General features: G+C 35.1%; 8 protein-coding genes and 1 non-coding gene across 20 annotated transcripts in view; 5 read left to right on the forward strand and 4 right to left on the reverse strand.

Moving 5' to 3' along the window:
- The window catches only part of LOC128206577 (calmodulin-A-like), a 24,754-nt gene extending 23,262 nt beyond the window's left edge, over positions 1-1,492 (reverse strand). For both annotated transcript variants that reach the window (XM_052909153.1, XM_052909151.1), the window contains exon 1: positions 1,149-1,492. In XM_052909153.1, the coding sequence (XP_052765113.1) occupies positions 1,149-1,181 (33 nt within the window). In that variant the 5' untranslated portion in view covers positions 1,182-1,492. The remainder of the gene's footprint in view (positions 1-1,148) is intronic.
- A 13,866-nt stretch (positions 1,493-15,358) lies between these two features.
- Positions 15,359-28,794, reverse strand: LOC128206458 (enoyl-CoA hydratase EchA19-like). 2 transcript variants are annotated; one of them, XM_052908888.1, is made up of 8 exons: positions 28,678-28,794; positions 27,776-27,937; positions 26,728-26,822; positions 26,227-26,371; positions 25,306-25,386; positions 22,867-22,935; positions 16,107-16,280; positions 15,359-15,509 (listed from the first exon to the last, which is right to left on the reverse strand). In XM_052908888.1, the coding sequence occupies exons 1-8, from the start codon at positions 28,757-28,759 to the stop codon at positions 15,433-15,435; spliced, it is 885 nt and encodes a 294-aa protein (XP_052764848.1). In that variant the 5' UTR covers positions 28,760-28,794; the 3' UTR covers positions 15,359-15,432. The 2 variants fall into 2 exon arrangements, with proteins under 2 accessions (XP_052764848.1, XP_052764849.1); XM_052908889.1 differs by lacking the exon at positions 15,359-15,509 and adding an exon at positions 17,833-17,936 and having other exon boundaries at positions 16,144-16,280.
- A 2,379-nt stretch (positions 28,795-31,173) lies between these two features.
- LOC128204230 (bone morphogenetic protein 7-like) lies at positions 31,174-40,473 on the forward strand. Its single transcript, XM_052905619.1, has 6 exons — positions 31,174-31,977; positions 34,748-34,928; positions 36,043-36,194; positions 36,942-37,139; positions 38,709-38,782; positions 39,722-40,473. The coding sequence occupies exons 1-6, from the start codon at positions 31,587-31,589 to the stop codon at positions 39,980-39,982; spliced, it is 1,257 nt and encodes a 418-aa protein (XP_052761579.1). The 5' UTR covers positions 31,174-31,586; the 3' UTR covers positions 39,983-40,473.
- A 6,487-nt stretch (positions 40,474-46,960) lies between these two features.
- LOC128205433 (uncharacterized) lies at positions 46,961-67,626 on the forward strand. 5 transcript variants are annotated; one of them, XM_052907049.1, is made up of 36 exons: positions 46,961-47,184; positions 50,908-51,053; positions 51,407-51,516; positions 51,714-51,740; positions 52,136-52,254; positions 53,172-53,242; positions 53,819-53,976; positions 54,303-54,506; positions 55,291-55,407; positions 55,929-56,072; positions 56,390-56,555; positions 57,091-57,269; positions 57,730-57,777; positions 58,030-58,165; positions 58,724-58,887; positions 59,201-59,362; positions 59,585-59,691; positions 59,922-60,081; positions 60,344-60,433; positions 60,700-60,855; positions 60,996-61,135; positions 61,444-61,645; positions 61,878-61,973; positions 62,174-62,330; positions 62,534-62,703; positions 63,270-63,433; positions 63,746-63,953; positions 64,220-64,390; positions 64,708-64,845; positions 65,351-65,542; positions 65,777-65,863; positions 66,079-66,320; positions 66,708-66,816; positions 67,028-67,132; positions 67,264-67,351; positions 67,508-67,626. In XM_052907049.1, exons 1-35 carry the CDS (start codon positions 47,152-47,154, stop codon positions 67,347-67,349), a joined length of 4,764 nt encoding a protein of 1,587 aa, XP_052763009.1. In that variant the 5' UTR covers positions 46,961-47,151; the 3' UTR covers positions 67,350-67,351; positions 67,508-67,626. The 5 variants fall into 5 exon arrangements, with proteins under 5 accessions (XP_052763009.1, XP_052763008.1, XP_052763010.1 ...); XM_052907048.1 differs by having other exon boundaries at positions 67,264-67,338; positions 67,508-67,574; XM_052907050.1 differs by having other exon boundaries at positions 50,949-51,053; positions 67,264-67,338; positions 67,508-67,574.
- On the forward strand, positions 67,574-93,628 carry LOC128205431 (uncharacterized). Of its 6 annotated transcripts, none has more exons than XR_008256247.1 (47): positions 67,574-67,805; positions 68,509-68,646; positions 69,225-69,317; positions 69,510-69,777; positions 70,141-70,256; positions 71,442-71,504; positions 71,864-71,964; positions 72,301-72,467; positions 72,756-72,868; positions 74,269-74,337; positions 74,541-74,729; positions 74,967-75,068; positions 75,736-75,917; positions 77,319-77,475; positions 77,812-77,922; positions 78,497-78,627; positions 78,886-78,946; positions 79,313-79,445; positions 79,629-79,795; positions 80,068-80,151; positions 80,640-80,867; positions 81,107-81,235; positions 81,534-81,716; positions 81,979-82,112; positions 82,347-82,476; positions 82,682-82,750; positions 83,136-83,249; positions 84,203-84,342; positions 84,611-84,806; positions 84,985-85,131; positions 85,355-85,666; positions 85,790-85,911; positions 86,121-86,397; positions 86,639-86,755; positions 87,190-87,282; positions 87,499-87,704; positions 87,918-88,068; positions 88,313-88,429; positions 88,634-88,816; positions 89,186-89,402; positions 90,339-90,520; positions 91,273-91,380; positions 91,597-91,765; positions 91,958-92,106; positions 92,515-92,611; positions 93,067-93,129; positions 93,343-93,418. XR_008256247.1 is itself a non-coding variant. In XM_052907043.1 (47 exons), exons 1-47 carry the CDS (start codon positions 67,724-67,726, stop codon positions 93,465-93,467), a joined length of 6,702 nt encoding a protein of 2,233 aa, XP_052763003.1. In that variant the 5' UTR covers positions 67,574-67,723; the 3' UTR covers positions 93,468-93,628. The 6 variants fall into 6 exon arrangements, 4 of the variants coding, with proteins under 4 accessions (XP_052763003.1, XP_052763004.1, XP_052763005.1 ...); XM_052907043.1 differs by having other exon boundaries at positions 92,498-92,611; positions 93,343-93,628; XM_052907044.1 differs by having other exon boundaries at positions 81,979-82,103; positions 92,498-92,611; positions 93,343-93,628.
- On the forward strand, positions 73,618-73,709 carry Trnai-uau (transfer RNA isoleucine (anticodon UAU)). The gene is given in 2 exon segments: positions 73,618-73,655; positions 73,674-73,709. It is a non-coding gene; the product is annotated as a tRNA-Ile (tRNA).
- Positions 93,629-93,703: 75 nt separating the features above from the next.
- LOC128205444 (chymotrypsin-like elastase family member 2A) lies at positions 93,704-98,129 on the forward strand. Its single transcript, XM_052907080.1, has 9 exons — positions 93,704-93,834; positions 94,102-94,203; positions 94,319-94,356; positions 94,547-94,724; positions 95,403-95,497; positions 95,975-96,166; positions 96,387-96,553; positions 96,950-97,106; positions 97,631-98,129. The coding sequence occupies exons 1-9, from the start codon at positions 93,767-93,769 to the stop codon at positions 97,660-97,662; spliced, it is 1,029 nt and encodes a 342-aa protein (XP_052763040.1). The 5' UTR covers positions 93,704-93,766; the 3' UTR covers positions 97,663-98,129.
- Positions 98,130-112,527: 14,398 nt separating this feature from the next.
- Positions 112,528-120,750, reverse strand: LOC128205441 (receptor-type tyrosine-protein phosphatase mu-like). Its single transcript, XM_052907073.1, has 14 exons — positions 120,617-120,750; positions 120,376-120,412; positions 120,054-120,157; positions 119,726-119,851; positions 118,760-118,908; positions 118,289-118,424; positions 117,648-117,776; positions 117,323-117,425; positions 116,071-116,147; positions 115,737-115,871; positions 115,304-115,444; positions 114,934-115,091; positions 114,277-114,412; positions 112,528-113,980 (listed from the first exon to the last, which is right to left on the reverse strand). Exons 3-14 carry the CDS (start codon positions 120,150-120,152, stop codon positions 113,873-113,875), a joined length of 1,497 nt encoding a protein of 498 aa, XP_052763033.1. The 5' UTR covers positions 120,153-120,157; positions 120,376-120,412; positions 120,617-120,750; the 3' UTR covers positions 112,528-113,872.
- Positions 120,602-124,183, reverse strand: LOC128204706 (multiple epidermal growth factor-like domains protein 10). Its single transcript, XM_052906107.1, has 6 exons — positions 123,150-124,183; positions 122,632-122,752; positions 122,380-122,477; positions 122,067-122,159; positions 121,618-121,776; positions 120,602-120,681 (listed from the first exon to the last, which is right to left on the reverse strand). The coding sequence occupies exons 1-6, from the start codon at positions 124,165-124,167 to the stop codon at positions 120,602-120,604; spliced, it is 1,569 nt and encodes a 522-aa protein (XP_052762067.1). The 5' UTR covers positions 124,168-124,183.
- Positions 124,184-144,179: the final 19,996 nt, after the last annotated feature.

The raw sequence follows: 144,179 nt of genomic DNA on the forward strand, positions 1-144,179 counted from the left end.
CTTATTATGAGGGAATATTATATAAGCTTTTTAAGAATAGGAAAACCATTGATAAAATATTTAGCTATAAATATTACTTCTATTATTATGTTTATGTTGTACTGAATGTTTGAACAAACGAATTACAGCAAAAAAAGAGAATAAGGAAAGAAAAAAGCATAACAAATATGGCTAGCAGATATCTATCTCATGCAAACACATATTAGTGAAATGCAATTCAGCTTTGAAATAAAAGGCATGTGAAAAAAATACGCATTTAAATATAGCGTATAGATAAAGGTATTTCCCTGAAACATAAAGCATCATGTTCCTACACAAAGTGAACAATTATCTCCCAACTTCCAGCATCAATTTGGTTTTTATAAGAGAATTGATATGCATTTCTGTGAACAAAGACATTTGTTTCACTCCAAGTGTTTGTACATTGTAAGAGCCCGTAAAAGTTTGCCGGTGCTCGCACGACATATGCAGGGTGTCGCACGGTTAACGATGTCCGTATGATACTGAGGACACTTGGCGGCGAATTTGCGATGTCCGTACGGAGCCTGCAGGGCGTAACCTTTGTCGTAGGAGCTTTGTACGCCATCTTTGAGGATTCAATGTTATAGAAACCGAGCTCCGCATGACTTGTCCCTGGTGTCCGTCCGGATATCTTACGACTGCATCATCCAAAAGATTCCGTAGCCAAAATACTTAAAGCTACGATTATACGTAGACCGTTTGTAGGAATCGTACGGATATTTGACAGAGGTATGTTGGCTTCTAAAGTACATTTCTTGCAAATTAGTTCTTACATGCCACCATTGGTTTTGAATCCCCCTTTTGAAAATACAATATTCGTGTTTTGTATGATGTTTACATTTCACACTGGTTCCGTGGCGGCATTAAGCCATAATATAGCAGTATTTTTACCACTGAGTCATTGTTATACTCCATTCTATATATGCTTTTGCATTTCTTATGTCAAGCTTATAGTTATGCTGATCGTTTATCCAAATGGTAAAAATCAATAAATTTTGAGATGGTACTGGTGGATCAAACTGTTTTACTATAAGTTACAATGTCACATACGAACGCCTAATCATATTTCGTATGATTATAAAAATGTTTTTGTTAAATTCAAATTTTATAAAACTGCAAACTATTACCTGTTTCCGTAAAGCATGGCAAAGACAATCCATGTTATCCAAATTTATTTCCAAAAAAGCCTGGTTTCGTACATGTATGTTCACAACATTTAAGACAAATATTCTCGTCAGAATAGAGAAGATTTAAACTTATACACTAGAAGAAACAATCTGAACATACAAGTCGAGAGATAACTGTTCTACAGTTTTATATTTTTGCTTTTTGAGTTATGTGTCTATATTGAGCTGAATATTGTCGCATAATCAAGCATTGCAAATAACTGCGTTCTATTCATACGGCAACCTTTTATATAACTCTAGTAATGAAAAATAGAAACAGCTAACGCTCAGAATTATTAGTCAGAGGTTTCGATGCTTTATCTTGTTGCAAGGTTTATTTGCAATTAAATAGAAATATTCTCTGTCGACAAATTAGTTACTAAACGCCACAATATTCCATAGAGGAACAGCAATGGTAAGTGGGCTTCGAGCGATTGTTTTGTAACGTTGTGTGACATTCAGCAGATATATTGACATTTACAATTTGTCCCCTAATTGACATGCATAACATTTTCGAAACGTTTACGAGCATTTAACGACTCGTCAATGCTCTTTGTATTATAAAATTGAAAACTAGCATGGTTGTTCGCATGTCTTTTATACCGATTTGTTTTTGCATTTTATAAGTAAAGCTCGAAAACTACGCGACATTACATTCAATAAACAATTGAACTTTTTTCCCTTTCTCTCTGTATATATGTATATATAACCAACGCTAGAAAGACTGATATTATTTTATGTATTTCATTGATGTATGCGCTTGTTCCTATGACCTTTATGCATTTAAAACATAGTTTTGACACTGTTTTATCATGAGTAGACAATTAGAAAGCATATAATTAATGCCAGCTCTACAAAGGTAGAATTAATTTCACCGTACCTTCGTGGGGACATAAGAACTGGGCAAATATTCAATACCCAGCAAAATAAAATCACAGAATTACAATGTCTGATTAAGGGAATTGAATACGAAATTCGGGACAGGACCGTACATCATAGCTTTTGATTTTCTCTTTGAATACTTATTTTTAAGGTATAGCATAAAGATATAATGTCGATATTTTAAAAATACCCTTTCTATTCAGATTTTATAACAAAACCTGTTTTCAACAAGTGAACGTGATTTATTCCACTTGTATATGAAGTCAACTGGGCAGTTTAAATACATTAAGGCAGTAAACACAACCATTGCTTACAATAAAAGGAAGCACATTAACATAGATAGTTCTCTTAAATTGTGTGTATGCATAGCGATTGCGTTCTTTTAAGGTTAAAGCCATAGGTTGCAATATCAGTCAGAGATGGTGAAAATTATTTGCTTAAGGATATACTCACGACATTGGTGCGTTGTAACCAAAGAATGGCATGACGTGATTTTTATAGTGTAAAATCCGTGTACAAAAACACATTTAAACCAATTGTACCTGTCATAAGTTATAGCCCGGACAGCGTTTTTTTTGCAAATTCTAAGTTGAAAAGGGGACGTAAAGTATTAATAATTTGTTGCCGAAGTCGACCTTGACCTGTATTTTACTGTGTTTACTGTTAATGTGCACGATAAACTCGATAAATTCGTCGAACTTTTCCATGAGTTATTTTCCGGAGAAAATAAAACAAATATACACCGACCTACCACATGCTAATTTGAAAGGGGGTCAACATTGGTAGTTTTTATTAAAAGTCCAACTTGAATTTGTGTTCACACATATTTGAATCCGTTGCCCTTTCATGAGTTTGTTATTATCTGTGCAAAACAAACAAACCGACCAACAAGCTCACTCCTATATACTTCCCAAACTGTATGTTGTATGGGTATACACACTTGATTTTCTTAACCATCTCTGACTGATACTGCCGCCTACGAATAAAGCATATACACTGATATCATCTAACTTTCTGGTTAAAGCATAACTTAGAAAAATAATTGCGATCAGTGTACTTGGTTGTGGGTTTCTAACACATTAGTTGACGATGGAATTAGAAACAACCAGCAAAATTAATACACATAAAGCATGCACAACGACATTTGCGGTACTAAACCTAGTTTCAGCATCATTTTAAGCACTTACTTTGTGAAACCAGCGACACGAAGATAGAAAAAAATAAACAAGTGCACGACTCTGAAAGTACATTCAAACTGAATACTGTAATTCATAAGAATGTCTATATAAACTGCTTACTCCAAAGAAGGTCGGTCGGGCAACTTTTTTTCCAAAAACGTAGACGTGCACGTAAAACAGTAAAAACATATGTTTACCTTGTCAACAATGAAAAACATGGCGTCTTCATGTTAATAAATGGTTTATTTGAATGTGTTTTATTATAATTATTTATAAAAATGATTTTCACCTAAAAGTATGGTTTATTGTAAAACATTTTATCTAAGACATATTTATAACAAAGAATATTGCTCTAAATTTAATGCACCCAGCCAGCGTTATTTCATAGAAATACGGCGCCCATGAAAACAACACAAGGTTGATAGCATGAAATGAACATTTTGAAGTCCAATTAACGCTTCCGTAGTTGCTCAAATTGAAACAAGCACATGAGGATTTTTTTATCTTAACACACAACTCTAAATCAATATAACCCCTTAAACTCTCCACTTACAATTGCATCTTGATTGGCACCAGTCTCACATGAGTATGAGAACGTACCAATCAACTGAATACATTGTAAAGGTTCAAACAAATAATTTAAAAGAGGCGAGTAGAGATTGTACACAAGCATCATACAATCAATACTCTAGCAAATGTATGAAGCACTGGGTTAATTTCTAATGAATTACGACGCGATATAAACATCGCGCTGCACGCAAGTACATTTGTTCGTGGGTTATAAAGAATATTGTCTAATTATCGATGGCTTGGCCTTATACTGATGCCATAAAGGTAAATTTGTACGTAAATAAATAACTTAATGGAAATATTGATTCCTGGCAAAGAACGTTTTTAGGTCAAAAACATTTATTAAAATAATAATAATAATATCACATACAAGCCATGGTGTCATATATAATTCATAAATGACACAACAAGGTGGGTTCCTTGTGGATATCATTTGTCTTGCACAATTATAATGTTGTTTGTTTATCAAATTGCAATACACTGTCCAAACTCGTCAGAAAATTGTATCCGTTTAAGACGGCGGCATAAATGTCATCACGTTGACGCCAACTTCGACATGGCTTATTGTACTAAGAGTACAATTATCAATTATTTTGGAGTAATTGTGAGGACGAAAATTCATGAACTAGTTTAAACCGCAGCTAGCTCCTGTTTCACTGACATTTCCAAGGCTTTTACCCAAACAGTTGCTGATTAATATAGCTTATACATGTGAGGTATGATTGTGTTGTTATGTACGTTGTGCGGTTCTCGTTTTTATAAGCTTGAATTTGACATTGGGTCTTTAAACACGTGTATCTTTATTGTTTGCTGCTGGGCTTGTCATTATCTCCTTCAATGTGATGTCCTTAAAGGTGCAAACACAATTTCTTCTATTACGAACGATTATAAGTTTGTTATAGGTTTTTGCATTGTTCTTTTGCAAGTATGTCTGTATATTTTTTTTATTAAAGTTCCATCAATTAACGTTTGTTTGTTTTTTGAAAGTTATAAAATATTACTTCAACATATTTTTTTCACTTGACGTCACATACTTTTGTTCATCATAACATGACACGTGTCAATCAAAACTCATTGTCAACACACCCAGTGCAAGAAAGCAAGGCAAGAACAGAAGTATATGTGTTTTCTTCAAAGACACCCAACGCAAAGAGACAGTGGAGGTCTTTCGCAAAAATATGGGCACCAAGAAAACGGGGCTGTTCATGCATGACCAGTTTCCACCAGATGTTACCTTACAGAGGATAAAGCTGATACCTATCATGCTGAAGGCCAGACAAGACGGAAAAGAGTCGTATATCAAGTACAATAAGCTGTATGTCACGGAGCAGTGTATACCAAAGGCCCGTATGGGAACGTGGACTAGGATGAAAAGGGGGGTAATGTGAAAGTAGGAGTATGGAACACTGGGAGGTTAACAGTATTCAATCGCGCTCAATTTCTCTAAGTTGCTGTTACTATATTTATTGTTCTCTACGTAGAATGATTCCCATATACAACCTACGCAGGATATTGCTACCGGATTATAACGAATTGAGGCAAACATTGTGACCACGTTTGATTGGAATTGTATGGCCATCCAGAGTGTCAAAAAGATGATGTTATTAGTTAAACGTGTAAGCTTTTTTTTGACTGACGTGACCCACATTCCTTGTCTCAAAGCAAAAGAAAATATTGAGGAAATTGAGTAGAAGATGGGACTTCTGAATTCTTCACGCGGAAATTTGCATACTTGAAAAAAAAAAGTTTCATGAAATCAAGTTCCCTGAAGACTTGAACGAACATGATGACTTGTATCAGCCCAAGTGTTGACCACGTCATCAGGCAAAGTATTGACCCTGTTGATCGGTTGACGGACAAAAGCTCACCATAACTGTAAGGTGCATTTACTCTCATTACTGGTGTGAGGTAGAGCTATAAATAGTTATTAACGGACTTAACACCATTATATGTCCGGATTTGTCCGGTACATTTTTTATATTTGTATATTATCAAATAAGGCTTTAAAATTGTGTTTCCCTGTTTAGAGCTAGTATCACAAAGCCATATAAGTATTACCAGAGAAAGAAGTCCTGGTGACCAATATGTTAAACACTACAATAGAGTGCAATTAAGTGTTAAAGAAATGTTAAGTAATAAGATTATTTTTACATCCCATTATCATGGACGATGATACTATGTGTATAAAGCACTGTAAGAGACAGTCAATAAAAGTGAAGTAAATTCATTCTTGTTGTCGGCTTGTATGTAAATCTTCGCTTGCGCTTATTTAAAATTTAATGAAAATCGCATGCCAAGCAATTAGTTACTAAATGCCACAATCTCCACGTTGGACAGCAACAGCCATAATTAACAAAACAGCCTAACTACTGTTATTTTGACGCGAACGGTAATGTTTTGCTTTGATATTAACGCTGTGTGTCTTACCAGTAAGGGGATAATGGCACGACTGCTTTAAACTGTTTAACATATTATAATATTAGGACAAGACAAAAACTAATACGTTAACTTTTCTGTGTCGATAGTTTAATTGTTTTAAAGTTACAAGCAATATATGTTCTTTGCAAAAAAAAATATATAACGTAGCAAATATTCATTTCGGCTTCTTAAATATCTCACGTCCAGGCCTCATCCATACAAGTTTACTTTTGTAACATCTCAACCTAATACCGGATGAAAATGATATTCCCAAATTCACATTAATTCAAGTGTTATTATTGAGAAAACGCGACGTTCTCAGAATACATGACTAGTTGATTGCCGCTTAGTTTGTTAATGCTGGTGAAAAAACACACCTTGTAGAAGGTGTTTGGATGTATCAAACAATGTGGCATTCATGTCATTGTAAACTATTTCTATTCCATACTATAGATAAAGGACTTTCCCGGAAACTCGAGATAATCAGTAAAGACATACTGTACAAAATTTAACTTTGCGCACAACCACAATACAACTACAAAGATCAAACAAATCAAGTAAACTGCATTTGAGTGAATCGATTTTTACATTGCTTTGAACAATTACACACATAAACACATTGGATTTATCTGAATGTGACAACATTTGAAGACGTTTACTAGTTAAATTATATCAAATCATCGATTAATCTTTAATTTAATCCGTGGATTTGTTTGTCAATTAAACGACTGCGTGATAATTGATAACTTTGTCGTACTCAGCTATTGAATATCAGCACTAATAATTATTATAGAGAAAGAGAGACTGTATTTTGATAAAGCAGTGTTGTTGTTTTTGTTTTTGTTTTCAAGAATTATAACTCATGTCGTTTTATGACAGTAGTACAACATATTTTCTACAGAAATTTGCATGTTTCATTGCGAAAAAAACACTAAACGGAAGAATTCTTTTTTTTAATAGTAGTTTCAAAAATATGAGTCCACTGGTGAATAAACCATACTATATCTCAAACTTACACTTCTCCCACCATATAGCGAAAGGGGCAATCTTAATATGTGTACCACATCGGGTGTCTAGTGGATGCTTTAACATTCATACATGCATTAGGTTGATCTATCATTCGATCAACTGTGTTGATGTAATGTTTGAACCAGCAAGATCATATTGGGTACTAGACTATATTTTAGTAATCTGTTTAATGACGTACAATGAAGCCATGACTAAGCAGTTATTGTTATTGTTAGAATATTAACAAGTATTCCTTCTTTTTCTTAAAAAGAGAAACCGCAAAGACGTTTAATGAAGATTGGGAAGCAGATGATCTGCTGAATTGTTCACGATGATTTCTTTTCATATTTAAACAAACTATCTCTTTTCGATAAGACATTACCTAATTCAACTTCGACCTCTCCAGTATAATAACAAGAGGGCCTTGATGGCCCTAAAACGCTCAGCTAAGCAAAGGGCCTCAACTCTGTGATAAAAGCATTAAAAATGTTGCAATTTAAACATATCTTTACTGATGACAATGCCTTGTTTTATATTTGTAAAAGGTCATGCAATGAAGCTACCTGTAAAGTTTCATTGAATTTGGCCTGGTAGTTTCAGAGATTTTTTTAAAGCAAAACATTAAGTCGGCCATTTTGTTGCTGTTGTTGTTGATCAATCTCAATGCCTGTATTTTTAGAGGGTCATGCAATGAAGCTTCCTGTAAAATTTCAGTGAATGTAGCCTTGAAGTTTCAGGGGAGATGTTTTTTTAATGCAAAACAGTAAAAGTTGGCCAGATTGCTGTTGTTGCTGATCAATCGCAACCCCTGGTTGTATATTTGTAGAGGGTCACCAAAGGAAGCCTCCTGTAAAGTTTCATTGAATTTGGAGTGGAAGTTTCAGAGGAGATGTTTTTTAAAGCAAAACAAGAAGTCAGCCATTATGTTTTTGTTGCTGTTGTTGTTGCTGTTGATTAATCGTGAGCCCTTGTTGTAATCTGTAAAGGGTCACCCAAGGAAGTTTCCTATAAAGTTTTATTGAATTTGGACTGGTAGTTTCAGAGGAGATGTTTTTAAAGCAAAACTGGAAGTCGGCCATTTTGTTGTTGTTGTTGTTGTTGTTAATCAATCGTGACCCCTTATTTTATTTTTGTAGAGGGTAACCCAAGGAAGCTTTCTATGAATTTTCATTGAATATGACCAGATAGTTTTAGAGGAGATGTTTTTTTAAAGCAATTGTTCACGAACGGATGGACGGACGGACTGACGGAAGAAGGACGGACAAAGATTGAGCACAATAAGTCACGTTGAGCATTTCGTCCTCTGGTGAGCTTAAAACCCAAGCTTTTCATTTAATCTAGATTTATAGGATTGGTTAGAAAAAGCTAACCGTGACTGGCGTATGCACTTGCTACTGATATCAGGAAGAATTCTAAGCTACGCAAAAAGGGTATAATTTTAACGGAATAATCACCGTTTTACCAGGAGTTAATATGACGTAAGTACTCTTTTGTACATTACCAAATAAAGGCTTTTAACCTCCTTACCTCTTTTAAACCGATTACACAAAAGCATTTCATATAAGTATTGACAGACTTAAGTTATCCTTGTTTCAGAAATTGGATTCGAATCTGTTAAGCTCAAGAATTGCACCGACACTTCATCATGTAATAAAGTGTTATACGAAACTTATATTACTATTGTGTTTCTCGTTGCATCTTGTGCAAACTACACGATTGACATGTCTGCAATTCATTGCAAAATACAGTTAACAGATAGACAATAAAGAAGATATGTTCAGACTTGTTGTTTCCTTGCATGCACATTGCATCTGCTATGATGTGCAATTAAATGGAAATCCGATGTCAAACAAAATGCCTCAATCACTACGGGGGAAACTACAGCAATCACCGATAAACCATTCTCTCCAAATTGACGAGCTAGATAATAAACTATGCAGCAAGGCAGAACAAACAGCGTTAGCAGACATCTTACTCACGTTGTCATGCACACAAATTAAAGTTAAATGTAAATCAGCTTTGAAATAAAAGACTGGTGAAAAAACACGCATTTAATTCAAAGAAGAGATAAAGAGAATTTCCCTGAAACGTTTAGCAAGTTGCATGCATGTGCATCCTGTTCCTATATACAAAGTGGACATTTCTCTATTTAAATCGAGCTAAGATAATAAAATCAAATTATATTTACATGCAAAAATGTATATCCATTACTGTGAACAAAGACCTTCGTTTAACTCCAAGTGTCAATGGGCGGACGTATGGGCAGACGGAAGGGATGACTGACGACGGACAGACATACAGACGAGATTGTTTCTGCAAAATTGCACGTCCGTACGGAAAGCATTGATTCTTGCGAGAATCGTACGGATGTTTCGAACTCGTAGAGAACTCGGTGAAATTGTTTCGCCGAGCACTCGACTCTTTCCTTGCCGACCTCGTAGAACCTTTCGAAGACGGGAGCAGCTACAATGGCCCCGATAAAGCTCGTACAGGATTCGTACAATGTCCACGCAGATTTTCAACACTGCGAGGCCCGTACAAACTAGCTGGTGTTCTCCCGACTATTGAACGGTGTCGAATGGTCAACGTACGATGTCCGTACAATACTACCGTACGGGCTTTGTGCGACATCCTTGAGGATTCAATGTTATATAAAACCGAGCTCCTTCAGAGATCCACACAACTTCTCTGCGATGTCCGTATGAATTGTCCTAAGATTACATCCTCCAAAAGATCGTACGGGGCCCGTAGGCTTGTGACCAGAAGCTACGATTGTACAGAGAATGTACGTATTTTTGTAGAATCGTTATAAATCGTAAGGACATCGCTCGGATATGTGACTGAGGCATTAGGGCGTATTTCGTTCAACTTGGCTTCTTGATTACTTTGCATGAAAACTAAGTCTAAGGCCTATATCCATCCCACCAGCGTTGGTGTGGTAACGCGACGTTTACACCTACACTACACTGGTTGTGTAGCTTTGTTACCTCGGAGCCAAAGAATCCTTGTTGTACTCAACTCATTATAAGCCATTGCATTTGTTATAGTAAGCTTATAGTCATACTGATTATCTTATAAGTTTCAGTAACCGAATGGGAAAAATAAATAAATCTTTAGATAATACTGATGAATAAAACCGTTTGAAGTGTATACCAAGTTACAATGTCACATACGAACACTTGTGCCAAAACATAATTTGCATATAACCCAAATCTATAAAGCTGCAAAATATTACCTTTTTCCGTATTGCATGGCAAAGACAGTCCATGTAATCCAAACTTATTTCCCAATAGTCGAGGTAAATACAAGTCTTTTTTATAACAAATAAAAAACTAAAGGTCAATGTCAGATGTTAAATGATATCTTGAAGAAAAATTCAAAATATTATTTGTCAAGAAATAACTGATCCAAGTCCAATTTCTTTACTGAGCTGAAAAATGTCGCATAATAAAGCAATGCATAGAACTGCATCCTATTCATACGGCAACTCAGAGACAATACTAGTAGTAAAAACTTGAGACAATTAACGCTTAGAATTATTATGGAGTTTTATCTTGTTGCTAGGTTTTATTTGCAATTAAATGGAAATATTCTCTGTCTGCCAATTAGTTACTAAATACCACAATTTCCATAGAGGAACAAGACAAACAGCAATGCTCAGTGGACTTCGAGTGTTATGTAACGCAATGTGTCATTCAGCGAATATAGTGTTATAACAAATTGTACACTCTTAATATTTGACATGCATTTGACATGTTGGGAAGGTTTGCTTGCATTTACCTACTCGTCTAGCCTCTGTTAAAATATGAAGTTGAAACTACGAAGGTTTAAATAATAAGGGTAGTTTGCCTTTCTTTTACACTAACTTCGTTTTTGCATACATGAGGTTATTTAAACGCTATGCGATATCATATCCAATTAACTTCAGCTTTTTTTTCCTTTTTGTATATATTTACATGAGTTACGGCGTAGGAGTGATATAAACCAATGCAATAGTTTGCAAATTAAACAAGTGTAATACTATGCAATTTAAGTAACCGCACCACAGAAAAGTGTAGGTATACGCGCTGTCGAAAATGTAAACAAACATGTATTTGACACTTCAAAATATGTACTCTCGGTGTCAACAATATCAGCTCCACGATTTTACGAATGGTAAAAATGTGGGGCGTTATCTACTCTCTAATCATAGCGCCAGAACATACCTAGTCCTGAAATTTCCTGCTAACCAGATTATGAACAAAATCGGTACATAAGAACATTGCATCTTCACATAAATTAAAACCAACAAGAGGAAATATCCAACACCCTGTACGCCAGTGAAAATAGCTTCCATGCAAAATGCTCAATCTAGGCAGTTCGCCAGCGATGCTCAAGTTAACACAGGCACTATTCCAACATCAAATCTCACTGTTTCTGGTGAATTTTAAAACATTTTTGGTGCTTCAATTCACGGAGGTAATATCGATGTGTACATCCATTAAAATGACAGAAGTCCATGAGCTAGAAAGCAAATTCGCATATTTAAAGAGACAGTGACAATGACTAACGGTCTTTTCAAACTTCATCCGCTTAACACACAGTTATGCTACTTCTTTTATTATCGATTTAATTGATTTAAATGCATTGAAGTATTAAGTATTGTTGTTTTTAAGTGAAACTTTTGAAAATTGGTTTTTACTTGAGAACTGATTGTTTTTATTGGAAATAAAATGCTTTCATGTGGGACTGTTTTCTTTTTTGCGGATGAAACAGCCTATGACCACAATGCATTTAAAGTGAAGTTTAAAACCTATGGCCTCCTAAATGAACACTGTTTCAAACATGATTAGATTATATGTGTGCATACTTTGAACCTTTACTTGCCAGCTTTGCCAGGTTTGTATGAGTTGTCGTAACATGAGTATCATTAAATTCATGGGCCAAAATTCAACACCCAAAAAATTAAAATCTTTTTATAGCACATTAACGTGCTATGAATATAAGAGAATTGCTGGACTGAAAATAGTTGGAAGTCATGAAACACATATTCTATAGGTGTTGACATATAATTGGTCAAAATAAACTATATATAATTTATATAAACAACATAGAGGCTGGATGTATTAATTCGCAAGACTGGTGATGTCTGTATCTTGTCGTTGAGTACTTTATAGTTGGCATTTGTTTGCTTAATACTTTATTGTCTTGATGCTGTCATCTATCGGGTTTGTATGTTGAGATTTGCTCTTCTTGACAAATGGTATGATAATGGTGTAAGGAAAAAGATTCGTAAAACCGGTTTACCACCACCCATCTCCAGAAAAGTCCTTATTTCAATAACCGTTTTAAGGTGGTAACTCCAAAACGATTTGAGTGGCATTTGAAAAGTAGCAATTAGGGACCGTTCCTGTTCTCCCTATTTTAAGCTGGTTACCCAAATTTGAACTGATTGTTTAATATTCAATCTGTGTTTGATGGTTTGTGTGTGTCTAGTTTATTGTATGTAAGGCTCCCAAATTGATCAGTCTTCACATTCAAATTTAAATTCACGACATTGAATTGGTATTACTATCTACGCTAATAATCATGGATTGTTTTTCAGATGTATTTGAGTGCATCACTCACTGATATATTTTATAACCATGGGTGTTGTGTGATCTTTGGAGAGTGCCGGGCAAAGTTAGAAGCACATATTTAACAAAACAAGAGGGCCATGATGGCCCTAATTCGCTCACCTGAGTAAAAGAGTCTAACCTTTGTTATCAATATAGCTTGATATTTGTTCGCAAAGAATATTGAAAAACATACTGGTCAAACATGTTGCCTGGATAATCACGGACAGGACTTGTCACAGTTGCTTGCACACTGAGAGGACTTGTCACAGTTTCCTGCACACTGACAGGACTTGTTGATTGACTGCACATTGACAGGACTTTGATTAGTTGCCTGCACACTGACAGGACTTGATAATTGACTGCACACCGACAGCACTTGGTACAGATACCTGCATACGTACAGGACTTTTTTTCAGTTGCCTGCACACTGACAAGACTTCGTTCAATTGCCTGCGCACTGAAATAATTTTTAGTATAGATACACAAACAACAAACAGTGCACCAGCCAATAAAACCAATAAAAACTGCCTTAAGCTCTAAAAATAATATCAGAACATATTCAGCATATTGCTTCTTCCATCTAGGACAACATCACCATGGCAAGCACAGTTCTGCATGGAATTCATTTCTTTCAACAATTTTGAAAAAGCACCAATCAAAGATCATTTCTATGAAGTTTCATCAAAATTATCCAAGCGGTTTAGGAGAAGATATTTATAACCAATTTTTGACGCCGAACGTTGGACGACGGACGACAGACGCCGGACATAGACCGATCACAATAGCTCACCTTAAGCACTTTGTGCACCGATTAGCTATTGTCGGACGGATAACCATTATTACAGCCGAGAGATGTTTGTGAACATGTATGCCCCACTAATGGCATCCAATTAATCGTTTTGCATTAGGTATATTTTGGGTTGAAGGTTTCAGCCAAGATTGAAGACCGTAGGTCAAAGCGTTCCCGTAATGACATGGTTTTATTCTTCAAGGTCATTATGGCCCTTATTGTTGCCCTGCTGATCTCAAAATCATTAGGGGTCATTTGGATGTCATGACCATTCTCCCTACCAAGTTTTAGGACCAAAAGGCTATGAATACTCAAGTTATAAATCTGACAATATTGTGCTTAATGTTCATGGTCACCACGACTGTAATATTACCTTTGACCTACTGACCTTAAAATCAATAGCAGCCATCTGCTGGTCATGACCAACCTATCTTTTTGAGTTTAAGTACCTTGGGCCCAAGCATACTTTTGTTATATATCAAGCAAGGTTTAATATACCGCACGACCCACCAACCCATATAGACGGTGGGTCACATGCAAAGCAATACAGCCACATTTCATAATAATAATACATCCTGCTAATGCACATGTTGGAAAAAATGGGTCGTCAGCAAAAATAATGAGTCACGGTCACTGAATTACAATATATTAATTAAGTGTCTTGAATATCACATTTCAGGACAGGACCGTACATCTTAGCTTTTTGGTAACTGTTAATAAATGATGAGACAAGTGTGAGGTTGAATACACCTCATGTAGTTTCAAACAACTCCTGTTTATTTGACCGTTCCGAAGCGGTGTGACCGTGTCGCAAAACAGGTTTCGATAAATATGTTTCGATGTATTTGTTGTCTGCTCTTGTTATTTGTACGGTCAGTGGATGTTGTCGTGTGCCTTAAAACAGGGGTGTTAGCTACAGGGCTTATATCGTTTTATTGTGACTTAGACAAACATATAGACCTTAGGTATCAATATAAATTTAGTGTTAAGACTATTCACATCAGAAAGCTGAATAATGGTCTAATTCATTACGGAAACGTCAACTTAACTTTTAGTGGAGTTAAGGGTACACGTGGTGTAGCCCTTATTGAAAATAAATGCTTAAGGCAAAGAAGAGCACCGTGGAAAAAACGTCAATGCCTCTTCACTTGAAAGTTCACTTAACGCAGGCTGATTTTCTTATCTTATGTAAATCAATATAACCTCTTAAACTCTCCACGGAATATAGCATCAAGAATGACACCAGTACCACATGAGCAAGAGAAAATTCCAGTCAACTGAGTACATTGAAAAGGTTCAAACAAACACTATAATAGGGACAAGGGAGATTGGCGTACACAAGCCTCATTCAAACAATGCTCTAGCGTATTGCATACAGCACGGGATTAATTTCAAATGAATTATGACACGGTATAAATGCAAACCATATCGCGCTGCATGCAAAAGCTTTTGTTGGTCGGTTGTAAAGAATATTGTCCCAGTATCGATGGCTTGGGTACATTGCATGTAGATTAAGGTTGATTTTTTTTCGAAAATAAATTAATCATCGGAAATATCAATTACTGTCTTTGAACTCTTTAAGTTCAAATATATTGATAAAACGGTTAAATAAATAATATCACGGAATTAATAATTGGCATTTATATTGCAAAAATGACAAAAGACAATCACCCTTGTTGAGTAAATTTGTCTTAAACAATTAAATTTCGAAACGAATCACATGGCATTTTATTTAATAAATCAAGTTTACAAAAAAGACACATGAATATTAATTAAATAACAACTAACAAATGCAGCTTATGTCACAACTTCGAGTTACTCGGATTTTTCACATTGAATGACCCGCCCTTTCCAATTCCCTCTTGAAAACGCTTTGCACCTGGAAGAAAATATGTACTTCTACTTTTTGGGGATGTAAACAAGGTTCGCAAACACGAAGAATAAAACATTGCACAAAAAAAACAAGAAAAATCTGAAAGTGTGATAATTTGTAAGTATACAACATTGTGGCAGGTGAGTCTAAATACATGATGAACTAATCAAGTGATAACAAGTAACTGAGCATTGCTAAAAATACGATAGACCCCTTTAGCGTTGTCATAACCTTGTCAAAAGAAGGGCAATCGAAGAATCTCCATAGTCGGTATTATCAAACTAACTTAAATGTCCTCTATCAAGTTTCCTGGAACTACTAGTAGCTATAATACTTTAAGCTATATCATGATCCTGTTAAAGTGTGGTATTTCCATTATTTGATTTCCATATCAAACACTTTTATTGTCTGAAACATGTATGACCTACATAATCTAACCACGTTCTTTAGTTTATAAGCCTAGCTTGCACCCTTTTTATTCATTGCAGTATCAGTATAGCGTACACACTGACAAAACAAAACCATCTCAACATGAAACAAATCCTTATCGCTCGTTACCTAACAGGTGAAAACAAATGGAGTAATGGCAGCTAGGCAACCAACCTTGTACAGATTCCTCTTGCACGACCTGTATTCCATTATCAAACTCGTATTGCAATGCGTCCTCCATAGAGGCAGCATTATATGCCGCATAGTATGCTGACTGACGGTCCAGGTTCATACATCTTTGCGGGAACCGCAGTAACGAATGGGCCAGCTGTAAAGCCACTGCAAGAGCTGAAAAAGATATGTGTGACAATAGAGGAAAAGGCTACAGACTACTTATTAATTTTCCTATACATTAATATGTAAATAGGCAAACAACAGACATGACAAATGCCAATTCTAGCGTTTCACGTATTTGATAATCATTACAACCTTACATTCCTTAACATTCCGATCACAACCAATTGATTTAAGAAATAGAAAAGATATGTCATGTTTCTTTTAAGACAATCCGTTCACTTTGAAGTTAAGCAACATAAATTGTTCTTGTAATTCATTTGTATGCGGCCTTAAGTAAGCAAGATTCTTATCCAACAGAAAATATGTAAATCCCTTGAGATATTCATGTATACTGGATGTTACTTCTGATTGCAGGTATTGGACTGCATTCAAAGTATAACAAGTATTAATTATTTGCAAAAGTAGAAATTGATAAAATATTTTCCTAAAGTAGCATTCTCAAACTTAAATATAGACAGTGCATCCTCACAGGACCACATCCGGGTACATTTAGTTATAACGTACTCGGCGTAGAAAGACTTGTCGGTCCAGGTGACTCCAATAAATCTTTTCATAGCTTCAAAAATCGTTTATCTGAAGGAACGTCACAGATGGCAACAAGTTATCAATTTCGTTTCCTCAATTCTAATCTTTTAAGGGACTAGACACCAGATGATACAATTTCAAGGAAAAAAAGAAAATTGTCAAAAACATACACAAAATTGATAGTGTTGTGTACAACTCATTTACTAATGTATCACACCGTTTACGACAGGTGTATCTTTTGCAGTTTTTGCGTATTTTTCCAATTCGAAATTTATTGGGTTTGTCTACCACGTTAATACCATAAATTGTAAAACAAGCGTCGGTATACATGTATGTATCTCTGCTTATCACGTGACTTTCACATGCTGAATTTACATATTATAGACTGGGAAAACGTCATGCGCTATTTTTAAACGGGTAAACTCAGCTGAGACAGCTACAAAATATGACTTTAATCATGTAAATTGATGTATTATCGAGCCCATACCAGCTCGTTTTAACAATTGTAGGCTTATTTGAGGAAATACTGTATTCATCGATTTTATGACCATCTGGCATCTGGTCACTTTAATGTTCAGCTCATGTTCAGTCTTGACGTCAACGAAAATAATGACATTTAAATGACGAAAATATGACACTATGAAGATAATATTTGTCTTATTTTACGACCAAGATCTTTATTTAGACTGAGCCCGGCTAGTTCACTTTCTATGATACCACAGTAACAAATGGTCCAGGGTTTATTTATTTTGATAGTCTCCTGTGATTTAACTTTACTTCCAACTTGACAGACGACCTACGAAGCTACGTGTCAAAATAAGTGCATTATTGATGAGTTTTAAAGTGATGCAATAATTTCAGCAAGTATTATTTACGAAATTGCTGACAGTCCCTTATCTAGATCGTAAAGGATTGTTAGGAATATCGAATGTGGGCAAGGAATGTTACGTAAGAAGAAGGCAAAAGGGTCTCAGATTATTAAACTCGGTGAACGGAGAGGTTGGATTCAGGCACCTACCAGAAAAGTCTACTTTTCGTATGCAGGATAAGATGTAAGGTGATTGGCAGGGAAAATGTGCCTGTCTCTAAAGATACTTTGAGGAGGGAGCTCCATTTCATGGGCTGGAATCGGAATAGAAACAGAGATCAGCACTAAACGGGTAGACTCAGCTGAGACAGCTACAAAATATGACTTTAATCATGTTAATTGATGTATTATCGACCCCATACCATCTCGTTTTAACAATTGTAGGCTTATTTGAGGAAATACTGTATTCGCCGAGTTTATGACCATCTGGTATCTGGTCACTTTAATGTTCAGCTCATGTTCAGTCTTGACGTCAACGAAAACAAGACATTAAAATGACGAAAATATGACACTATGAAGATAATATTTGTCTTATTTTACGACCAAGTTCTTTATTGACATGGAGCCCGGCTAGTTCACTTTCTATGAAACCACAGTAACAAATGGCCCAGCTTTCATACCACAAGCGCATTGTGTTGTACAACTATAACTACAGTCGAACCCCGTTGGCTCGAACTCCTAGGGACCGGCAGAAATACATCGAGCCTCGTAAAATTCGAGCCAAGCGGGAATTACATTCAGAATAAAGAAATCGGTCCTTTACATAGAGTTCGAGCCAACGAGGAATTCGTACCAAGCGAGTTCGAGCCAACGGGGTTGGACTGTATAACCAAAATAACCTAACGGAAATGTCGGTCCAGGTTAATACAATGCTGGGAATACTACTGCAGTAAATGGTCTAATTGTAACGCCACTTATAGAGCTGTGCATTGAGGGCTGTGACATAAAGAACATAATTGGACTGTCTGTCTTGGGAATGATGAAAAGATGTGGTTTATGTTCTTTTAAGGGTACCACAGTAGATTATGGGCCCCATGGAAAGCCATTGAAAGAGCTGACAATACATGGATGTACAATAACGCTAAGAAAATATAGAACTAAATACGCCGTAGGCGGCCAGAGACGGTCCTAGTTCCTACACTTTGTAGCAAACAGAAATTATTGCGTACTTTTGATAATCCATTTTATTTAATAACCTTCCAATTTGTTATTTATCTAATTAGTCTCCTGGAGTGATCTTATTTTACTTCCAACTTGACAGACGACGTGTCAAAATAAGTGCATTATTTATTAGTTTCAATAGGATGAAATAACTTCAGCAAGTATTATTTACGAAATTGCTGACAGTAACATAAGAAGGACAGGAATACCTAAGATTTTGACAGTTGATGAAGGAAGAGGTTGGATTTAGTCACCTCCCAGAAAAGACAATGTGGCATATGCAGGATAAGATGTGAAATAATTTAATGGAAAATATGTCTGTCTTTAAAGAGACAATGAGGAGGGAGCTCTAATTCATGGGTTGGGATCGGAGCAGAAATAGAGATAACGTAAGACTGTTATCGGGACATTGACACATTCTTGGATGAAAGGTCTTTTTCGTTGTCTCCAAATGGCATTACTTTGTGGACCAAGGATGAGAGAGACTTCTTCGATTTACCCGCGCCTCAAGTACAGCTCTAAATCCACGTTTAGGGTGGGGTAAGTAAACGGGGAGCGCTACCTTTGTGTCTGTTTAAAGGCATCTTGATCAGGTAGCGGTATACTGATATTTGAAATGGACATTGGCACATGTTCCCAACAACCCATGTTTTGTAGGGATATGACTGGTTAGTGCAGTAGGATAAAACCTTAAGCACGGTGCAAATAATATAGAACAGTGATTCCCTAAGGGAAATGTGCCAGTTTTAGGGTGGCGAAGCTACAGTCCTAACCTAAGTAGGGATTTATAAAGAACCATATTAACAAGAGCCGTCGTAAAACAGCGCGCTATGCCGCTTTGACTTAGAATACAATAACGATGTAATAATACCAAGTTTGGTCTCTTTATGTCAAACCTAACTAAAATTATTTGATACATAAGGTGACTTTGATGCTGCCCTCCCTCCAGCCCGCCCAAACAATGACGCAAGTCATTCAAATAACTTGATTTCCCATTATGAAAATGTGGTTAAGAATATACAAATATGCCTTTCAAAGGAAATTTTAAAAAAAATCAAGGGCCATAACTTGTATTTAGGCTTAAAACGGAGTTATTTTTCTTGTTGTAAGATGGTCGTAAATAATTTTGAATTTTATTAAGCGCATTTAATGAGCGGTATAGAAGTTCTTTTTACTAAAATCCCAACTTGCCCTTAACTTTTACTTGCCTAAAACTTTAACCTAAGTCAATCAGGGGCCATGACTTGTATTAAGGATATGGAGTTATGTAACCTCATTGGGTGATGGTCCTGAACAATTGTGTGAAGTATTAAGTCAATTGAATGAAGGGTATAGAAGTTATTAAACAATATCCCAACCTGCCCTAAAACTTTTACTGAAGTTCCATAGTCAATCAGGGGCCATAATTTGTATAAAAGATAATATGGAGTTATCTAACCTCATTATGTGATGGCTCTGAACATCTGTGTGAAGTATTAAGTCAATTGAATGAAGGGTATTGGAGTTTTAAATGAAAATCCCAACTTGCCCTAAAACTTTAACCCAAGTCAATCAGGGGCCATAACTTGTATTTAGGATAATATGGAGTTATGTAACCTCATTGTGGGATGGTCCTGAACAACTGTGTGAAATATTAAGTCAATTGAACAAAGGATATAGAAGTTATTAATAAATATTCCAACTTGCCATAAAACTTTAACCCAAGTTCCATAGTCAATCAGGGGCCATAAGTTGTATTTAGGATAATATGGAGTTATCTAACCTCATCATGTGATGGTCCTGAACAACTGTGTGAAGTATTAACTATTATAATTATACTATTAAGTCAATTGAATGTAGGGTATTGGACTTATAAGTGAAAATCCCAACTTGCCCTAAAACTTTAACCCGACGCCGACGCTGGGGCGAGTAGTATAGCCCACCTATTCATCGAATAGTCGAGCTAACAAGCAACGACATTACGACATTGAAGCAAGAAGTAGTGAAATTCTTGGACATTGAAGACAATGATTTTAGGGAGCAAGTCCCGGATAATTGAATCCTGTTTTCCTCTCAGTTTACTCAAAAACTGGCTAATGATTCAGTAAGTGAATGTGTTCTTGACTTCATACAGTAAAAAGTAAATTGCTGCTATGACCAGTTAAAACATAAGACAAGAGCTGTCACAGTATGTGACGAATGCCCCCGGATGTGACATTGACCTACTAACAAGGTCAGTACATAAAAAGTTGATCTTGCCTTTACGTGTCAAATACATATGGCAAGTTATTTTAAATTGCCTCTGAACATAAAAAATACCACCCATACTTGACAACATACACTGTTATGTCCTTATATTCAGAATTCCCTTGTGAATAAACACTTAGTGTATCTTTCACCTTAGAGGTAGGGACATGGGTCTTGCACACGACACGTCGTCTTGGTATGTGGAACACATGTAGCAAGTGATTTTAAAATCTGTCCATACAAGGGAAAGTAACAGCCCTGACACGACAACCTAAACTCTATGTCCTTATATGCAGCACTCCATTGTGAATAAACACTAAGGGTGACCTTGACCTTTGAGGTAGGGACACGGGTCTTGCATGCGACACGTCGTCTTGGTATGTGGAACACATGTGGCAAGTCATTTTAAAATCTGTCCATACAAGGGAAAGTTACAGCCCGGACACGACAACCTATACTCTATGTCCTTATATGCAGCACTCCATTGTGAATAAACACTAAGTGTGACCTTGACCTTAGAGGTAGGGACACGGGTCTTGCACGCGACACGTCGTCTTGGTATGTGGAACACATGTGGCAAGTTATTTCAAAATCTGTCCATACAAGCGGAAGTTACAGCCCGGACACGACAACCTATACTCTATGTCCTTATATACAGCACTCCATTGTAAATAAACACTAAGTGTGACCTTGACCTTTGAGGTAGGGACACGGGTCTTGCACGCGACAAGTCGTCTTGGTATGTGGAACACATGTGGCAAGTTATTTTAAAATCTGTCCATACAAGGGAAAGTTACAGCCCAGACACGACAACCTATACTCTATGTTCTTATATGCAGCACTCCATTGTGCATAAACACTAAGTGTGACCTTGACCTTTGAGGTAGGGACACGGGTCTTGCACGCGACACGTCGTCTTGGTATGTTGAACACATGTGGCAGGTTATTTTAAAATCTGTCCATACAAGGGAAAGTTACAGCCCGGACACGACAACCTATACTCTATGTCCTTATATGCAGCACTCCATTGTGAATAAACACTAAGTGTGACCTTAACCTTAGAGGTAGGGACACGGGTCTTGCACGCGACACATCGTCTTGGTATGTGGAACACATGTAGCAAGTTATTTTAAAATCTGTCCATACAAGTGAAAGTTACAGCCCGAATTCGACAACCTATACTCTATGTCCTTATATGCAGCACTCCATTGTGAATAAACACTAAGTGTGACCTTGACCTTAGAGTTAGGAACACGGGTCTTGCACGCGACACGACACCACAACCTATGCTCCATTGTGAATAAACACTAAGTGTGACCTTGACCTTAGAGGTATGAATTTCACAGAGTGTCTTGCACGCGACACGTCGTCTTGGTATTTGGAACACATGTGGCAAGTTATTTTAAAATCTGTCCATACAAGGGAAAGTTACAGCCAGGAAACGAGTTATTGAGCCAGACACACAGACGGACGGACGGTGCGATTTTAATATGCCCACCTTCGGGGGCATAAAAATGTAATTGACAACATTATTACATTAAATTATTACCAATATATAAAACATTATTATTATTACTATTATTAATAAATAAAGTGCAGCATTATCATTATAATTATTACCAATATATATAACATTATCATCTAAATTGTTATCATAGCTTCAAAGTATGATTAGTGTTTCTTTACGATGAACTGTATAATTATTATAATGTTCAAGTTAACAATAAATGTTCAGTTCTGTTCTTAATGTTTCTGCTAATCACTTACAACATTGGTTAATTCCTTGCATGTACTTACCTGAACCCGTTGAACAAACCCTGTTTGCAAGCCCAAAATCATATGCCTCTTTGGCTGTAATACTTCTACCTAGAATAAAACATAAAAAATTCCAGTTAAGCCAAGTGGCATAATTGGAACAATTTTAAGGTGATACAAATTACAGTTACATACCACATATAATTTTGATCTTCCATGAGTAAATTAAAAGTTTCAAAATTTAATATTTTTCAGGCATCACCCAGGTTGGGTCAAGACTTTGACCTTTACTTTGAATAACAAAGTAAAAGACAAAATGGAATCATTCTGAAGGAATATGAATTTCTTGACTAAATTTTGGCGATTGCTTTGGCTGTGATCAAATTTTGGCTACCAAAAAAGTATGGTATTAAAATCATGTGTAATGTCACACCATATCACATTAATTAGAGCTGTCACAGGAGTAAAAAATACCCCCCCCCCCAAATGCCGCCTGGACACAGGAATGGCAACCAATTTCTTTGAAAAAGGCCATAACTCCGAAGTAATTGTACACTTATCATGCTTAACCAATGTGTGCTGTTTAATTAAAACCAATTGAGTAATTAAGAAGGTAAGCTGCTAACAAGATAAAGTAACAAGGGGCAATAACTCTTAGTTAGCATAAATATATTTATGGTTCTTGTAACTGCACTTCCTGTCATTGTGCTTTACCATTGTATGAAGTTACATTAAAATTTCATCCTTTAGTTTTCAAGTTAAGCTCCGCACAAAGAAAAGTAGCAAAGAGTAATAACTCTGTAATAAGCTGATATTGAGTTACGGTTTTTGCATCTCATTGTTGTACTGAAGTATAAAGTTTAGTTAAATATCATCCAGTAGTTTTCAAGCTATGTGACAAAGAACAATAACTCTGTTATTAGTTGAACAATGCAGTCCAAAGGACAGCTCTATATTCCCCGCCGTTGTTTTTTAGTATATTTTTTCCTGCAACCTGACTGGTACATTGGATCTGACCAAAATTGTACACAACCACTGGTCAAGAGTGGGAATATAGGAAATACAAGTTGTTGATCGGTAACCTAAATATTTTTGGATATTTGAACATATTATAAAAGGACATTTGTTTAAGTTTTTCATATTATGTGAAGTGTAGGTAAGATCAATGTCAAGGTTATTTTGGCTAAAAATAGGAAGGAAAATGAGTCCTTGATTTATAACATCGATGATAAAGCAAGCCTTAAGTATTTTCGATAAAGTGTTACATATATATTGTGGTGACGTCATAACATTGAATTACTGCTTTTGAAGAGAAAACACATGTTATAATTATAGTATCACATTTGTGTCAATTTTTTTTTAGATATTAAGCTTGTTGCACATAATGATAATGCTTGGTATAGTGCGCTAAGTATCAATCTGTGCAACTTGTTTAAAACTTTCAATTAACATTTATATCTTATCCTCTATTTAGCATTGTCATAATATGGACCTAAAACTTCATAATGGATTACTGGCACAAATTGCAATTGGTTCGAGTTCTTGGATCAATTCAGTTATTGTTGCTTAAAGTACATGAAATGTATATGGTCAATAAATCCAGTAAGAATCAACATGCCTACATTGCTAAATGTAAAAAGCCAGGACACAAGCATGTGTACTATGACCTTTAAATGTCAGATGTGACCTTGACCATTGAGGTATGGACCCGGGTCAAGGTCACTGCACATCATCTCAATAAGGAAAACATTTGTACCAAGTATTATGGTAATCCATCAATGCATAAGTAAGTTATAGTGCGGACATGAGCATGCGTACTCTGACCTTTAAATGTATTGTGTGACCTTGACCTTTGTTGTATGGACCCGGGTCAAGGTAACTGCACATCATCTCAATGAGGACAACATTTGTACCAAGTAATATGGTAATCCATCCATGCATAAGTAAGTTATAGCCCGGACATGAAATGTTACAGCCAGACGGACGGACCGATGGACGGACAGACAGACAGACAGACGAACGAAGTGCATTCCTACAATCCCCTCCCCACTCTGTGGCGGGGGATTCAGTATTTTAAGTTATGCTAAGGACAAAGAAAAGTGACAAAGGGCAATAAATCTGTAATTAGCTGAAATAGAGTATTGGTTCTTGTGCACTACACTTGCTCTCATTTTGCTTGTCCATTGTATGAAATTTGATTAAATTACATTCCATAGTTTTTAAGTTATGTCTTTGACAAGAAAAAGTAACAAAAGGCAATAACTTTGTAATTAATTGAAATAGAGTTATGGTTATTGTACACTGCACTTCCTCCCTTTATGCTTTGCCATCATATGAAGATTAATTAAAAATTCGGCGGACAAGAAACAGAGCAACAAAATGACCGAACACAGGGTGACTCCAATATACCCCCTCAATTTTTGTTTATCAGGATGTAAAGACAGTTTTGTCTTTTTACTACATATTGAATTACTAACTTACCAGTTAGAATCATATCCATTGCCCGAGACAACCCAATCAGCTTTTGTAACCTGACGGTTCCCCCGTCAATCAGTGGTACACCTGAATTAAAACAAAAATGTTATATGTATCTATAACTAGTATGATTTAAATCCCTAGCATTCATAATACTGTCAGAACAAACAAACATCTATAAACTTTCTAATAGGTTTATCAAATAATTTCTTACAGTGTAACAATATAGATACCGGTACACATGTTATGATATTTTAAGGCCATCATTTAAAAATATTTGTGAAAGATATTGCGATCTTACACTGAAACAAACACTTTTTCTGTTTAATATATGCCTAAAATGGATATAAAATGACAGGAAATTGTTGTTTTTTAGAAAAGCGTGCCATACAAACATAACATCATTTCTGAATTAAACTTGTACAAAATGTGTCCCACTGACATTTGATCTGAAATTTTAAAAGTAGCATCAATTAACAGATAATTTAGCGTTAGAGTTATTTGAGCTGCTACACATGTTCGTTCAGTCTCTGTCAGTATTAAGTTGATGCTAATATATTTTTACATTTTGTGTAGTTATGTTCTGGGTTGAAGGTTCTGGATAAGAACATCCATTCCACAGTCACCAAGGTTATGATAATACCCAGTGATTCCTTGAGCTAGACATTCTGGGTCCTATATTCTATATTATCCCTAAGGACCCTTTATTCCTGAATATGTGTATCTAGGAGATGCACTGTTTCCAAGCAACATCTTCACTAAATATTGCTTGCGACTCTCAGAGTTTTGCTCAGGATCCATGGTTGAGAAACATGTGAGTTAAGAGATTGATCTCAAGCAGATTTGAAAATTATTCACAGATTTCTCACACACACCCCCCGTCTCGCCCCCACCCCAGAGCAGCTTAATGATACATTATCCTCCTACCAAACCTTCTGCAGTAGACGCCCACTACAGCTGATTCCTCCATGACTCTGAGATCACACAACAGGGCGAGTTCCAAGCCACCTGCTACTGCATACCCATCTATGGCCGCTATCACTGGCTTGTTAAAACACATCCTGGACGGTCCCTGTGTCAGTCAGAAATTATAATTGCTAGATCCACAGTTGTATGGCTAAGTCAAGTATTTATATACGTGTTCATGTAAAAAATAATGTATGTAAGAACTTGCGATCCATGCTTACTAGGTATCGGTATATGTCATTTCAAAGCAATTGATATGATGTTACAAAAAGTGGTTCATTAGATCTTAACAGAATGATATTGCTTCCATTAAACTTTGTCAACTTGTGAATAGAAACAATACATGTATACATACATAGCTTATTTTGATTGATTAATCAACATATTATTATATTAATCATCATAATAAATGTATTTATTTAAAACCATAGACATAATACATAATATATGCTTTTTACACACCATAGGAGCGACATTGCTCTCCTTCATTTGCTGCAGCAAACATTCAGGTGCTGAAGCTAGGGATGAGAGGTCATACCCAGCACAAAAATTCCCACCTGGAAAATAATGAATTGGTAAATAATTATTTTTTTCAGCAAAAAATCATTTTATATATGTTATCACATGCAATACAATATGTGATGCACGGATATTTTTAATATAATGTTTCATAAATACTACTGCATTAACAATCATTTGGGCTTTAACAATTTGGAATGCCTTAAAATGCTTAAATGTGTGTATGTATGTATGTATGTATTTCTTTAGACCTTGCGGTCAAGGATAACCCGTGAAAGTGCAAGCACTTATTTCCAACAGGGTCCTTTGTTTTCGCTGAAGGGACAGCACGCTGAAGAGACAGTGGTGGGATACAAGGAAGTCCAGGTGCGATACCCTAGCTCTTTTTCGAAGAGACCCCTTGGTTCTTTTACGTGCTCGGTGTAAAGCACCGATACACAGGGTACAACTTTCCTGGGTTAAACCAGTACTGAGTACACCACTTTTCCAAGCACTACCCTTTAAATGCCAAGCGCCAGGCAAGGGAGCTACTTGTACCAATTTTTAACGTCTTTTGTTATGAAGCGGCCAGGGATCGAACCCACGACCTCCCGCTCCGTAGGCGGTAGCTTAACCACTAGGCCACGGAGACGGTTAATGTGCCTTTGGTTGTAGTCCAAATGTGGTGTCAATGAATAGGTTAAAGGTATAAACCTTTGAAAAGGAAAAACCAGAGACCATGCTCACTTTTTGCCACTCATTAGAACTATAACTGAGACAATTTGAAGCATTTTTAAAGCATAACAAAATGTTGCAGCTCCAATTATTGGCCGCTGTGAAACAAGAAAAAATCATCAATTTCGTAATCAACTTTACATGATTATCTACATCATGATCAACTTATTGTAAAAGAAAATGTATACATTACATGCCTGTGATAGTAAACAAACAAACAAAATATACAAAAATATCTGCCTTCATCTTCATGAATCCTTTCATCACAATATGATACCTGTCCCATGAAGAACGGCAACCCATGAATCCTCATCATTTTGAAAATCATTGAAGGCACTGAACAATTCACTGGCTGTTTCAGGATTAACCGCATTCCTCTTCTCAGGCCTATTTATTCCAATTGTCATAATCTTCCCTGCATTTTCTATTTCCAAATTTTCTGAAAATACATTAATTTGAATTTTGCTTGCATTGTCACAAGTTTGCATATACAAAAAATGTAACATTGTATAAAGGAACCTTTCTTCATTCAACCCCTGTGTTACATACATTGTTCAGTTCCTGAAATGATTTACCCTAAGCCACAATACTGTGCGTTAATGGAGTGTTTTCAACATTTTTTTCCCTCACCAGATGAAAAAAATGACAAAAGACTCTGATTGAAGATATTAATTTGGAATAGCTTTACCCCCAAAGCTACATGTAGTTAATGTTCTCTTACTCTTAGTAAATGCATTTCAGGCAAAATTAAATCAAATCTGAAGGAGAAGCTAATTTCTACATGTAAATGTACATTCCTTGTGTAAAGAAAAGTTTTTCAAGGTAAAAATGAAAATGACATAAGGCATACACTAATTAAATTTTTGAAATATACAAAAGAAAAGTGAAATACAGTACAGTTGTGTGTAGTGTACATACAAAGTGATCACAAAGTTATTACAGGCAACATTTTAATCAGGAGAAAATATAGACATACGAAGACTGCAACTGAAAAAAATACTCCAACCTTATAAAGGATACCCTGATATTACACGAATTTACTTTTATTACATGTCGACATCCGAAATTTTATTATCCGAATTTCTATGACATCTACTTTACTGTCTCAAGTTTCAACGCGATATAGGCTTGGACTGATTAAAAACATGTACGGCCCTAATTTTTTGATCACGTACTTACTATATTTACTACTACTGGATGATGACATTTTTCTTAATGCTAATAAAAGCGTAGAGTTTAGTTTTGACAGAATGGTTCGCATGTTTACATTTCTCCACCCACTTGAAGAAAAGTTAAAACGGCCTTTGTAAAAACGGTATAATATTTTTCTCGTTTTAACGTTAGTCTCTTTCTCGTTTCTTCGAAATTAAAAATGATGTGTGTTAGCAAGTTGACGTCATGCCGGTGCTATTTGACGTCATATAACAAGCACAAAATGACGTTGTAACCGTGTCACTGTTGTATCGTATTAAAATCATACAAAAAGGTCTTGAACTCATGCGGAAAAACCGAAAATCGATATTGGAATTACACAATGATAAAATATTTCATATAAATGCCCATGTTCGACGGGATGGTAATGTCAGCCAATGGCGAGGCATATAGTGAGATGATTACGAGAATAGTGACGGCGACGGCCGAGTTCCAGGATAGGCAGAGACTGAGAGAGGCGGCAAGGTTGGCTGGTGGCGGCGATAATTCTGGTATATATTAAATTATGAAAGATCATAATTATATATAATTATATGTCGAGGAATTGACGTAAGAGGAGGGGGCGTAACTCATAATAATTGAAGGGGAACAACCTTTTTACATGCGGCCATCCCTCAAAACTGAAATTAATATGGTTTAAAATGTTGGAAGGGGAGGGGGTATTTTTTAATATTTAAAAAATTCAAGTCCGAATATTGACATAAAAAGTTAACTTAAGCGATTGAGTGAGAGGGGCAGGGCGGGGCGGTGCGCCCGGTCCCCCCCCCCCTCTCCACCCGAATAATTAAAAAACAAATTGTATAACTGCTGCATGATTATTAGATCTAATCTGTGTAATGTAACTTCAAGTTACGTGTGTGCTTTTGTATTCATTGCTTTCATTCAAGTTCCTTTACTTATTTATCCAAATTTTCTCTTTCAAGAAATGTCGATATAAAACTTCAAGCAATTGCAGTACATGGTGTACGTACGATACGTTTATACCAGTAGTATTGTTAAAACATGTACAAAATTGTGTCATTAATGTAAACCCTTTTGTTTGAAATCCCGATATACAAGCTTAGGAAAGCAAATGAAAAATGGCTTGTGTTTAATTTTAGAAGACACAGCAACTGACGACGAACCAAACACTGACGGTTTAATCGCGAACGTCCATTACATAGATGTCTCGAAAATTCAAGTTACCAAACTGCCAGGTTGTGATGACGATGACACGGCAGAGGTCGAGGTGAAAGGTTGCGCTGGTAAGCCTCGTCTCCTATCAAGGGTGTGTAAGTGGATTCGTCGATGTTCTTCCTGCACAAGAAAGCAAAAAAAAAAAATGCTGATTAAGCTGATTCGTTTGTATGCGAAATTTTGTTTCAATAAATACCTTAGCAAAATATATTTGCGTACGTATTTTTCTAAATGTCTGCTTGAACTATAGCTGGAAATATCAATCAAAGACGGTGAGTGGTTAAATATAAAGCTTACGGCTTCAATAACTGAATTTCCGCGGAGCCGCAACTTCTCAAAATCTTGGGGCCGCAGCCACAACGCCTGCGGCTACGGCTGCGACGCCTATTTGTTACGCCACGGTGATGCAGTTGACTGTCCGCATGTCTATGCATCTAGCGAGACGTCTTTGGTTCGAACCATGAAAGATGCCAATAGCGATTGTGCATTCCGTTATATTTGACATTCAACGTAAATACCTCACATTGCACGATAATCGTCAAAGTCATTGCAAATAGGAGGAAAAGTGTAATCGCGTATTCGATAGTATATACAGTCGAAGTCCGATGGCTCGAACTCCCAGGGACCGACGAAATTACCTCCAGCCTCGAAAAATTCGAGCCAAGTGGGAATGCTAACCTTCAGTGTAAAAAAATCGGTCCTTTACATCTAGCTCGAGCCAATGAGAAATTCTAGCCAAGCGAGTTCGAGCCAATCGCGTTCGACTGTAGCGTTTAAATCGACGCGGTAGTGTTTATATGCAGATGGGTCGTAAAATGGATCCGCGATAGATGCACATATATAGCAATTCGATTGTTCATATTATATGGTCTGATCCATATAATATGTATACTAATTAAGTTATTGTTTATACATTGATCTAATATAAAAAGACACGAATCAAATGCAGATCTAAAAGAAGAAAGAAATGATCTTTGAAATAGTGATTGAATAATTATGAAGCATTACAATAGTCCGTATACAGCTTGAAATATTTATTATTCTATTTATAGTTTGTCGAAAAATATATCAAAACGCAAGTGTGTATTAACTAACAAAAACAATTACAATGAAATAATATCAGTATCAAATTTATCAGATTAAATGACAGACAAACGGACGTTTACAAGTTGATCGATCAGGGTGCGTTTAGCGAGAGATCAGAAAGTCGCGATCGACGAAAATAAGTGGTTCTAAAAATAGCCTAGACAGGTAAATACCATAGGCGCCCTAGGCATTTTGTAGTGTAATGCACTGATTTTCTTTGTGTATGTTTAAACATTCCTATCCTGTGGATAAACGTCTGAGTGATCATTCGTAACTTTTATAAACTTCGATAGTTTAACAAATGAAGCAGGTGTTCATTTGATCTTTTAATCATGAAAATGGATTTAAATTGGTTCAGGTTTTTGGACAAAATTTGATTTGTTGTCAGTCGTTTAAAAGCGAATAAAAACAGTGAATCGTTCTTAAAATGTGAAGTTTTTTATGTAAACACCTGTGACAAAATAAGCTGGATTTTCAGTTGAAATGAAAAGCACATGGACTTATTATTCATTCAAGTTGTTCTTTAAATCGTTTTGCTTGTGATCTGAAACATATTTGCGTTTATTAAATTAATACGACTTAAAGTGTAAATTAACTTTATTTGAAAGTGTTGCATGAAATTTAACATGGAGGTAAAAAGTATGTTGTTGTTTTATATTTGTGTTGTGTTTGAGATGGCAGCATTTGTCGTCTGCTCGGAGTTCTTCGCAAGCAACGGACTCCACCAGACAATCGTGATTGACCTGCACAATAAACGTAAACAGTCTGAAATGGAACACGAAATTTTGACGTTACTTGGTCTACACCAACGTCCACAAGTCATAAAACACGGCTACGAGTATTCCGCACCAAAATTCATGATAACCTTGTACAATTCGTTGCTAAACGAAGAAGGGGAAAGTATTACGGACGAAATTGAGTTCAACAGTAAAGTTAATTTGACGTTAGGCAAACCAATGGAGCATATCAACGGCACGGACGTCATACGGAGTTTTATAAACCACGGTACGTTTACGACTATAAGGGGACGTTTTGTGGGCATGTTTTGGGTTGAGTCCTATCAATTACATTCAAATAACAGTCATGTTCTGTGGTCTGATTTATCAATCATCTTAATAAAGCAAATATACAGTGTGACTAAAGTAAAAACAAGGCACATAGATCAAAATTATACATACATGTATTATGACTCATAAAAAGTTTGCATGCGTTGTACCGCGGAATGTTTAACAAAATAACAATAAATAAATGTTTAACAAACATTCCGTTTATTGTTTGATTAATTGATCGATTGATTTATTGATTGAAAAAAATAATTTACGAACGAACGAACAAATAAATGATTGATCGTTTGAATGATTGTTTAGTTGATTGATTGATTGATTGATTGGTTGATCGATCGATCGATTGATTGATTGATATCATTGAATTATAGAACGAACGAATGGATGAATGCTTGCCTGTTGATTGATCAATTGATAAATTAATTGACTGGTTGATTGATTGAATGATTAATTGACTGATGGATTGATCGACGGAACGCTGAACTGCCTTGCTTTGATGAGTGGCATTATTGAATACTGCCTTACTGATTCATGGATTTGACACAGAAGATTAATTGTTTGCAACTATTTAAAGCTTTTTCAACATTGATATATATGTGAATGTTTCAATAAAGAGATTTAGGCCAAAATCTACAAACGAAAAGATAACAATCAGTCTCATTCATTTGAAATGTCAAACTCACCTCATGTATCAATACAAACCGAGTTTGTTAAGTTGTCTCACGAAAAAGTACACCGTAGAACAATTTTCCTCATTCATAACATTGTAAATGATTTTAAAATTGATATTCTTATAAATGCGCCAATTACTGAATTTGCAGTCGAAATTATAGGGGATGTATCGATGATTGCTTGCTATATTGTACTTGTCATTAAAATTGTCCCAAAGTATACATTATCAGTGCTCCAGCCAGGATTTGAAAAGGGCAGAGTGTTCAGTCAGAAAGGGCACCTTTGTTGCGCAATTGAATGAGCCTTAATGGGGCACTTGCAAGGGTCAATGTTCGGGGTCAAACTTTTAGTATTGAAAGTAGTTACAACACCTTCACAATATTTATAGCTTTATTGTGAAGGTGTTGTAACTTCTTTCAATACTAAATGTTTGTTATGAATACCTTAGCTGTTCTCTTTATTTGACTGTCTTTAGTGTCACAATTATGTATATCATTATTATTATATATATCTATTACTTTTAGATTCATTTCTGAAAATTGACTCTGTCAAACAAAAAAGCACAGCAGGGTGTAATAAAAAAGGCAGCAGGGTGCCAGAAAAGGGCAGCGGGTCCCCCACCCTGCTATTTAGGCCTAGCTGAAGCACTGCATTATTTTATTTTATATATAGTACCTGGTGTATATAACATCTTGAAGGTTTCCTTAATGTCGAGTAATCTCCGTTCTGTTGATTAAACATAGTTTTCTCATCTCTGTAGATGTTGTCAGTATTTGCCTAAGTGTTTTCCCTATCAATTGTTGCAAACATGTGTGCCCGTGTTGTAAACATAAGTGTCCGAAATTAACATACTTCGGTTGCCATAGATATATCCCTGACTGACAAAGATTTATCGCATCGTTTAAAGTTCTACTTTCGAAATAATTTGTTTTTCTCTTTTCTATGTTCGAATGGCTGCTGTTTTTTCTGTAACAGTATGCGATGATGTATTAAAAATAACACTGCTATTAAGTGTCATGGTAAACATTTAAAACGCATTAGTGTCCAATTCATTTCAAAAACCGCTTTTTAAAGATCTTATCATAAAATCAAAGAGTCGAAAAAAGTTAAAATGAACGAACTCATTATATATTCGCGTGGCCTGGTCTTTTTCTACCGAAAGACGCGCAAGGTATATAATTAAGAACTGGAAAGAATGTTATACCTTACACTGTATATCGATACATCCCATATGATTTCGCAAGTTAAATCAGTTAATTGGCACAATTGTTAAAATGCCTGTCTATCATATTTAAAGATGCAATTCAATCTGAAATGAATTGAATTTAAAGATGCACTCTTACTCCCAAATAATATGCTCCACAATCAGTACGATTGTTTTAATTACTAGTAACCGGTAAGGATGAATACATGGCGAAAACAATGGTTCTTATGAAGGATACCGTGTTTAATTTGAAAGAAAGGTGCAGAAAACACTTTTTTTTTACCTTTTGAGACGATAGTTATCATTGTTAATCATTTAAGACCCACCAGCCATTAAATATTAGTGCGTTATGCACCCGTCATTTGTAACCACGCCCCCAGGCCCGGGGAATAGCGGGGACTTTGACTTTCGGTCCAGCCAAGCCCGGACAAAGTCTCCGCCCTGCGGGGACGATCTGCTGGTAAAACCCCCGCCAAATGCCCCCGAACCCAAGGGACTCTAGATCAAGCCAATTTGGCGTGAAGACAAAACCACCGCAGTCACTCGGCTCTGCGGGGCCACCTAGAAGGTAAAAACACGACCCATTACCCCGGCTATCCCCGGTATACCGCCGGACCTGGGGGGGGGGCGTGGTTACAACTGACTGGTGCATTATCAGGTATTAAATACACGGTTGCAATCGTGTTAGCATTAATTAATATTTTCCATAAATGCATTATTTAGTAAGTAGTTAAAGGTTTATCACTCAAATTTAGGTTTGTTATACATGTGTATTGATTTTATACACGAGTTTCACTTTAAGATGTTTTTGTTTACATTTTGAACTCCATTTCAGCCAACAAAATTCCTCACCTACGCCATGACAGGGACATCACATTCTTCTTCGACACGAGCGACGTGGCGCTCTCCGAGTTGGTGATGGGAGCAGAGTTCCGAATATTCAAGGAGGCGAAAACGTCGAGGGGATACGACTGCAGGGTCGAGATATTCCGTATAGCTCAAGGACTGGACCTCGAGTAAGAATTTCGGAACTCATCGGCCATTTTCCATGGAAAACAACCTCGGATGCATATAGAGGGTTTAAAAAAACTTAACATTTAATTTAGCAGTTAACAGAATATTCGCTTGGGAATTATAATAATTTATGCAATGATACGCTTCAATGGCAATCAATTTAGACTTTGTTATACACAATACACGTTAAAACACTACAAATAATTAATATTACAAATTAAAGATTAACGAACTACCTTACTGATGTACCTGCATGCATCCGAGGTTATTTTCGATGAAAAAGACCGAGGAGATCCAAATGCGAGTAAGAACGCTTTCTTGTATTTTCAGCTGTTACTCTGGAACACTTCTATTTTTAGCTGTTGAATGCTTGATAAAGAGGTCTAGCAGAAGTGTTATGGAAGGTTCATGCTCCCTGTCTTGAAAGCACCTTTCTGGGTACAAGCATGGAGACCGTTTTGCCTTCCTTAAATTAAATACTTATGTCTGTCAATTATTTGCTTTGTTTTGAATTAAACTTGTAAAATGATTGTTAATACATACAAACTTTATATAATTCTACTTGAAACCTAATATTACTTCAATGAAACGGTATCCCTTACATGTTTTCTCAAGTTCACGTTCTTTACTGCCCGATAAAAGCTGGTGTATTCTTAAGAACCCCTGAATAGCCACAGGAACTTGAAACTACGTACAACTTTACAGGGGCGGTTCCTTGATTAAATGTTTCAGGGGGGGGGGGGGGGACCTTGGAGGACCTGCACAACCCACGAAAGTAAAAAACATAGGCTTTAAACATATTGTGTGATTGAGTGTTTGGAGGACACCCCCCACCCCTCCAAAAAAACCAAAACCAAAACACACACACACACACACACGCACACGCACACGCACACACACACACACCAACACACACCAACACACACCAACACACACACACACACACACACACACACACACACACACACACACGTACTCACTCATTCGAGTGTAATTTGTGCAAACTTTTTATCTTTATTGACATGAAAAGTTAACTCTGCCAATATAAGTGAGAACGGCCCCGATTGCGCCTTCACCTTCTGTTAGTGTATCATCCTATGTGTTTTCTCACCACAGGGATAAGACGTTGGAACCGGAAGTAAACCTGACGGTTCCCTGGGACTACGAAGGTTGGGTCAACTTCAACGTGACCAGGGCCCTCACCCTGTGGAGTTACATTCCCTCTACCAACCTGGGGCTTTACATGAAGGTCACCGTGTTGGATGGCGGTCAGTATTGATTCGGCAATTTCCGGATATTTCCGTGAACAAACATTTATAGATTCAGTTTCAGTTATACGTAAAGAAAAAGGTAACCCAAGTTAGATATCGTCGCTGCAAACTTGGGACTTCACACGACTGTCATCATGCTGGACAAAGATGACGTTTTCATGAAGTCGTGAACGATCGGTGATTTCCGGATATTTCCGTAACCAAAATTCCATACACTCAATTTACATTTGCATAAAAACAAAAGAAACTTCTGTAAGATCTTAACAGGCTATTTGAACCTTTAAACCAGCATAGGGCTTCAGATGAAGGTCATTGTGGTGGTTTGGGATCAGCATTCTGGTAGTCGAAAGATTTCGGTAATTTCCGATATTTGTCTTCGTAACACTGCTATTCAATTGGGACTTCTTTTTTCCGGTATCTAATACATATCCGTTCATAGAGTTATGAGTTGTCTGTTAAAATATAAACTAATTTGCAGTACCATTACCATATAATGACAGGCTTGAAGTGACGTAAATATTTGAATCGTTTGTTTAACATTTCTTTTCTAAATTCTTCTCACCAGAACTTGAACTTTAATTACAATCGTTGTAAACAAATAAGCTTAAACTAAACTGCAATTCTTCGTTTCGCAAGCAAAGTCTGCGTTGGGAGTCTCTGAGAAATGTTAAAAATTTTAACAATTTGTTTAGTCTGTTGGTTAACCTGGAGCGCGTTGAAATTTCTTGTATTTTAACATTGCAGAAAACAGACAGATCGCACCTGGCAAGTTCGGCATAGTGGGACGAAATGGCCCAGACGATCAGCAAGCGTTCCTTGTCGGATTTTTCAAAATGGCGCGCTCGGATATCCCAACGCGCACGCGCAGATCTGCCGACGGAAGTAACAACGAAACACCGGATGAATCCGACAAATATTACTATTGGGGAGGCAATAGTTATTGTAAGTTTGCATGGGACAAATAGAAATTTAAAAACAAATTATGAGGGTTACTTAATTATTTCATTTTTTTATAAAAATGTTAAGATATAATTCAATAATTTCAAAAAAAAAAAAAAACCATATAATGAACCATTTCGATTCATGTAACTATGATCATAACTGTTTTATTCAATATTATATACTCGGTATGCATTTCATTTAATGAATTATTTAATAGTATTTTCTTTTAGCTATGCTGTAACGAAAGTAATATAATCACTGTTGTGTCCCGGTTTGCCTTAGGAGAAATCAGTTAATGTCCTTTTTGACAGGCCATGACAAAGTACCACAGGTCGGCATCGAACTGACCCTAAGCTGCTTTATTTGATAATTCGGCCGCTTGTTCAGAAACTAATAACGTGATTAACGATGTCGTGGATAACTTTTAATATGATATATTTGATGATATGCTCACGTTCTTTAATATAATGAAGTTCAGCTGAAACAGTTGCCTCAAAAATTGTTCGAAATTAAGCAAATCACAAGTGTATCCATTTAACTTTAAGAGAAGTAACAATTTAAAATTTAACAACGATGACGTTAATAACGTTGTTAACTTAAACATTGTTTTAAATAATTGACCTAATGGCTATGAGCAAATTATTTTAATTAATTACCAAGCAATTATTAATAAATTTCAAAGGAACCCTGCCACTTGGAATTTCACCAAAATGTTCAACATGTCGCAAAGTTTGGGGACGTTTTTGAGATTATGTAAACACTCATATAAAAATGTACGATTTTTACGAAATAAACCATTGTTTATAAGGACTTTCCGCGCTCTAAATTAACGTTTAACTTCAAATTTATAACATTCTTATCATCATCATTTAACAAGATCAACTTCTCGAATACCCATTGCGATGTTTTCATTACAATTATCAAAAGCTATAAAACCCAGATACCCATCAACACAAGTACTCCTCGAAACTTTCTGGCAGACCTATGGTAAATAAAATACCTATGAATTAGCGCTCTTCATTATTCAGAAGCGCACCTGTTTCAAGTGTGTTACGGGGGATTCCGTTAATGTCTCTCGTTTGTGCATTATACCCAGGGAACTGGTGTGTTTTTATTTATTAATCTGCGAAACATGACTGTTGCATTAAGGTTTATATGATTTTTACTTGATGCTAAACATATAAAATAAATACCAAAAAAGTTGTAAGCTGAAGTGCCATCCAAGTTATTTTTAACGCACTTAAAATGCCAACAATGCTTTTTTGTGACCCAAAGTAGCATCATACAATGCCAAGAATGTTATCACTGCGATGAGAATTTCATATCATAAAATGAGTATTTTGTTTGGGTTGCCCTTAAAATTACACCTAGAAGGGATATTACAGTTAAAATTGTTTATATTCTGTATGCATTTATAGTGTTATGAATTCGATATATTATTGTAAACATGTACAATTTATTGAAGTATACATTTCGATTATTCGATGCAGCTCCAAATTTTGCAAAACCCAAATCCGTTCAACAAAAAAATAAATGGCTTGGCCTTACCAATATTGATCTTCATTCCAGCTATGGACAACTACCGGAAGAGCGCCTGTCAACGTCACACACTCTACGTCAACTTCAAAAGCCTTGGATGGCAGGTATGGTGGCGATACAGATTGTGTCGCAAATCGTATTTTTAGTGCGTTTGTTTTCTAAGAAAAAATGTCTGAATATTCCCATGGCCTTTGTGCCGGAGGCGTCGTCAGAAACCGTTTAAAGAAATGAGAATGTAGGCTGCAACATTATAAGAGTGACACAAAAGCATGTGTTGCACGTGTTACTTAACATGTTTTTAATTCATGGTGTTCAAAACTCCTTAATCGAATGAGGAAAAACGGACGAGCATCGGTATACGCCTGTGGTGCTCTTGTTTTTGAATTGATCGTACGACTGCGCTCTTTAAAGTGTTCGTGTCAGGTATGGAATAAATGCTATAACATTAATTAACGCTCAGTTATACCCAGGAGCGGATCCAGGAATATACGTTATAGGGGTCGTAACTTAGGGGCGCAACTCTTTGACATGCACCCCTCCCTCAGAACCGAAAGTATATGGCATACACTGCATGGGGATTTGGGATTACTCAATAAAGAAACTTTTAACTATTTGTAGTCGGAAATGATGCATTATGAGCATATTTCATTATTTATTTTCACCAGTTTCGACATAAAAACTAAATTTTACGATTTTAGAGGGGGCGCGCGCCGGGTGCGACCACTCTAAATCCGCTTGTGATACCAATCGTTTGATACTGGCATGTTTTATAGACCAAATCGGGTATACTACGACATTAACAGTTTGAAAAGCGACACAATGGATGTAAACACAATGTATGCCAACACTATGTATGTTGAAATCGTTACCAAATTGTATTTAAGATGACCTCAGCCAGTTGCAATCAACGCCTGATTTTGTAAACCACCACTGACCACGACTTACAGTAACCAACAACGACACCAAAAACAAATGCTTTGGGGTGAATTGTTTGAACTTTTTTATGGGAAATAAGTAACACAGTCTCTACCATTGTTTTTCAGGATTGGATAATCGCCCCTGACGGATACCCAGCCTTTTTCTGCGGCGGAGAGTGCACGTTCCCGCTAGGCGCCCAGATGAATGCGACCAACCACGCGATCGTCCAGACGCTTGTTCATCTCACACGTCCTTTCGCGGTGCCTAAGCCATGCTGTGCCCCGACAAAATTATCCCCTATCCAAGTGCTGTATTTTGACGATAAATCGAACGTCGTGTTGAGGAAATATGGGAATATGAAGGTGAAAGCGTGCGGATGTCATTAAATTGAATAAGAAATGAAAACGATAGCATCATCCCTTTGGATTGCTCGTTTCAATAGAAGAACACGCAAATGATACGATAAGTGACAAATTTGAAACAGTCGTGTTTACAAAGAGTAGTTTTCGGATTGTCTAATGCATTCTCCACTAACTAACAATGCCTGCATATCTTAAGAACATTTTTCATTAAGTTATCTCATGTTACTTTATTTTTTTTCAGTGGAATTCTGTATTTAAGGGTGTTTACACGTGATTTCTGTGATCTTGTTTCCATGACATTTATTTTGGTAATTTTATAAATAACATTCATTCATTTTAAAAACTAGAGCTTTAATACCATCTTACAATATCATACAAGCGTCAGTATTTGTGCTGTCATAAATGTTTGTCTCATTTGTACATTATTAATTGTTCATATCACCATTTTGATTTGTATTATACACGTTTGTTTGTTAAAATTGATCGCAATGTCAAGATTAAATGTGATTAGTTTATAGGCGTGTTACTGGTTTTGAGAATGTCGAATTGTGTGGTCAAGCTTAAAAGAGAAAGAGATGAATCACCCCAGTTGTTTAGTGACGTAGCATTCGGACCTTTCCGGCCATTTTCCATCGATATCGCCCACGTACACCGCTGTGAATTATATAAGCGTATAGACGTATTCACACTCTAGTTAATAAGTTTTGACACATACATATAATGAATGTATTTGCAATATTCGCTTTCTAATTAACAGCTATATTTCAGCGTTGAAAATTGTAGATCTGAATCCATGGCAGATAACACACAGTACGAACGAAGTTATTGCCCTTGAATTAAGTCAATAAGAATTCTGGCCACAGAAGCATGAGAAGGCCAACATTTAGTAGCGTAACCGCATATTGTCACGATTACCGCCCTTTGTGCTAAATTTGCCATTTGCATAAACGAAGTTAAATGTCTGGCGGAGTTTTTTCAAAGGTTAGTTTTACATTCCAGAATTATTAATTTCGTACAAGTATTTTATTAGCGACAATAATAAGTTAAGGAACCATGCTGAACATTATTTATTAACCGGGTGTTGTTTTCATAGAGTATTAATAAAAATAGAGCTGTCTTCGTGCAAGTTTTTGACCAATATTTATTAAGAACTCTTCCGCACGGGGAGTATATAAGCGCGTCGCTCAACTGATATAGTCATGGCGGATCTGTGGTCATATGGTAACACACTTGACTGTCAATCCAGGGATCGTAGGTTCGATTCCCCGCCGCATCGCTAAAATACCAATCGTCTTCCTGGAGGGACGTTAAATGGGGGTCCCATTGGACAGTGCTATACACTGGTGCACGTTAAAGAACCAAGGTAGCTCTAACCAGGGTTTCATTCTGTCTGTGCACTTTGCTCCAAAAACCTTAAATGACAAAAAATCTTGTAAGCCTCATACCTGGCATCTGCGTTTGCCACAAGCACTGCGATCTGTGTTCTTACAAGGGTCCAGGCGAGTGTACCCAAGATATACTTTGGGTTATAATGGCGTCGGAGACTTGGCACTTCTTGTGGTATCAGTGTTCAAGTTCAAGTGGCGAGGACTGCATTACTAAAAGCCATGCAGAGATTGCATAAATGAATAGTCCTTTGCATCATATCGTCCGAGCGCCATCCCTGCTCGGAGTTTAGACGATAATTAATGCTGGTTGTCACATAGGAGAATTGAACATTTCCTCTACAAATTATATTTTAAAACTGTACATAGATTCGTCGCTGTAAAAAGGACTTCATACCGTATATGACTTGTTCATCATTGCCGAGACGGATACATGTTTGTTTAATTGCTTATACATCGAATAAGACGTGAAACAGGCCGTCAGACAAGCGCCCCATCGTAATTTTCCTTTTATTATCATGTGTCTGCTTTGATCATTTCCCATTATTTCGCAATGTATAAATTTTAAACCAATAAAACTGCACTTAGATTTTACACGATATTTCCCAGATATTTAATTCCGGAAATGACGTCATAATCAATGGCAGTAATGATTAAGTTTTTTATTGAATATAAACATAAATTAGGAATATAATACATTCGAAATCATTTATGTAAGAAATATAGTTCGCTCCTGGAATATGTTATTGAATAGTTAGTTTATCTCATAAAAAAAAATTAACATCCGTCTGTAAAAGGTGGCACTCAACACATCCTGCTACTATGCTGAAAACGGGGCTGACAGTAGTGTGATTCGAATTCTTCGATTCGGCGTCCTATTGGATATGGAAAGGGTAAATTGATGGGCATATAAATAAGGTGGGTAATCAATCCGCACTGTACCATTCATATTTTCACACAAAAAGCCACCATCTTGATGGTAAAACGTATGTTTTTGACTATTTCTTAGTTTATAAACTTCAAGCAGAATAATATTTATGAACCTGCTCCTCTCTTTTTCTAATATGTTATTACCTATATCGACTACAAACTCATTCTAGGCCAAAAGTTACATTTGCATGAAAAATTGAATCGACGTGAAATGAACATGATTTAACAGGGTGATGTGCAGTGCATTTTTTTGTTTCCACTGCATTTGTCCAAAAAATAACTTTGTGGTAAACCCATCAAATATATAGTGCCATTTAACATTTCATGTTGGTTGATGTTTTGTTATTAAAGAAGAAATTGTCAAAAACCTATCTTTAACATCCAAGATGGCGGCTTTTTGTTTACAATTTGAATGGTACGGTGCAGGTCGATAACACGCCCTGATAATAAAACCTTACATTTGCTACTTTCATAGCCACAAAAACGATATTTCATAGTTTCATAGGATAAATGGAAATGTGGCCAAGTTATAGACTAGAGTAATATATTCATGAATATATGATAGTCATTTGAAATAAAATAGAAATAAAAACATGGCAAAACACACTAATATCATATACCCGACAAAAAACACTCGTTGCTGAACTGAAGTTTGGTTTTATTGTTCTCACAAACACAATTTATTAATATTGGTGTTGATTTTCATTGCTTATAAACTCTGGTTATAAATCATTATTACAATCTTGCTCGTGATAAGATCCTACAGGCAATGAAAGGTACAAAGACTAGTTAGATGGCCATTACAAACCTATAAATTTTAATGCATTATTAAAAACTGAAATATGCGATATTTTGGCGTTTTTAACTGAGGAATGGTGGCCACGTAGCTGTCAATTGAAAACCCAGTTGATACAGGCCAATATGAATTATTTTTTTAGAACTCATATGCTCTTTTTGTTTTGATCAATAAAGTCAAATGAGTTCAACATAATAATGCATTCAAATTCATAAATTTCTTTTGTGCGTCTCAATAGATGTTTTACCTTTATCAAAATATGCAATACAAAAGTCGCGTTCGCTTCGGACGGTCGTAGGTTCAAACCCCGGCCGAGTCAGACCGAAAGACGTTTGATTATGATACCAGTTTCCTTGCCTAGCGCTTGGCATTAAAAGGGTATACATAGTATTGGGAAACCCCGGCCGAGTCAGACCGAAAGACGTTTGATTATGATACCAGTTTCCTTGCCTAGCGCTTGGCATTAAAAGGGTATACATAGTATTGGGAAAACCCCGGCCGAGTCAGACCGAAAGACGTTTGATAATGATACCAGTTTCCTTGCCTAGCGCCCGGCATTAAAAGGGTATACATAGTATTGGGAAAACCCCGGCCGAGTCAGACCGAAAGACGTTTGATTATGATACCAGTTTCCTTGCCTAGCGCCCGGCATTAAAAGGGTATACATAGTATTGGGAAACCGCGGCCGAGTCAGACCGAAAGACGTTTGATTATGATACCAGTTCCCTTGCCTAGCGCCCGGCATGTAAAGGGTATACATAGTATTGGGGAAACCCCGGCCGAGTCAGACCGAAAGACGTTTGATTATGATACCAGTTCCCTTGCCTAGCGCCCGGCATTAAAAGGGTATACATAGTATTGGGAAACCGCGGCCGAGTCAGACCGAAAGACGTTTGATTATGATACCAGTTCCCTTGCCTAGCGCCCGGCATGTAAAGGGTATACATAGTATTGGGAAACCCCGGCCGAGTCAGACCGAAAGACGTTTGATTATGATATCAGTTTCCTTGCCTAGCGCTTGGCATTAAAAGGGTATACATAGTATTGGGAAACCCCGGCCGAGTCAGACCGAAAGACGTTTGATTATGATACCAGTTTCCTTGCCTAGCGCTTGGCATTAAAAGAGTATACATAGTATTGGGAAACCCCGGCCGAGTCAGACCGAAAGACGTTTGATTATGATACCAGTTTCCTTGCCTAGCGCTAGGCATTAAAAGGGTATACATAGTATTGGGAAACCCCGGTCGAGTCAGACCGAAAGACGTTTGATTATGATACCAGTTCCCTTGCCTAGCGCCCGACATGTAAAGGGTATACATAGTATTGGGGAAACCCCGGCCGAGTCAGACCGAAAGACGTTTGATTATGATACCAGTTCCCTTGCCTAGCGCCCGGCATTAAAAGGGTATACATAGTATTGGGAAAACCCGGCCGAGTCAGACCGAAAGACGTTTGATTATGATACCAGTTTCCTTGCCTAGCGCTTGGCATTAAAAGGGTATACATAGTATTGGGAAACCCCGGCCGAGTCAGACCGAAAGACGTTTGATTATGATACCAGTTTCCTTGCCTAGCGTCAGGCATTAAAAGGGTATACATAGTATTGGGAAACCGCGGCCGAGTTAGACCGAAAGACGTTTGATTATGATACCAGTTTCCTTGCCTAGCGCTTGGCATTAAAAGGGTATACATAGTATTGGGAAACCGCGGCCGAGTCAGACCGAAAGACGTTTGATTATGATACCAGTTTCCTTGCCTAGCGCTTGGCATTAAAAGAGTATACATAGTATTGGGAAACCCCGGCCGAGTCAGACCGAAAGACGTTTGATTATGATACCAGTTTCCTTGCCTAGCGCCCGGCATTAAAAGGGTATACATAGTATTGGGAAAACCCCGGCCGAGTCAGACCGAAAGACGTTTGATTATGATACCAGTTCCCTTGCCTAGCGCCCGGCATGTAAAGGGTATACATAGTATTGGGAAACCCCGGCCGAGTCAGACCGAAAGACGTTTGATTATGATACCAGTTCCCTTGCCTAGCGCCCGGCATGTAAAGGGTATACATAGTATTGGGAAACCCCGGCCGAGTCAGACCGAAAGACGTTTGATTATGATACCAGTTCCCTTGCCTAGCGCCCGGCATTAAAAGGGTATACATAGTATTGGGAAACCCCGGCCGAGTCAGACCGAAAGACGTTTGATTATGATACCAGTTTCCTTGCCTAGCGCTTGGCATTAAAAGGGTATACATGGTATTGGGAAACCCCGGCCGAGTCAGACCGAAAGAGGTTTGATTATGATACCAGTTCCCTTGCCTAGCGCCCGGCATTAAAAGTGTATACATAGTATTGGGAAAACCCCGGCCGAGTCTGACCGAAAGAGGTTTGATTATGATACCAGTTCCCTTGCCTAGCGCTTGGCATTAAAGGGTATACATAGTATTGGGAAAATAGAGTACTCAGTTGTATCCATAAATCGGTACTTCACACCGAGCACGTTATACCCCGTTCACACAGGGTTCCGCTTCTACCACGTTCTAAATTTGGTACGGAATCGTGACCAATCTTGGTATCGCGCAGCATTTCGAGAAGGGTCTACATTAACGAGCCGGTAGGGTCGTAGTAGAATCACGAAGATCGTACAGCTCCGTGAACCAGCCAGGCTTTTTTTAACATGTTTAAAACAAGCGTAGCAGGAGCGTGACTAAATGAATCGGCATAAGCGTAGAAGCATCATGGAGGCATCGTAGCAAGATGTTCGTTGTCGTTATAACATCGTAGTGCAATCGGCGAATTATAGAACTACGTTTGTACACGCTTACGTAGTGTCTTCAAATCTTAACTAACTGGCCAGTCTATCGTAATGTCTTATAACTTGAGCCTTCTTTGTAGAGCTAACCATGGTCTTATTTCTCGCCTTCTACCTCTTATCCGAAAAATATTTTACATCTCCTATTCGACAAGCATCTGCTCTTGCTGAAGGATAACAAGTTGTACCAATTCTGGTCTGTTCATTTTTCAACGTTTTTAAGAGAACTGAAAAGCTGTTTCAAATCCCTCAATTTATATATACGCATTGAATCAAATCGTGCAATGATCGTTGAGAGAACGTAGTGTGGCCGGCATGAGCGCGGCGACATCGTGGAGCAGTCTTTTAACTCCGTCTACCAACGTAGTACGGTCGTGTACATCGTGGTGACAACGTAGTAGATGCGACACACGATAGGCGATGGTCGGGGTGAAACCGTGGTACAAGCCAAAGCTACGTAAACGCGGCGGTCGTTGAGAAATCGTAGTACAAACGTAGATCAGGCGATCCGAGGACGATACTCATCGCCTTTCAACACTTTGACGCCGTTCTCGCCTCGATCTGATAAATTCTTTAGGTCGGGATGAGCGGCATGAGCGTAGTGAGATCGGTGCTCTGTGTGAACGGGGCATTAATGGACCAAGAGGACTATCCGCAAAGGGATAGGATATCTCACGGTATCTTCTGATATCTGGAATTGACAGACACTACTATCACATGCCACTCTGGCATTTAAATACTGTTAAACTCGTGATGGCGTCACGGTCTTTCTCATTCATCAGAGGTATGACAATGATGATTATATGCAAAGTCACGGCGGGGTCAAGCCATAATGCAGCCGATCGGCGCTGACAGACAAACCAATGTGAGCATCCGCATGGAGGGAGAGGTCTATCATGCATGTTACCTTGACATGTTACACAGCCTTCGCAGCTTCCTGTCAAACTAAACATAGGGACAGGTTTCCTGTTACAGGCAATTTAGTGCAACGCCGAAATATTTTCTTTTATAGCGCTTTTCAACGTTTACTGTTTATTCATTGTTAAATTAATATCCGAAAAATAATGAAAAATGAAACTTTACTACTGTACACCAAATTAAATTTAATGATGTATCTTCTATTAAAATAATTTATGATTTTTAAAACATATTATATATTGGTTATATAAACCAAATACTTGGACTTGCAATGATTTTACTTTTGTGAGAGAAAGCGATGGGATTTCAGATTTACTAATTCGTAGTGAAACATACATACAAAAACAAAAGACAAAATGGATGAATCTGTAGATGTTTCTACAGTTAATGTAAGTACAAAATTACTTTAAAGTCTATAAAATATATGTAGCCGAAAACGTTTCTAAACATTTTAAAACATCTGTTTGAATACTATCTATTTCACAACTTTTTTATTTCACAGTTACTCTAAGAGTAAAATCTATAAAATCCAATTAACACAATTTAAATGTATCAACATTGAAATGAAAGCTGGTACCAGCGCTGCCAGGTAACGAGGCTTGTCGAGTTACCGGCTCCGCAGCGTGCCCGAGGGTGGGATGTTTCTAATCGGACCGGACACACATGATTTGTATTGTTTTCTAGAATACCTTAAATTACATTTTTGTAAAAAAAAACATTACACAGAAAATCGCATTTTGTACCTTTCACCAAAAAGCGCGTGTTATGATGTTTATTGACGTAATGACGCCCGAGGGTCGGATTTTTCTATCCGTACCGGACTCACGTGTCTTATATTTTACTAGCATACCTTAAATTACATTTTTGTGAAAAACATTACAAAGAAAAGCGCATTTTTGAACATTTCACCCAAAAGCGCGTGCGATGATGTTTACTGACGTCATGACGCGCAGTAATTTTTATTTTATTTACTGTATATGTCAAGAAATTCCTCCAGTATTACGTCTTTTAAGGGTTTTTCTATTTTGTTTTAAAAAGGAATGTTTTTTGTTAAGTTAATGTATTGATTAAAAAATGATGTTTTATGCATTTTTCTTAAACCGGTTTAAGCCTTAAAACATTAATTTTCGAACGGAAATATGCAAATCTACGATCTGATTTTTTGTCAGCAATCTTATATCATTGGTGTGCAGATATCTATACAAAACCATTGCTCTTTCAAAGACAAAAAATAAAAAAGTTGTAAAAACGGTAAATCTGTGAGAGTGCAGCTTTAATAAGCTAATATCATTGCTTTGCATATGACTATAGCTTCTTCGATTCCAACGATAACGCTTGATTGATTTTATTTATTCCATAAGTGTGCCCCTTGCATTAACTATGTTAGAACATTGCTTTACCTGTGATTATGGTTTCTGCGGTCCTAAACGTATAGACGATACATGTGTATATGTATTGTGTTAACTTCGTTTGTCCACCTGCATATTTTATGCGCCCTTTCTCCACCAATTGATCAACAAAATGCGCTGTAAGTATGTGTAATATTACGCCTATCAAAGATCAGATCTCGGATCAATGAATATTGATTATTCAAATCATTATCGATGCAAAACCCTTTCCTAGTTCAAGCCTTCTATTATCTATCAGTGACCACCCCCCCCCCCCCCAAAAAAAAAAAATAAAAAAAAAAAAAAAAAAAATAAATAAATAAATAAATAAATAAATAAATAAATAAATAAAAAAATAAAAAAATAATAATAATAAAAAAATAAAAATAATAATAATAATAATATTCGGTGTGTAGTACACAACTTCTGTGTATGGATCTTTATCTTTATTGCCTTGTGCAGCTCAGATCATGATCTGAGCGTCTAGCTGTGCAGTTATAAAGGTTTTATTATAGAAATGGACAATACATCTTGTCTAATACAATCTCGTATAAACAATAGTCATAATTAAAGCGATTGAAAATAAATACTTAGCAAATAAGAGTGATAAGTTTTAAAATAGTTATATAACATAAATGTATATATATATATTAAATCCACTTTAAATGCATGGTCACCATTGTTATATCCAAATTGTGAAGCATCTTACTGAGACAATGAGATTATCTACTCGAAAAGAATCAACCCTAAATGGCCCTGAGCTAATAAACAAATACACAGGAAATGGCCCCTACTGTAACACCAGTGCAATAAACAGGAGATACATAGCAGGGGATAATCATGCAAAACATTCCTTAAACTGGGCCTTTAAACACCCACCTAAGTGACAAATAACCAATAAACAATACACATGCAATTTACCATCCTGCTTGGTCATATGAGTGCCATAAAACAGGGGCTGGTCAGCTGGGATATAAGGAAGCCAGACATTCATTAAACTAAGCCTTTAATGGGATAAGTATGCTAAGTTGGGGCATTTGCACTGTAGAGACCTTTTTAATACCCGAATACAAGATGCAAGATATATAATAATCTTGAATTAAAGTCGGTTATATGTTAACAAGAAACATATGCTCAATGAGCTATTTCCGAAGTTTGTGGTCTCTGTGGTTTGGCTCGTATGTCTGTGTATTGCATCTGTAGTAAAATATGCATACGTTTCGGAAAGTGATAAGTAAACTGGACCAGATGGGCATTTTTGGTATCGTATTGCAACAAAACACCCAGTTTCACCAAAATAAATATTACTACAATAGCCACGTTTTCGATTGACTTATCAGCGATGAAACTGATCGTGATAAAGAGAATCGGTAGAATAATATTGACATGTTTAACCGTTTTAACATTCGGGAACATGTGGATTTCATTTTTTGGGGGAAAACTATGGAATCGCATTGGAGTCACAATGGTTCATATTGCATCATAGTTTGATGGAAGGTTCGAGTAGTATTATGTACGCTGAAGCCAATAATTTTATAATGTTATTAATTAGGTGATTTCATATTGGCCTAGTTATTTGTCCGAGGTCAGCTGTATTTGCCTGAGCCGGAAAGGGCGAAGGCAAATACAGCTGACCGACGACAAATAACTGTGCCAATATGAAACCACCTAATTAATAAGTATTTTATTAATTAACTATTACCGTTTTGGTTAAAAACATTCTTATAACTTACCTTTAGTTCACATTGAAGCCGTATTTATCCCTGATTCATGCATGGTGTCTGCTTTTCTAGACTTGACTGCTGATTTTGACATGCATCCTTATAGTGACATTGCACATACTTATGAATAAAGCACTGTACATTGTCATTGTCTTTTCGTCTAAATTTTGTAAATCGTTTGCTAAAACGTCAAATGTTTCACCTTCGTCGTCTATTTTGGCGGTGTACAAAAGCATAATAGTCGTAAAATCCACCAACGGGTTAAATACAACTGTTATATCAAACCATACACAGTGGCTCAATCATTCAATAGGTTCAAGTATTCCAAATAGAGTTAAACGAAGAACAACAATTTCAAAACAGCCGGAAAACAGAAAACAAAATGGCTACCTTTAAAAATAACTTCCAGCATATTTCTCATATAAGGCGAGTTTCGACAGCCAATGAAAATGGCCCATTTCTCAAATCCTATATTAGGCGAGTTTTGTAGCCAATCAAAACGGAGGAAACTCATATTAGGGGAGTTTGGTTGATATTGGCCGAGTTTGGTCGATATTGAGCGAGTTCTGGCATATATTGTCTTCAGTTGTCTGGTATAGGTACAGCAATTATCTCTGTATCTCGTCAAATACGTACTAGTTGATTAATAATAGACAAGAATTTCAACATAATAATTGTAATTATGCAAAATGGTTTAACTATTTTAAAACAGGCAAATATAGTGTCTTTTGGAGAAAATTTATATGTAATGGTGTAGGTTCCCTTTCCTCGCAAAATGCTTTTTTGGCTTCGAAGGCTGCATTTTTTGACATAGAACCTTAAATAAGACTCCATTGTATTGTGGAATTGGTACTATATACACATGTCAATATTATACTTTCATGAATACCTTATAAGCAGATGGCTTTCTAAAAAAATATATTGCGTATAGACCTTCATGTAACAAATCGTTTTTTAATATTTTATTCAAAATGAATTGTTAGTTTTCTTATTTCTTTTAAAGTTGTCGATATCGGCTGATAATACCGCCCAGCGTTCTTACAGGAGGACGGGCGAGTTCGATAACCCCGCGTTCGTAGGCCCGCGGGACCCAGCAGCTGGTAACCATGACGACAAATATCACACAACACTTAGTTTCGGGAAGTCGAGGTAAAGTCAAAACTATATTTTGAGAGAAATAGAATGCAACCATTCATTCACGAGGACAATTTGGGTATATTTGCAATAAGACTATCTTTTAAAGAGGGCTTGGATTGATCCTTATCAGAACACCCGCCCTAATATCACAAAACTACTCAAGTCATTTATCAATCTCCATCTCAACTCATTTTTTTCCAAGTAACAGCATGAACTTCTGCAAGTAAATTTTAAATTCAATTTGAGGGCACTGGCTTAATACTATTAAAATTATTGATCTTTCCATTTTTCATCGTTCGCTCGTTGATACGATAGCCACCATATTATATTGTATTTTGGCAAGGAAATTTGAACATTTATTTCAGGTCTAAGAAATCAATCATACTAGCAGTTACCATAGTGACCGTAGTTTTACTATTGCTTGGTATAATCGTTGCGATTTTCTTCGCGACGTCAGGCGATAGCACAGGGTCCGGTTAGTTCACTTTTGTATATATTCATATTTTTGAATATTTCGTGTAGTTTATTCGCTTAAGAGACTGTTTATTACTCTGTGAAATGGTCAACCAACATGAACATTTGTTATGCTTCCAAAGTTACCTTTTCTCGGTCCATCTCGGTTAACATGGTTAAGTGGCTTTGTGATTATGAGTTTACTTTCATTGATTGTAGAATCAACTTCTACAGAAGGAACAACAGGTATGCTATCAAATTCAATCGTTCATAACAGCCGGTCATATGTTAACTATCCAACTTTCAAATACAGTTTACCCATAGTACTACGAATATACTAGTTTCGGTACTCATGGTTTTATTTGTCCGAATATTTACACGTTGTCCGAAGTTATGAAACTTACCTTACATACATCGAGGAGAGAAAGTGGAGAAAATGTTAGATCTCCTTCTTTATTTAATGTCGCTTAACACGTTTCCGTTTTCAACATCGATATATAGGCTTTACTTTCTTAAGTTTCTTATTTTAATACATACTTCGTACTTATTCATTCTGATAAATTTGTCATTCCCGTACCTCTGAGTAAAGAAGCACTTCGTAGTTGGACTTACTGTTGAATTGAACTATCACATTGTTTTAGAAACTAGACAGCTGGTGTATGTTGGGGAGGCAGTCCTAACCAATGAAAGTTGGTCAGATGATTTTAACGAACCTTTGACTCCAGCCTATGTGCGCCTCCAGGCCATCTTCATTGCGGAGGTATATACGTTATGGAGTACCACGTCGCTCAAAGTGCATGGTTTACATGATAGTGAATGTTCTTACATTTTATAGTAAAAACAAAATATTTTGAGATTATAAGTATCTTCCATGGCCGAGAGTGTAAGATAGGTTCATTCCGACCCGAGCGTAGGGTGTTTTGCGGAAACGAGGTTTACCGAGTTTCCGCAAATCACCCTGCGCGAGGGTCGGGATTGACCTATCTTATACGAGCGTCTATGGTAGATGCTTTTTCTCCCACCTCAGTTAAACAAAATTAAGTAAAAATGTGTTTTTTGCTGTAACTCTTTTTTGCTTAGTGAAAATAATTGCGTATGGATATGCGATAGCATGTGGTTGTCATGGATATACGCGCAGTGATCCAGTTAATGTTAATAGTCAAATCGGTCTTTTTAAATAGTTTTAAGGAGAATGAAGCATTATTTCTTGAATGGTGCGTGAAAACTGTTTTATGGTGACATTTGAAGCGAGAAATAATTAACTAGCGTTCTAAATATTACCATAAGACAAGACTTCCTTGATGCTACTGACGACAGTCTTCAACAAGGGAGGTAATTACAATGTGGTGACCATTAAAAGAAGTTCCATACGGGCATTTTATCCGCCCGTGGGCAAGATAAGAATATCTAGCATGGTTAAATTATTGGATCTACTTATGTGAGGTGGGAGAAAGAATATCTAGCATGGTTAAATTATTGGATCTACTTATCTGAGGTGGGAGAAAAGAATATCTAGCATGGTTAAATTATTGGATCTACTTATCTGAGGTGGGAGAAAAAGATCTGAAGAACTACCAGCCTATTGTATACATATGCAGGCTTTTATACCATAAGAAATCAACGAAGGAATAATACGTGTGATATTTTTTCACATTTGTTCTATATCTTTCATTTAAGATGGACGAATTATTCCAACGTAATGCCAGTACGGTAAAAACATACAACTCCACAATGGTGACAAGTTTCAGGTGAGAATGAACACTTTTTTCACTTGACTAATGGCCGATTTTTAAACTCAACTCTGGGCTATGTTACATAACATCTGACACACTAATATTACAATTAATGTTTTACCAAGGATAAAGTATTGAAATAAACCAAGAAACCGAGGAAAAAAGCGTTCATAAACAGGGCGGTTTTTGCAAACTTTATTCATTAACGGCTACTTTATTTTGTGCCCGAAACCTGCGTAACAATGTTTTTTTAACCTTTTTGCAAGTTTGCGTATAAAATAGTGCCAGTTTCCGATGTTTAAATTTGTGCGCATTACGTGCCACTCCTTTAGTTCAAAGGTCAACATCATTTTTTAACTGTTTTGCAAGTGTGCGTACCGAATAACGCCAGTTTGTAATGTTGAATTTGCTCGCATCACGTTCCAACCCCTATAGTTCAGAGGTCAAGGCATGGTCAGATACCCACGTGCGATCCATTTCTTTACTTTCCACTGATGGGTGGATAATAATGAAACGGACTAGTCGTTATTATCCTACATGATGTCAATGACTTCAAAAATAAAGCTCACTTCTTGTTCATTTATCCAATAGAGAGGGAAGCGTTGTTGTGCAGTTTCGCATCCACTTTGTCACCAAGGTCGACCAAACAGGAGGTCTGGATGACGTGATTTCTCACGTGCCGTTGTCCCTAGTAAAAGCTATTGTTGAATCCGCTGATATCACTTTTAACGGATCTGTTAGAGTATACGGTACGTATTTTGAAATTTAGTTTTAAAAATGATATTCAAGTCCAAAACGTTTTCATCTTTCAACGTTTAACGGAGCGTAAAATGGAACACCATATTAGATATTTAACAAATTATGAAAATACATTTTAGAGGGCACATTTAATTAATTTAAAACTATATACTTAGTATTGTCCGGCGTTTTTGTTTGTCAAAACGGCATGGAAATATTAACAAATAGCAATATAATTTATTATTTCGGTAAATGATTTTTATTTGTAATACAGAATAAGCTCATTGATTATTCATTTAAGTGGAATAAATAGCAGAGATATATTTTGTATTATTAGAGGACATCGATCAAACGACTGAATCTCCGCCTACTCCCATACCTACTTCAACAACAGCTGCAGTAAACTCTACAATTGACCCTGACACCACTTCGAGCACCAACTCAAGGACAATCTCACCAACAACTTCTACTTCTACTGCAGTCGAATCAACAAGCCAAGCTATTCTTATATCCACGACTGAATCTCCAATTTCCACCCCTGGTTTGTTGTTTTTTTACACCAGACTGTATATTCTCGACATTTTCGTTGAATTGTATGACTATGTTGTTGCGATGAACAGGCCCGAACCTCACACAAATACTCAATTCTCAATTTCAATCATATATCACTGCATGGTGTTTTACATATCCATACTGACATGTCACATTCTAATATACCACACATGTGAATTCTTTACTAAGGCTGTCTTGATGTTTTTTAATACTATCATTATGATAATACTTCTGCTACTTCTACCGATTCTAGCACTACTGCAACTACTACTAATGGCTGATACTTCTATCTAACAATGGTATTACTCCAATCCAAATAGAGTGCACTGCATGGCAATTTGTGTGTGTTTCGAACGGGAGGTGTATTCCGGACACGTATATTTGTGACAAATGGGACGACTGTGGTGACTTATCTGACGAACTTGCATGCAAAATTATGTAAAAACACGTTGGAATATACATTTTATTTTCACAAGATATATAACACTAAGCAGTGAGACACATTTGAAATTGTGAAACACCATACTGTTTTCTTTTGTTCTGATAACAATACGTTTTTTATCGTAGATGTCAGTTGCAGATATGCAGGAAAATAAATTTTTGTATTAATATCCTGTTTTTGTTTAAAACTTCACACATACAATTTTGCACAATTTTAATTTTAATATTATTTTACCTTGCAAGGGACTCTTTGACGGTCAACGTAAAGTCAATGATGGCCTATATAATTCGTTAGTGCACTAACAATAAACCCATAACGTTACATTTCACAGATTGCACGGAATTCCGATGCTCAGACGGTGCGTGTATACCACATTCCCAGCGCTGTGACGGTGTATCACATTGCGGGGACAAGACAGACGAGCTTGGATGTGTTGGGCTGGACAGAGGTAAGGCCTATTTTGAAATATCCATAAGTATAGTCTTATGAATAATATAATACAGACGGCAGTTTGTTGGAATTTCGAATGTGTATTACATTGTTTCTAGAAAACTTCAGCTTGACGATGTATTTGAAGTCCACGGCTAACGTTGTTGGTGTTTCTCATGTGGTTTTAATTAAGGAATAACACAGACCACTGAGGATCTCTTTGTATTATAGTGACCGACCACTGATATAGGTAAATGAAGGAACATAAATATGTAACGTATAATAATAAATGTGATATAAATGACTTTGACTGTTTTTGCGAAAAAGTGTATTATAGTGACCGACCACTGATATAGGTAAAGAAGGAACATAAATATGTAACGTATAATAATAAACTTTTTCGCAAAAAGTGTCGGTAATTATAACACTGATTATTACTTGTACTTTCACACGGATGCATTGGAAACCAGCACAGACTTGAATTGTAATTAGGAAACAAAACTATATAAAACATATCGCACGATTTGACTTTCTTTTCAGACTGTGAGTCTGGCCAGTTCCTATGTGCCCGCTACTCTCAGTGTATACCAGAGATACTTAGGTGTGACGGCTTTCCACATTGTGTTGACGGTACAGACGAATGGTATGGCTGCAACATTAGTACCACCGCAAAGCCACACATAGGTACACATCTATACGAACATCAATTTATAACAAAATATGATAGGAAAAGTACATTTACATGATTTATTCCCTTAGATAACATAATTTTAAACGTTATAATAAGTTTTAATTGTAACTACTACTTGAACGTCGCTGTTGTTATTTAATATTGGTATGTTTGATGTTGGCACGTTTATCAGCAATTTCAGCGCTTTGATTTCAATGCATGATTAGCTCTATGAAATAATAGGAACATAACATGATCAAGAACGGCGGTATGCGAGTTCATTATCTGTAAATGAAGGATATGTTCAAAGAAAATGTACTCTCCTCTAAAGACTTTGAGGTTCGACTGATCGACGGACAGACAGACACCACGGGAACCACGAGGCGGGGGCGCGTGGAGTTGCGTCCGGCTGGAAGTGACGTGGATTACGGCACCGTTTGTGGTAACGTATGGACGGAAACTGAGGCAACAGTTGTATGCAGGATGATAGTTCCGGGGTATGTAACATTAACAGTGTCCTGTATTTTATTAAAACGGATTATATGTAAAACGTGGGATTAGTACATCTGAACCTATCTGCAATCTTTCTTTTAAAGCGTCAGATACCATAATGACAAAATTATAAGTTCTTAAATAGTATCTATAACCAAAATTAGACTTAGCTACTTAATATTTCAACCCTACTCTGTTAAGTTTAAACATATTTGTTCAGTTTATAATTACAAATATAGCAGTACGAAAATGGTAAAAGGATAGGAAAACAAGCATTGTAATTGCTTATATTAATTCGTTTCTATGTAGGAGTGTACAGTTACAAAATGCACATAATAAGTTTATGATGTGCACCGTATAAGAAATATCATTTTAAATAAGCCTAGTGATTTACAAGGACTGTTAAAAATATTTTTACATTTATCTTGAACATTTTTAGAACAATAAAAAACGCACAAATAATCTGTCACCCAACCTATCCCGAGGAAGAACAATCAACCATACACTGTTTACCCAAATGTTACCTTTCCTATGAACTAGTTTCAGTGGGATCGCCCATGCCTTACCAAGTACAGTGTTTGGGAAGGGATCACGTGATATCGTGTTGTCCCACGTGCGGTGCTATGGTAACGAGACAAACATTGGACAATGCCAGTCACGTGGTTTTGGACAAGTCACAGTCCACTGCTCCCACAGTCAGGATGTGGGAGTATCCTGTGGTACAGTAATACGACTAACTATTATTATGATAAGTCTACATTCACTAACACTAAAGCCAGACTTAAGACTCAAATCTTCCAATCTTTTTTTGTTGTAAAATAAGCACTAATGAGTTGAATTGTTTTTTGACTAGTTTTTACTATTAACTAGTGCTATTTACAACATTTTGTAACATTTAGCAATCCTATCCAAGTACAAAAAAATGTTACCGTGTTTCGAGATAAAGATTTTGGAGAAAACGGACAACTGTTTCATTATGTCTGAAAATCAAGAACCAGATAATTTAACAAACTGGTCGAATGAAATTGAAAGTGTTTCACACACGTCATTCGTTAGAGAAATATTCCCTCCAAAATGTTCTCATTTGATACCTAAGCGTCCTAATTACCCTTTGTTAGCATTGTGTAGAGTCATTAGGATTTTGTAACTATATCTTGGCATAGTTTTTTGACTTTTCAGATGGTCCAGTGGACGTTCCAGAACCTCCAGATATTGGACAAGGACTGGGTAAGTGTTCATGACTAAGTGGCTGCACTATAGACAATATCATATATAATACGGAACTGTTATTTACAAGCATTTTTAGGACAATATGTTCGGAATATCCACTCAATACATTCATTTCCTTTCGATTAAGTGGACTATTATTACTGTATCATAAATGTCGCTTATTTGAAGACAATCAATATTAATATTCCCCGACTATTCATTTCACGACAAACGAAATATCAGTATCACCAATTATATTACTTTCCCCAGCCGTGCGCCTTGCACGTGGCAGCACGTGCCTCGAGGGTCAAGTTCACGTGCGGCACGCGGGGGAGTGGCGCCCCGTCTGCGATGACGGGTTTGGGGAAAGAGAGGTTACCGTTGTCTGTCGTATGCTTGGATTTACGTGAGTGGTAGTAGACATTGTAAGATTGTTTTAATAGTATGTCCCTGCCCATTAACGGCAGTATGGTTAGCATCTAACGCATACCCATTGTGGTGTTAAACGGAATATTACAGCATAAAGAGGTGTTTAGCGTGCACTTGTGGATGAGATTTCGCCAGTAGATGTTAGTTCTGACAAGTTTTAAACACAGGGACACAATATGTGTCAATGCAAATATATTTTAATCTTAATGCGTCTTTTTTGTTGAATTCAATTGATTGTAATAATAAAAAAACAAAAAAAAAAAAAACAACAACATCTGATTTATGAACAGTTTAAAAAAACATAAGCATTAAAAATATAAGCATTAATAATTATCTATTTTTAAATAATAGCTACATGGCTACAAATTCCCCAGTAAAAAAGCGCCAAAATATCGCCTGTAATTTTTATCTGTTGAAGTTGAGTACCGCCCAAGAATTATGAAAAAAGTTAAGATATTTTCACTAATTTCTATGTTGTTTCTATGTTCCAAATTGCCTTTCCTACTGAAGGTTTGATAGCTATCCATCGTTTCAGTGCTGGTACGGGTAAGGTCAAAGACGAGTTTGGTATTGGGGATGGCCTATTCTGGTTGGACGATGTAAGTTGCCATGGTAACGAGACCGACCTGGCACAGTGCGAGTCTCTCCCACGAGGCGAACACAATTGTGAATACTATGAAGCTGTTGGAATCGTTTGTGGTTAGTTTGATTGGCTTTATTTTTGACATGAATCTAGTCATTTGTAAATATTGTTTTGTTTTGAAAATTAAAGACATGTGCTGCAAAAATCAACACAGTAACCTTAAAGTTGCACTCTCACATACGGTTTTGACCTTGACTATTTTTTATTAAGACTAAGCTGATTGGGTACCAATTCTTTCCTTAAATTATTTTTGTTTCTTAAACATATTTTAAATTTAATATTATTGATAAGTTATGACATTCCATTAGTTTAATCTACGGGCATTTCTGGCTAAAATCGTTATCCAAAACCTTAAAATCAACCTCACAGATGGGGATACTGCCATCGAATGCGCCGACATTCCCTGCTCGTCTAGCGTCAACTGTTCTTTTGACGAAGAAACGTGTTGCTATGATTTCCCCTCACCCTCTGGGCGGGGTCGTGGTCCTAACCCATGGAGTTGGGGCGTGCCACAAGGATTCGACATATCAGGTAGACGACTGTGACTAAAGAATAATCCTTCTGTGTTGGTTGTCAAAATCAGCATGGTTGATTTTAGCAAACCATTTCTATACATCTATGCATGAATTTGATTCTACACAATATCATTTTCCATGATTTCTTCTGTATTAATTTTATGTTACCATTTTGTAACCATTCCATAGCAAAATATGCATTTCATAACATATCAATTGATACTATGCTGTGTTTAAGGTCGAGTGATGTATTATCATAACGAGTTCGGAAACCAAGGTGATATGGCGTACCTAGCTATTCCGTACATAACATACACTGATCGTCCCTTAAAACTAGAGTTTCAGGTAGGTATCAAGTTCATAGATTTGAGTATTTAATAATAATGTTTTGGTTTGTGCTTATTATTTATTTATCAGTCAGGATGGTCATACCAAGCAAAGTACGGCGTTAGAAATACAAAAAATCAAATGGAAATTATGCTATTTTTATTGCTTTGTGTAAGTCTAATAGCTTGTTGTATTTCTATGTGACTCGTTGTGCTTCTTGTTGACAAAATACATAAAAATATCAATAGTACCTTCTCCGATCATCCGGTTTTGGGTCATTGCGGCTTGTTACGAGTAACGGATCAGAGATCTGGGGCAGCGAAACAAAGCCAACAGAGCTGGAGAACATGTGGATCCACCATTGTGTGGACTTACAAGGCGATAGTTCGCGCAATGAGGATGCAACGGGTAGGTCTATGCAAGTGCATATATTCCAGTGTTGTTGTTACTTTTATTGACTAAATATAGCATTCAATGTTTCTTCTACTAATAACCTTGATGACTTTGTAAGGAAAGCCTGTTCATTGAAGTATTTCTTTTCCATTCTCCCAATTTGCCGCTTCATAGTAAAAGTGTAATGTTATTAAATCTTTTTGAACCGATAAAACTTAGTTAATCATGTATTTTCTTCCTTTTTTGTCTATCGCTTAACAATATTGTCCGTTTCAAGACCTGCTTCAATTTGTCGCAAGTCGAGGATCAAAGGCAACACTGCTTGTTGCATTAGATGACATATCTCTGACAAGAGGGCAATGCACAGGTAAAATAAAGCTAGAACTAACGTAATAAAATAATTGATTTATAGTTTGGGAGAAAATGCTTACTCTAATTTTTGTAACAGTTAAGTAAACATAATAGTTCATGGTTCAATGTCAGTTTGTTTGTTGGCGTTAAAGTATAGCAGAGTGAAACCGTGTGAGTTTATGCAATCTGTGGTTCTGCCAATTTGTTTATACAACACTTTATGGCAGTACTATTCCAATAGCAGTTAACAGATTATTTTCATAAAACAATATTGCATTCTAGACGGTATCCGTGTTCAACCATGCACTTTTGAGGATGTAAACCTATGTGGAGGGCGCATATATTGTACAAACTGTGCAGAAGAGTATCGTTGGCACTGGGTTGCAGGATACATCAGTGTTGTAAGCGGTGTGACAAAAGTCAACAGTTCCCTGCCAGGTAAAATATTAAATAAGTGTGTATAGGATTAATATTTATATGCACTTTTTCAAACTTACTCTTTACGTTTGAATAAAGCATTTCGACGCGTAGAGAAAACTTAAGAAGCTTAAAATGCCCATTGTTTATTATTTTTGTAGGTCATTTTCTACTTGCCGATGCATCATTTGGATCAAGCGGGGACAGGACTAGAGTCACATTTTCTCTTTCTGACACCAACGCAATGCACGGACTGACTTTCAATTGTTTCATAGCTGAACATTCGAAAAGTTCGCTTGTGGTAAGATTATTTGATCGCAATAATCTTGATGCTTCCTCAACCTTCGCTCGTTCTTTCTTTAAAGGTCATATTGAATAGCCTTGTAAACACAACTTGTATGCACTATTTCCTTTATTTCCCTTTTTGAATGGATGTCATGGCTTTGTGGTAAAAAAAATCCTAAACAAACAAACGAAACAAAAGATATAATCTTTGTATGCATACAAACCATTCATAAGTTATAAACGAAATTCTTCTTAGTATTGATAAAATTTATGTGAAATGTGCCTTCATGGTTCATAATTTATATTTGTTTTATTCCGAAATAGGTTCATTTAGTTACGGGGACAGAGGACACAATAGTATGGAGTTCAGATGAGGCGTATATGGATTCAAATTCATGGCAACGCGCATGTGTAACTCTTCCAAATTATGTAACCAGTAGCCATATTGCGTTCGAAGCTATTCGTGGCGATGGAACGTTTGCCGACATCGCAATCGATGATATTGGACTAGGAGAACTTTGTAAACGTAAGTTAAAGTTATTTTTGATTTTTTTGCGATCATTACATATACATCCGGATTCTTTCATTCTTAGAATTAGCAAATGTAACGGTCCGCTGTAGGCCGAAGTGTATATAAAGACCAGTCGATCCCTTCATGGCTGAGCATGCATTTCTGTGAAAGGAATCTGTTGACCATATTGGCCTCGCACGTTACACAAATATGAATAAAACCATACTTTAATTCTGAACTTTCCAAGATCCGGCTACCTGCGATTTTGAAGACGGATTGTGCGGTTACACGGTCCTCTCAGCCAATTCGAGCAAATTCAGATGGGCACACAGCAATGACGCTGGTAATGAATTGAAATAATAGGATTTCTTATACATTAACACCCGTTATAAGTTAGTATGCATAATCCCACAACAGTTAGAATTACAGTGAATTTATTCAGGAATAGGACAATTTTTTCCAAACTTATTTGCTATACGTGGATTAAGATTTCAGAAAGCAGTTACCTACACACTATTCGTGTAATTTGATTTCTCTTATTAGTATTCCAAGGCGAGCAGCCAGCCGTCCGGCTCGTGGGTGGGGAAAATCAATATGAAGGACGTGTGGAGGTATTTCACGACGGAGAATGGGGAACGGTATGTGACGACAGTTGGGATGCAAAGGACGCCGCGGTCGTATGCAAGCAGCTTGGCTTCCGGTTTGTTATTAGTTTGTGATATATAGACATAACAGTTACACTATAAAATATATGGAACCAGTTTAACCGATGATAATTTAACACCAGGGGGTTATAAAGTGGCCATTTGGATTGCGACTATTAACGTCATTATCGATTAATTACCCTAGTTTTAATCTTTTATTTTTTTCCTTAAATATGATAAGCCCCATTTGTCCCGTCAGAGCGGAGAACGCACAAGCGTATACAAGGGGTCATTACGGATCCGGTGTGGGATACATCTGGATGGACGAGGTCAGTTGTGAAGGGACAGAAACCAGTTTGGCAGAGTGTCCATTTGATGGATGGGGACGTGAGGACTGTGGTCACTCCGAGGACGCCGGTGTTTCCTGTGGTAAACAATTTCAGTGGAGTATTTTAATGCATGTAAGGATATCACATATATGCCTGATGACCCCCTTTTTATTAGGGAGTTATTTGCAATAGCTTCATGCATTACAAATGACTTCTTAAACAATACGATAAAGAACCTGTTTTGATTAAAATATTGCAACATAGGTCATTTCACGTCCGATGGTAGATGAAATAAAGATCAAATATAAGAGGTTTTTGTGGTCATTTATTTTACATATTATTATTTCGTAGCCATCTTTACATTAATAACAAAATGAAATTGGGCCGCCGGTAATCATAACCGAACATGAAAGTTATTGAATTGATTAGAAAACCAGCTTATTGGTTTGCTTAAGGTGAGGTTAGTTGCATTTGGCTAAGCAAGTTACAAGAGACAATGATATATTGGTAAGTAAATTTGCGTCCTATTAGATGTAAAAAAACAATTCGTTTGATATATTGCTGTTTTAATGTGACCTTATTGATGTAATATTCATCATCAAATATATAAAATTCGTATTCGTAACTTAAAAACGCTCACAATCGTTATGTATCTCTTTACCACAGACCCTGGCTCAGACCCCGGTGAAATGTTAGGTGGTCATATCAGGTTGTACGACAATAGTGCGCCCTTTGGGCTGTCTTCTAAGTTGGTCTCTCGGACATTTGACGTTAAAGAAGATACATACGTCATGTTCACTGTCAGGATCGAGGCCACCGGCACATTCCGGGTTTGTGTATTTTCTCTTTATGTTTTGTACTTAGCAACGTATTAGTATGTGGATATTTGTTTTTGAAGAATATTTCGTAATGGTAATTAACTATGTTTGTTTGGTCTAGAATTGGTCTAAAACATTGGAAAACATCGGTTCCAATTAAGAATATATTTACCAATTAAAAATGTATTGTTCATTATGTATTTTAGACATTTCACATATAAACACCTGTATAGCATATAGGTACATTGATACCACCGACCACCAAAACAATCGAATGCATTTCAAGGCTTTCTAAAAATGTATAAAATACCAAATGTATTGTAGTATCTATTGGTCGACGAAGGCAACAGTGTCGTTCTAGAAGGTGGACGTCTAGGGGTACAGTACGATAGCGAAGAAAGAGTGTGTTTTGATTTGATTGGTCTTCCGCTGCGGGGCGTTAAAGTCGCGTTCGAGGCTTGGACAGAAGGGTCTATGTTGGCGGACAAAATGGGACTCGATGAGGTGGCAGTAGCTAGAGGCAGATGCAAAGGTAAAAGGCCCAATGAAATGGTTTTATTGTAAACAAATTGTTGCAAAATCTTGAGTTTTTCATCCAATTTTGTTTGTAGCATGTGAAGAAATCTATCATATTTTAAGGCAACTACAAATAAGACACTAGTATTCGCTATACGACTTTCCTTAACACAGCACCTATTTTTAGTATTGCAAAGCTGACAAAAAGATACCGAAACATTCTATTCCATCAATATACAATAAAGCAACTTTTTATTAGATTGAATGCATTAAAACCTTCAGATATAATCGTCAACAACTGCGACTTTGAGAAGAACCACCGCCTTTGCAAAATAGCAATCCGTTCTGCGCCAACCCTGGTGGACGGATGTACCAATGACTACACATGGAGAAGGCTGGGCGGTCCTTATTACACTTCCGGTGTTGGTGACCACACGACTGCGAGTGCCACTGGTAATGAAAAACCATATGAGGATATACTTTTGAAAATAAGTAAACATTAGATCATGTATAATACCTTCCTGGCATGATTATAACATAATATATTAATGTTGCTACTCGTTCATTAAATGTATCTTATCTGTGATATTCAAGGTTTGGCTACTTCTCGGAATGGATGCGTATTATCAACCTGCAAATCATTATTTTGATTTCTTACTTTTGATGCTAGGAGTAAACACGAAGCTCTTTAAAGTTTCGTAACATAAATTTACTTACTTACTTATTTTGTTTAAAAATACATTCTATGTCCAAAATACTTACTATTTCAGGTCATTACCTTGAGATTAAATCGTCACCTACATTTCTTGAAAACTCGAAAGCACATGCTGAATTTACCAATCCCGAACCCAGGAAAAACCGACGCGTTATTGTTCACTACAGAGTACTTGCAGTTGAAAACAATTCTGGTAACTAAAGGGTAAAGGGAATGAAACTGAAAACGAAATAAACATCATATTACTCTAATGTCTAGGTGTTCAATGTACAAATAAGATTGTCATTACATCAATCGTTATGTGTAAAACTTCAGTGTCTGGTAAACTCATAAATTTGTATCATTTTTGAAAAGAAATTGTTTACTTATTACTGATATGCCGATTTATTGGATCAAAGAAGACTATAAATTAAGTTACTGAAGTTTACCGTATTATTGAAATAAGACGTGAAATTATCTCTTAAAATGGTACTTTTGTATAATCTCTTCTACATTTAAATCTTTTTGAATTGATACAATGTGTGATTAAATTAAGGCATCGAAACCTCACATCATTGTACATGTACATGTACATTTGTCATATTTAACCATTGTCAAGACAAGAACACGTTTAACTCACTGCAAGTATTAAAAAAGAGACAATTGTGTAAAAGTTCATATATACCAACGAATTGATCAAACTAGATTTTTTTTATCAGTTTTAGAGGTTGTTACTCGGATAAATGGAACCCTTAAATCAGCTATATCCCTAGTTGCAAAACTGACGTCACTCCCTGCATGGCACAGCGCATGTACAGATATTGAATCAAGTTTTGAGAGCATCGACGTTGTTGCGGAAAGAATTAGCGCAATCATTGACGACGTCCAATGGGACACTAAAACGTGCTTTGGTAAAGACCCAGGCCTTTATATATAGTCTAAGAACTGAAATATTCTTAAAATGTTAAAAAATGTTTTTTTATAAAGTTATGAAATTAATTGTTATGACGTTTTCGGATATACATGACAACACATTTAATGCTACACGATTTCATTTGAGCATTGTGTTCATAGACGGTGTATTCTTTGAACATATAACATAAAGTACCCACGTTGTTTTCAAAGTTATTTTAATTTTGATTTAGATTCAGACGTTAGTTGCGATTTTACGGACCAGCAATTGTGTGACTACGTAATGGAACCCGGCTGGAAGTCAATTGTTGAGGATGATGGTATATAATACACATGCATGATTGTAATTACATGAATATATATTGTGTCATTATCTATTGTGGATTGCTAAATAACAATGTATATTGATATAATGATACAAAGAACGTAACGAATAGGACATTCATATATTCTGTATAAAAAACATATTTCAGCAGTGTATTATGTTAGTGTATAATTTTTTCGCCAATGTTGTTTTTCTTTTTTTTAATTATAGAACATTTTCTTCGAGCATTCAGGAAAGAGCACAAGCTGCTCACACCCAAGTTCAGTACAGAAAACGATTCGTTTTGTGTTGTATTGACGGCAAGGGCGTCGAGTGATAATTTGGTCGCAGAATCTTCAAAACTTATTGTTACATTGTTAGAGATTGACTTGAGTAATGAAGAGACGCAAGTTCCTATATGGGACCCGGTAGTCCCTGTAACGAGTATCCTTTGGAGTAACGTTAACATAAAGGTAAGCATCATTACTCGCTTGGTTTAGGTTTCTTATACGACTTAGAACTATGAATATGTTTATGATACCAATATTAAACGCTTATGTTTAGTTTCTTAAGTCTAAGATAGACTTCATAGCAATCAATCCAGTTCACATGACGCAGAAACAAACACTTAAATAAATATAGCTGTTAAACTAATGGAGATACTTACAGTCAACAGCGTTGTCCTTTCTTCGGGCAGAATGAACTAGCTATGTTTTCTATTCAATTTATACACAAATTAAATATCTTGAGACACTTCAAAAATAATAATCATTAGTTGGGTTTCGCAATGCTCCATCGACTGGAATTTCCGGTGCATACATATTGTGTTAACCGTTCTTGTGATTAAATGTACATTTCAGATTCCGTATGACGGACTCTTTAGAATCCAACTATCAGCAAAAGGTTTAGATGACAGCAATTTTCTTGATGTTACGAGAGTACAACTGTCAACCATATGTGATGTTCATGGTATGATTTTACGCAATGTTATTTATTCCTCTTCCTGATAGTTTATCGCGAACATGGACATATTTACATCAAAGTTATTAATGGAAACTATCAAATACATTTGGTATCAAAATTGCATCGCGCGTGCATGCAGTTAATTGTTTAAAACCCTATCTTACTTATCAAAATGCCTTCACAGACGCACTAGTTATACCGTAATTCATAATTACAGAATGCCAAAATGGCTTTGTTTCGTGTAATGGAAGACTTTGCATTCGGGAAACAGAGGTTTGTTTCAATCTCGACCTTTGTCCTGAAGCTTTGGAAACATTTTGCAGTGAGTAATTGCAGACGATCAATTAAAAAGTATTGTAATGGTGCTGTGCTCCATCACATTTTGTCGTTGACATATCTACTATCATAAGAATGAATATTTATTGTTATTGTTTTGCTTTCTACAATTTATAGAACCGACGGTGAACTGTAGTTTTTATAGCCAATACAGTTGCGGATGGAAGCATACAAATGCCGCTGTTGAAGATGGTTGGTTTTAGCAGTATGTTATCAATTTATTAGTAAACTATCCAGAGTTTGTAACTGTATTAGATAATAGAAATCTTCTGTTTTAACTTTTTTCAATACATATTTAGTTATATCCCAACTTTGTTAACAACTGATCTTCTTTAAATCCATTTTACATGCTCAATTCAAGGGAAACTTCATCTACTGGAAACCCGGTTAGCAATTACGGAGACCCCCAATTGCAGACATTAAAGAACCTTCTTGTCTGCTCTTCAAGGCTTTGGGGGATCGATATAAGGCACAATTGAGGGTCAATGCAAACACTACAGGGGAACTCATCGAAGTCGGAAATTATATAACAAAATGGAATAAGTGGGACGAATACAAAGTTGCACTTTCCGTTGGAATGTACAGTATAATATTCGAGGCACAAAACGATTCGATCAGGATAGATGATGTCCGGCTTAAAAGTGGGGCATGTAACTATAGTAAGTGTTATGAGGATATACATCATATATATGTATACAAAAAAGGATCATACAACATATTGCATTTGGAAATAAACATTGCATAAATATTACCTGATGTCCAATACATGAAATCATTTATGAATATCACCCACCACACACACACACACCCACATACACACCTATATTCTAGAGAACATAGCATACTGGTTATATGAAATGATTACATATTCTTACGATTTTAATTTATGAAAAATAAAGTTGTTTTAGAAGCAGCTAAAGCTCCTCAATTTAGATATTACATTAAGCGTTTTAACAGAACAACCTGCCATAACTTATTCGGATTAGGCCATGATAACCATATTCTTTGCTGAATGAATTATATATTAGGCAACATAATACAAAGTGGTATTCAGTTTCACATACTTTATAATTATATATTTGACATGCACGTTGATGTCAAACAAAATTATTGTATCTACCATTTGAATTTCAAGCAATTGACAACTTGATAAAAAATGATAGTGCATTTTAATATTTATCATTAGTTAAACAATCCATACATCGTTCGAACTCAAATATTGGATGATATAAAGTAAAGCAGTAGTTAACTGTTTCATTCTGGTTGCTTTATACCATTTATGTCATTTATGTATTAAGTTATACGCGGCAAACATGTCTTTCATAAACAACATCAAGCTTAGGAATTTAAATACACTTGCAGATTGTGCCAACGACGAATACTCTTGCATGGAGAATGATGCTTACGGCAACACCCTATTGCAATGCATCTCAAACACAACAGTTTGTGATAAAGCGTTTGACTGTGGAAGTGGATTTGACGAACTGAGTGATGACTGTGGTAATGCTCATGGTCAAAATTATCCTGTCTTTTTTAATTTGAAAAATTGTTTTTACATGGTAATAAAAAATACTATGTTGCATTGTCTGAATCTGTTATATGGCAACTGCAATATATGGTTAGAGCTGATTGTTTATAGAAATTTGTATTGACAATTGGGGAAAATATTTGGCATCTTAGTGAAAACGCATGTCGCTCTTAATGGCAATTTGATATGTTAGGGATACGGAGATTATTGCATTCTCATTCAATATGGAATGTTTTAAACTAGTTATCTTAAATAAATATCAACATTTATTTACTAAATGTCGCACTGATATACTGATTTATATTATATTCGTTTTAATTAATTTGTGGTAAAACGAAGCTTTATGGCTTTAAATACATTCAACCTGGCTCTTTTTACGAGAACATTTCTCCACGCTATTGACTTATATTGTCAGATGTTAAATATATTACACTAGTTATACATCAAAAACATTTACTCACGTTTCATAAAAGCGACGTCATTTATGTTTTAAACAAACAAGTAATTGAAATTCAGATTAAACTCACTACAATTATATTTCTTTATTCAGAAAATAGCATTTCATGCGACTTTGAAAATGCGGATAACCCATCTTGCGGGTATGATTTGGGGAACGGAATTGATGTGCATACTATTGGAAAAGGTAACATTGTTTCATACTAAACATACATTTCTAATTGATGAAATATTCGAAACATTAATAATTATAATGTAGATGACCATTGAGTCCATGCCACAAGGTTCCAAGTGATATTACAATATTGACGGCTCTTGTAACTTCTGGCGTTAACACTAATGATTTTGTACTTCAAAGAATACGTGATACACTTTTCAGATAGAACGGTTTTGATATATGACTACACTGTGACTGACTCCACCTTTATTCAAATGGGAATTTGGAATCTGTCGAGCACACGCTGTGGAATCAATATGAGCGTTATAACAAATAGCGTAGACAGCGTCGACTCAGAGGACAGATATGCATATTTTCGTATCCAATTGCACGGCACAGATTCTGTGGTTTACACCTTCGGATCTTATTTGGACTTATCAGTAGATAATTCTTGGTATTCGTTTATAACAGAAAGCGATAGTCTTTTCAAGTAAGCAGAATACCAGCCATTGCTCCAGGTTTTATTATAATAGTTAAGCAACGTTGTAAACTATTTCAAAAAAAGATTTGTTTTTAAAAGTGTGCTCCCAAGCACAGGATGAATCATCATTTAGATATTTTGCATTGATTTATCTATGAATTTCAAACATATATGTTTCAATTAAATACATAACTAAATAAAACAGTGTTCACCATCTCTAAAAAAGAACAGCACATGCCTGAGTAAGAGGAACAGCAATACCAAGCAGGAACAGTACATAGCCGATTACTTATTATGTATTCGATTTGAGAAATAACAAGCATATTTCAAATTGAAACATTTTAATTCACTAACCATTTATCTTTGAATCAGACTTGGTGATCAGGACATACCGGAGGTACCTGATGGCCTGTATTTTGTGACACTACAGATGTATGCTAATGGCGTTATAATTGGGATTGATGATGTTTCACAGCTAGATTGTACAGGTAATAAATAAGTATTTATTATGATATTACTTAAATCTCAACCCTAAAATAGATTATGCGGTAAATATAGCGTAAGCAAAAAAACATGCCATCATAATTTTCTTCGGCTGAATATAGGATTGGTTATAATCTGAGATTGTTTCTGTAGTTGTTCACATAAGAATTTTTGAGTAAGGAAAATTTATGTTCAAATGGTAATATACAAGTAAGATACTAAAAGCTGATCATTTGAAAACTGACTTATTATTTTCTAATTGTCGTGGCTCAATGATGCAAATCCTTTCCTTTATAATTGAAAGTAAAAACAAGCCAGGTCTAAAAGTAATTACAACATTATTATTTTAAAAACGTTTGCATTAAATACTCGGAATCGTATTCCTTCGTCTGCTGATATAGTTGAGAGACCTAATTATAGAAGTACAAGGGATTTACCCATTTTTTATTATGAATTGTTTATTCCTACTTTTGCTTAGCGTAATGCATATTTGGATAAGACTTTGATTTACAATTCAACTGTATTCGGGGTATTGAGATAAGTTTGAGGTTGTGCACGTAAACAAGTTTAAACTCACAGTTCAGTACATTTTGTTGACCGTTTCAAAGTGGTACCCAATAATCCATGATAAAGGCCCATAGCTTTATACATTCTAAATGTAAGTGTTTTGTTTGTGGATTTGTGTGTTCTAGTTCTGTGTTTCTGGTTTTGGCCTTATGCCATTGGAAGGGGCTTATTTTTAGTTTTTTCGAATACTGTACTTTTTCGGAAGTTTTCATATACATATTGCTTCGTATAAATTATTTGGCAGGTGTTCGTGTCTTATTGTGAAAATTACACTTGCGAAAATAATACTATCGTCCAAAATACTCAAAAAATGTTCATGCCCTTATCGTATATATTCCAGTTATGCATAACAATACAAGTATTGATTAATTGCAATTCGACATTGTACAATTTCAACAACAGTCGTAAGAACGAATGCATTGCTCGAGTAATTATTCTTCGTTTTTCGTTTTTGATATAATGGGAAACATAATATTTTGCTGATATCATTGTACATTGCTTTGAACTTGAATTTGCATTTGAACGCCGGTTCTTGATTAACTGAATTTCTTAATCTAGCATTGAGTAGTTGTATCATATGTGGTGTTCCTACATTGTATATTCTATCAATTTGTTTGAGACAGGTGTAGAGATCACAACAGGCCGGACTACAACTCCAAGTACTGAAGACACTTCCGATACAGTCGGCAAGTTTTATGCATGATATAAAGATACTAAATCAATTTAGATAGCCCTCTCTAATTGTAATATGCTTACATCACTCGATTGTAATTTTCCAATGAATCATTTATCATTAACTTTTCATGATAACATTTTATATTTAAAACTGCAATGGGACCTAAGATCAGAAGGGATTAATTGACTGTTTAGATAATTATATTTACCTTACAATAACAAGAGCGCTTATTAAATAACTACATTTGTCATTGGTTTTCACGAAATAGCACGTGACATGCAATAAGCACAATGAAATGAAAATAAACCATCCCCAAAAGGCATCCCAAAACCGGAACTGTTCGTTGGTAATGTATTTTTATCTTTTTAGATGGCTATACCACTTTGTCCATTACTAGCTCAAACACATCTCCTGCGGTATTAGATGACATTACGCTGGTTTGTCAGGCTAGAAATATATCGGACATGAATGTAAGAGTGTAATGTAATGTGCACTGTGTTGTTTGTTATAATATGTGCAATTTATAAGGTGTTATAATTCATTATAGAACATTTATATGTACCTATATTTTTAGTTGAATGATGTTTTGTTGGCTTGTTACGTTGTTTTATTTTATGTTAAGAGTTGGTTTGTCTTGGGTAGATGTTAAGGTACTGGGCATTAGTATACAAGTTGAGGATGCTTTTCCGAATATTCGACTGTGTTTAATTTCCATCTTTTAAAATGAAATATTAATAAATTTTCATGCATTGCAAACACAAGGATATCATCTAAAACAATTAAGCAAACCCAAATATGCATTTCAGGTAATATTTCACTGGTACACAAACGGAAGCCAACTAGCTAGAAATTCGGACGTATTGCAACAAAAGAAAATTTCATATTCCGAAGACATCACCTATTTAAAATACAGCGCCTTGATATATACGCAAACGGAATTGAATTCAACACAATCAAGCCTTGTTATTCGAAGGTATCTACCACTGAAAGACCGTGTTAGACTTTCGGCTGTTAACATTAGAATTTGATAAACAATACTTTGCCAAGTAGCGGTTTGGTAAATCGAGCTATCTTATGTAGCCTTGCAATCATATTATGTAATGAGTAGTTTTGACGTATACTTGTTCTGTTTCTTTGGCACGTTTTCTTTCCACATGAATAGTTTGGCAATTGACAATCACTAGCGTAATCTTAAACTAAATTGTTTATATTTGTTTTAAAAAAATCATTTTTAAGTTAGTTTATTTTATTTTATCTTTAGGGTGAACCATAAGGATAGCGGGACGTACCATTGTGTTGTTGAATTGGACGAGCAAAACACATCTACTTCCATAGATGTGAATGTTGAAGACGTTAACATGGGTGTTGCAAATGGTACAGTTACATATTGATGATTGCCGTTGCAAACGTGATTTCCGTGATTATAATGAAAGGCGTTTTGCAACATACAAACTTTACTAACCATGTAGTCTCCACTAAATTTACAGCCCGCCTAAGATAACTTGGAACGCGATAAGATGGTTTGTACAGGTGAAGGTGAAGCAGAGATAAGGTATCACGTTCCCCTTGTAACGTAACTTTATAATGAAATTAAGTTGTTCATTCCTCATCGAGCATTTTGCTATCGACACTTGTAATGGTGCTGTGTTCAAGTTGTCTTCTATATTTAGTTTAATTATCGGGAGTGCTTTGGGTTTGATCCAGGGCAAGGGATTTCTTTATCGTTGCGATAATTGATACTATTTTAAAGCATCTTCTAATTTAATATGTTTGTGTTCTTATCTTTATCAAACCAAAAACAAATGGCAAAAACATTAAACGCAAACATGTCGATCATGTTAATTAAAAAGGGATTAAGACCAACAATATAAACGCTAATGTTGTAAAAGAAACAGCTTCATGTCCGTTTAATGAATAAGATGATAACGACGATGCTTAGGAACAGTATAAATGCAACAACTTTTGAATCGCCTGTTTTGCTGTATTGGACTCATTCGAGTTAAGTTGGCCGACTGTACAAGTACTTAAGATAACACGTCGCTTTCTCGCTTATACGTGTGTATGATAACGATCGATTGACCATTTGCGGCGGAAATAAACTAAACTATCAATCATTATCGCTAGCCCCGGTGGCGCAATCGGTTAGCGCGCCGTACTTATAGACAGTATAGGCTATGATATGCGGAGGCTGTGAGTTCGAGCCTCACCCGGGGCACTGTTTTTGGTTTTTGTATGAGGATACATTCCTGGTAACGTCTTATGTAGGAAAATACTCAAAATCCCGTGTTTATATGTTTTTCTTAAAATAACTGATCTACAATCAACATAATACCCACCGTTATGTCACCAGCATATGTTTTATGCTGATATCTAAAATAATGACAGTGTATTTGTAAGTATATGTAATTAAATCCTTATTTGGCGAAAAATAAGCTTATTACAAGAGTGGTATTCAGTACGGTACTTATTTCAGTAATTACTAAGATAATTGCATTACTCTTAAATTCATTTAAGTAAACGATTTTCATAAATTTCATATTCAATGACCTCGAATTATATATGCTATTTATATGATAAGTCAAATGTGCTAATTATCAACGCTAAATACATAAAAACATAAAATTTAATGCTATTCATTTATAACTTCACGTAAAGTTTAAAACACTATATTTATATATACATACATAATGACAAAAGTTCAATAGTTAATTGCGATGTCAATTACGATTTTGATATAGTAGAACGTGTATCTTTAATTTGAACTTCTTCAATAGATGACGGATGTTACAGAACCACAAATGCCCAATGCTTTGAAAGGGGTTACAAAAATATCAGTTATCAAGGTATGTCAAAAGAGAAATTTATGAAATGTTTGATATATATACGAGCTCGTAAACTGAATAAAAAATATGTTTCAACTTTGGTTTTTGGCATACTCTGCTCTGTAATATTCAGACACACTAGTAAATGTATTCGTATTGTATTTATACGAGCATACATCCAGCATACATCCAGATTGTATGCTTGTCAACATTTTCTTTCTAAGGTGCATACGGCGTTCTTGATGAAGCAAAGGCGTTAATATACCTCGAACAAACTCAGAAACACCTATCTGATATGGATAATTCCTTACCAGCACATTGTTTCGACGCTCTCCAAAGCCTTGTGTGCGGGCTGTTTACGCCGAAATGTAATGGCGGAAATCCAGTACATATTTGTCAGGAAGATTGTGAAGGTTAGCAATTAATTAAAAAATTGTTGTGCAATGAAATGCCAATAATGGTGTTCGTTAAGTGCACTAACATAGCATAATTTTATGAGAACATATATGTTAGGCTGGTTGAGAAAATTAAAATGTTTTAATACGTGATACTAGTAAAGTTTTAGATTCAGAGTAATTGTTGTAGAACGATCATATCAAAGGTCTTGTCATGCGTTAAAGGTAACAGCGTTGAGGTATTCTTATATTCAGACATTGTCAACAAATGTGACAAGAACTCTTTAATTTTGCAATACGGATGCCAATTCCTGTCTAGTATGCTGAAGGACGAAACTTGCAGTCGCCTAGCCTACAGTAAGTTCATTAAATAAATAAGGAATACATTATTGTTATTCATTATAATTAATATTATTATTATTATATCGTGTTTCGTAATTTAGGAACAAGTATACGAACGCAAACAGTAAAACAACCGTGAAGAGGTGAATGGGGTTCGGTTAGGAAATACCTCAATCGTATATTGAAAAGTCGGAGTCACATTGTGCTCCTCTTTGAACATTTATGATTTCCTTCTGGTTTGTGTTGTCACTGTCCAAAGGAACAAGCAATCATATTTATGTACACCATGCCATACAAATCGTTATACCAAAACATATTAATGTGATCATGTTTAGAGCTTATTTTTTGTTCGTTTGTCGAAACTCGATTACATTTTGGACTAATCTTCAACAAAAATAATAATTTAAGAGGGATGGTGTGTATAATTACTTTGGATAATAAACGTAAAATTAAATGTGAAAAATCACTAACTTAAGAAAGAATATGTCTCATAAAATACAGTATTTTGTGGATATTTTATTTAGATATACCAGTCACTATACAGTCCTCTATACAACAAGTTAATATAAATAATAAGTTTTCTTATAGTTGCCATCGTCTATTAAAAGTGTTGATTTATTTCTTCGCTGTTTCTTTTTTCTTACCACATAACAAACATGAGCGCTCCTTTTGTCGTTTTCAGACAATGTGAACAGAACCCTTCAACAGTCGTCGGGGACAATTATATCATCTGGATATCCGTTGGCCATAACTGCAAATCAAGACATCGTCTGGAATGTATTGGTAGAAAAAGGGCACTACATGGAATTTGAAATTATTGAGTTTGCGGCTTCGTCTTTTGGCACTGATCCGTGTTTTCTAAAGGTACACATTTAAGCATTGAATCGGTAAAGGAGAATATTTAAGATAACGCGAATACCTTATTTATCACATGCTTACCCTTGTTTTCCGTGTAATATACCCATTACGAATATTGTTATCTTACACATGGATAAGATAACATATTAGACATTTCTATCGGCTAGACTTATCACACGTGACCTAGATATCCCTCCGCACTTTTTAAAACAAATTGGTTTAAATGCTTACAAATATTAAACTCAATAATGAAGCTGTATTACTTCCGGGAGACAAATGGCTAACGAATCACAGTGCCAGAAAGCATCTTGTTCGAAAACTTTCTGATAACAATGTTCCGCAAACCAGATAATGCAGATAACTAGTCACAGAAATATCCAGTCAGTCAACAAATACAGCCACATAAGTGATAAACAACATGAGAATAACTTCGGCAATATGCAATCAATGCCATTTGCTTGCCAGTTTAATCAGCTGTCGGTTACAAAAAACACAAATACTAATTCCGCAGCACAGGCTTCTCATTACACATCATGTTCTCTGGAAACATTTTTGGTGGAACATTTTCAACATCAACATCCATGCAGTATAGAATAAGGTTTCGTCGTAATTATCTGAATGTTGTGAAAATCCATGTACATAAGAAAACGCTGCGAAATCATCGTAGAAAGCAACAGCGAGTAACTTTTAAATCCTTGCACAAAGAACTTGAAAACTTGACAGACCGATGTAGGTCACATAAACCGCGTAAATGCATGTATTCTCCGTGTGACGTCATCAAATTGTGAACTTATTGGGTTTTTTTTTTGTTAAAACTGTTCGGTATTCGGATATCTTACTACACATTTTTATCTTTGTGACTTATTAAGCGCTTTATCAGCATTAAAACTCGATAACTGCAATCTCTTTTTGTCATTTTTATTTGGAACTAGTTATATGACTCATTGTTGACACTCCACTCTGAGTACTTTGGCTGTCAAACAATGGCTTCAGAAATAGGAACTAAATTGGTAATAAAATACCGTTTTAAGCATGTGATAAAAAGATCTGACACTCGTTGTCATTTTATACATGATTTTTATTGAACTCGTCCATAAAAGGTGTAAGTCTCGTAAGCTCGCCAGAGGCTCGCTTACTAATAAATTTCATGAACTAGTTTAATAAAAGCTTGTATTAAACGATCGTGTCAGATCGTATATATGGTTTAATGACGCACAAAATACTGGTCGACAAAATTACATGATCATATTATCAGTATAGAACATGTAAGCTAAACACAGTGTACGCTTCCACGTATATGCAGCTTGCAAGGAGGTTGTGGGATCGAGTGTGTCTGTTTATTTATCACATGCGGTGTATAAGTTTTAAAGTATTATGCTTGTTGTACCACCTTAGCCGTTATTTCAGATTTACGAAGGAGGCGAAGAAAGCAGTGGTTTACAATTGCCTTGTGAACAGATCACGGAATCAATTATTTACAACTCAACAGGGCGGTTCGCACATGTCCATTTTAAGTCAGGATTTTCTATAACAGGCAAAGGGTTCTACATAAGATTTCGCAAGAGTATGTTAAACATTTCGTGCCTCTTTTAACGTGTTTTTCGTGTTTTTTTTTTAATTGCATACTTTTTTTATTTTTCTAAGTTATTTAAGGTCCGATAAGTGATTCTTCCTAATGTTTGTTTTTCATTGAAACTGTTTTTATGTAGGGTTGGATTAATTAACAACGAAACTAGTTTTAAAACGAACATGACATCAAATTTTGTGTTTTATTTGCATGAAATGACATATGCAATTGAAACTTTTTCACATAAGAACATCTTAACGTATGCGTTCGTATGGATTACTAGCTTTACATGTATTATACCCTCATGTATTTCATCTGTGTTTTTATTTTCAGTTCCTGTAAACCATTGCCACGTTGTAAATCTTGGAATAAACGATCATTTGTCATTTGCGGTAGATGATGAAATTGACTGTAGGGACTTTATTGTGTTACTACATGCAGACAGTAAGTAAACACGGATTTACGAATAACACTTCATGCCTAATCCTTTAGAATACGAATAAGGAATACAAAACATGATTACAATAAATGCTGAACATACTGCAGTACAAATGTAAGAATTACCACACTTAATGTATTATCTAGTATGTGCCTTATCCTGCATAAACCGATAATTCGAAGACAGGCATTACCATTAAGGATCAATCACGTTATCGTAAGTGATAATGCACGAAGGAAGCATCTTACGCAAGAGCGACAGCATGTGGTAATATCATGAAATAAAGCTGCTTATTCAGTGAGTGTCACATGTCTTATATAGCGTTTTACTTCCATTATCAAGTAAACTTGGATACAACTGCCAAGTAAAACTGCTGGGAAAAATGTGTTAGGCAAAGCAATTGTGCGATTAGGTGCTTCAATAGAGTATAGAAAAACTAAAAAAAGCATCCGAACTATTCTATTGGCATACCGAGTATTACATTCGCCAGCGCTGTTCAAACACTGAGTGTCATTCCATAACTGTTGTAAGTTGGTGTCGTTTGCATTATTATTTTATATTTTGTTTTTAATATTTCAGGTGTGTTAAGCATTTACATTGAGTACATGGACAATGGCTGTTTGAATGTGTCATCAGAAGACATAACTTTATATGAATACTGTACAGATATTCCACACAAGAAAGACTTATTGATTAAGAACCATACAGAGGTGTGTTTGTTAAAAATACTTTTATTCCATGTTGATTCGCGTGCCTTTAACAGACGCCTGTTGCATTAAGGCCAACAGACTTGTCTCTGTAGTTACTATTGGTTTACTAGCGCGGTTTTATCTTCTATTGCACTTAAGTAATGGTACGTATAATGTTCGAATATTGTTCTGATGACTTGTGAATCTTACACATGAATACATTATGTACAAATCATATCATTGCAATTATGTTTGTTATATTATACCGGTATCTTGAAGGTGCGAATCCAGTTAACGGAAAAAACAGACGTTCGGTTTAAGCTCCAATCGGTACTAACTGGTATGAATATGCATTGCATTATTATTATTATTTATAACGGGTTCATGAAGGCATTACTTAGACGTCCTGAAATTAATTGCAGCGAGTATTATACAACTGATGGACATTAAAATAATCTTAAAAAAACAACAAAAAAAAAACTAATTTTAAACCATTAAACGTGTTTACAGTGAATGCAAAAAGTGCTATCCTTAAATAAAATAGCGAAAACAACATAATATAGAAATAAAATTGGTCCGACATTAGATGTTTAGGTAGCGTCTCCGGAATAAAATTATGTTCAATAGAAATGGGCATAATGTTGACGCTTTAATGTTTACGTAAGTTACGCTTACGAAGTAACACTTATGCTAGATTATTTCACAGAACCAAAGGTAGATGACATATCGTTGGACAACATGGGCAGAATTATCGTTGCAAGTGAAGAAAGGGTTGGTGTGTTATGTGGGGAGATCCCGCAAACAACCGCTAACGTGCTGTGTAGATCATTCGGCTTAGGGTAAATTCTTCCTTTATACATCATTTGTGTTATTATTTTTATTTTCATAAGTATTATTAGTATTATTATTACTTGAAAACTATTCAAATCTTTCTTTGGCATCGTTCATTTTTAAAGTGAAACAGATTCGTAATTCTTTTCATTCTTTGGATCTAAGAGTTACTCATGTTTCCTGTACCATAGGTGGCCTGGAACAGTTGAATCTCTGTCGGAGTCATCAGACAGTTTACAGAAACATGTTAACAGTATAGAGTGCCTTGGACATGAAGCTCATGTGAAAGACTGTATCATTAAAGTTGCTGATATTGGCCAGACATGTGATATTGAAAACACATATGTTGTGCAATGCAGTAAGTGATGGAATATAATATACAATCTTTGAAATTAGGATAAAAAAGACATTTTGTTTTAACAGAATATAGTAACAGGGAAGACATTGCTGTAAAATATCATTTAACGAATTGAGGAGGTCTGTTAAAACTTGTTTGACTGAAAAATCATACGGATCTTACTCTGTTAAACGTTCGCAATACAATTTACAAATTCTGCTTTATATAAAATATTTTGATTAATTTACTTATATATTTTCCATAAACTAATTGATGCTAATTTCCTTCCTCAGGAGCAGCATCACTTGCCTGTGATTTTACAGTAAACACCTGTGGTTATGATATGGATTTATACAATTTTGACCGGTCAGATACATGTAAGGTACTCTTTGACCGTGATTTATTGAGATTTATCAGTGAACTGATTTTTTTTTCATTTTCATTGTTTCAAACAAAAGTTGATATTTTTTTATTGTATTGAGCTCTTAGTATGCTCTCAATTCTTAACTAAACCTCAGCGAGGACTCACTTTCAACTGATATTTCCTCTGGTGCTCTTTTACTTAACAGCAACAATTAAAGGTAATTTTATATCCGTGCTGGCTGTGATAATTAAAAAAAATCTTTTCAGTGTAAGATAGCAATATATTTCACCTCGTGAACACCAAAGTAAATAGTTCACGGGTGGCTACGATATCAAGCTAAAAAGTCTCACTCGGTCAAATATATTACGATCTTACACTGATTTATTTAATACTCTTTATATTACTTGTTATACAAATGTTCTTATATTAATGATGCAAGTTTATTTGTTTTAACTTTATTTGCCAGATGTAAATTAATTATCGTTGCCTTCATATTTTCAGATGGAATATTTTTTAAAATTGAAAATTTGCTGACTCGTTCAGCGTTTGGGAAACTACAGTCCGCTCCATTTGTAGCATCCGACGATCTGTTTTTGCGCCTTGAATACATAATAGGAGGACACTTAATTGACATCAGCATAATGTTGGAATATATGGATACAAAAACCGAACCTGTAGCTACTCATGCTTGGACATCTTCATCATTACTCATGGCTGGAAAATATAAAGGTAATCAGTTCAAATGATGGTTATCTAAATCAAACCAAGACTGCAGTTATTATTGTTGTTTTATTCATTAGACGGATATCTGTCATAAGTTATACGACTCTATTTAGATCTATTTAGATCTTTCTTTCTCTTTGTTCTTTTTAACATACTGAATTTTATTATAAGCAGATTATATTATTATTATTATTATTATTATTATTATTATTATTATTTTTATTATTATGTTTTATACACTTTAGACTGCGTTGCCTTAACTTCAACGAACAATAAATGGGTACGTCTTGTTGTGGTATTTAAAAGCAAAGGTGTCATGCAGAATTCTCCGACGGGATTACAAACAATTGACGTTTCATTTGAACCTTGTCCAGGTATTTTAACGTATTAATATGCTTTAAAGACAAACATATCATCTCAATCGACGTCTGATACACAAATCAGTTATTTGAGTTTCGTTAGTTAATAAGACATAGCTGTTTCCCCATCGTATGTTCATAGATATTATACCAAAACATGTATATTAATAGAACATGTTATAAGTTGTCTCTTTCAGTTGATCATATGTTTGAATATATAAATACAATGAAAGTATACACACTGTCGTGTGAAAGGATGATCGATCAAACGGATTCTAGTGTCTAATAATAAACACTTTTCTTAAATTTACAGCAAATGAGCCGTTTGATGTTCAATGTGATTTTGAAAATCTTGAAGCTTGCGAAAACCTCCTGACACTATCCTCACCACGATGTCCATCAGCCATATTGTACCCAGGAAGACATAGTTTTATATCTGATGGCAAAATGGCCAGACAAGTGCCCTGGAACACAGATGCATTGTCTTTGGCAGATGGTATTTCAAACATTCTTACATAAATATAAAATCATTTAAGAACAATTTCAGTCGTATACGGAATGAAGTAAAATATATATCAAAATGGAATTTACAGAGACATTCCAGGAAGCATTAACATAACAAATACCAAGCAAAGTGTCCTGTATTATTGCTTTAATTGATTATATGTGTTTGACAAACAAGCACAGAATGTCATAAAATACAATTAAAATTAAATATCTTGAAAATATGATCGAACATATAGCATAACATATTGCAGGTCACTTCCTACAGATCAATAACGGCGCGGATATAGTCTTTGTCAATGGCATCAACACAAATCGCTACCGGTACTTGAGCTTTTATTCCAGAATCAACAACGGAATGGGATCTTACACTAACACGGTAGAAATGGTTTGTCAGAATGGCAAGGGTGTCGTCTTTGTAATAGTCATATTAACTCTCAGACATAAACAAAGCTCGTATGAAAGTAAAAATTGATTTGAAATACGGGTTTTAAATAGCTTATTTTGGAACGCTGTTGTCCTACACGTACCATTCAATGTTTATCACATCCGCTGTTTCAAATTGATCGTTATTTAAAACTGTCGTTTTGTCAGATAATGCTTTTTGTGTTTCATTTTGCAGAGCTTACGCATCCAAACCAATAATGTTATTCTAAAAGAGGTTTACGCTGAACAAGACAAATGGACCCACGTTTGTGTTGATCTGGATTCAATTGGTTCTGATATTTCTATAAGGCTTGGCATCGATACTGGTAAAAGTCAACTGTTCTATATCAGTATTCATGCTATATAATACAGTTTTGTATGTGACCCTTAAATAACTGTGTTGAGTGTAGTTTATAGTGTGGTAGTGTGTTAAAGAAAAACAAAATACATAGTTGAATTATAGTTAATACGTCATTGTCTGAACTTTAATCTAAGTATAAAACTAACCTCTTGTCGTTCTTTGCTCTTTAGGAAATACTGAACTACCAGAAGCGTACGCGGACTTGGACAACATTATTCGTTCAAATCACTCATGCGATGGTAAGTACTATTTTTCATATCGAGGGGGAACGCGAAAAGATTCTAAGTGACATTAAATAAAAAAGTAGATAGAACCTTTTCGCTTTCACCCCTCGATATGTAGAAGGAACCCATGAGGGACTTTTATTTGTTTTGTAAAGTGGCTTATTTTTTAAATTTTAGTATGTTTGGAGAAACTAAATGTTCCACATATTATATTTTTAGTATTCAAAATTAACCTTATTGCTGTCAAAACAAAAGGGCCAGACAAGATAGTGCGTTGTATTTCCTTTTAAAAACATGATCAATTTGAGGAAATAAGTACTTTGATGAGCCGTCGTTAAAAAGGCAATTGAATATATATTTTAATAAGTATTGCAATAACCTTAACGCTTGGTGTCTTCAGATATCTTATGCGGGTTTGAATCCAGCTGTTTAAAGTATTTCAAAGATGCTAAAAATCCGTCGCAGAGCGCGTTACAATGGAATATTTATTCAATGGAAGCATTTCCTTTAAAAGGTTTGTCATCAAGTATTTTCCAAAGCGATGTTTTAAGCAATTCAGAATTCGCTTTATAATATGTTATTGATGGTACTACCATTGACGCATTTAAACGTTAAGACACGACCCTGAATTGGATATCACGGACAGAGAAAACAATGTGCAAACTATAAATTTAATTGTAACATCAAACAAACTTGACCAGTTAAAATTTTAAGTCAATCATTTTTAGCGATGCTTTATTATAAGTAGCTATCATATGGTTGCGGTACGGATAGAAAAATCCGACCCGAGAGCACGCGCATAAGCCGGTAACGAGACTTGTCCAGTTACCGGCCACGCAACGTGCCCGAGGGTCGGATGTTTCGAGCCGGACCTGAAAAACATGATTGATATTTTTCTTGCATATCTTAAATTATCAATTTGTGGAAAAAATGACGTGGAAAACGCACTTTTGTACATTTCACCAAAAAGCGCGTGCGACGTTGTTTACTGACGTCATAAAGCGCAGTAATTTTAAATCACTTTTGACGTCAAATAGTTCTTCCAAAAATCGCGTTTTTACGAAAAAAAAAATCAATTTTAATTAAAAGTCTTGCATACTTATATATATAATTGCGCTTTATTGAAATGCCATAATATACTTTTCATCAACCATACAATAAAAGAAATAAGAAGTTGCGCGTTGTTGCGCGTGACTCATCTTACATTGGGGGTGTAAGACGGATTTTTCCAGCACTGGTCACATGACCGGAAACACACGTCCGGTATGCAAGAGTTGAATATTCTCTATGGGGCATCATTGATTCATGATCGCGACAATCATACAATTGAAATAACCCTCTCACATATATGTTGCACATTGATGTTAACATATTCCACTAGCATTTTACCGTGATACAGTATGGAGTGTTCCTTACATTTTAAGTCAGTTGAAAAGAATATCTCTCATCTTAACTCTTCGTTCATAGGTAATGTATTTGGTGTTTCAATGACGGTAGGGGAAGAAGGCGAAAGTGTCATGCTGGAAATAGACGATACATTCTATAAAAACATAGTACCGAAATGCATAAAGTTCCAGTATTACGTTTCGGGATCTAACAGTTTGGCTGTAAGTTACCTTCAATTTCTGACCTTCTTAGACATATGTAGTAGTTGTCCAGTAAGTGCAGCGATAATTGAACAGGCTTTTTACCAATACATTGGCCTGAGCGTAAAGGAGTTTGGAACAGACAAATAGATTTCCTTCGGGTACTCCCTTTTTACGAACTTTTTAACAATATTACAATGGTGTAGAACTCTTGGTAAAAGTAGAAATTCGGGAAAGTATTTGTGAAAACCTTACAAGGCCTTATTGTGAAACAAAGCTTTCGTTTTAGGTTAGGTTTTCAGGAGAAAGCTCTCGCACAGTTTATGTAAAAAACAATACGTTTACTCAAGAGTGGCTAAATATGGAACTTAGTGTCGATGCTGGAACCCAAAATATTGCATTTAAAGCAATTAAAGGTGTGAGCGGAGGTTTTGTTGCTATTGATGATGTTGCAGTTGAAAAACAACATTGTCAAACGGAAGGACGTAAGTATCTTAAACATAAGATGAGTGCAGTTTACAGGGGAAAAAAATGAACTTATAAATCCTTGCAGCTGATATAATATGATCAAGTTCATTTACTTGGATTGCTGCTATGACGATAATATGAATTACAATATTCGAATAGACAACACACCATTTTCTATTTTATTTTCTATTAAAGTTCAACCTGAAAGACCCGTTTGCACGTTTTCCGATCCATTGTTTTGTGATTTGCATTTCCAAGAATCCTCTAGTTTTCCTTGGATAAGATTAAGGGCAGATGATGGAAATAGCAAAGTGTTGTATGATGCAGGCGGAACAAGTACCGGTAAAGAGTTGTTTTGTGATATAATAATAGCCCTGTAATGCTTTCTTACAAAGTCATATGAAGATTTTACCCAATACCAAGGTCAAATTTTATTTATTATTAAGTTTTATTTATTTGAAACCACCGGCTTGAATTGTAATAAATTGGAAAATATTTTATATCTATTCATTATTTTTTTTTATATATCACAATTGTTTCAGTTTGTTTTATTTATTAATTGTAGGACACTTTATGCAGTTGTTTGGTGATTCGCTTACGGATACAATTGCAACTTTTAGAATAACAGTGACAGGAAAAGCTGCTTTCTACAGCTTTAACTATAAAACCTCATCTTCAGGCGTGAGATTATCCGCAGGAAATAATATGAATTTTATGACAGATATAACTGTGAATATTGTTGATGAGTGGCAGACGTCCCCTTGTCTTGACTTACATTTGAATAACAGTAATACAAATTATATTTTTGTTCAGGCAACGCTTTCTTTCAATGAATATGTAGCAGTAGACAACATAATACTTCATGATGAATGCCTTGGTAAGTATATTAAGTTTTCATTGGTAAAAATAAACAAACGAACGACATGAGAAATTGCAATCGACTATTTTAGTTCTACTTAAAGGAATAATCAGATGAATGTCAATAAAACTAATGTTTCAGAAAGTTTAAACTCGATATCGTGTGAATTTACACGGAAGAAACTTTGTGGGTTCAAAAGCATTGCAAATGCATGGACGTATGAATCATCTGGTATCATTGCATATGGTGATGCTGTTTTGAAGGTAGTGTACTGTAATATGTTTGTTAATTCTTTTAAAAAAATGTTTGGGGATTTATTTCACAAAAGCATCACAATAACATAAATGGCATCACAATTACATTAAAGCATCTAAGCTTGTTTCTACTGTTTTCTTTTGTCAGTTTATGCAGGCAGTCAGACATTTTCCATATTTTTTTCGATTTTTTTTACATGGATATGATGTTCTTTCAGGCCCCTATTATTCAATCAACAGGTGTCAAATGTCTACGGTTTGACTACGCTATTCATACTACAAACTCTCTAGAAGAGCAGCCAGTGTTAAGTATAGTTAACAATAATGAACAAATCTGGAGTCAAAAAGGAAGTTTAAAGATAGACGATGTTGTACAGCATGGACAGGTTCAAGTTTCTGGAGATATATTGCGTGTAGAGTTTCGGAGTCATGGGATTGGGCTTTTCTTTTTGAAAAGCGTCGAGTTGCTGGAAAGGGAATGCATTGAAATAATTGGTAAACGGTTATATGATTTCATTATGTTTGTTTATCTAATAAAACATATTAAAATGATATTTAAGTGCATTTGTTTAGAGATTCCTCTGACTGTCTTACGAAAACAATAGTGCGACAATTTTAAACTACAAAAAATATTAAATATAATTAGCAAATCTTTGGACAGTTTGTTACAGGTTGTTTAAAACCACCGACTATTATTATGAATACAGTAAATTATGCATATTACTTTTATACTCAGCGTGTGATCAACAATCGGACTTTGCATGCAGCGACAGATGCATACCATCGTCAAAACTATGTGATCGCACAGTGGATTGTGTCCAAGATGGCCTTGACGAAACCAAAGAACGATGTGGTAATTATATACAGATTATCGAGTCTAGAAAAACAAACATCTAAACAGTAAACAGCAGTCATATTTAATTTATTACAGACATAATTAATGGTATGGCATTACGACATATTCAATTATTTCGAAGGATCAGATAATGAATGACAATTATGTGGAATACGAGATATACAATTAGCAAATAATTTCAATCAGGTTACACTGTGAAGTTAGCCATTCGAGATCTGTCTTCGTCGCTTTTTCGTTCGTGTTTACGGATACTCTAAGATTATAGGTCATTGTTCAGAGGCAAATAATACATTTCTATTTCCTATATCTCATGTCAAAATAAAATACTTTTAACCAACTGAAGGTTGATGCCGATGGTCAGTTATATTAAAATCCATTTGCCTGAACATTAGCATACATTTTGCATTTAATCACTATTGGATAATTTTCAGAATTCTCTCAGCAGATATTATTCAGTTCTGTTGGAAACATAGAAAGAACGGGATACATGTCAAGCTTAAACTCAACATGGTACCTTAATGCTGGTAAGAGAACCACTTTCTTAGAGAGACAAAAAACTCCAATATATATATATATATATACATATATGTATTTCATGTAATTTTTTATTTTCGTCTATATGGTCTTTCTTTAAATCAGTTTGTTTCATCAACAAAGCCGTTTTTTGTAACCCTGTAAACAAAGCCTTCATCATTTGTTTCGGTGAGTTTAAATACCAGAGGAATGGTTTCGCTTTTCAGGAACTTTGCAAACCACGTTTACAAGACTAACTTTGAAACCTTCAGTTTTGGAATCATTTGAATATCATGTGAGGCAGAGATCATGTTTTACCATGGCATATTTTGGGGACGTTTCTTCAATTAATGTAACCACGGAGTACCACAACCAAAATACAGGATCCTTCATTTTTAATGTTGTTCCAGGAACTGATTTGAGACATTTAGCTGTAAGTTAAGCAAAAAAACTTTGTATATAATGATTAAGAAACAAACTCTGAAATCCTTAGTGTTACTAGAGGATTAACTCACTTAAAGAGTAATTTTCATTAACAAAGTCAAATGTTATGAACATCTGCAGTTTTTTCTGATGTTTTATATGGATTCATAAGTAACCATGAAAAGAATAACAAAGACAAAAAGTGCACGTTTGATGGTTATAGGTACCTATAAGTGTTGGCAACGTGAGAGTGCGTATATATGTCCATATGGTAAAGGTAACTCCGAGAATAATGTCAGCTCTACCAAACACGGCTTCATTCGGAATAAATAGAATTAGTATGGATGAAGGCGAATGCCATAACATAGGACATGGTGAGAACTTTATACTGCTTATGCGTAGAAGAGGTGCTTCTTTGGATTTGCAAAGCATTATTTGAATTTGCTTTACTACGGATATGAGTGAAAACGAACTCAAACCGAATTCAAACCGATAAAGATAGATTTGCGTTATGCAACTTTCGACAGAAATATCGTATTTAGTTTTTGTTAACTTTTAACATACGTATATATAACCTAATGGAAGTTTTATTTTATGTTAATGAATTAATTGTTTTAGATTGCCCGTCAACTATACCATACCTGTGCTTAGATGGAAGTTCATGTTACACTGAGGATCAACGTTGCAATCTCAATAAGGACTGCCTGGACAATTCCGACGAAACGGAAAGCTGTGGTTTGTAAAGTTGTTGGTTATATATAAATATTTCCATAACATTGATGAGTAGTATGGAAATGTTAAGCGAGATATACATATTTTGTTACTGGCAGTTAAAGACTTTTCCTTTTGCTCCTTTGTTAAAGAGAGGTAAACTTGAGTTATAAATTGAAAGACATATTTTATCCCTGCAGTTGCAGTAGAAAACTGAATATTTTTCAGGGCATGGAATAACATGCGATTTTGAGAAGGTAGATATGTGTGGGTACACAAACGTGTCGTCACCGAGGGTACATTGGGACGACCTCGACGTCGTTCGATATATGCAAACACTTTGGCAACGACGAGCTAGCAATCAAATAACAAGACCTTCGTTCGATCACACATATTCAGAAGTAGGCCGAGGTAAGTTTGTCAATTTGGTTTCTGTATAATTGAGCAATTTTAAGTGCATTGATTTTGGGGGTGTATTTTTGTTTTCAGTTGTAATTATAATAACAATATGATATAATATAATATGATTGCATCTGTTTCATTTGAATAAAAATGAAACTGTGTGTTGAATTGTTTAACAAGAGTTTCAATCGAGTACCATCCAACATATATTTATTATATCGATGCATATGCAGTCTGACTTTGTTTTGTTGTTACTCTAGTTTGTTCAGACCTTAGTCCCGTTCTTCTAAACAGTGTATTCAATATTTGTGTTAACAGACATGTCCCCGTATTGCCGCTCAGAAAACAGTTGTAAGAACACGTGGCTTGTTTTTACAGGACATTTTATGACATCAAAGAATCATGAGGGCTTAATGGATGAAATACGCTATGTGGATATTGAGACCATGGTATCACCCGTCCAAACATTTACCGAAGATGGCTGCATTACATTTTGGTACTACTTAAACAGTACTAACCACCAACCAAAGTCAACAACAGCGCAGATATTTGTATATTTACTGTATGATGATACACAAGAGGAGCAATTGTTTTGGTAGGCCATTTAGGTGGCATAGTAATAGTGGTTGGCGTATAAACTATAAAGTAAAGATATTCTAGCATTAAACATTATGATTTTGTGACTCGGTCGTTATTTTTCAAATTTTAATCTGACTGTTTTGTTTTTAAATTTCTTTGTCTTATAGTGTTGCCACATTGACATAATTATGTAAGAATTATCACTTGAGTCCTTCAAGTTTTCTTTTGACCATTTGTGGGACATGCAACTTGCTGTTTACTATTTGCGAAATCGTATGCAAAGTCAAAGCTGTCAACAAACAATTTTGGGCGTTCTTTATTTCAACGCATTCCTTGCTTAGTTGGTTTGTGTATTTATTTCATGATCTTTCAAGCAAATCATATACTTTTCGTGGTTTTACTATTTTGGAAATACTATTTTTCACCAAAGCACGTCAAATGTTTTAAAAGCATTTGAAAAATGAAACCATCGTTGTCATTCTAATATACTTTAAAGTTGAATTGCGGATAGTCACCAAATTACCAAGGTTATTACTTGATAACTCAATGGGTTTTGCTGACTTCATGTACAATTAAGGATAAGAAACTTATGGTTTTGGACTGTTTTCCCTCTAAATTAAATTACGATTACCACTTCTAGTAGTTTCGAGTTTTGGTTAGGTTATCCTTTAATTGTTACTATTGTCTCATTATTTTTAAAATGACGTATTTAAACGCCAGCAGTATCTTGCACCTTCTGTATAAACATAACACTGATGGTGATGGTTTCATGATTTGGATTTTGAACAAAAGAAAGATGGTGAAATAAAACAAAAACTGTTCAGTGCATATGAGTTTTAGATTTAACATCATCTAAGTCAAAGACATATACCTATTTTACCCGTTCATTGAAAATTTTACAGTATTCCATACGTTTTTTACGTTCCGGTCATTAACACAATATTTGCTGCAGGTATGACCATGTTAACAGACATTTTACAAACTGGGTTCAGGGTGGCGTTCCCGTTGCAGCTAACATATCGGCTAGACTGAAAATTACCGCAAGGACGTCCATTTCCCATGACACGTATACAGGCGCAGTGTCCTTTGACGATGTAGAATACGTAGCAGGAGAGTGTAACATAACTCGTATAGGTATAAGTTGCTTAACACTAGCCTGAATATCAATTATGATTACATGTTTTCATAAGCTTATTAGATATCCAGTAGTGAAATACAATTTATATTTCCCCGTTTTAAACATTGAAAATGTGATTTTTATCCGTTTTTTTGTACAATACTAATAGTTACCAGGGCTCTTGCATAATTTCAACGACGTCATTAATTTTTCAAAATACAATTCGCATACTATTTGGCGCTTTCTTTTTGATGAACCAGAATAATCTGTCTTCTTATATCCTTGTTTAGGAATATAATAAAAACATGTATGTTTTAGTGTGACATCTCAAACCATTTAACATGGTCAACATCAAAAGCGTAGATTTCATTCATTGTCTCCCAACTTTAGCTTTACGTGCACATTCGGTGAAATATATTGCTCTAGTACTCTAAAACAAACAATTATCCTCGATATTTACATGCGTTTACATGTATACAACTTAAAGATGACATCATTTATATAAAGTTAAAAGGCAGTCATAAAATCGTTAACATTTTGCGATTTGTATGCTAAATCTTCATAAAATTAACTACATATACATTATTCAATTTGTCTTTAAAATGAAAGCTTTAAGTATGGAACTGTTTTAATTAAATATCTTGTTTAATATCTCAAATACCACTTAAACGTAAGTAGAGGTACGTTTATTTTATTTAACACAACAAGCACCGTGTAATAATAAAAGGCTGTCTTTGTCGTGTCACTTTCTTACTTCTCATTATGACAGAATGTGACGCCGGCATGATACGTTGTTCTGACGCAGTGTGTGTACCTGACAATTTACAATGTGACGGTAACAATGACTGTCAGAATGGCGAAGATGAGCGGCATTGTGGTATAAATTTACAGCTTGTAGCTGTTTTGTTCATGACAATGTGTTAAAAGGAAATATGTAAAACTTAGAAACAATCCCAAATGTTTTGGTGAATTGTTTATTGCATTGTTTTTTAATTGTTGTTATAGTCTTGAACAACATTAAATTTGCTTATCTCATTGTATCTGAAGTAGAATGTTACCATGTGTTTTATCAACATGTATACGATACATTTAGATCGACCAAATGGAGCATTTAAGCTGCTAGGAGGGGATGACAGCTATGGGAAAGTCGGATATTTTTACAATAAGATCTGGAGACCAGTATGCTATCCTTCGGGACAGGCAGAACAAGAAATGTTCTCACTGCATACAGCTACCCATATTTGCCGGGAACTTGGATTTAGGTTAGAATGTTTTTTTTGTTTTGCTTTTATGAGGTCAAATATGTTTCTCCAATTGATATATAAAGGCATGAATTCGAACTCGATTGTTTTTAATTGGTCGTAGTTATTTCACGCCACTTCTTTTCTTTAAATCTTTTTTGGTTTTCGTTTTTAAGATATGTTAAAAATCGCAATTCCCAACTCAATTTTAAGAGGAAATGCAGAAGCTTTCAGTGACCGGCTGTGGGAAGCGCACGTTACAACAACAATATCGCTTACGTGCAATACAGACGGACAATGTTCGACCTATGTTGGCCATGGCGAATGTGATAAATACACGTATTTAAGATGCTCAAATGATGGTAAACATGTTTAACTGTAATAAACTTTGTCATCCAAATATAACTAATTGTTCTTCTTGTACAAATTCCAGTTATAACGTTTATGATAATCGCCTGTAATAGTTTCTGCATTGAGAACAAGATATTTGTAGTAAGTAATAAAATAAATAAACACTCGGTAACAATGTAATGTATACGATCCATTGCTATGTTGGTAGAGCATGCATAAAAATTAAAATTAAAAATACATTTTGATTACACGATGATGTTTAAAGGAATTTACATATGTAAAGGAGAACAAATTTATGACAACTGTTAATGTAGGTTTCAATTTCTGTTTACTTTTACAAAAACTAAATGTGTTTTAATACTCATTGTGGCTTTTATTTTAATTATTTTTTTAAACATAAAGTATGTTTCTCGGATGAGATATTATGTCCTGGAACAACGTCCAAGTGCATCCCAAGGTCAATGTTCTGTGATGGCCACTCCGATTGTCCCGAGTCCGGCGATGAAAAAAACTGCTGTAAGTATCTATCCCACATAATATCCATTGTTATTGAGTTAAGCCTCGTTTTACATTGTACACATAAAAAAATGCAAGTGTTATCGTTGGCTCATTGGAGCTCTTGCTTTTAGCTCGTCGCCATTTAATCACACAAGCAGTGAGGACATTTCTTAATTACATCACCCTACGGTATCTAAAATGTTCTGTGGTCCGGTCTTTTGAGTAGTGTATATATAAATAGGTATGTGTTAGGGAAGAAAATAGAAACAAGTATGTGCAATGACAATAACAAAGTACAAATGTCAACACAATCAACATCGATAACAAGATAAAAGTGATTGGTAACATATTTTTCGCCGAAGCAAAGGGGCAATACCTCTTTTGTCCTTAAACACGACATATAGTCTAATTTATAAAAGCTTTTGAATTATATGCATTGCTCAATCAAAACGGCAAACGCGTAACTGTTTCAGATTGCGAAGGTCAAGCGATAAACAAGACATGCTCACTTTTCGAAACCGAATGTAAAAACTGTGGTATGGTAGACATTAACTCACATTATTACAATTAAATCAAACCTTGTATCATTATTATTATTATAACGAGTTTAAAACTGTATAGCTTTTAGGTAATTGATATACACGCACCATTATACGTTTGCTGATACACGTGTTACAACTTAAGATTTTCTTATTTTGTATCTTGACTCAACATTAAAATATGAATAACGTAAACAACATTTCATTTAGTAACCTGTGCCAGCGCCGGAGGATATGAATGTCAAAACCACGAATGTTTGCCTTTATCTGCGAGATGTGATGCAAAACAAGATTGTGCTGACGGCACGGACGAATACAAATGTGGTATTGTTTAAACGCAATCGCCAAAATGAATATAAAATTCATTTTGATAACCCAATGTAATCTGACTAGATTTATAACAATAATATGAGGTTTAATAGCTACAATGATAATGGTTATATTAGTCGACCAAATTGCATCATCATCATCATCATCATCATCATCATCAGCATCATCATCATCATGCGAATAACATTATTTACTCACGCGTTAACAATGACTGTCATTTTTTTCTTCAATTGCAGTTCTGATCCTTAAAAACGGAACTACGACCGTGTTTTATCAAGATAAAGCCAATGCCGTGTATGAACGCATGACCATATGCGTGGACAGAATCACCAAAGTTGACGCCGACATCCTGTGTTCATTAGCTGGACAAGGGTTTGTTTTAACTTATAATTAATATCTTTAGTATTCAAATGAAATACTTGCCTGTAGAAAATGTGTTACTTGATATTTATTCAACTGCATGCCCGATCTTATCGGCATGTGTCATCCAATGTAAGACGAACGGATTGATACTTATTTATACTAAATAAGTCTCTCCAAAGATCGGTTCACACTACGTTAAGTACCTAATTGACTGAATTGTAAAGTAATTTAGTGAGATATGTTGATGTTTTATGTGTTTATCCTTGATTTAAATAGGTTTATAAAGGAGATAACTACGCAAAAACTGTCGATTTCTAACGGCCTTGCCCTAAGAGAAGATGGATACAAATATCATGACCTTACGTTAGGTGCCGTAAGGTAATCGCGTTTTATTATTTTTATCAAAATAACATGTTTTGATCTTACATCTATTGCGTTAAGTATTTTTTCGATCAACTATTCTTACAAATGATATGTTCCCGTTGTATTTTAGTAACTGTTTTCCGGTACGGTTGATCTGCCAAATGCCAGGTATGCACATAGTAAAAACAATCATTTATAATTCGTGTGTATAATACATATTTTAGAATTCTAAATGTTTATTATTTGAGCATAATGGGTTTTTTTAATAAAAAATGCTACCAGCTTGATTGTCATGTCTCAAGATAGAGCTAAACAATACGACAACCGATATTCGATACCTGATCGGCTTTAATTACAGAGTGTGGTACCACCGCAAACCAAGACAACTTGGTTAATACGTTTATTATCCGAGGTGACGATGCTTACATCGAAGACTGGCCCTGGTTTGCCCTAGTTATGGTTGGGACCAACTTACTGTGTGGCGGGACTCTCGTACATCCATCCTGGATCGTCACTGCTGCACACTGCCTTGACTTGTATGTCATCTTGCAAGCATAACATTAGATGTTGAAACATAAAATGCATACAATCTGTAAAAATGTTCAATCGGAAGTAATATACATTATATTGTTTGTCCAAAAGTGTATAAGTCTCAGTATAATAGGGACTATTCATTGACAGATGAAGCACTGCCCACGGTTTCTACAACCATTTTAAGCGGTATTCTGCGCCACACACAGCTATTAACCAAAACTCGTTCTTTCCTGTTTAAGCATTATTTCAAAATGGTTCATGTAGTAATGATTATAGCTAAAAAATCTGGTCCTTCGGATGCATTGACTACGTCATAAAGAGTCTTGAAAAATAAGAAATAATACCGCCCCTTGAAAGCAGATCGTTGACAGTATTGAAGACAAATGGTGCCGATGAACAATCAGTCAATCCCAAACTGAAACTTTCATTATTTGTAAAGATTGTATGCTAATAATTGATTACATTTGTAAGAATTTATTTAACAATACCTCTATCGGGACTCTTTAATTAGACGCAAGTGAGCTTGCTACTACGCGACCCGGATAACCTTTGGTTGTTTTGATTTTAGGTCTGTACATCTATGATGACTGATTCCCCCTTTCTTTCTCAGTTATTCATGTTAATATCATTTTCTTTGATTTTGTTCAAGTAGTTATTTGTCATGACTTATTCTCTTACAGTATTGACGATTACCAGTATCAGGTTCACCTCGGAGTTCAATCTACAGCTGAACCAGGCGATTGGTCACAAGTGATTCCTGTGGATCGATATCACGGTAAAACCATTAAGACACGTATAACAAGCTCCACGCTGTATGGAATTCAAACGTGTATTGCGGTATCAAATCAATATATATTAGTGTCATCACCGAAGAAATATATATATAGTCAGCACATTTACGGCTGCTTTATATTATATTAACATTATAAATGCAATTTAACATGTATTTCTTTATTTGTGAATTTGTTTGTTATTGTGATAATTAAAAATGATTGTTACAAATATATGAATGTTTGTATTTGTCGATTTTGGCAAATATTCGGCCATAAGGGTTTACGACCTGCTTTAAATAAATGTTCTGTTCTATTACCTTATTGACCATATATTTTCCGTTATATGGTTTTATTTGTCTATTTAATGATATGCACAAAAATGAAAAAAAAATCAGTAGTTGTATAATGACTAAATCAAAGAAAACTAAATTGGAAATGGTTAAATATTTAGGTAAATAAGTGAGTATTTTCTCTTGCAGACTACGGATATATTGACAGGCCATACCCGAATTATGACATGGCGTTGTTGCATCTTGAACATGAAGCATTGATAACAAACTTCACACGAGCCGTATGCCTTCCTGAGGCAAATGCCTACCGCTCGGTTGAGGCCTATGTTGGTGCCGAGTGTTTTGTGGTCGGATATGGGATAACAGAGAAAATGTTTAACGGTAGTCTGGTCATTACATTTACTAATTAAGTAATCGGAAATAATGCTACAACATGAACAAACTTATTTCATTGCCAACAGGACTAAACGTTGAAAAGTGTATGAAGGCAAGCACTAGACATTCATATAGGGTATACATATCTGGTTAATTTTGGACTGCATGTCTCAGCTTAAACATCAACAAGATTTATGTTTAAATGACTCTATTTACACTTGTCTAGATCCCACAGGCAGGTTAGAGGTTTCTCCATATCTTCGGAAGAAACGGGTGAACATAGTTTCATATCAGTACTGCAAAGACATATGGCTACAAGAAAATGGATACTACAATTTTCCAACTGACGTCATTTGTGTAGGAACGGAAGGTCCCGATTCCCCTATATGCTTTGTAAGTATCCATTAGATATTGAACAAATATTTATATTTAATAAATCCAAATATCACGTTGTTTTTGTGACAAAGAACAATGGATACTACATTGTCAAGCCCAGGAGCCAATCACATAACGAAAGGCCTTTTAAGACGCGCATCGATATTAGTTTGATCAGGTATAGAAACTTTAATGTCAAGCTATATATATTTAAAAACATATTCTTTTACATTCTAAAAATAAATTGTTTGTTTCGTAATCTAATTTAAAACATCCAACACTATAGATTTCAAATAATCGGCCTAATGATACGTTTGTTTTAAAGATGGCCCCGTGTCTCTAACATTAGTAAATCGGACGACACTCATATTATCATTACATTTGACGGCTCATATTATCGTTACATTTGAATAGGGAGACTCTGGCGGACCACTCGTCTGCAGGGCAGACACTGCACGATGGGAACTACTAGGTATTGTAAGCTTTGGGTTCGGAAACTGCTTGCATGACATAGTTCCGAGTGTGTTCACGTCTGTACCCCACTATACGGAGTGGATTGACAAGCATTCAGGTAAATAAGACACTGTTTTATTTTGTTGTTTTTTTAAGCTGGAGGAAATCCCAATGTCAAAGTTTTCGACATAGTAAAAATGATGTTTTATCATATGCTTCATGTTTATTTATTATAGATAAAGGATAAAATATATTTATAAGTATTATGAAAGGGATAATGGTCAATTTAGAAATTTCATCCCGCTCCCGCCGCGTCCAAAATCGAACGCCTGTGTAAACAGAGCTGGAACTGAATTACAATGACGTCATTTCCGAATATAAGACTACGTTCGAATACAATTTGGTGCACTTTTCTGTAAAACTACAATTTACTGTTATTTAAGCATATACCAAACTAGTAAGAGTTTGTTTCAGGGTACGTTCACTATAGTTCTCACCTTGCAAAGAAAGATTGCAATCTTTAACTGAAACAAACATTGATCCTCTTTAAATTGATTTTTGTAAATCTGGAGTATGTTTTACTTTGATTTTCGCAGACAACTCACAACGCCTTATAATTTTGTTAATGTTTTACCATTTCAGGAATTTACAGCAAGTCTTTTCCAGGAAACTAAAAAGCGAAATGCGTAGTGTTTCAATCACAAATATTTTGCCAATACAAAAAACCCGTATGCCAATATAATATATATGATTTATTCCCTTTCATCGCATCACAATATGTATATCATTCCAGCACATGCTATCGCCTGTTAGTTACATACATGATGAACAGTATTTGTTATTTGCTAAAAGAGATGTATAATGAGTGTCTTGATTTTACCTTGTTGTAGTTAAAACATGTATAATGAAATTAATAAAAATATGGCTAGCAGTTTTTTTTCTTATACTATACTATAAGCTTTCATATTGAAAAATGTGATATTTCAATGTACGTTGTTGCTGTTGACTGTCAGGAAAGATAAAAGTCACAAAAAATAACATAATCATAAGCTTTTTTGTTGAAATTTAGTATTTCACTCAACAATTTAGTTGTTAGTAATCACTGCAGTTTTCAATTGTTGAGTCATGTAACTAGTATGGGCTATACCAATCAGCTTAGTACCTTTTACATGTTTCCCATTGTGAACCAAGTGACGGAAGGCAAATACCATATTGAATCTTTGCTAGAGGCTGTATTCCAGATTTCGAAGCCAATCTGTGGCAACAGAGTTCCGCGTTTGATTTGTAGACTTTGTCAATTGCACATCATGGTTCTCTGAAGAATCGACACGCTTCGCCGATCTGTAGGCAGTTTGTAGTGCTGTGAAAGTCACGACCAAGTAACTTAAGAAGAGCTTCGTTTCTGTTGAAAATGGTTTGACCGTTGTTTGAGGCAGAAATGGCTGAAGTTTTAGTCGGAACATTTTCCTGTGCAGTAGCAGTAAGTTTTCTGTCATCTTTACTGGCTTTCCGCATTGGTTCCAACATTTTAGCAATATCAGCCAAATGTTTCTTAACCCCATCATTTCGATACGAAAACAGAAGCCGTAAAATTTCATCAAAGTTAAGGTTCACAGACTCTGTCGCAATAGTCTTCTCGTTGTCATTCACTGTGTTACCAAAAGCGTTTCCTTCATCGACTGAAACATCGGATTCGCTATTATATTTTGCCATTAATCTGTCTATATCTTCACGTAATATTGAAACAGCCAAATCTAGATCATCAAGTTTAGTGGTAACATCATTACTATTTTCGTTTTTCGGCCCCTCAAAATTCCCTGCATCTTGGACCTTGCTGAAAAGAATACAAAATTTATGTGATATATAGAATTTAATTAAGGCAATTACAAGTATAACTGTCAGACAAGCATATATGTTTGTCAAATATTCTTTACATTCATTAAGGGAATTTTCAAACTGATTTGGTTTATCCAGTGTAGACGAGCTCGAATATCTGATGTGAAAGGTATCAGATGAACAGATAAGCTTTTCATATATTTGAGCCAGTGTTGGTAATATAAAACGTTTTGGTTTCGCTTAATAGTGTGCTGATCGCTGATAATTAATTTAGAAAGAAGATGGCCGTAGATACCTGATAAATAAAGTAACTGCAGTTTTTGTTCTGAATTTTATCTGAAAACGGACATGAATTTGCCCTGTTACTATCTTGAAAGACCCGAAAAGATTCTTTGTAACATATTTACCTTTTGTTATCCTTTCTCCTCAAATAAACCTCTTGAAATGATAATAAAATGATGTAATATCACTAGGCATCAAGATTCACATATTTGAGTATTACATATTTTAGTTGTAATACAGAGATACGCTTACCTTATTGAAGAAATAAGATGCGATCGTTCTTCCATTTCGCCATTTGTCTCTATAAAATACAATTATTCAACATTAATGGTTTCTAAACATAAGTAGGCTTCCACATTATCAACAGAGTCATATATAAACACAACTGAAGTTATTGATAGACCTACATGTGTAATTTGTTCGACACTTCTGCGGTATACACCTAATTATAACCAACATGTATCAGCCCTACTATATAATTGCATTTTGTAAACAAATCAAAGCTTTATATATAATGACATAATTGACAAATACTCACTAAAATATGAAGTTATTGAGTATGATAGATGTTCAATAAAAATATTCTTACCAATGGAATGAACCAAACCAATAGCTAAAATCAATACTGCTTTCAACATAGTTTCCTATAAGTTGATTCTATGCTACAATTTTATTCAACTAATATTTGAAGTCTAGTTGTAAGCTTATTTATATTATGCTATAACCTAGTAGACATTCCGACTCCCCAATTTTCGTTTAATCAGGCATACACACGATAAGAGTTTGATGCCCGTCGGGGTGTAAACATAATGTTGATTAATAAATAATTCACCGCGGTTTCAATTTATGTTTCTGTTTTGGTTATATTTTGTACATTAGTGCGAGCAATCGCATGACACACTCCAGATCAGAACGTTAAATAATGAGGACGAACGATACATAGGATATGTCTCGAGTCGTCATTTAATACACAATGCTTTTCAACGAGTTTAATAAAACCGTGCATTGTATGATGACGAGTGGCTTTTGTTGAAATAAAGGAAGATGTTCTGTAAAAATCTTAAGATGGAATGTTTATGTATAGAAATTGCCATATTTGTTTTGTCAAGCTCCTTCCGTAAAAAACGGTTGCATTTGGCCCAACTTTGAGTGGAATAAGACTGTTTAAAAACTTCAAAAACAGGTAACAATATTTGGTAGTTTTCAGAAAACACCTTCGATAGGCTAGTAAGTCAATACTTGAACAAGCTCAAAGGAAAAAAAGTCTTACAGCAATCAGTTTAAGTTTGCATGGACAGAAAGGTTTTGTAGGTAGTCTATTTAAAATAATTTACTATTTTATTATTTGAAACAATTATACCGTAACCGAATTTATTTTTGTGACAATTTTATACTACTTCCTCATTTTCGAAGACAAATTTCCGAATAAGAACATTATTATAATAAACGATAAACGTAATATAATCGGATCAATTTCTGTTTGTTTTTTTAATAATATTCCCATGTTTTCATCTGCCTGGATCAAAGTGAAGGTGTATTTAAGTAATAACCGTAGACCTTAACCACTTCGACGGACTGTGTTGAGGCATTGTACAATCTGCAACTGTCTGAAAACAAAAACAACATATATTCGCGTGTTAAAAATGTATGAGCTCCAAAGCACTAACCGTTTTACCCTTTGTGTTATATATACCAATAGATAAACCAGTTAAAACACTTAAATATTCGATACTGTTTGGATTTATAAATGGACATTTTTGAAACTCAGTCGGCAAAACATTATTGTAAATTACAAAATCATGATGAATTTCAAAATGAATATTGAACATCTTACTTCGAGGTAAGAAACACAATCCCAAAATTACATATTTGCCAACTGTCGTTTGCATCAGTGGTATAATATCACAAAGCGCCGGTGAAATCGGGGTCACTGCAGTAGTTTTCCGCGTCTGTTAGCGTGTCCTCGGGCATGTTAAGAGACATAATGCCACGAGCGTGAGGTGTTTATACGTCCCTACGTTGACAAGTCTTTCCATTAGATGTGATGTTCCATTGTAGTCAACCTGATTCGATGTACTGATACAACCCCCACCCCACCCCGCTGAGTCTGAAAAGTAAGCGTTTTTTAACAGAATGTGTATACTGATTTATTTTAGCGCGATATTGAAAACAGCTGAATGCTGACAATAATCGCTCTGGGGTCGACTACAAAACTGCGTCCTTTTTAAGAAGCCACGAGAACGTACTGTTTGTTACAATCGAACCAATAAATTCTCGGGTGAGAGGCGGATACCTATACCACTAATATCCCTATATAAATACTCAATGAACTATACTGAGGAAATGGATAAGTGATACTTTCCTTTAGATTCAAATAATTTGAACTCAAAGTAAAGGTGGAATCAAGCGCTTATTTTACAAAATAAAATAAAAAAACACAAAAAACAATAATAACCTCTAACGTCTGATAATTCATGTTATGGATGCGTGTATTAGATAATTCATTCGAAACGCATTGGTTTATTTAGCAAATTATTTGTCTTAATTAGACAGTTTATTATTTGTTTCAATTTGATAATATCCTGGGCGATCGGATTTTGATTCAGTAAGTTATTTTATGTGTATATATCGTCATCATTTGTTGAATATTTTTTTAAATAAATTCTCCAATTGATTTATGTTTGATTTATTGTGAATGTGTTATATTTATCACGTAAAGAAGGCCACAGATTTAAAACAAAAGCGATGTACAATCGATAAAGATATGGCTGTCATAGCATAGACTTATATAAAAAGGTTATTGAATATTTAAAAACAATGAACAAGTATTGTGCGCGACGCTAGTAGCGCATTATTTATAAGCGACAATGTGTTCACATGCTTACGAAGTCGCTTCCCGTCCCCTCGAACGCACCAGGACGAACAGAACTCTTCGAGCAATGTAAAGTGTCGGCAAACCATTTTTCATTTCTTTGTAATGTGTATTACCGTGAACAAAAACCTTTAACGAAACAACAAATACGAGTTGTATTTTTTTGCAAAACAGAAGTATGAAACCATAGCACTAAAACTGTGTATACCCTATGGCAAACGATTAAAACACTTAAAAAATTAAGATATCAATTTTATAAAAACAATGGATATGTATTTTTACGTCTGTCATGTATTAATCATGTATTTGAGGACATTGCCGAGACATGATTAGAACATCGGTATTTTGCTTGTTTATAAACAGGTTATGTGAATATGCTCAAGACGTTGTATATACGCTTTTCGAAGATTTACAGCCGATTAAATAGTCCCAACAGGATTTTTTGAAATATAATGATAAAATGCTGAAAACTATACAAAGAAGACTACCCTAATAGTATAACATTTTACAAAGATTCTGTTAATTTATTAATATGTTATAACATGAATAGTTAAACAATGAAATAATCAATACAGCATGAACCGTAAAAATACCCAGTACAAATTTGAAACAAATAATATATTGTCAAACGTACAAAGGGACTAGGTCACGAGTTAACACATAGAAGTGACGCTCATCACAATGATAATAAAATACCTTAAAATAATGCTTTAAACTCGAAAGAGTTGTTAATTGCCCTGTATATATATCAAGCGAATTTCATAATAACAAAGACTACGGTATCGTTCAACAGTTATATATTTCTTAACGACTATTCACAGTTACAAGACTTTGTTTCTGATATTTTAAGGATTAAGGATTTAAGTATTGTTATCGTTTATGACATGTGGTAAATGCTCTGATAATGTAGGCAATTCTTTTTGGTTGTGTTTGCATACAAAAAAATCTATTTGATTTTTCATCTCGTGAATATTTAATCCATTAGATTTCGGTAATTAGTCTAGCAATGGAAAGATTATGTTCAAAGAAACAATATTCAAGGACAAACCAACAATAAACCCAAGAAAGAATGCTACATTAAAACGTATACATTTTATTAATATATGCTTAATAAACGTGAATTTAAACCTAAATTATCGTTGGCAAGAACCAGGAAATCTGGAGAAAATTCAACTTGTGTACAGTGACCACGACTTAACCTGTTGGTTGACATTACGACAATTCTCCTTTTGAAAACCGCCATGATGGCCGGGGAAAGGTAACACAGTAACATCAACAATAAAAACTTTGCAAAATGAGACAATGTTAACCGAAATGTATAATTTGATTCTTTAGCTTTTATACTTGGGTCTAAGTTTTGAAAAAACAACAACATTATTATGTAAACAAAAGTAAAATCTGTCGCATATCATAGTTGTAATTATCATAAAAAGTGACTTTCTTAGAAACGGCCGATAAGGCGACGACGAAAACTACCGAATGCAGTTTCGTCACGGTTTGATGAAATATTGCTGTCCGACATTCCCGCACTCAACATGCATTTTGCGAATAACTGGATCCATTTCATTTTAAAAGCCTTTTTTATGGCTGCCTATAAACAAATGTAGCATTAGCTCTGACAAGACTCTGTCAGATTCTGTAACACACAGTAGCCTACTACCCGTTCGCATATATTTTTCTACAATGTTACGGTAGTTAAATAATGTCGAATTTAAATGCTTAAAGATGTGTAAATGAAAGCGGGTTTTTTTTCAAAACGGTATTGAATGAGAGCAATACCATTATCTCGTTATATAGGACTGTATCACGTCTTGTTGCGTGAGCAGATAGATTGCACATTGTGCCGGTATAATATTGGAGTATATACCTAATCAACTGACCATACCGGAGTACAAAAATAACAAAATGGCCACGTATGTTTTGGAGAATATACACACTCGATAAGTTTTGTAACATATATATTGAAAACACAATGAGCACAGTTATGTACAGTTTAAAGTTATCTAAATTAAATATGATTTTTGAGCGCTTTATTTGTAACTGGTAGGAGCTGTAAAATGAAAAAGTTTTTTAAAAGTGTCCCTGACTTACAATGTTTAAGGGATTGTTTTGAATGATAACTTTAAACATGACAATTATTCGGTCTTCCCATTTAAAACATTTTAAGAACTACTGATATTTGGTTAATATTAAGCAATATTCCTGGACCTGTTTGGTAATGCAAACAACAACTACAAGAAAATTCGAGAACAAAAGTATTTTCCGTTTTGACCATATTTTGACAATACACAGAGGTGCATTTGAGCCACCTCCATCTTCCAAGGGATATCTCACAAATAGGGATGTGTTATGCCATATGTTGGTTCCGATTTGAACAAATTGTCATCAACCAAAACGCAAAAATGTTGAGAAGAGAAAAAAGTATAATCTTTGAAAATGTTATTTTAATACTGTTTTCATAAATGTCAAGTTTAAATATCGCCTGCGCAACAGCTGTTTTAGAGAGGCATTTACATTGACATCAAGTGATGTACGTACTCAGTAGCGGGTGTATGACTGCTTTAGAATGATAGAAACAAGGGAAGTAGATTGCTACAACTAGTGGATGCAATTTCGGCGGGCCTGAAATCATCGTGTTTTCAATACACATTCTATAAACCGTCTCTTTTTTGTTTGGATCGACAAATGTGTGAAATTCATCTGAAAACATAATCTGTCGAGACGAATTAACAAACAGAATGTAACTGTTTCTAAATACGTATACTTCATCAGATAGAAACTCGTTCACAAAATGCAAATTTTGACAGCTTGAGGTTATAAGAATACTCGAAAATATGTCCATCAAAAACATACATACAATAAAGTTTGTCATTAATCTCACTTGAATATTGACTTAAAATAGCATTCTCTTGCTGTGTAATAGATACAATGCCAAATGGCATAACATATGAATATCCAACACCATATTGCCCTGAAGGTGGAACAAAGTCACACAACCTGCTGAACGTCTGTGTAACAACAAAGTCTTTTTTTATCAACATGAATACGCCACTGTCTGTTGATTAGCCGTTCAGTGTCAGCCAAGACTTCAGCATACGACATCTGCTTGTTTCGTCTTAGAAAATTCTAGATAAAGTTAATCACTGTTCTGTTTTTACCGTAGTAAATTATATCTGAATAAACTGTCCAGAATTTGTCCCATGGCGAATTGAAGTTAACTGGGAAACGTTTCCCCATGCCTTCAAGTTTGCTGAACGCTTGTAAGAATTGATGTTCAGATATGTAAGGAGTCAGTGTAAAGTTGAGCCAAATAACATAATTTGGTACTTTAACATCAAGAAATGGTGGTCCACATGTTTCATCTGGCTTTACTAGTCGAGTGCTGGGACAAAACACAGGCCTACACACCTAAAATAAACAAAAGAGTCATATACATTCTTTGTAGATAAATAGTATTATTCAGTATAACATATAAGCAACAATATATTTTCCCAATTTATTATAGTATGGTTCATATATATAATCTCAAAAAAGTCGCACGATAAATATATGAAAATAGGTAAATGGGATCGGTGTTTACTGTTTAATAACGAATGTGAAGAACACTGAACGCTGTTATAAATATATTTCGAGTTACAACATTTACAAACGTGCATTTATATTTCATTTAAGAACATCTAAATTATAATGTTTAATTGAATACGAATATTAAAAAAGGTTATCATAACATACATACGTTGTCGATGCCCCATGTTGTGCACATGCGTCTTAAATGTGTGCGATTGTCACCGATTGGCATGTTCAACTCGGATAATTTTGTGCCCGCTATTAGAACTGTACTGGGCAGTTGCCTAATTCCGGATCAATTTTGAAGTTTTCTTAAAATATTGTCATAATTACTGAACATAAGTGCATGAAATTTTAATAGAAAAATGTTGGGTACTATATCAACCAAAATGGAAAAAAGAATAAAAGAAAAAAACAATTAATTATAATATAATATTCAGTACGAAATAAGGGCATAAACGACGTCCAAAAACCTGCATTCAGTGCCTAAATATTCGGATTTCTTTCAAAGAACAAAGTAAACATTATCAAGTCAATACAAATATTTGAATGCTACTTAAATGAACATCATGTATTAAATGTTTAACCTGTATATAAATTTTATACTTCTCTGAAGTATTTGTATTTGTATGATCGGCGTATCAGAACTACTAATTTGTCCGAATTTGCATAATTTTGAAAGTACGAATCTGTTTCATTTTTGCTTCATTTTCATATCAAATGCTGCAGAACACAAAACAATGACATCGTCAATTTATTTACTTTATATGTAATTGGCATTGTATCTCGTGATTGACGATAAGTCATAAACATTGTATAGTAGGTCTAGTGTTTAAAGATAACCCTGTCGAACCTCAATATAAAAGCTCGCGCTGTGTGACGTCATCCCCCACGTGACTTAATATTGACATTTAGGAAAGCGAAAGTTAAGAGGTATTTATTTTGGGGTTATCCTCGAATAGCTGCACTTTTGTGTTGTTTCTGTTGCTATGGAGGTCAGTTGCGTAGACTGTGATCATTCTATATTGATCACGGTCGCCGAAACGCTTTTTAAACAATTTCCGAATATTTAGGCAAATCCGGAATTAGGCAACTGCCCAGTAAAGGCATCTGAAGGCCCAAATGGTTTGTTGTGTTCGACATTTGACATATAAGCATGCTTTGGGTGTTGACACATGTTTTGGTCTCCATGGCATGACTTACAAAACATGTTTCTGTACCAAGAAACATGATCATATTGTGCCGTCATGACAGGCATAAATGGACCGTGTTCGCATATATCTATTAATTCCGTTGACGGAAAGGATGATGTCCCGTTACACGTATTTATTTGCTTTGGAAAACACTGTAGGACTCTTCTTGGTATTCGCAATGTTTTGGTTGGCAGCATGAACAGAACAAAACTGTTAGTTTTTACCCTAGTCAAGCGATTTAGCAGCAATTCCATTTGAATACATTTGACATCTAAAAGTAGTTTTAAGATTCACAGAGTCCTGAACTTGATGGCACTGCACACATTTCTCATTCTTGTAGATCAATTTCCGTTCAGCGGAATATACAGGATTTAGGCTCCCCCCATGGTGTCAATGTTTCTTCTCCACATGCAAGATTAATTTCACGTGTGTTTGTCTGCAAACAATTGAATAATAAAGTATTTTCGAAGACATAAAAACGGCATATTTGGATTCTAAAATATATAAAACTCAAAATACTTAACTTCTAGTAAACCCTTGCGATTCTAGAATATTGCATGATAAACATTTAACTGTGGGTAGGTACAAGGCATTATTGTCATGACACAACTATTGAGCAGGCATAAACTATCTACAGGATTGGGTTTGTTCAGTAGGTTGGCATTATTTAGTAGTATTATTATTTATGCGTGTACTTTTTAAATCACAATAATAGATAACTCGGGTTGGCCTCGATAACACACAAATACTTGCGTCAAGTCTCGGTATAAGTTTGTTTTACCCCATCGACGAAAATACGACTTAAGACCATAGTTTTCTTTAAAATATTTGTTTCGTGTATTCAAGGTTACGATGAAAATGAATGAACATTTCCAAATACATGCGAGTAGAAAAAAACATAACACTAAACAATCACAACTTGCAAACTAGTCTGTGATTATCGGTTACAAAACCCGTTTGCATGAAGCATGTTTGAGGTAAACATATACCTCTAATTGAAAGGATATTCAATTTTTATATGTTGCATAACATTTTCTGATGCTGCGAACTTGAGACATAGCATAATAACATATCTGTTATAGTAAACCTTACACACGTGCGTCCATTCTTTGTGCATATAATGTTTACCGGTCCGTCTATCACTGTGTTTGAATAAAAATCCAGTTTTAATGACGTCAGCGGTCTATATCATATTTTGGCCAGTCCAAAATATAATATGGACCTCTGACGTCATATAAATGGTGAGTGCTGCTTGCGATTTCCACAAAGGCGAAATAAAACCGTAAGCAAAAGTTAGTACCTTTGCTTACGTCTCAGGCCAAATACCCCTTCGGAGGCTGACTGGTCGGTCCTTATAATGTTATATGACCTTCACTGGCGTGTAATATTTCCTAAATTTGAAACTGTAGAAATATGATATTGTTTAAGACAGTGTATTTAGTGATACTAAAGCAACGGCTAAACAATAATGAGTTGTACATTTGTTTATGCATACGAAACCTTTATTTGAAATATAAACAACATGATTTGTTATCTTTGTTTGATAACTCACATTACTATTCCAAATAAGCTTTCTTTGCTTTGCGTTATGCACAACGTTGAAACGCTTTTGACGCATGTGTTTATTTGAAAATTTAGTGAGAATGAGGCTAGGTGTTTTTCACTCTACAATAACAAGGACAAAATCCAAAATTCAACAGTTTTAGTTTTATTTCGAAAAAGGCTAGTGTCCTAAGAACACGCAACGATAGGCACAGAACATGTCATTGCTATTCTTCTTCACACTATATCATTTCGAATAATATCAACAAAGTATGGCTTCACCAAGCATCAAATTTTCGCATAATCCTTATGTGATTTTTATTTCATTTTGATTGCTTGTGACCCAAGTATTGCTTGTTTATTATTTATATACTACTATAATGACACTTTATATAAGTTTTTGCGGTATGTTTTGTTTTTTACCAATTGTTATTGTTCATGAACTACTGCCTAAACTAATAAATTTGTACTGAGCTTTGCAAATATATCGATATTCATACAAAACACTGTCAGATCAGATCTGTACAGAATTATAAATAATACAATGAAAACTACAGAGCCAAACCGAAGAACCCAACCAACTAACGGTAATGCATTCTTGACATAACCGTACAGTATGATATAAAAATATGCTTAAATGTACGATTATGCCATATTTACTCTTTGAACTTTCATATCCCTTCAATATCTCACGGTATGTTCATAATATATAAATTGGAAACAATAAAGAGATCCTACATGTCTGTTTGTGGGATATACAGATATACGTGAGCAGGTAAATGCTCATGTTCTTGGGGTCATCTCCCGTAGTGTTGTTTTCATATACAGTACTGAATACGCAACACTACTGAATACGCAACACTACTGAATACGCACCACTATTCAGTACCAATATTATTATGAAAAACCAATGTTCTCTAACTTCTACCGGAAATCTGCTCAATAAATTATACTATACAAAAGTCTGCGATCCGAATAATTCCAACCAAATATAAAACACCGTTTTGAGTCCCGAGTTCTCTAAAAAGACTGAATACCGTGTACAAAAAAGGAGGCATCAGCCTCAGTACTGACAAAAAGGGTTGGTATTAACTGTATTGACTTACTGGACATGTTTTGATCATGTATAGCCCAAACATGTCTTCTTTGTACTTGTTTCCGACTACAGAGGGGGTACACTTCAGATCATCGGTCATAGCTTTTTCTTTTGTGTACATTTCATCAAAACAGCAATTCATTGAAGTAGTACACTCTTTTGAAGAGCTGCAATCTGTATAAAATGTGAATGTTAAGTTAGGAACGCATGTAAAACATGTCAATTAATGGCCTTCTTTTCAACGACAAATATACAAAAACTAACTGCCTGTCAGGAAATATAACGAAGAAAATGTGTACTCATTATATTTGTACATATCAACTGTACATATCATAGCCGCACTGAATGTAGTACACGTACAGTGTCTGTTTGGTATATAATTACTGTTTATTTGCTTTACTTTTGGCAACTTTAGTTTATCAATAACCTTTTAAACCATATATGACTTCATATAAAAACTTTGTAATATGTTTCTTTAAAGTGTATCAAACTCAATTCCGGTATAAATTTATCTAAGAAATCTATGTTACCCCGAACATTAACAAGAGGCAATTTGAGACCGCGTGATGCCATGAACAGTCAAACGACGAAGTGTTGATACCTGCGTTGTATTAAAATTTCTTACCTGCACACTGGTTGTCACAGGCGTTAATTTCGAGAATCCGGGATGCATTACAACTTTCTTTCATTCGCTTATGGCATTGTTCTTCTGTCATTTCATAGAAACGACGCATGGTTAAAACGGTTAATGAATGGACGTCTAAGACTGGTTACTCAAGTTTATATACTATAAGTGTGGCACCTATGAAATATAATAAATGAAAAGATAGACATTATTTATGATGTGTTTGTTTGGGGTACAAAACTGTACATTAGTTAATAAATGTCAATTAGCTACAGTTTTATCAGGGTTTTAAGAGATTATTTTTTGCCGTTAATGGCCAGTTTCGACCGAATACATTTTTGTTCCGTTTTAACGACATTCATTATTTTTCAAAGTAGGCAAGATGCAGACGGTTAGCTGTTTTATGGTGTCTGTTGTAATTAAGCGAAAATAATTTTATTCCAAATGCAGTATTGGGTAGAAATTTACTATGATACAGGTAATTATCAAAATAATGATGAAGAAAAAACAATGGTAATAATATAATACAAAATGAAATATTTCCGAGATAAATTGAAAATGAGTCGTAAGATAAAAGAAGAAAAAGAAGAGAGAATCTATAAAAAAAATGATACTTGCTGCAGCAGAATATTGCGGTTTCAACTTAAGATAATAAGGGGAAATAATAGTGCTCCCGTTGTCGGAATCAATGGCGTAAGGCCATAACAGTAAGATAAACGTTATTCCAAATATAGTTCATGCGGCCATATACAATAAGACCGAATTGCGAGGGGAGACACTACGCTTGCTTATATGCAAATTGATACTATGAATGGCAATAGGTAAAAAAAATGGTCGCCTAACATGCGCAATATAAATGAGCTCTTATACTACTGCAAGGCAATGTCCCAATGTCACTTCGCTGTAACAAAGGCATCTTAAATGCAAAACTGGCATAGCTGCAACAATTTTCGGATACAGCAGTTTTGGTATTATTTCTGGCTTGCAAATTTGACTACATGAACAAGTGTATATGATATTGATGGGGACGAAATCGCAGACCAGTTGTACACTAGTTGATTATATATTTTAAGGGAATGGTGGATTCTATTATTCTGGATAATCCAGCCGATTACATGTTGACAAGATAATATATTGCTTGTTGGATTTAATCTAGGCATTAAAATCTTCTCACAATTGACTAGATGTTATGTTTGTTGGTGCCTGAAAGGTGGACACAACTTTTGTCATAAATGTTGATCGGGCAGATAAAGATACATGTATTTCACTGTATGATTAGTGAACGCGACTATAAATAGATAGAATAAAGTTATTATTTTCTGTCCGATCATTTAAGGCTAATGAAATCTCAACATTGTACACACAAGTGTTACTAATGAATTCAAAGTATAAAGAGCTTACACCGTCAAGTATATATACAATTACAGATACACCGTCAGAATGTCCTCCACAAAAAAACATAGTGGTTTCGGCTTTTGCTTTTGATTATTTTATTGCAATTAAACACTTTGCTGCATGTTTTCATTTTTTTATTTCATTGTTAATTAATTTAAACTCTGCCGTGCAATGTGAGTCATGGTGCCGTAACTTGTGCATAAACGATATCCTCGCATAGTGAGGTTATTTCTTAACTACTTCTGCGTTTTTATTCTTAAGTGTTGTATCTTCTTTAAATATATACTAATACAATAAATGTTCATACAATAATAAACGTGATACATATACTGACTGTCAATTTAAATGCATCACTTACACCATATACATGGTAACTCATGTTCAGTATTTGTCTAAATGAGCTACGACTATCCTTTAACCTGGAAGGAGGTTTCTATCACAAAAAATATTTTGGAGATTAAGAAGCAAAAACAGTCGAACGCTTTCCGCTTATATGTGGCATGTTCATATACCTTTATCACTAAAGGAGAATGTTGTTTTGACAATTATCTTTAATATACGCAATAGTTTAGACCTTTTATGTTTATATATATCGAATACTAGTATCCTTGTAACCATACTTTGTCTTACATTGTTTTTACAACTCGTATTGTAAATATGTGCATACGTATTCTTGTGTCATCATAGACCGTTGCTTGTTCTATTCTTTTAGAGTCACAACATTTTTCTAAAGGCATCTGCACCGTGTTTTAGAGACAACCTTTATTAGTTTGCTAATCATTACCCATTGTATTGCATATTCAAAAAGCGGAATGGTTTAATCGAAATGGATTATTCTCGTACAAATGCTAATAAACCAAGACGGAGTATTGAGCAAAACGGCAATACAATGGTTTAAAACTCGAGACCCCGTATCACAGAAATGGTGAAGTTATCTTATTCAGTCTTAACCTGAATAGCAATGCATGAATGAAAATCTTAAACGAAATTGAAATTACCTTAATAAAACATATATGATCCGAATAAGGTCGAAACTAGTATATTTGATCTGCTACAAAACTATTTGTTGGGGAATAACGAATAAACATATATTTTTGGTGGAGATTTTAATACTATTCTTAATTGCTCACATGCCAAAAAGAACGGCAAAACTGACACACAAAAAAGTTTAGAGATAAATTGCATAACAAAATAAACGCTTGTGAAGTAGGTGATATACGGAGGCTACTCCACCCATCTTGAATATACCTGGCATTCAAATTCAAAACCACATACACACTGTCGTCTAGATTATTTCATTATATCAAATAATATTTTAAATTACGTAAAGAAAAGAATGATTAAACCAGGATTTAAAACGGATCATTCGGTAGTATTAATAACGATATACGACTTAAAATGCGACAAAGGTCCCGAATACTTCAAATTAAATCATGCTCTTTTATTACACAATGAGGTTAATAATAAAGGATCGCATACAAGAAACAAAGTATTATAATGAATCTGCTTATCCATATTCATAATGGGAAGTAAGTAACTGTTAAATTTGGAACACAGCAATAAAATATGCATCGCATATAAAAAAGAAGAACAAAGTCTGATAACAGAAATTGTATAATTTGAATTATAATTAGGAAACTCTCTGCTTTATTAGTTTCTTCGGTCTTTAGCAGATCTTGTAGTATGTGGCCGCGGTTTTTAAACCCTGTCGATATGTGGAATCATTTTATATTTTCTATATTACCTACATTATATAAATAGCACTATCATAAAAAACCCGCATTTTACACCTACGAGATGATAATTTAAAAGGGTCCATAGTATGAACTTCACTCTACATCTTGTATCATTGCTAAAGATATGACGTAGCAATGAGGCTAGATTTTAGACTTAAATTAATCATTAGAATTTTCAGCAGGGTAACAATAAAGGCATGTTCATCAAAAAGAAATGTAATAACTTAAAGATACAAATCTTAACTCTCGAGTCCAGATAAAGGCGTAAGTAAATGTTGGCATGTACTCCCTCACGGCTTTGATACATTCCCTACCAGTTTTACATCTAGATTAGAACACTTTACAAGGAAGACCATACCTTACAACAGAATATGATAATTTACAAACAATCTATAATCGCACACAAATCATGAATATAAATCATTGAAAGTTTATGTTGATTTGTTTACATTGTGTGACTTTGTACGATAAACGAACTTCAACCCAGACAACTTGTTTATAGTACATATATGTAAGAGTTGTCAGCAAATCCTTAATGGACAGCTCACATATTCCTCTGGTTTAGCGAAATCAATACTTCTTGAAATACATTGTGTATCAAACAATTGGACTTGTCAACAGAACAGACCCCCTATATACTGGTACAATGTTCAGGCAGGAAAACCTAGTTATGTTCAAGCATTGACAAGCGTTTGTATATTCATTCTCAGCTTAGCTGTTGTCTAGCTTTTTCAATTAGTTTAAGCATCTGATACACTGGATATTCTAGCGGTGAAATTCGCATATTGACTGTATTCAAATGACTTCACGTAGGACAACACGCATTCGTGGCAGAATTCAAACTGAGCCTGTAAGGTAAATAACAGCATTCATGTTTTCATTTGTAGGAATATTTCAAAACAGGTAACTTAGCAACGTCATAAATACTTATAGTTAACCAAACAATTGGAAAACCTCCTTAAGTATGTGTACGTCATTTACTTTTTACAGAAAATCATAAAAAATAACTTTAGATTATCCGATAATATTTATTAACATTGTTAAAATGTCAGACTTCAAACGTCTGAAAATGATCAAAGAATGTTAAAGAATAAAATTAACGTATTCCTTATTTACACTTATAAGCAACGGTTCTAAACATTACCTTGGTAGGGATTGCTGATTTCCGTATTGACTTGACCTTCCTTATTGTGTTAACAACGCTGACTTCCTGGTATATATCCATCTTTTCAATCAGAATCGAAACAACACAAAACAATGCACTTTTACCTGCCCCGTCTCTGAAATTAAATTAAATAAAAGTCAAATTTTATATTTAAAGCCTTATACATTGTATATTAACTTATTTAAATGAATGATTACTGATTAGTTCCATTATAAACTTTGACTGGCAAATGTTAGTGCAACTTTAGATTTGGCTTCGTTTTCAATACTTGTGCCAGTTAGTTTTGTGGCCGCTGGGCTTGTTTCCAATGCGCCATTACGCAGGGTATTTTTTTCAATCCACTGCTTCTCAAATTTCTGGTTCGATACGTATTTTGTTGGATCACAACAGCCTTGTCTAATTCAATGATCCTCGTGGATGCCATCAACATATCTCGATAATCAAACGAAATTGTTTAAATATGCAAATAACAACTTAAAAACACCCACGAATTTTTGTTGAAAAGTTTTGATTGCAATGCCTTTGAAGATAAAATGGAAATAACATCATGATAAATGAAAACACACAAATGCATGTTGAAAATATTATATTTAATGGCATTATGTAGTAAATTATTGTATAAAAAACGGTACTTACAAACAATGAACAAGAACCGGGCCTCGGTTAGAAACTTCTCTTAAGTTTGCGTCCACTCTTTTGATAAGATCAAGGTAATCTTTAGTTGATCTCGGGATGTCACTGGTATGATCCCATGCATTGAATTCAAAGTGGGTGACTTCCCTTTCAGAACATTGCTTTTTAACAAAAAGTTTTGGGACTCATCAAAATATTTGTATTGACGTAGTGTTTGTAACCAGTAATTCATAAAACATTTTAAATATTCGCTTATAAGAATATGTGCCCGCTGAAGTGGCACATCTAATCAATTCTAGGAAAATCAAGCGTTGTTCTTAATATGTCTTTACACAAAATGATCAATTATAAAATCTTAAAAATGTATAGTTACCCCATTGGGTTCATTGTGTTTGATCGTTAGGAGTCTTTTTGTGCAAAAGCCGTGGTTTTCTTGTTTGGTCCAGCTGACTTGAAACATGCCTTGTTTTAAAACGTGGTTTCCAGCAGGATAATACAATCCGACATTTTGTTTCTGAAATATTGGGATTAACAGTATAATTAACTAGAGTCACAGGTGGCAGTTTCAGGTAGAAATACTGATTTTTTAATATATGTTATTATATTAAAAAACGTTTTTCACCATCACTGACTGATTTTGCTACCTTTGACTAAAGTAAATTTATGATATAGCAAATTAAAACGCCATCTACTGTTATCAATGTTAGCATTTATAAGTTTAATATGTATAAATAAATTACAATACATAGCTAATGCATAAACATAAATCAATCTTACAACTTTATCGTAAATTAAGATAACCATACTTTTTGTTTTTGTGTTGCATGTTCAAAACATACGACACATGTGCAATTTTCCTGCAACAGCAGTGTCAAAAAGTCAATCACAGTTTCTTTCAAAGGAGTTTGTACAACCAAGAAGTGATTCTTCTCTTTCAAGCTCTGAAAAAGGAATTTCATTATTGGCTGATTGATTGATACTGATGCGCTTGGCACATTTAAATTGTTAATATTATTTAAAACCTCACTGCACTGCCTATTGGTAAGCATTAGTTTTTTATATTCTAGTATTCTAGTATTCTTCTGGTTATCATGATCTGAGCACACAATGTAAATCAATCAAGGTGTATATGCTACTCACATCGATGTAAACAGCATTTATATATCCAGAAGCTCCTGGTGTGCTATCAAGGAACAGACAAGGTCTGTTGCGATCTCCTGAAATATATATCATCAATGCATCTTAAGTATTTATGGTTTTAAATATAAAGTCAGTTTCGATCCATTTCCATCAAATTAAAGTTGAACGGCAAACACAACATCATTTTACGAGTGGAATGTACCATGAAATGCAACTTAAACATTTCATTGCAGTAAAATATTCGCAGTAAACCATATCCGAACAAATTATTATTAAGCTTCATTTTTTATCTCTAAATATCAAATTTAACAGAAATAAGATTTGGCTATGAATATATATATATATATATATGATAGACATGTTTATGCTACAAGGATATGAACATTACTATCCAACTTTCACCAGACTCAAAACATTCACCTTGAATCATACTTTTTCCAGAAGTCTTTTGTATTTCGACGGTCCATAAAGTTAACAATGATATAAGTTTATTTAATATTTAACATTTCGGTGCTTAATTCTGTTTCTTTGCTCATATACGAAAAATCACGTAGATGGCAGCAATAAGAAAAATATTTGTTGTACAACAATGTGGGCAAATGTGAACAAATGCTTTTCAAAGTTTTCACACGTTAACAGATATTGCCGTATATACATCACAAAATACGCAAGATATGCAGGAAAATCAAGGCATGCCAACATGGTGAAGCAATATTATTCAGGTGACGACCAATTCATGCACTAGATTCGATTTTTTCAACTTTTAAATATAGTTTTTTGTCCGTACAAATATGCATTATGAAAGTGTCGCTGTGTTGTTTTGGTTGGTGTAGACGAAGATCAGTGAAACCCATCAAAGAACTGGAATTTAAGCATTTATATATAACTTGTTCTGCATAATATAAAGATGAATCCATAACAAACACATTCAAAACTAAACAACTAAAATTAATCTTATATTAGCTCAAACTATTAAGATGCTAAACGAACGTCAGTTGTACTTCATAGGAAATGTCTGTCAGACAGTATCTTTGACGTAGACCATTTGAAGTTACTTTGTTTAATGTCACTAAGACCTCCGTTAAGAGTTGCAAGTTATAAACAGAATTGGTACAAACATTGTATTCAGTATAGATTATTGATTATAACACATTATCTATAAATATTATTCTAACCACTGAAAATAATAACTTATGCTCTTTCCCAGCGAATGTAATGAATACTAGCACATAAAGCAGCAACATTATACTACCTGGTATGTCTGCAAATGGTCTGTTCTTGCCTTTCATTCTCTTATTCTTCTCAACGGCATGCATTTCCTTATCCGATGGCTTTTCTAAAATGGTTTGCATCTCCTGCATAATCAAAGAAATAGCAATATTTGCTTTATTGATTATTATCCCAAATTTGTTTATATGTAAAAGTGGTTTAATACTGTCTACATTAGAGTAATGGACAACGAATACGTTTAATATTGTTTCATTTGCAGAGAATGTATTTGAATATCTATATCGAAAATAACTGTGCCAATAAGTATGAAATAAAGTAAACAACAACAACAACAACAACGTGTTAACCTGAAACTGCCCGTTGAAGTCTTCATCCCCCATCTGCCTCATGTACTGGCGAAAGTATTTCCCTCTTATTGGTTTGCTGATATCACTCAGTGAACAGACGAGTGCTTTATGTAAGAACTCGTACTGATTCTAAAAAGAAACATGCACTACGAACTTGCCATTTGTTATACTCGACATATTTTCACAGATTTTAAACAAAATTCAATCAGATGAAATTTGATGGATTGATTTTAAAAATAGACAGTCAGTGTATGATCACACACATAATTGGAGGGGCGTGAAAACAAATTTTAGAAAACAAACAAACAATAAACAGCGTCGTTTACATAAAGGACCTTAACAGAACTTTAACATGCATGATTTAGACACTTACATTCGACGTTAAATATATTGTACAATCAAGACAATTACTGTACCGGTTACTAGTGTGAAGGTATATACATAAATGGTTAAAAAACAATTAAGATAATTATGTTGGAATGCCAAACTTATATAAGGTCTGTTCAGTCTAAGCGACACAACTATTATTGACATGTTTCATATATAAATAAAATATTGAATCTACTTTTTATATGAAAAATGTGATAACTTGCACTAATATAATCTAGGGTTTTCAAAATATATATCATATCATAACGCACCGTGGTCTGTATCATGTTGGCCCTATCGTGTCTTATGTTAATCACACAGCCAGGGATGTGTAATGATCCCTCACTCTCTCCCTCCTTTGTCAAAATATCTAGAGCAATGTATGTTCCAGTTCTTCCAACTCCAGCACTGAATGATCCAACGACAAATGTTTTGAAATAAGTGAATGCACGGGAGATAAGCCGACATTGTTGTTTCTATGAAACCTCAACACACATATAGTGAAACGTTACGAATACAGTATTTCATATACATGTGTGTTTTTAGTTATTAGAATGATAAAAGAACTGTCTTATCAAACAAAGCCCATAACGAACTAACAATTAATATCTTCTGAAAATCATTTACATATTTTTAATCAAAGTAAACACATGAAGGCATAGTTAGCTCGTACGGGTGGTGGTTATTCTTTCTGTATATACATGTATTAACATTGGAGCTAGTCCAAATAAGGCAAAATGTACCTGCAGTGAACGAGAATAGGACCATCAAATTGGCTAGGTATGTTCTGCCCTCTCTGTCTGAACTCAGTGATTCCTGTCACATCATCCGGCACACCTTTGTCAGGCCAGCAGGTAAAGTGAAGGTGATGAAGTTCTCTGGTCTCGCGACCCTTTGACAATTTGCAATGAACAAGAGATAATTATGTTTGTTAACCTTAATTGTTTGCATAATGTTCACTAAATAAAATATATAAATGCAAAACATGTAAAACTGTTCAGGTTTACAAACAAAATTGATAATACAGTAGTGAAAGTGTTGTAGGGTAGTACATCGATGCTTCTACAGCAAACTAATTTTAAAATGACTTTGATATATGCATTGACATTTCAAATGATTATTCATTTGTGTTGGTGGTCATGATTCTGTTGAAGCCCTAAAGGCTCGTCTCCTTGAATGTTATTCAAAAGCAAAGAGACCATAATTTTGTTATTGTCTAAAAAATGCAATCTTTTCTTAAACTTTAACTTAAGAATTTGAATGTAATATATGGTTTACAGAAGGTAAATTGAATAAGGAAGTTTTATTTGAAGATTGATATTTTGCTTTAAAATACTGCACACTTGTGAGATAACATTGTAATTCGTCATACGATCGCAGTCGAAAGATAAGTTTGTTTGAATAACAAAATATTAAACTGAAATAATCTTTGATAACCTTGATTTCACTCAAAAGAATAGTTTGTTTGAATACAAAAAAGATTTAAACTCTTTGCAACTGAAGTAATCTTTACGATGTGCATTGTATTGATTTAGTCCCAAAACAAGGCAGATAGGTTGACTACTGAATATCGTTCACCTTTTTGAACGAGTTGCGTATATTATATATAGGATTGTGCTTGTTCTTTCACTTATAATGCAGAACTGGTATACAATTATATATAAACTAATTATATAATTAAACACTATTGTTTGTTTCAATCTCAACACCTTTGAAATTGTGAATTCCCTCCTCTTATAGTCGGCATATTCATTCTCGTTAAGACAGGAAACAAAATACATTCCGTAGTTTTTACTGGTTTCAGGATGTGGCCAATATTGCTCGCATTTATTCTTCTGCAAGGCAATGCAAAATTGTAGTTAACGTGAATGAGGTTTGATTGATCAACATAAGGAATACAACTTAGTTTGTCAACTATGTTTGAAAAGGGTCTTATTGCATGCCATCTCGGTGAATATATTTGCGAATAAAACAAGGAATATAACTATGTGATTGCCAATGAATCTTTAAATTGTACATGTTGTGTAAAAATAATACCCCATCTTCAACAAGGTTGGTCAGCATGACAATTTTCTCCACTTTCTCTTGCCAGATCATCTGCCAAAATGGACTGAAATCCCCGAGCTGCTTTGACATAGGACCTTTAAGTAAACAGTGAAGTTGATAACAGCTGAGTATTTATGAAGACATGCACTAAAAATGTACACTAAAGTATTTGTAATGCAAACAGTTGTTCATAGTACGAAATTATATTGCAGCATGAGTTAGAAATCGTGTTATCATTGGGGCGATTAGAAACTATCAATTGCCTAATATATATTAAAGTTATAATTCAAACATTTGAAATCCCATATATTACCTAGAGCTGCAATGTACGCATGTCGTTTATTATACCCCTGAAATTAACGTATAGTGTATGAGTTAAATCAATAACAACTTAATCATCACCTTCTATACGAGGAAAAAATGTTAGATAATGATGAAATGCTGTCAATACTTTATATCTAATTTTATTATTGTTTGAAATATGTATCGTTAACTTAATATAAAATGAAGGCTTATAGGCAACACATAAGAAACACAAATTACGACTCACTTACATCTATGAAACTAGCATTAATGTAATCTGTCTCACAGTCGCGTAGCTTGATCCTTGTGTCGTCGTCTGAAAATAGATACTAATATGTATCCAATAACATACAATTAACATTCCCATAATTGATGAATTGATATTATGATTAAATCATACGTACATATTTTAACTAGACTAACATATGACACATAAACCTCAAAGCATAAGCCTTGTCAATTTGTAGACAAGAGCAGCTCGGTTTCATGGAGAGATAGACATGACCTGTCAAATGCATTTTTAAAATGATATCTCTTTACGCAATGATTTTATCGAAACACAAACCATACATGGATAAATTCCTTTATATCTGTTTCGATGACTATGCTCTGGCTTCTGCGACACGGCGTATGACTTTGTCAATCCATATGGAAATTTCTGCAAGAAAACGGGAACTGTCATTTTATGCAATTGAATAAAAGTTAGACAATCTCATTAGTTCCACAGTTCCATTTAGTGGTTGAATGTTTTTATCAAGAAAATAAAGGTTAACACATTTCTGAAATATTTAACGAATGGTGGGTAATTATCAGGGCCTTAAACAGGAAAGTTATTTTTTTACCTCAAATTCTTCTTCAATATCTATGTCAGTTTTCTCGATCACGAATTTTGTTAAGTTGTTGACAGCGACTTTTTGATTATTGATTTTATCAGCATTGTTGTAATATATACCGCCTTTCTCTTCAAATATGATTGCTGTTGCTCGAGCTATTTGGTCGTCTTCATCTAAAGGATTGGTATTGTACTATTATAACAGCGAACAAGTACACATTTAAATTATTGGACAAATGTAAGTCTATTATAGCGCATAATTTTCGTCGGGACAAAACTTACCCAATGTTTACGTGTTTTTGAACAAATTCAAAATTCGTATTAATATACACATACATAAACAAATAAACAGTAAAACAATCAAAGCATATCTAAGAACAATGCAATATGAGATAAAATATTGTATATTCTAAAGTTTACCAATTTCAAGCACACCGTCATCAGTAGTTTCTTCTGTCATCACCAGTTCAACGTGGTGTGTTTGCACGTTTACTCTGTGCCCTGCTTCTTGTTTGACGTTATCTTGAACATTGCCTGAAGCGTCAGGCCCATCTGATATGTCTTCGTATAATTTGTTTCCTTTAAAGCAAATAAATGTTGACATTGCTAATATCTTAAACATATTCAATGAATAATATTCAGTTGTCGAATAGTACTTGGTATCGCATTACAGGTGAGTCATATTCTCGGTGAAATTGTTCTTATGATTTGGTGCATATCTATTCAAAGGGTCTTGGGCTCGAGTCCTGCCAAGGTACGTTCTACAAATGGCCAACCACACCGGACAACTTAACTATCGTCTACCCAGAACCCAGACTCGAAAACGAGTTAATCAAGCTGAAAACATACGTATACGTTTAATTATTTACCAGTTTCAGCGTGCTCGGTTACTGAAGTGCGATGATGATACGCCTGACTGCCCTGACTGGTTTCCATATGCTGAGCGGGAACAGATGAGTGTCCTAAATAAACAGATTGAGCACAGGCTTAAGGAATTCAATAAGTATATTAAAATAACGGCGGTTATTTGTTTTCAGGCTTTTGTTTTTTGCCAATGATTTCTGTTAAAAAGCAAACACCAAACAAGCTCTTAAATGATTTTAATGAAAAAACATAGCATAAAAGTATAAATATGTCTATAATGAGATTAGGTGATATAACAGATACGACATAAAACATTACTGTTTTTCTGAACTGTAGCGTAGACAACTGGCTGAGTTGTGTGTATTTCTTCGCTGTGCTGTTCTTCACCTTGCGGTTTGTTCCAGCATAATTCATTTCTTTAAAATGCAAACATGACAAAAATGATATTTTATCTTTAATAAAATTGTATATATTCAGATTTAACGAGATTAACTATTTTTGTTCAAGATATAAAAGGTCTTAATTACCAAACATGTAAAGTCTAATAAATATATCATTTTTACATAATACCTTCGTTTGAGAATGATGACAGCAAGGACAGCCGCTACAACTACAATAACAGCACCAATTACCCCACCGACAACCGCACCAACTTTTGTTTTTTCAATCTCTGTCTGTTCATTTCTTGCTGCTAAATACATATGTAATTGAACATGTTGATTTTACAACGGATTAGTCATAATGTATTCTAATTAAAAAACACATAATATGACTTTCAGATAGATACAACAAATACATTTTTTCTCATGACTTTAATTCACAGACAAACGGAAATGTATATGTATATGTATAGTGTGTCTCAATGAGGACAGGTTTTATTAAACTGTTTAATAAAATAATCTGGTTTGCAATAAGATTAAAAGAACTGTTCTTTAGTGAAAATAAGTGCACGTTCGTCTTATATTTTTGTTCAAACGAACATCTTAGTCTTGTATCAAACCGCAATCAATGTTATCTTATGTCATATGATATTTTAGGAATAATTATTTCTTAAATTAAAAATGTATTACATGAACAACAGAACTCACATGCATTCAAACAACCGCCATCGTAACGCCCATATACACAAACGTCGCATTTGTCTCCTGTGTACAAGGCTTTACAATCACACTTTCCATCAGGAGAACAAGTGTTGTCTAAGCAACCCAGACTACATGTGTTTGAACAGTCTTCTCCATACCGACCTGCAATACAGTTTTCACATTGTTCACCACTATAATTACTCCTGCAGCTGCAGGTTCCATTTAATGAGCTGCAAGTGATACCCTCGCAACCTCGACTGCACTGCAAAGAGCAGTTTGATCCATACTTGCCGGCAACACAAGTGTTACATGTACTTCCAGTAAAGTCAGGCTTACATGTACACGATCCGTTAGGGTTACATGTTACGCTATTGCAGCCAGAAGAACATTTCTGATCACAGTTACCTTCGCCGTACCGCCCGTCTTCGCAAGTCTCACATTTATCTCCTGTGTAAAATTCTTTGCAATCACACTTTCCATCAGTAGAAGAGCAAGTGTCTAAACAACCCAGACTACATGGTTTTGAACACTCTTCCCCATACCGATTTGCGCTACAGTTTTCACATTTCACTCCACTATAATATTCCCTACAGGTGCATGATCCATCGATAAGACTGCAATTATTTCCCTCACAACCACGGCTACATTGCATTGAGCAATTTCCCCCATACTTGTCATCTACACACGAGTCACATTTGATTCCAGTAAAATTAGGCTTACATGAACACGTTCCATCGTTTTTACAGGTTTTGCCATTGCAACCAGAAGAGCAATTCTGATCACAGTTATTTCCAATACCATAATATCCGTCTTTACAAGAGAGACAATCAGTATGGTTGGTACACGTACATGTTGTTGTAACACAAGTATAGGAACATTTCGAAGACGGGTTCCAAAATCCTACATTGCACTTAACACACATTAACAGCGTATCGCAAGTTTCACAGCGGTCAAGATATTCAGGTGGACAGGTTATACAAACCACAAAATTAACTAAAAATAAAAGTATATATATAAGTAGCATTGTACTTATAATTTCATGTTCACATGAACTTTAAAGAAATAAGTACTCCAATTTAACACAGACCTAAAACGTTCTTCATTCACTTCCGCGCTGGATATTTTGACTACTTAAAATAATAATCGAAACCAATGTATTAGCTGTAGAGAAAAGGAAGTGAAATAACTGAATATCTGATTACCCAATTTGAGATCAGAATAAACCAGTACTTTTCTATGTAGTAGAGGAATTTATTTCTATACAACGGCATAACATGTCATTATACATTGGTTTAAAGTTTAAAAATTTATATCTATATAATATCGTTATTACAGTCTAAACAGTCAACGGCATAGAGTAAAAACAACAACATATGATTGTATCGTTATGTCAAGATAACTCTATTTACTTTTAATATTTTATACTATTGAACAATTGGATAGGTCAAACCAGTTTTATTAAGAAGTTCATTATGCCCAACCCGTTTCAGAGAATGTCTGGGCACCTTTCCACCGAGTGTTACACCAAACAGTATTCTGTCATACCGGATGTGTGTTTCCGGTATTAAGAAGTTCATTATGCCCAACCTGTTTCAGAGAATGTCTGGGCACCTTTCCACCGAGTGTTACACCAAACAGTATTCTGTCATACCGGATGTGTGTTTCCGGTATTAAGAAGTTCATTATGCCCAACCTGTTTCAGAGAATGTCTGGGCACCTTTCCACCGAGTGTTACACCAAACAGTATTCTGTCATACCGGATGTGTGTTTCCGGTCAAGTGACCAGTGCTGGGAAACCGTCATACACCCCCCCCCCCATGTAAGATGAGTCACGCGCAACAATAAGCCGCTTTTTCTTTCTTTTAATGTATGGTTTACAAACAGTATATTATACCATTTCTATAAAGCGCAATGAACTATATATATATAAGTCTTCAAGGCTTTTAATAAAACTTGAAAATAATTAATCGTAAAAATGCGATTTGTAGATGAACTATTTGACGTCAATAGTGATTTAAAATTACTGTTCTTTGACGTCAGAAAACAACGTTGCACGCGCTTTTTGGTGAAATGTACAAATGTGCAATTCCTTACGTATATGTTTCCACAAATTTGATTTTTTTAGATATGCAAGAAAAATATATTAATCATGTTTTTCCGGTCCGGATAAAAAAAATCCGAATCAGGCAAGCCTCGTTACCGGCTTACGCGCGTGCCCTCGGGTCGGATTTTTCTATCCGTACCGGAAACACATGATATATACTTATATTATATGAGGCAGTACGTTTGAGACGTTAAACATAGTCAAAAACATGCATTATTGCAATTCCAATTTGCATGTTGTCCTAATGTATATTATACATATTATGTTTCCCCACTTAATGTGGTGAATTATTACAATTCCAATACACACAATATACATACTTAAGAGAGTGTTTGCTAAAATGACATTTAGTGTGCGTTTGAGTTAGCGAAATAGTTATACGTTAAAGTCACCTTAAATCGACCTTAAGCGGCAACTTCATCAAGTCACATCCTACAAATTATACGAGTCAAACCATATATAATATTTGTTTTAGCTTTTCATTATAAATAATGGCACTTCAAGCAAGCGGCGACATAATTAATTCATAGAAGTCTGGTAAGATAGTTGGGAATTTGTAATTATTTACTTATTGTAAGCCTTTCCTACATGATAATTAAAGGTCTCAAAATGTATTACAGTACAGGTAAACGTATTATGGCAATTTATAGTATCACTGATAACAGCTACTTTTTCTTCCTGGTCTAACGCCTCCTTTTACACTTTCTTTTGCAAATAAAGATAAACGAGGACATTATAATATTGAACCATGTACGTTCTTCCGATCGAATATTCCCCAAAAACATACCTAGATTGTTGTCATTATTTTAGTCCTCGTTCAAACTGTATCGAACGACATTATATCTTGATCGTGTGTCGGATTATAATTTGAACGAGATTTTCGTTGAAAACAAAATGATCACATTGATATAGTTTAATATTATTCAACTGCAGTCAACCCCGTTTTATCGAACTCGCTTGATTCGATTACATTGTTGGCTCGAACTGGGTAAAAAAGACACATTTGTTTCTATGGAATTTAAAAATCCCGCTTTGCTCGAATTTATCGAGGGTCGAGATATTTTTGCTCTTCTCTGGTATTTCGAACCAACGGGGTTTGACTGTAGTAATCATTATCACCGGACTTGTCATATGAATTTTTTGGGCAATCAAGTGTTTTTTATGGGCTGTTATTTATCCTTTCAAATATTGTATTCATAATTATTTCAAAATAAAAACAAATATTCTTTATATCAGACTTTTTTGTTACACGTTTTGAGAATACATACGTGACAATTACAGCTACCGCAACACGAATTGCAATTATTAGGACAACGGATGACGTAACTATGCTGCATCATGTTGTCAAGGACAACGTTCAATAAATAACATACTGTATCAGAAAATCTTGTTCGATATATAAAATACAGTATATGTAGATACAGTTGTAATGCATCCATACGGTACTTTTATAATTGTAAAGCCCCTTCGATTTATAACAGTTTCTATATTGGAGTGATTGTGTTGACAAAACAAAAGAAAACAATCTTTAACAAGCTTAAACACTATTTAATGGAGCACCTAACACTATCAGATTGAAGTGTCTTCTACTATGTATGCTAGAATTGCATTGGGGTAAATACTGACAACTAAACTATATAATAAAATATTCAAAAATGGATTAATAACATAAATTTGATAATCAAAATATGAAATGCGAACATAATTTACTGAGTTTCTAAATAAGATACTTATGCTCGCAAGATATTTATTTCGGTGTGAGTACCATTTGTATTTACTCATTTGTCATTTTTTTCCTGTTAAACAGTTTATTAAAATACAAAATGGAGTTTTATACAAGTAGACCCAAACCAGTTTCATTTTCAATCATAAGTAGGTTTTGTATTGTTTAAGTTTTATGTTTGAACATGAACGGATTATAAAGATTTTTGTTGACAGTCAGATGAGAGGAATCGAACCACTTTTTATACTGGAACATGTATGTTTTGGGCTTCAGTTTTCTGTCATACAGGTACTTGTACTGGTTGTGAACTATGTCATACATGTATGTGTACGTGATGTGCACTATGTTATACAGGTACGTGTACGGGTTGTGTACTATGTCATACATGTACGTGTACGTGATGTGCACGATGTAATACAGGTACGTGTACGGGTTGTGAACTATGTCGTACATATACGTGTACGTGATGTGCACTTTGTAATTGAGTGCGTGCGTGCGTGCGATTCTGTGTGCGTGTATGCGTGTGTGTGCGTGTATGTGTGTGTGTGTGCGTGCGTGCGTGCGTGCGTGCGTGCGAAGCCGATAAGTCAAATTACAAACCTACTTTAGACTCAGTTGCCAGGTAAACGTGTACGTGTTCGCGGCCACTCTTTTCACTCAAAAAAACACTTGCGTCAACTCATGACGTTTTCAACTGTAGAACACCCACGGTACACATATCCTAAATCTAGTTAGTTCATTTTATTTAAGCTCAAGCAGTTTACTCTTTAAAGCCTGTACCTTATTTTTTAAACGGTTTTACTACTTTAATTGTAGAAATCTCATCGTGAGGAACCTTTTTTGCAATTATCTTAGCCTAGTTTTACAACATGTGGGTTGAAGTAATCAAATGTCGTGTTATGGCTGGTGAATGATTTTAAAATAGTTTAATTGAGATTGGATTAGTGCAACTAGGGTCAAGCTAGTGAGAATTCAATGTAAAGTATTAAAAATCGAAAATGATTTTTTTATTTTTTTTATTCTTCGTATATATGGAAAAATGAATAAGGCTGGTTTCGAAGAATTCTAATCAAGTTTGTATTTCATTTCGTGTGCTATTCGAAGTGATTATTTCATTTTTTGTTTCAAATATCCATATCTACGTGGGAATGATATATAACCACATGATATGAACAATTCATAAAATTTTATTGAAAACCATGATAGCATCACGTGATAATGTCAATTAATCAATCACGCTATAGTGTTCCACTGCAATGCATGTGGAAAATGTGGACTTCAAAGACAGCATTTTAACATATATCAACATTTGTTGAAGGTTTCCACGTGTCAGTATCATAGTGTTGACATACTGATGATTTGCCAAAGTTATTTTGTCGAATAACAAGTGCATTTTACAAAACATAATCGAGTCTCTTTAAAAGCTAGAAGAAGCGCCCTTATGGCTGTGTTTTATCATAAAGTGACATCAAAACAAATACAAAGTATTTCAAGAGATACGATGTTCACATGATAGGATTAGGTATTGTAAATCATATGTTTTGTTAGAGTGTTCCTGTACCTTTTCTACCGCTATCTGATTTAAGGGCACTTGTTATAGCGATGACACGCAGGTTTTAAGTAGGCCCTCAGTAATAATAGGCTTAGGGTTTGATATAATCATGATCACGATGTTTTACAATGGTAAATGCACGCAATTTTTATGTGTTTTTAAAGAGTCGATATCAACTTTCGTACAACCTTCTTTAAGGTATGCAGTTTCAATCCGTTATTATGAAAGTATTCAAAATGCTGCTAAAATTAATGTGTATAGACTTTCAGTTGTATTTATTTCCTTTGTAAGTTTAAATTTAATAGTGTGTGCACACATTGACTTATAATGTCCTCCATTCAGGCAAATGTAACAGAAACACGACAGAAACAAGGAAGAAATTACAATTAAGGCAGTAAAAATTAAGTCTGAATCGTGATCCTTTGTGAATGTTTTGTGCATTCACTCTATGCAGCGTATTGTAATTCGATATGTGTGCACATGTCATATTACCTGGTTAACAGCAGCAATTACTGCTCACACAGGGCTTCTATAAAACAAATCATTTAATATGAAGTAGAAATTAAGTTGTATGGAATAGACATGGGTTTCAGAAGCATCCGTTTTAGTATAGCGATCTAACCAATCAGTGAATAGCCACATCGCCATTAAGTCTGCATCGCTTGGGAAAATCCAGTTTGAATTACCTCCTCAGAAGTAAAGGATCATAGGCATAAGCCTTTGTCAACTCTGTTCGATTGCCTTCGAATATATGTGACATAAGATTACAAAACGGTGACATAAGACGGGTGTATGTAGAAAAGCGCAGCGCAATTTTTACATAAGTGACATATCTCATCACTGGAATTAAATAATTCTTATTAAAATTTAAAAACCCCAACTAGAAACCATAGACAACACGATTACAGTCCGTATGACGTAAGCCTGAAATATGATAAGCGTATTCATGGTGATGAATCTATATTCAATTGGACCTTCGCAAAAGTGCTCATGCTATCGTATCAGCATTATGGTCATGTGTTGTTAAATTATCCCTTCATCATAACCCTATGTTTGCTAAGAATGGAATGTTGCTCGTGAGCCCGTAAAAAATGACATATTGATGGAACATTGTAGACTCAAATCTAGTTCATTATCTGTGTTGTCATTTCCCGACCTATGTTGCCATCTTTTGTTTAGTATTTCGTATGGTTTAACTAATCTTCCTTTCCGCTTTTGACATATATTAAACCATTGAATTCAAAATATTTATGTTATTACATGTTTACGATTTAGATAGTATATGTCATGACAGCCAGTGGGCTAGTACTTGTGCTAGGATCGTTAAGCTTTCTACATCGTTTGGAGAGATGAAAAATATGCTGTCAGGACCTTTTCTAAGTTTCAAAGCATCTCATCTTACCTTGTTCATCTCGCAATGACCCATTTGCGTTTTTTTCATCAGTAAAAGTGGGTGAAAAGAGCGTATTATTTATACCTCTACTTCCATTCCTTAAATGAACTGAATTTCGGCAATCGCGTTTATCATCCGATGAACGCAAAATCTTCGGATATGTTCGGATAGCAATTTATCGCATAACAATGTACATGAAAAAAATTCATCTTGCTATTGTTTGTATTGTCTCAGCAATTCCCGTAAAATATAAATCAACATTTTAGAAAGTGTTAATTTATGATATGTAAAATGTATTGTTGCTCTAAGTGTTTTAATAGTGATTTAAAGTGAATGATCTTTTCCCGCGTTATTGTGATGTCATTTGACAAAATGTTTCCGGTTACAGTTGGGTCGTTCCATTTAAATTATACAAAACACGAGAGAGGCGCGAGTAATAGATAGCTTTGATGACACAACTGTTTGTATGACAAAAGAAATCTCGTTTAAAAAAATAAAATAACGAACCAAAGTGCAACGATAATACATTAACACTATGTTTATAATATAACCTAATTTGTATTTGATTGTTGAACGATATATTGCAATAAGTTCACATAATGTAAATGGTCTGATTAATCAATTTCTTTATAAGTATTTGATAAACACTAATGATTTGTAAAAATCATGAAGTGAATGAAAATATTAAAAGAAATCAATATAAATTGTATATATAAACTCTGTTCTCGCATAATAACATTTTGGTTATCTACGGCATTCAATCTTTATTGCATTTAATTTCTTTGAAAAGGTTTACATAAGATTGTCTTGTTTTAGTTTTTCATCGCTATAACCCTATTTTTGTTCTCTTTGGGTAGTGTAGACTAGTGATATTGACGCCACTTGAAGTGAAAACCAAACCGTTTGGTGTGCTCAGACGCATATTGGAATTGCTTGGCCTGTGTCGTCGTTTCTTGAACTGTGCTTTTATTTCCCGACGGGTGTCGAAATTTCTTGACCACTGCCCTCATTTTCCGACCACTGTAGTCATTTACTGAGCATCATGTTTGCATATGAGTGACAATCCGGACCTTTTGGTTGTGTTTCAATTAAAATACTTTCGGAATTGCAACTCTCTGTAACTCCAACTTGGCCTGGCATAAACAACATTGTGTAGGTATCATTCATATTACTTTCCCTCAAATGGGTGGCATTTAATGTTTGATATGGCCCAGATTGGGCTATATTACTTCCTACAAGCTTCATGGAAATATCGTCGGGGCTGACACATTCTGTTATTTCAGCTTGCCCTGTCGTTGTCAGCCTGCTGTAGGTATCACTCTTTGGATTTTCCTCCATGTAGCTAGTATTTAATATTTCGTATTGCCCAGGTTGTGTTGCTTCTATCCCTATAACATTTATTAAATCGACATTTGTAACTCAATGGTTTAGGAACATAAGTTCATGATAGCTATGTACATTAATGCATACTATGTGTTGAGGTATTCGTACTGCACCAAAATCCAACAATTGCTAACGGATTTTGAAATCAACTGTTCTAACATGGCAATACCGAGCCGATGTTACTTATATACTTTTGAATAAATTTAAACAAATAAATGTGAGTAAGTGTATTGTATACCCGAGTGAGTAGTATCTTGCTCGTCGTAATGGCCATGTGATTCCCTTTGTGATGATCTAAAATGGGATTATTTATAACTTTAAAACGATCTAAATATTTATTTTCAATTAACCAGAAACAATAGTTGTAAGATAAGGAAAAAACACCATGAAAAACAAAGTAAACTTGAAGTAAAATAGGTGACAATAGGTTGTATATCTCTCGATGATAGATATCTTTGCCCGAACGTGATCAGAGGAAGTATACGGAATCAACTATAGAAAATCACACGTAGGCGAAAAGCGCCAAACTAGATATAGTAGTATAAACTTTAAACCTTCGTCCGACCAAAACAGTTATAACGACAGCTGCACCAAACGCTACTACAGCACCAACAACTCCCCCTGTAAGTGCACCAGTTGGAAAATTGTCTGTTTTGTTGGGACGTCTCGATTCAACTGAAACGTCAAGATGATTTGAACGTGAACTACATAAAATTTGGTTCGTGAAGTGAGATTCACCACCTTCCAGTGTGATGTCTTAAAGCAATATTAATAATCTGATTTTAAAGATATTTCATTTCATTTTTGTTATGTTGTTTTGGAAATCCGGCGAAAACCCTCTTGCCCAGCTTGGATATCATTTAACAAACTCACATGCGCCCAGGCCGGGAAACGATCCCGGGTTGCTATGGTGACACTTAAAAATAATTAATATCAACATGGCCTAAATGTTAGAAATACGAGTGATTGTTTACTCTTAGCTACCTAGTTGCGTTCACATTTATTCTAGCAGTGCATTTGTGTAAGCAATATTGAGCCGACCATCCACACAACCAAAGTGGCAATGAGTCTCTCGTTCAGTTTATACCACGGCTTAGAGTCGTGCCTTTAAAAAAGAATACGTACTTGTAAAATTGTTTGCTACTGGGCTTGTTCCTGTAGTTTCCATTTGTTTCATTGTTTTATTACACTCGCATGTCCCGACATTATAACATTTATATCCATTTCCCCCAGATTAACAACTCTGACACAAGATGCTTTCCTATCTATAAATTACATTTAAATATACGTGTTGGCACAACGCACAGTTGTATTGGGAAGGACAGAAACATTGTGGATAATTATAAGTACATTCACAGCTAGAACCATACTTTCAAAAGGAACAAATCTCACAAACTACAACTCTATTATATCCCAGGCAAGGATTATCACAGCGACAGAAAAACATGTTTGCTTATGACTTGTGTATAATTAAATAAATTATTCATATATTTATGAAAAAAAAACTTTTTGAAAAAGAATGAATTACGATTGTCTGTCCATGTTTATTACTTTAATATGATATTGTTTGTTTTAATGTAAACTATGTCAACATGTTGTCTGTAATAATCCTTCCTTATGCAGAGCTGACATGTTGGTATATTACCAGGAAGTTAATTAAAAGGTTTTATTTGGCTAGTGTAATCGGGTCTTTTTTACGCAGATATTCTTTCTTACATGTTACTCTTTTCATTTATTGTCAACGGGGACAACGATAGTATCATGTACATAATTACGAAAGTTTTTATTCCAATTAAATACATGTGTGCAAATTATAACACGTCGGTACACTTTGTTTCCATGAATATCTCAAGCGTTGATACAAACAAAATATGAAATACATTATATATATTGTATTTAAAAAAAGCCTTTGTTTTACTCATAATCCATACACACAATGTGTATTTCACTTTTATAGCAGTTGTTACACTACACATACACACACACACACGTATGCCACTACTCCTACCCGTGCCTTTGTGTGAAGTTTTGTTTTGAATACGAATTAAAACAAATGGCACGTCGAGTCAATGCAGTAAATATTGAATAAATTTTACAAACTGAATAAAACTGTCACGATGTTCCCAATAGGTTAAATTACGATGGAACATAACATATTTACCTATTTTTCATCAGGTAATGACATCTGAATTAATTGCTAGTGTTTGTCTTTTCGGTGTTTGTGGTCATATTTTGATAATATTTTGTAGAAATGACTTTGACTCAACATATATACCATGCATCATTTGTGAACATAATGTTAAAACGTAGTTCAATTAAGTGTAAATGGTGTAGTTTCATAGTTCAATAATTAATATCACACACACACACACACACACACACCCACACACCCACACACCCACGCACACACACGCGCGCGCGCACACACAAACGTGCGCGCGTGCACCCACACACGCGCGCACGCACTAGTGGATTCAATGCAAGTGACATAAAATATAAAGTACTAAACACATTATATTATGTTTACCTACAAAGCTTCCTGTACATTTGACATTAATGGTATAAAACTGTGAACAATTAAAAGTTATTTTTTTCAGTAAATATTTTAAAAACGATAATCAGATCTTCCATGAAGGTAAATTATATACTTGACATAACTCACATTTATTCAGACAATTGTCACCGTACCGTCCGTCTGCACAAACGTCACATTTATCTCCTGTGTAAAAGTCTCTACAAGCACACTTTCCATCAGCAGCTAAGCACGTATTTTCTAAACAGCCAGGGCTGCAAGTTGTCGAACAGTCGGTCCAATATCTACCTGCGATACATTTTTCACATGTTTCTCCACTAAAATTACTACTGCAGTTGCATGATCCATCATTTGGTTTGCATATACTGCCCTCACAACCACTGCTGCATTGAAAAGAGCAGTTTGCTCCATATTTACCATTTACACACGAGTCACATATTTTGCCAGTTAAATCAGGCTTACACATGCACGTTCCGTTAGGGTAACATCTGTTGCCATCGCACACATGAGAGCATTTGTTATCACAGTTTACTGTTCCGTAACGACCGTCTTCACAAACTTCACACTTATCTCCTGTAAAATACTCTCTACAGTCACACTTTCCATCAGTAGAAGAGCACGTACTTTCTAAGCAGCCAGAACTACATATATTTAAACAGTCATTCCCATACCGACCTTCGATACATTTTACACATTTTTCACCACTATAATTACTCTTGCAGCTGCAGGTTCCATTTAATGAGCTGCAAGTGATACCCTCGCAACCCCGACTGCACTGCAAAGAGCAGTTTGATCCATACTTGCCGGCAACACAAGTGTTACATGTACTTCCAGTAAAGTCAGGCTTACATGTACATGATCCGTTAGGGTTACAAGTTACGCTATTGCAGCCAGAAGAACATTTCTGATCACAGTTACCTTCGCCGTACCGCCCGTCTTCGCAAGTCTCACATTTATCTCCTGTGTAAAATTCTTTGCAATCACACTTTCCATCAGTAGAAGAGCAAGTGTCTAAACAACCAAGACTACATGGTTTTGAACACTCTTCCCCATACCGATCTGCGCTACAGTTTTCACATTTCACTCCACTATAATATTCCCTACAGGTGCATGATCCATCGATAAGACTGCAATTATTTCCCTCACAACCACGGCTACATTGCATTGAGCAATTTCCCCCATACTTGTCATCTACACACGAGTCACATTTGATTCCAGTAAAATTAGGCTTACATGAACACGTTCCATCGTTTTTACAGGTTTTGCCATTGCAACCAGAAGAGCAATTCTGATCACAGTTATTTCCAATACCATAATATCCGTCTTTACAAGAGAGACAATCAGTATGGTTGGTACACGTACATGTTGTTGTAACACAAGTATAGGAACATTTCGAAGACGGGTTCCAAAATCCTACATTGCACTTAACACACATTAACAGCGTATCGCAAGTTTCACAGCGGTCAAGATATTCAGGTGGACAGGTTATACAAGCCACGACATAAATTAAAAATAAAAGTATATACATAATTAGCATTGTTCTTATAATTTCATGTTTACATAAACTTTAAAGAAATAAGTACTCCAATTTAACACAGACCTAAAACGTTCTTCATTCACTTCCGCGCTGTTGATTTTGACTACTTAAAATTATAATCGAAACCAATGTATTAGCTGTAGAGAAAAGGAAGTTAAATAACCGAATATCTGACTACCCAATTTAAAATCAGAAATAAACCATTACTTTTCTATGTAGTAGAGGAATTTACTACTATACAACGGCATAAAATGTCATTATACATTGGTTTAGATTTAGATTTATATAGCATCGTTAGAACAGTCTAAACAGTAACGGCATAGAGTAAAAACAACAAAATATGCTTGTATCGTTATGTCAAGATGATTTAAGTCACTTTAAATAAATTTTAGACAATCGGATAGGGCAGAACAGTTTTATTATGAAGATCATTATGTCCAACCCGTTTCAGAGAATGTCTGGGCACCTTTTCACCGAGAGCTACGCCAAACAGTATTCTATCATACCGGATGTGTGTTTTCATTCACGTGACAAGTGCTGGGAAAACCCGTCTTACATCCCCATGTAAGATGAGTTACGCGCAACAATTAGCCGCTTTTTTCTTTCTTTTAATGTATTGTTAATAAACAGTATCTTATACTATTTCAATAAAGCGCAATGAAATATATAAGTATGTAAGACTTTTAATTAAATTTGAAAATAAATAATCGTAAAAACGTGATTTGTAGATTAACTTTTTAACGTCAATAGTGATTTTAAATTACTTGTCTTTATGACGTCAGAAAACAACATTGCACGCGCTTTTGGTGAAATGTGCAAAAGAGCGTTTACTACGTCAATGTTTCAACAAATATGAATTTTTAGATATGCCAAAAAAATATCAATCATGTTTATCCGGTCAGATAAAATAAAATCCGACCCACGGGCACGCTGCGTGGTCGGTAACTCGACTTGCCTCGTTACCGGCTTAAGGGCGTGCCCTCGGGTTGGATTTTCCTATCCGTACCGGAAGCACATGATAGATACTTATAATATTTATTATATAAGGCAGTAAGATTGATTCGTTAAACATTGTCAAAACATGCAATATTGCAATTCCAAACTACATGTTGTCCTAATGTATATTATACATAGTTTCATACTAAATGTGTCTGTGTACAAATCGTGAAATTCATATTATTGAGTCAACAACTCAAATGGCTGTTACTTATAATTTTTCAGAAATTGTTTGGGAAAACTCTTATGTTCTCCCACTTAATGTGATGAAATAATACAATTCCAATATACATACTATACATACTTAAGAGAGTGTTTACTAAAGTGGTATTAAGTGTTCGTTTGAGTTAGAGTCACCTTAAGTCGACCTTAAGCGGCAACACGAAGCCAGCCATATTTAATATTTGTTTTAGCCTTTACATTAGAAATAACGCCACTGCAAGTAAGCGGCACATTCAATTCATAGAAGTCTGGTAAAATAGTTGGGAATTTGTATTTATTTACTAAATGTAAGCCTTTCCTACATAATGAAAGGTCTCAAAATGTATTATATGACAGGTAAACGTATTATGGCCATTAATAGTACCACTGATAACAGCTATATGATCTTCCTGGCCTAACGCTTCCTTTTACACATCCCTTCGAAAATAAAGTCAAACGAGGACATTATCATATTGAACCATGTACGTTCTTCCGATGGATCATACCTAGGTTGTTATCATTAATTAAGTCCTCGTTCAAACTGTACGGAACGACATTATATCTTGATCGTGTGTCGGATTATAATTTGAAGGAGATTTTCCATGAAAAAAATGATCAAATTGATATAGTTTAATATTATTCAACTGCAGTCAGCCCCGTTGTATCGAACTCGCTTGGTTCGATAATATTGTTGGCTCAGACAGATTTGTTTCTACTGAATTTAAAAATCCCGCTTGACTCGAATTTATCGGGGGTCGAGAACTTTTTGCTCTTCTCTGGGATTTCGAACCAACAGGTTTGACTGTAGTAATCATTATCACCTGACTTATCATATGATTTTTTTTGAGCAATCAAGTGCTTTTTATGGGCTGCTATTTAACCTTTCAAATGTTGTATTCATAATTATTTCAAAATTAAAAAAAATCTTTATATCAGGCATCGTTTTACACGTTTTGAGAATACATAAGTGACAATAACATCCACCGCTACACGAATTGCAATTATAAGGACAACGGATGACGTAACTTAATGCATCGTGTTGTCAAGGACACCGTTCAGTAAATAACATACTGTATCGGTAAAGCTCGTTCGAATTATAAAATACAGTATATGAAGATACTGTTGTAATTCATCCACACGGTAGTTTTATAATTGTAAAGCCTCTTCGATTTTCAGTTTCTGTATGGGAGTTAATGTGAAGACAGAACAAAAGAAAACAATCTTTAACAAGCTTAAACACTATTTAATAGAGCACCTAACATTATCAGATCGAAGTGTCTACTACTATGTATGCTAGAATTGCATTTGGGTAAATACTGACAACTAAACTATATAGTGAAATATTGAAAAATGGATTAATTATATAAATGTATTGACCAAAATATAAAATGCGAACATGATTTACTGCGTTTTCTAAATAAGATACTAATGCTCGCAAGATATTTTTTCAGTGTGAGTACCTTTTGTATATAATCATTTGTCAGTTTTTCCTGTTGAACAGTTTGTTAAAATACAAAATGGAGTTTTATACAAGTAGACCCAAACCAGTTTCATTTTTAATCATAAGTAGGTTTTGTATTGTTTAAGTTTTATGTTTGAACATGAACGGATTATAAAGATTTTTGTTGACAGTCAGATGAGAGGAATCGAACCACTTCTTATACGGGAACATGTATGTTTTGGGCTTCAGTTTTCTGTCATACAGGTACTTGTACTGGTTGTGAACTATGTCATACATGTACGTGTACGTGATGTGCACTATGTTATACAGGTACGTGTACAGGTTGTGAACTATGTCATACATGTACGTGTACGTGATGTGCATTATGTAATACAGGTACGTGTACGGGTTGTGAACTATGTCATACATATACGTGTACGTGATGTGCACTTTGTAATTGAGTAACGTGTATAAATGTGCAATATGTCATACAGTTACGTGTAGGGTTTCATTTTTGTGCTAAACGTCATCCAGGTGTGTGCGTGCGAGTCTGTGTGCGTGCGTGCGTGTGCGCGAGTCTGTGTGCGTGAGTCTGTGTGCGTGTATGCATGTGTGTGTGTGTGTGTGTTTCTGTGTGTGTGTGTGTGTGTGTGTATGTGTGTGTGTGCGTGTGTGCACGTGCATGCGTGCGTGCGTGCGTGTGTGCGAGGCCGATAAGTCAAATCTCAAACCTACTTTAAAATCATTTGCAAGGTAAACGTTTACGTGTTCGCAGCCACTCTTTTCACTCAAAAAAGCACTTGCGTCATCTCATGACAATTTAACAGTAGAACACCCACGGTTAACAGATCCTAAATCTAGTTAGTTCATTTTATTGTAGCTCTAACAGTTTACTCTTCAAAGCCTGTACCTTATTTTTTAAACGATGTAGAAGTTTTACTACTTTAATTGTAGAAATCTCATCATGAGGAACCTTTTTTTGCAATTATCTTGGCCTAGTTTTACAACATCATGTGGGTTAAAGTAATTAAATGTTGTGTTATGGCTTGTGAATGATCTTAAACGAGTTTTAATTGAGATTGGATTAGTGCGACTATGGTCAAGCTAGTGCGAATTCAATGTAAAGTATTAAAAACGAAGAGAAAATGATTGATTTTTTTTTGTTCGTATATATGAAAAATGAATAAGGCAGGTTTCGACGAAATCTAATCAAGTTTGAATTTCATTTTATTTCGTGTGCTATTCGAAGTGATTATTTCCTTTTTTTTGTTTTAAATATCCATATCTACTTGGGAATTATATATAACCACATGATATGAACAATTCATAAAATAATAATCAAAATGTTTTTCGTAAATATTTTGTACATGAACATATATGTAAGATTCACCTATAATACATATTTCTGCCACATACACATGATTATGCATGAAAAACACAATCAAAGTTTAAAAAGAACATCTTGTTTTATTCGGGATCGAACCGACGCTGGTTCAGATAAGAAAAACATATAATCCGATAGCATAATTACTAGGCCACAAGGAACTTATTCAGTTATCATTGGATATTTTCACAAATTTTATTAAAAACAATTATAGCATCACTTGATAATGTAAATTAATCAATCACGCGTTAGTCTACCATTGCAATGTATATGGAAATTGTGGACTTCAAAGACAGCATTTTAACATATAGCAACATGTTGAGGCCAGGTGTCAGTATCATAGTGTTGACACACTTATCACTTCCAACACGTTATTTCGTCGTATAGAAAAATGCTTTTAACAAAACATAAGCGAGTCTCTTTAGAACCTTAAAGCAGTGCCATGGCTTTATTTTATCATAAAGTGTCGTTTTTCTAAATATATCACAAATCTTTAATAAACTTGTATGCATGCTTAAAAAAGAAAATAGCAAATCTAGGACATAACTGAAGTTTTAAGACGTAAAAAAAGTATTTCAAGTTATACGATGTTCACATGATAGCTTCCTAGGAGTAGGTATTGTAAATCAAGTGTTTGTTTGAGTATACTCGAACACCCTCCACCGCCATCTGATTTAAGGGCACTAGTAATACCGATAACACGCAGGTTTTAAGTAGACACTTAGTTATGCTAGATTTATGGTTTAATTTAATCATGATCACGATGTTTTACAAAGATACTTTCACTCAATTTTTAATAATATGTGCTTTTAAGGATTTTATATCAATTATCAAATATCAATTGTAAAAAACAAAAACAGAAAGTTGATATATGATTTCGAATGCATTGCAATCGAAAAACAATTAAAAGAAAATGGCAAATTTATATTAAACATACATAAAAATGTTCCAAAAAGAAACTATGAATCAAAGCTGCGAAATAAAAATATATTTTCTTGATTTTCTATAGGGTGAAATTCCAGTTTTATATTTAAACGCTGCCGAATACGTATCTTTAAAATAATGCGGTACATAGGTTTACGTCCGACGGAGTTCAATACCGGGTTTCTCTCTAAATACTCCTTTAAAACATATAAAGAGCACACGCGAGGACTTGTGCGGCTACATTTCCCGCTCTTTCATTTTCTCTTTCATATATCGATCACACCAAGTAGCTATTTGTATCATTTTCGTTGTTAAGAAAATTAAATCCTGATAAATTGCAGGTAGTCTGACTTCTTTTTTGCAGTAAACAACTGCTCGAACTATCATTTTGTATTTTAAAAAATGGCCCTTACATAGAGCAAGCAATAATAAACGAAATATAAAGCTGTAAAAGTCGATTAAGGCTTATCAGTGCAGATAAGTAGCACCTACGTCATTTAAAAAGGGACGGGAAACGGGCCATAATAGTCGATATATGATGTTTTTTTCTCTAAAATATTATGCTTAATGGTAAATTAAAAAATAAAAATCAATATGTACTTACAAATACGATGTTAATCAAAGCAAATAGTTTCAATCAGATGAGCTTTTACCCATTAGTGTTTTGTTCTTATTTAGTGATCTTTTCCATTTTCTATTTTTCAACCAGCTAAACTTTAGTTTAAACATATTTTATTCAGTTCGTATATACTAAAATAACAGTACAGCAATAAGTATGATGAAATGGGTCGGAAAACAAGCAATGTAATTGCTTATACTAATTCCTTTCCATGTAGCAGTGTACAGTTACGAATTGCGTAGAAAGTCAGTGTATGATGTAAACAGTATGACGAAAGATATTATTTTAAAAACTGTTCAAACTATTTTCTACATTTAATTTGAATGTTCTGGAATAATAAGATAAATATAAAAAAGACAAACAAACAAAAAGAAAAAAAACGCAAAAATATTCTGTCACACACACTTGAATTGGCATCAAGGGTAAGACGATCATTACCGAAAAGAACATTTTTTACAGTAGCAGCACAAGGTAAATCATGGATAAAACGGTCACGCATTAATTGATACCTAGGACACTGAGTGAGATAATGTGACACAGTTTCAACGGCACCACAAGCACAAAGGGAGGAAGAATAATATTTCTTCTGTGAAGGTCATAATTTAATGAGCTATATCCTAATCGCAGACGAGCATGATTAACTTGATGTTGTCTGTTTCCTACATTACACAGGAGTTGGGATTTCTTTGGTTTGGTGTTATGTTGTGATTTAAACTCGCTGAGAGTAGGTGTATGTCTGATATCTTCATGAAGTGAGTTCCACTGGCGAATAGTCAGGGGTAGAAATGAAGTAGCATAGGCTTGAGTTTTACAAGGGATGACTGGAACATCTGAGCAATTTCGTAAGGCATATGGCTGAGCTCTCGGCTGAGGAATAAGATTTGTAAGATACTCTGGAGAAAGACCATTTTTCATTATAAAGAACAGAATGAGTCGATGTTTGCGTCTCCTTTCCGCAAGTATATCCCAGTTAACGTCAGCCATAAGCCGCTCAATACTACAAAGATTGGAAGCACCGGTTACAATTCTAGCCGCCTCGTGTTGGACAGCTTCGATATCATTTTTTAATTCATTACTACAAATGTCCCAGACAACATCGGCATACTCGAGTAAAGGTCTAATAAAGGTGACATACATTTTATCCAAGGCTGCACGGCTTGACGTTCGACGATATGTGGGATTGCCATTTGCCATCTGAAGAGAAGGTTACCCCAAGATGTTTATGAGTGCTAATTTGAAATATGGGTACATTGTCGAGATAAAGTGGGGGTTGATTTTGTTGTTGACCTTTACGAGAAAAGAGAAAAGTGAATGTCTTGGATGGATTAAAAGTTACTAGCCATTTCTTTGACCAAGATGATATTTGAGATACGTCATGGTTAAGGTCGGCTGCAAAAGATACGGGGTCTCGACAATAATGTAAAGACTGGTGGCATCTGCGAATAAGCGTATGTTTGCCTTAACGTCATTGACAATGTCAGTATTGAAAATAAGGAAGAGCAAAGGACCAAGGATAGATCCTTGAGGAACACCAGCGTTGATAGTGAGGATTCCTGAAGCAGAGTTGGATAAGACTACCCGTTGTTTGCGGTCAGAAAGATAAGAAGAAAACCAATGAAGAAGTGAACCACTTATACCGATGGATGACAGCTTATGAATAAGGCCATGATGGCAGACTCGGTCGAACACATTTGAAACGTCACAAAAGACAGCCCTTACTTATTTCCCTTAATCTAAGGCTTTGCTGACGTCGTTGTAAAAGAAGGCTAACTGGTTGACGCTAGAATCGCCTTTGATGAAACCAGATTGGAAGGATGTAAGTATTTTATTCGAGATGACGTAGTTGTAGAGGTATTTGTGGATATAGCGCTCCATGAGTTTGCCAATACAACTTAGAAGTGATATTGGTCTATAATTGCAGGGACTAGATGGATCAGATTTTTTGAAAATGGGGCAGACGTTCGCCAACTTCCATGGAGAAGGGAAGTTAGAGTTTGCCAACAATCCGTAAAATATTTCGAGAGAGGTACAGCAAGACGTATTTGCCCTCTTTAATAAGTTTAGGACTAATCGAGTCAGGACCACTGGCTTTACTAGGATCAATACAGGAAATTGCATCTCTAACGTCCTGGCTTGTCAATAATATTTATGAGAGGAAAGTGGATGGAACGTTCTCAGTGTAAAAGGGGATGCTGCTGGGGTTCTATGGTTGATTGTTTGCTAAAGTATGAGTTTAGAAGGTTCTTCTTCGGAATCTGCCTTAATTGTTTATCAATAAGAGTTGGAAAAGGTGAAGATGTTTGTTTTTGAGTTAATTGTTTAGCTAGTTTGAACCATACTTTAGTTGTTATGTTATCAGAGTTAATTTTGTTTATTATTTTATGTTCGTATTCCTTTAATTTTTCGAATTATATTTGTTGCTTCGTTTCGATAGTTTCTGAATTGTTCCCAAGCCAGTGCATTATTTAAATGTTTAGCTTTTCGGTGTAATTTGTTACGTTTTCTGATTCGTTGTTTTACCTCTTTGTGTATCCAAGGGACGTCGCCTGGACGAATAGTTACGTTTTTATTTGGAATACTCTCAGAGGCTGATCTTAAGATTGAGCTAGCGATTTTGTCTGCGGTAGCATCTAGATTTTGATTGTTTTCGATGAACGACCAGTCGGTGGATCTGAGTTTATCGTTATATTTTACATAATCGTCTTTGTCATATAACCATATTTGGCGCTGAAAATAAGTCTGCTTAGGTTTTGTGAATTTTAAGACAGCAACAGTCGGACAGTGGAACCGGACAAGATTTGGAACAAAAGGATCTGCGAAGAAACTTGAAATAACTTGATAAGTGTGTTTAATGAACATGAGGTCAATAAGTAAACTAGAGTGCTCGGTGAAGTGAGTTGGTGAGTTAATGAGCTGTTCAGAATTTAGGGAGTCTATCAATCTACACATTTTATTTGACAAATTCAAGCTGATGTTGATGTTGTCACCTGCTACAAGTATGCTGTCAACATGCTGGTTGAATGCTTGGTCGAGTGAATGTTCCATGTTAAGCCACTGTGTGTTATTTGAGTTAGGTGGTCGATAGATTCCGCCCACAAGTAATTTGCGCTGGCATACATGTATTTCAACCCATACCGCTTCGACACCATTAACATCAAGATCATTTCGTTGAATTGCATGCAGAGTATCTCGGACATATATTGCGACACCCCAATCAAGACGATCGTTTCTGTCACAACGAAATGT

The sequence above is a fragment of the Mya arenaria genome, chromosome 10 (genome assembly GCF_026914265.1).
Source record: "Mya arenaria isolate MELC-2E11 chromosome 10, ASM2691426v1".
NCBI classification, from domain to species: domain Eukaryota; kingdom Metazoa; phylum Mollusca; class Bivalvia; order Myida; family Myidae; genus Mya; species Mya arenaria.

Bases quoted from the DNA above. Each gene is read 5' to 3' on its own strand.
- LOC128206458 (XM_052908888.1), bottom strand. From the start codon at position 28,759: ATGCGAACCATTCTGTCAAAACTAAACTCTACGCTTTTATTAGCATTA. The intron at 26,372-26,727 runs GTGTGTAAAAAG...TGACTGACACAG, and splicing joins AGAGCAATGTCGCTCCTATG to GGACCGTCCAGGATGTGTTT. The intron at 15,510-16,106 runs GTTGGTTGCCTA...ATTTTCTTCCAG, and splicing joins GCAAGAGGAATCTGTACAAG to GTGCAAAGCGTTTTCAAGAG.
- LOC128205444 (XM_052907080.1), top strand. From the start codon at position 93,767: ATGACCATATGCGTGGACAGAATCACCAAAGTTGACGCCGACATCCTG. The intron at 93,835-94,101 runs GTTTGTTTTAAC...TGATTTAAATAG, and splicing joins TGTTCATTAGCTGGACAAGG to GTTTATAAAGGAGATAACTA. The intron at 94,357-94,546 runs GTATGCACATAG...CTTTAATTACAG, and splicing joins GTTGATCTGCCAAATGCCAG to AGTGTGGTACCACCGCAAAC.
- LOC128204230 (XM_052905619.1), top strand. From the start codon at position 31,587: ATGAAATTTAACATGGAGGTAAAAAGTATGTTGTTGTTTTATATTTGT. The intron at 36,195-36,941 runs GTCAGTATTGAT...TTAACATTGCAG, and splicing joins GGTCACCGTGTTGGATGGCG to AAAACAGACAGATCGCACCT. The intron at 37,140-38,708 runs GTAAGTTTGCAT...TCTTCATTCCAG, and splicing joins TTGGGGAGGCAATAGTTATT to CTATGGACAACTACCGGAAG.
- LOC128205441 (XM_052907073.1), bottom strand. From the start codon at position 120,152: ATGTCAAAGCAGCTCGGGGATTTCAGTCCATTTTGGCAGATGATCTGG. The intron at 118,425-118,759 runs GTACATTTTGCC...TGGATCATTCAG, and splicing joins CCTATTCTCGTTCACTGCAG to TGCTGGAGTTGGAAGAACTG. The intron at 115,445-115,736 runs GTATGGTTATCT...CCAATATTTCAG, and splicing joins ATGCAACACAAAAACAAAAA to AAACAAAATGTCGGATTGTA.
- LOC128205431 (XM_052907043.1), top strand. From the start codon at position 67,724: ATGTACAGTATAATATTCGAGGCACAAAACGATTCGATCAGGATAGAT. The intron at 74,338-74,540 runs GTATGTCAAAAG...TTTCTTTCTAAG, and splicing joins CAAAAATATCAGTTATCAAG to GTGCATACGGCGTTCTTGAT. The intron at 87,283-87,498 runs GTAAGAGAACCA...TTCGCTTTTCAG, and splicing joins AACATGGTACCTTAATGCTG to GAACTTTGCAAACCACGTTT.
- LOC128205433 (XM_052907048.1), top strand. From the start codon at position 47,152: ATGGATGAATCTGTAGATGTTTCTACAGTTAAT. The intron at 63,954-64,219 runs GTAAAAGGCCCA...TAAAACCTTCAG, and splicing joins AGCTAGAGGCAGATGCAAAG to ATATAATCGTCAACAACTGC. The intron at 67,133-67,263 runs GTGAGTAATTGC...TACAATTTATAG, and splicing joins AGCTTTGGAAACATTTTGCA to AACCGACGGTGAACTGTAGT.
- LOC128204706 (XM_052906107.1), bottom strand. From the start codon at position 124,167: ATGCTACTTATATATATACTTTTATTTTTAGTTAATTTTGTGGTTTGT. The intron at 122,160-122,379 runs GTAATGTTTTAT...CTGTTTATTTAG, and splicing joins CGCTACAGTTCAGAAAAACA to GACACTCATCTGTTCCCGCT. The intron at 120,682-121,617 runs GTAAACTTTAGA...ATCTATTTTCAG, and splicing joins TGACGGTGTGCTTGAAATTG to ACGACGACACAAGGATCAAG.